Source organism: Lethenteron reissneri, chromosome 28, assembly GCF_015708825.2.
Source record: "Lethenteron reissneri isolate LAM-NWPU_2019-01 chromosome 28, ASM1570882v1, whole genome shotgun sequence".
Taxonomy (NCBI): Eukaryota; Metazoa; Chordata; class Hyperoartia; order Petromyzontiformes; family Petromyzontidae; genus Lethenteron; species Lethenteron reissneri.
The window spans coordinates 11,587,570-11,731,748 of record NC_083806.1 but is presented as its reverse complement, the minus strand read 5'-3'; the positions used below and the strand labels follow the sequence as shown (position 1 = coordinate 11,731,748).

At 52.0% G+C, this 144,179-nt stretch overlaps 2 protein-coding genes across 3 annotated transcripts in view; both read right to left on the bottom strand.

The window, feature by feature from the left end:
* Positions 1 to 35,974, bottom strand: part of TBX4 (T-box transcription factor 4) — a 40,674-nt gene extending 4,700 nt beyond the window's left edge. Inside the window, exons 1-10 of the mRNA XM_061562115.1 lie at positions 35,891 to 35,974; positions 33,769 to 33,854; positions 9,983 to 10,088; positions 8,092 to 8,189; positions 7,371 to 7,490; positions 6,613 to 6,760; positions 5,704 to 5,856; positions 3,646 to 3,737; positions 2,432 to 2,601; positions 1 to 1,801 (exon numbers count right to left, since the gene is read on the bottom strand). The exon at positions 1 to 1,801 is cut by the window's left edge and continues 4,700 nt beyond it. Of these exons, the coding sequence (XP_061418099.1) occupies positions 924 to 1,801; positions 2,432 to 2,601; positions 3,646 to 3,737; positions 5,704 to 5,856; positions 6,613 to 6,760; positions 7,371 to 7,490; positions 8,092 to 8,189; positions 9,983 to 10,084 (1,761 nt within the window). The 5' untranslated portion in view covers positions 10,085 to 10,088; positions 33,769 to 33,854; positions 35,891 to 35,974 and the 3' untranslated portion in view covers positions 1 to 923. The remainder of the gene's footprint in view (positions 1,802 to 2,431; positions 2,602 to 3,645; positions 3,738 to 5,703; positions 5,857 to 6,612; positions 6,761 to 7,370; positions 7,491 to 8,091; positions 8,190 to 9,982; positions 10,089 to 33,768; positions 33,855 to 35,890) is intronic.
* A 62,772-nt stretch (positions 35,975 to 98,746) lies between these two features.
* LOC133348960 (T-box transcription factor TBX2-B-like) lies at positions 98,747 to 137,233 on the bottom strand. Of its 2 annotated transcripts, none has more exons than XM_061562120.1 (6): positions 136,930 to 137,233; positions 116,846 to 116,992; positions 111,675 to 111,751; positions 110,015 to 110,211; positions 101,231 to 101,637; positions 98,747 to 100,812 (listed from the first exon to the last, which is right to left on the bottom strand). In XM_061562120.1, the coding sequence occupies exons 1-6, from the start codon at positions 137,191 to 137,193 to the stop codon at positions 100,411 to 100,413; spliced, it is 1,494 nt and encodes a 497-aa protein (XP_061418104.1). In that variant the 5' UTR covers positions 137,194 to 137,233; the 3' UTR covers positions 98,747 to 100,410. The 2 variants fall into 2 exon arrangements, with proteins under 2 accessions (XP_061418104.1, XP_061418105.1); XM_061562121.1 differs by having other exon boundaries at positions 110,015 to 110,208.
* Between the last annotated feature and the right edge of the window lie 6,946 nt (positions 137,234 to 144,179).

Genomic DNA, 144,179 nt, shown 5'->3' with positions numbered 1-144,179 from the left:
GTAGCCGTGGTGAACACACAAACAAACAACACGCTCTGGTAGGATATGATGCGACATTGTCTTTCACACCGATTGTGTCCACGCCAGAGACAGCTTTCTTCAGAGCCTGGTCTCAAAAGGCGAACAGCACAAAGGCAGTGCCACAATCAGAGCATCCATAGCTCGGGGTTTGAGCAGCTACATCATGGGACCTAAACTATGTAATTAGTGGCAGACGTGTATAAGGTTTGAAATAAAATAAAATGGGTTTCTGGAATGTATCCCTATTACTTCAATGAGGTATGTACAAATGGATCGCCCTCTCATATGAATAAACATACATTTTAACTTGCCAAATATTCATTTGATTGTGGCATTTTTGCCCAACCATGTCCATCTCGTTTGTACACCATATACAAATATATGCACACGTAACTTTAGGATGTCACCTTAGATGAAAAGTAAAAATAAAAAGCCTACATTTTTGTCTGGCCTAGCGCTGATTGGTGAGCACATAGTTACCGGTTAGTGATGGGGCCAGCACCACACACACCCCGATGCGTGCGTGAGTCGGCATGGCCACTGCACGGTGTAGCAGCAGGCCTACGTATGTGAGGCAAAGTCAGCCTAGACGAGGCCTCCGCTGGGCATTGATGAGATATCAACAACCACGACATCCTGTTCACGTATCGGACCCCGGCAAACCGGGTCCACAGTGCGGTCAGTGCGCTTGCTAAACGCTACAATCACCACTCCACACGTCTTCGGGATCTCTATAATATATATAAAGACAAAGGACCCCCGTAATAGCCTCAACAGACTGCTGGGGCAAGTGCTATTAGCGAGTAGCACATATAGTATATACACAGACGTACATATACACACGCGCACAATCTACACGACGTGTTTTTTCCCGGCCTCCTGACTCAGGATTTGGGCCCCAGTCATTTCAGACTCCGCGCATTCTGCTGCAGAAACAGCCCCACGTCAGCGCCGTCGTGCGGAGACCCCAGGCCGGGCGCCGCTGCCGCCAGCGGGAGGCCCGAGCCGAATGGCGAACCGACGAGGCCCGCCGCCCAGGGCGAAGCCTCGTGGCCAAGGCCTTGGCACTGCTCGTCATCCTGGAACATCATCGAGGCGAGGCCTTCACCCACCGCCTGCTGCTGCTGCTGCCCGTACTGCTGCTGCCCGCCGCAGGCCGGAGCGGAGGCCCCGTTGCCCCACGCCTGGGCGAACGCCGCGGCGGCCGCGGTGGCCGCGTCCCAGCGGCGGTAGACGGAGGCCGGCACGGCTTCGACGCCGCAGCCTCGGTACGCGGGCTCGCACGGCGTTCCGGTCGCGACTGGAATCCACTCCGGGTGGTGGAGGCCACCGGAGGCGGCGGCCGACTGGGCGTTCTCCCCGCCGACTCCGCCGGGCGTCCACACCCTGCAGCCCGAGTTCATGGCATCCCCGACAACACCGCCGGTGCCGGCGGTGCCGGCGGTGGCGCCTGCCCCCCCGTAGAGCACGTACAAGCCGTCCGACGTGGGCCGGCCGTGCGAGCGGTCACCGTCGTCGCCCTCTCGGACGTAGGCCGACATCTCGGGCGGCGCGAGAGGGCCCACGGCGGGCGCGAGCTCGGCGGCGGCGGTGGTGGCGTACATGCAGGCGTGGCGGGCCCGCACCGGCTCGCAAGGGAAGCACGCCGGGTGCTGGCCGGGGAGGCCGCCGTGGCCCGGCGTCGCGGGAAGGCCCCCGTTGCCGTTACCGCCGCCTCCTCCTCCTCCGCGCTGAGGCCCCCCGCGCTTGCGGCCGCCGGCCGCCCGGTACGGGCAGTCACCTGCGGAGCGGTGGGCCGAGCGTTGCTCGTTATGTCAGCGGACGGGGCGCTCGAGGGAGGCTGGCGAGGATCTGGGTGTCGGTGACCCACGGCGATCATCGTCGTCGTCGTCGTCGTCACATTTCCGTCAACATGGCGCCGCACACGATTGTGAAATGGTGAAAAAGGCGCAGCCCTGCAACTACTCACCCACGCCACTGCTGGCGGAAGGGCGTCCGCTAACGAGAGATGGTACATCGGGGGCTACTCTTCCACGCCGGCCAGACATCTCGGACGTTGGTGGGAGTACCCACACTTTACCCCACTCCAACAAGGACAAAGATCCCCGTATAGTCTTAACAGACTGTTGGGGCAAGTGCTGTTAGCGAGTAGCAGCACCTAGAAAGGCCGGCACGGCACAAGAGGGGGTTGGGTAGCCAGCACCACGCCCGGCCGCCTTTCCCCCAGTGACGATGTTCACAGACCGCACCAGGTACTCATTCGAGGTCGAAGGCGACCTCGGGGAGGAGGCCCTGGAGCGGTTCGGATAATCGTCACCGGTGGTGTTGGTGGCCGCGGGCCGTCATTTGAAACCTCAGCTGCCACGCCGGGAGATTGAATCGCGATTCCAGCGGCAACACAAACGCTCACCGCTCGGGATCGCTTCCGTGAAGTAAATCCCACCGCCTCCTCCTCCGTCGATGGGTGGGACCAGTGTCCTCTCGTCGCCATGGAAACCCGAGTTGACGACGTGGGAGATGAGCGGGTCCCGGGGTATCCCGGGCCGTAGCACGGAGCGCGGGAGCACCGGGCACTCCTTGCTGTGGGTGGACGGACACAGACAAAGGTCCCCACACCCGTGTAGCCTTCGACAGGCTGCTGGGGCAAGTGCTGTGAGTGAGCCAGCACCTATGACACACAAGGTGGCCGACACTGCGCCTGGCCGCCTTTGTTTCCCCTGGTGCAGATGTGTAATTTGAGGCCGAGTCGACCTAGGGGAGGCCCAGAAGCGGTTCGGATAATCGTCACTGGTGTTGGTGGCCATGAGCGGGAATCGAATTCGGGACGCCGGGTTCATAATGCAGAACCCTAACCGCTGCACTATCATTCCCAGCAGTTGAATACGCACACACACACACTCACCTGAACACACACACTCACCTGAACACACATACACACTCACCTGAACACACACTTACCTGAACACACAAACTTACCTGAACACACATACACACCAACCTGAACACACACTCACCTGAACACACAAACTCACCTGAACACACAACAACCCCGTTAACCACGACGTCGTGCCAGGCCAGGTGCACTTTGAGGCCACGTTTGAAATATCGAAGGCCCGCTGGCAGGAGGTCACGGGACAGACCCAGGTGCGATGGACTGACTGAGATAACTGGCAGATGCACCACCTGTGCCCCCTTCCTGTGCCAACTTTCACCTGAACAACAACCGCCATTCGCCACCAAGTGGCGGTGACTTCACCACCGCGCCTGTGCCAGGCTAGGTGCACGTTAAGGCCACGTGAAGTGTCGAACGCCCGCTGGCAGGCAGTCCACGGGGCAGAACCAGGTGCCGTGGGTCGACTGGTTTGAGATGAGTGGCCGATGCACCACCTGTTTCAGTTTCAGTTTTTCAGTTGCATGTATTAGGTATATAACCCTGTGAGCCATGCGGCTCTTGACTCGGGTGCAACCGCAACAAACAAAAACACGAACAAGAAACATCTCAAAGTGACTACACGCAACAGAAAAATCCAGGGAAAAACAGCAAAGTCTTCCAGAAAAAAACACCCCCACTCAGACGCTCCTGCTGAACAGGAAGACACACGCCCGCACACGCACACCTGCTACCTGTGTAACCGTGCCACCCTCTGCAGCTCCAGTTCATCCCCGCCACGGAAGCCCTTGGCGAATGGGTTGTTCTCAATCTTGAGCTGCGTGATCTGCAGGCAGCCAGAGGCAGAGAGAACGACAGTCGGGGGCCTGAGAGAGATGGAGTCCTCCTTCTGCTCAAGTCGGAATAAAGATTCTGATTCTGAGCTGGAGCTCAGAGCGCTGCATTTTAATTTCAAGACGTTTCCCCTCTCGGGAGATCAGTTTGGTTGAGCGGTGTTTCAAATCATCGCCCGATTTGAGTTACCGGAAGAGAGACGCAAATAAGCATGAGAAAATCATTGGCTAGATTGAAAAGTTTAAAGTAAATTGTATTGTTATTCATCTTAATAGTACTTGTGCATACTTATGTAAAATTGTTCACTGTTTGAGTGACAAGTTAAGACGGAAAAAGACCTGAGTCTGCTGCTGTTCTCCGGTTGCCTGAGTGAAACTATAAAAACTATAAACTATTTTTTTTATTTTACCAGGTAAGGTCCTACTGAGCTCTCAGAAGCTGCCTGGCTGCCGCAAATGATAACTCAAGGAAGTGGCTCATCACGTTGACATGTTCAGCAGCAGCAAAACACTCAAAACGCATGGTGGTGATGTTGATTCTAAATGTGGAGAAAAACCGGAGGACCCGGAGAAATAATCCACGCGACCACGGGAAGAGAGAAAGAGACGCAGACTCCAAATATACAACAGCAGTTGTCAGAGTCGGGATCGAACCCACGACCTCCTGCACACCTGGCGAGGTAGTCAACATCTCCTAGCCACCGTGATGATGACGATGAGAGAGAGAGACACGCAAACTCCAAATATACAGCAGCAGGCGTCAGAGTCGTGATCGAGCCCACGACCTCCTGCACACCAGGCGAGGTAGTCAACATCTCCTAGCCATCGTGATGTTGATGAGAGAGAGAGAGACACGCAAACTCCAAATATACAGCAGCAGCAGGCGTCAGGGTCGGGTTTGAACCCACGACCCCCTGCACACCAGGCGAGGTAGTCAACATCTCCTAGCCGCCGTGCTTGCCCCTTGCGCAACGGCGCATTTGACCCAAACCTGAGCCAAGCTGGCTGAAAAAAGAGCCCCATTGAACAAATAAAAATACTGACGCCGCAGGCGTGGGAGGAGGATCGTCTCGGGGCTCTGACACTCGCCAGTCCCTCGCGCCCTCATAAAGCGAAGGGGGCAACCTCCAGCCCCTGCAGTGGCCAACGGTAGCCCGTCCACAGCAGCAGCAGGAGCAGCAGCAGGAGGAGAAGGAACCCGACCCCCAAGTCCACCTCTGCGTAAATCTCCGCAGTAAAAAGGTCGCGGCTCGCGTGCGTACACGGCGCTCGCCACAACTCGCCGCTCACGCACAGAGAGAGAGGGGGGAGCGTGGCGGGGAGAGGAGGCGTCAGGGCACCCCCCCACCCCCCCAAGCACTGGCATGGAACTTGACGATGCCATTGCTACGGCTTCACTCCTGCACGTGTCCGTGCCCTCTGTGTTGTGTGTGGGGAGGGGGGGGCAGAGAGTGATGACACGGTGCAGTGGGAAGGTGCTGTGATGATGGTAACGATGGTGACGATAGTGACGATGATGATGTCAGTTTAACACGGAGGAGAGAGAGAGGACGACTCGGAGAGAGACTGGACTACGAGTGAGTGAGTGAGCGAGTGGTGGGTGAGTGAGTGAGGAGTGAGTGAGTGAGTGAGCGAGGAGCGAGCGAGTAAGTGAGGAGCGAGTGAGTGAGCGAGTGGTGGGTGAGTGAGGAGTAGTGAGTGAGTGAGCGAGTGGTGGGTGAGTGAGTGAGCGAGTGGTGAGTGAGTGTGTGAGGAGTGAGTGAGTGAGTGAGTGACGAGCGAGTGAGTGAGCGAGTGAGGAGCGAGCGAGTGAGTGAGTGAGCGAGTGAGGAGCGAGCGAGTGAGTGAGTGAGTGAAAAGCGAGCAAGTGAGTGAGGCCGAGTGAGGAGCGAGCGAGCGAGTGAGTGGGTGAGCGAGTGAGGAGCGAGCGAGCGAGTGAGTGGGTGAGCGTGCGCGTACGCGGTGGTTCTGGTAGGAGGTGACGGCGACGAAAGCTGTCTCGGGGAAGGCGTGCGTGCTGAAGGCGGTGCGCCCCGAGCCGAAGCCGTTGGCCTCGTCGGCACGCACCACGTGCAGCCGCGGCTGGTACTTGTGCATCGAGTTGAGGATGATCTGTGACGCGCAATCAGCCAATCGGCACGCACGCCGGCTTGTCAACCAATCACAAGCAGCACGTCAACTGTCAACCAATCACAAGCAGCACGTCAACTGTCAACCAATCACAAGCAGCACGTCAACTGTCAACCAATCACAAGCAGCACGCCAACTGTCAACCAATCACAAGCAGCACGCACATCAACTGTCAACCAATCACATTCAAGCAATATATCGACGATCAACCGATCACAAGCAGCACGCCAACTGTCAACCAATCACAAGCAGCACGCACATCAACTGTCAACCAATCACATTCAAGCAATATATCGACGATCAACCGATCATAGGCAGCACGTCGACTGTTCATCAGTTTTAGCGTCAACCAACCAGTTACTAACTCTCAACCAATGACTTACAATCAGCCACCATGTGAACACGCAGCCACCAATCACAGAATGAGAAACTACCCATTCAAGTACTCAGTCGGCAGCTCGACCAGTCAGGTACAGAGTAAACAAGCCAATCAGATAAGGAGAGCGGAGGAGGCGGAGGGAGGAGGAGGAGGTGGGAGAGAAAGGGGGAGGAGGAGGTGGGAGAGGAGGAGGGGAGGAAAAGGAGGTGGGAGAGGAGATTGGGAGGAAGAGGTGGGAGAGGTGGAGGGGAGGTGGGAGAGGTGTGAGAAGAGGGGAGGATGCGGGAGAGGAGGAGGCGGAGTGGTGGTGGTGTGTGTGTGTGTGCTGTACGTAGTGGTGGTGTGCGTGTGTGGCGTACGTGTCCGAACGGGTCCAGGTGGTTGTTGGTGAGCTTCAGCTTCTGGAAGGAGACGAGTTGGCGCATCCAGTGGGCGCCCGGGGCGGGCGAGTCGGGGTGCACGTAGAGGCGGCCGGGCATCGCCGCCTCGGCCTTGCCGCTCACACTCCTGCCCCCCCCGCCCCACACCCGCACACCAGGTGCCACGAGTCAGCGACAGCAGCGGCAGCGGCGACGGCGTTCACGGCGCGCGGGGCTGTCGCCACCGAATGTTACGGATCCAAAGAATTTGATTTTGCCGGTCAGATCGCGCTCGCTCGCGTGTGCGCGTGTGCCGGTAGAATTGCCGTAAAACCCCCCGCCACCCGACGCAGAGCGATGAACGGCTGTCCGACGCTCCGAGACGTCAGCAGGTCGCAGGGGGTGAGGGTCTCCCCGCTCGCCGCCGAATCTCGGGACGCGCGGCCGCGGGTTCGGCGTTCATTTCTTTCGAGAGAGGCGTCGCAGCGGCGCCGCTGTTTCTAAAGACGTTGCGCTCACAGCAGAGAACTGTCGCGACACGACCGCCGCCACTCTGTGGTAGCCGGCGCCGACACGACGCCACGCGGAGCCACGTGGCCTCTCGCGTGGCCTGCTACCTCCGATTCCGTTGGGAATCGACTCCGTTCAAGCGACGACACAAACGTACGGAACGGAATCGGCAGAAAAACCGACGACGTACGCTAACCCCGCCCCCCCCCCTCATCCTAGCCCCGCCCTCGCCCACTAGCCCCACCCACCACTTGTTGTCTGCGAACTTGTATCGGTGGCCGTCGGCGGGACACACGTCCATGAGCAGGATGTACTTGGTGCGCGGGGACAGGCCCGACACACGCACCTTTAGGCCCGGGAACATGCGGCTGCGTGCGGACACGGGGACATGGGACATCGGACATGTAACATGGGACATGTAACATGGGACACGGGGACATGAGACACGGGGACATGTAACATGGGACACGGGGACACGGAGACATGTAACATGGGACATGGGGATATGGGACACGGGGGCACGGGGACATGGAATATGGGGCATGGGGACACGGGGACACGGAGATAGTGACGTTGGTCGTTACCGATGACTCGTCACGGCAGCGTGGGGTGACGACGCGAGGCGAGTGCCACGTTCAATGTTTTCTCCCCGAGTTTGAACATTATTACACTTTAGCGTTTCTCACCACGTGGCCTCCCGTCACACACCACGTGGCCTCCCGTCATATGGTGTGTGTGTTGTGTACATTTTATAGTGTGCGTTGTGTAATGCGTCGTGTGTATATTGTGTATTATGTCGTGCATGTTATAGTGTGTGTTGTGTGTACATTGTGTACATTGTGTAGTGTGTTGTGTGTACATTGTGTAGTGTGCGTTGTGTGTACACTGTGTAGTGTGCGTTGTGTGTACACTGTGTAGTGTACGTTGTGTGTACATTGCGTTGTGCCTTGCGCGTCGCGTCGGTCTCACCGTCCCGCCTTGGTGATGATCATCTCGGTGCCTGCGTCGTGGAAGCGCCCCCACAGCTCCTTCTCGTGCAGGTGGACGCGCGCCCCCTCCAGCCCGCCCTGCACAGACAAAGACCCCCCAGGTAGCCTCAACCACACCGCCGGGGCAAGTGCCGCGAGGAGCGAGCGGCAGCAGCAGCAGCAGCAGCAGCAGGCCGGTACGGCCACGCGACGTGGTGGGGTGGCGAGCGCCACGCCCGGCCGCCCCTCAGCCTCATTTGAGGCTGAGTCGACTTAGGGGAGGCCCAGGACCGGTTCGGATGTTGGTCATGAGCGGGAATCGAACTCCGGTGGCCGGAGTCGTTAGCTTAGTGGTCAGGGCGCTGACCGCTACGCTACCGCTCCCCACGCTATACAATAAAAAAAAACAAAGATCCCCCGTGTAGCCTGTAGCAGACTGTTGGGGCAAGTGCTGTTAGCGAGCAACAGCACCTATGAAGGCCGGCACGGCACACGAGGCGGTGGTGTGGCCAGCACCACGCCCGGCCGCCTTTGTCTCCCTAGTAACGATGCTTACTACACACTGCACCAGGTACTCATTTGATGCTGAGTCGATCTAGGGGAGGCTCAGGACCGGTGAAAATGTTCGCCACTGCTATTGGTCGTGAGCGGGAATCGAACTTGGGTTCGTTAGGTTCGTAGCGGAGTGCGCTGCTAACCGCTACACCACCGCTCCCCACTGCACCTGCACGCAGCATGAGTCCTTTGGCGAGTGAGTGCCATTGTTGAGTTAGTAGATGGGTGGGTGGGTGAGTGATTGGGTGAGTGGTGATTACTTTGGGAAGTTCAGTGGGTGGGTGAATGGGTAAGTTGGTGAGGTGAGTGAGCGAGTGAATAGGTGAGCGAGGTTTTGACAGTTCGGGGATGGGTGAGTGACTGAGCTGGTGAGACGGGAATCAGGTGAGTGAGTTGGTGAGAACGTTAGTCAGACCGTGTGTGATTTGGTGAGTCGGTGGATGCGTGGGTGATTTCGTGGATGGCTGACAATGAGAGTGTATCGGAGATTCGGTGAGCAATTCTGTGGGTTCGTGAGTGGGTGAGTGAGCATGTTGGTGAGCGAGTTGGTGAGCGAGCGGGTGAGTTGGTGAGCGAGTTGGTGAGCGAGTTGAGGAGCGAGCGGGTGAGTTGGTGAGCGAGTTGGTGAGTGAGCAGGCGAGTTGGTGAGCGAGTTGGTGAGCGAGTTGGTGAGCGAGTGGGTGAGTGAGCGAGTTGGTGAGCGAGCGGGTGAGTTGGTGAGCGAGTTGGGGAGCGAGCGGGTGAGTTGGTGAGCGAGTTGGTGAGTGAGCGGGCGAGTTGGTGAGCGAGTTGGTGAGCGAGTTGGTGAGCGAGTGGGTTAGTGAGCGAGTGAGTTGGTGAGCGAGTTGTCAGTGAGTGGGTGGTTTGGTGAGCAAGTTGGTGAGCGAGTAAGTGAGTTGGTGAGTGGGTGAGTTGGTGAGCGAGTTGATGAGTGAGCGGGCGAGTTGGTGAGTGAGTGAGTTGGTGAGTGAGTTGGGGAGCGAGCGGGTGAGTTGGTGAGTGATTGGGTGAATTGGCGAGCGAGTTGGCGAGCGAGTTGGTGAGTTGGTGAGCGAGTTGGTGAGCGAGTTGGTGAACGAGAGAGTGAGTTGGTGAGTGATTGGGTGAATTGGCGAGCGAGTTGGCGAGCGAGTTGGTGAGTTGGTGAGCGAGTTGGTGAGTGAGAGAGTGAGTTGGTGAGCGAGTTGGTGAAATGGCGAGCGAGTTGATGAGTGAGCGGGCGAGTTGGCGAGCGAGTTGGGGAGCGAGCGGGTGAGTTGGTGAGCGAGTTGGTGAGTTGGTGAGCGAGTTGGTGAGTTGGTGAGCGAGTTGGTGAGCGAGGTGGTGAGGAGTGTCACCTGCTGTGGCGTGGGGGCGGGACTGTGGGCGGGCGAGGCGGGAGGGGGGGGCTCTGGGGGAGACGCGGGGGAGCGAGGCCCTGGCCCCGACTCGCCCGACATGGCTCTGCGGAGGAAGGCGACACGGGCGTGGTGAGCCGGGGCTGGTGGATCACGCACAGAGCGCCGGGTGCTACCGTGCTCAGCGTTACTTTACGGGGCAGCTCGAAACTATTTAAAATTTAACATTTTTTAATGTTTTACCAGGTCAGGCCCCACTGAGCTGCTACGTGGCTCTTACTCAGAAGCGACCTCGCCACCACTGGTGACAGCTGCTGGACCAAGTGGCGGATGATTATCATCATCATCACCACGTGGACATGTAGAGCCAGCGGCGAAATAACTCACAACGCGTGGTGGTGTTGGTTCTCAATGTGGGAGGGAGAACCCCGGAGGACCCGGAGACAAATCCACGCGACCACGGGGAGAGAGAAAGACACGCAGACTCCAACTATACAGCAGCAGCAGCAGGCGTCAGGGTCGGGATCGAACCCACGACCTCCTGCACACCAGGCGAGGTAGTCAACATCTCCTGGCCACCGTGGCGCCTGTGAGAGCCGACACGGCGCACGAGGGAGTGGGTGGGTGGCCGCCACCACACCCAGACCGCCTTTGTCTCTCCAGCAGTGATGTGTACACATCGCATCGCACCAGCTACACGTTTGAGGCTGAGTCGACCTAGGGGGAGGCCCAGGACCGGTTCAGATAATCGTCACTGGTGTTGACGATACAACTCCCCCCGAGTCCCAGCCTTCCTCCTCCCCCCCTTTCACCCCCCCCCCCGTTAATCCCCTCTAAGACAATGGCGTGTAAAATAAATAAATAACAGCACGAGCTCAAAGGCACCGCGACCCTCAACCCCGACTCTAACTCTCACTTGGCAACTTGAAAGCTTCGCCTCCCTCCCTCCAGCAGCGCTGCCCCCCCCCCCCCGTGACCCCGCGGCGTTGGATGGGACACGAAGCCTCAGCAGCCCCCCCCGGGAACCCCCGGACCCCCCCCCCCTCCCTCAGGACCCCGGGACCCCCCCCCCCTGGATCGTGGCGCTCACGGGTTCAGTGGTCGGTGAAAGGGGAGAGCCTCGACTCTTGAGCTCATGGCTTAGATACACACACATACCTACCTACACACACACACACCTACCTACACACCCACACACACTTACCTACACACCCACACACACTTACACACACACCTACCTACACACACACACTTACCTACCTACACACACACACACTTACCCACCCACCTACCTACACAACACACACACACTTACCCACCCACCTACCCACACACCCACCCACCTACACACACACACACACACTTACCAACCTACACACACACTTACCCACCCACCTACCTACACACCTACCTACACACACACACCTACCTACACACACACATACTTACCCACCCACCTACCTAAACACCTACCCACCTACCTACACACACACTTACCCACCCACCTACACACCCACCCACCTACCTACACCCACCCACCCACCTACCCACCCAGCCACACACCTACATACACACCCACCCACCCACCTACCCACCCAGCCACCCACATACCTACACACCTACCCACCCACCTACCTACCCACCTACCCAGCTACCCACTCACCTACCCACCCACCTACCTACCCACCTACCCACCCGTTTACCCACCTACCCATCTACCTGCCTGCATATCTGTACAGCGAGGATCCAGTAAACCACGTGGCAACGTTGGGACGACGCGCTTGGAGGGGTTGGACCAACTCGGGACTCAACGTTGGACCACCGCTCCCGAGTTCACTCCGGGGTGTCTGGGTCCAGATCCCAACACTGGCGCCTTTCGCTGTGGAGTTTGTGTGTTCTACCCATGTTCTACAGAGTGAGTGGAGTTTGTGTGTTCTACCCATGTTCTACAGAGTGAGTGGAGTTTGTGTGTTCTACTCATGTTCTACAGAGTGAGTGAGTGGAGTTTGTTTGTTCTACCCATGTTCTACAGAGTGAGTGGAGTTTGTGTGTTCTACCCATGTTCTACAGAGAGAGTGAGTGGAGTTTGTATGTTCTACCCATGTTCTACAGAGTGAGTAGGGTTTGTGTGATCTACCCATGTTCTACAGAGTGAGTGGAGTTTGTGTGTTCTACCCATGTTCTACAGAGTGAGTGAGTAGAGTTTGTGTGTTCTACCCATGTTCTACAGAGTGAGTGGGGTTTGTGTGTTCTACCCATGTTCTACAGAGTGAGTGGAGTTTGTGTGTTCTACCCATGTTCTACAGAGTGAGTGAGTGGAGTTTGTATGTTCTACCCATGTTCTACAGAGTGAGTAGGGTTTGTGTGATCTACCCATGTTCTACAGAGTGAGTGGAGTTTGTGTGTTCTACCCATGTTCTACAGAGTGAGTGAGTAGAGTTTGTGTGTTCTACCCATGTTCTACAGAGTGAGTGGAGTTTGTGTGTTCTACCCATGTTCTACAGAGTGAGTGAGTGGAGTTTGTATGTTCTACCCATGTTCTACAGAGTGAGTGGGGTTTGTGTGTTCTACCCATGTTCTACAGAGTGAGTGGAGTTTGTGTGTTCTACCCATGTTCTACAGAGTGAGTGGAGTTTGTGTGTTCTACCCATGTTCTACAGAGTGAGTGAGTGGAGTTTGTTTGTTCTACCCATGTTCTACAGAGTGAGTGGGGTTTGTGTGTTCTACCCATGTTCTACAGAGTGAGTGGAGTTTGTGTGTTCTACCCATGTTCTACAGAGTGAGTGGAGTTTGTGTGTTCTACTCATGTTCTACAGAGTGAGTGAGTGGAGTTTGTTTGTTCTACCCATGTTCTACAGAGTGAGTGGGGTTTGTGTGTTCTACCCATGTTCTACAGAGTGAGTGGAGTTTGTGTGTTCTACCCATGTTCTACAGAGTGAGTGAGTGGAGTTTGTATGTTCTACCCATGTTCTACAGAGTGAGTAGGGTTTGTGTGTTCTACCTATGTTCTACAGAGTGAGTGGAGTTTGTGTGTTCTACCCATGTTCTACAGAGTGAGTGAGTGGAGTTTGTGTGTTCTACCCATGTTCTACAGAGTGAGTGAGTTGGGTTTGTGTGTTCTACCCATGTTCTACAGAGTGAGTGAGTTGGGTTTGTGTGTTCTACCCATGTTCTACAGAGTGAGTGGAGTTTGTGTGTTCTACCCATGTTCTACAGAGTGAATGGAGTTTGTGTGTTCTACCCATGTTCTACAGAGTGAGTGGAGTTTGTGTGTTCTACCCATGTTCTACAGAGTGAGTGAGTAGAGTTTGTATGTTCTACCTATGTTCTACAGAGTGAGTGGATAATTGTTTTTTTTACCCTTTTATGTGGCAACAAAACTGACACCTTTTTTTACAAGGAGTCATGATTGCATTGACCACAATACCTGCGGTCGGAATGCAAACAAAAAACGCAACTCTCATTGTGACCCCACCAGTTTGACCCTGACCCGACCCTGACCCCCACCAGTTTGACCCTGACTTGACCCTAGCCTGACCAGTTTGACCCTGACCTGACCCCACCAGTCTGACCCTGACCTGACCCCACCAGTCTGACCCTGACCTGACCCTGACCCCCACAAGTCTGACCCTGACCCGACAATCGTACCCCCTTGACCGCGGTAGTCGGAGTCGACGCGTTCCTGAAGAGTTCCGCGTTGAGCAGCAAGGACTTGCCGCTAAGTGATGTAAGTACTTGACGCTTTCGTGACTGCAGGGATTCATCATATTCTTGGGGTCTTTCGGTAAAGTCACGTAGATAGGTTGAAAGAAAATAAATAAAAAACTACGACGTTTCGATCGCAGCACAAGCGGTCGCCGTTATTTTTTTGTGATTTTTTTTCCACCTACCGACGTGACTTTACCGAAAGACCCAAAGACGACGATGTCATTACGACGAATCGTGGCGAGACCCGCGCGCTGATGCTGCTACTGCGCACAGCGCGCGCCGAGACAGCGGGGCAAATAGCCGAGGGCACGCCGCTGCGTTACGCTTGTGTCACTCCGCGTACCGTGTCCCTCCGCTCAGCCGCGCAGATCAAGAAAGTAGTTCGTCGTCCAGAAACCGCGTTATAACGGGGGTGCGCGTTCCACGTTATAACGGGATGCGCATTTTGCGTTATAACGGGATGCGCATTTTGTGTTATAAAGGGCGCATTTTGCGTTATGATACCGCTCTGCCATGAAGAAGGGCTATTGCCTGAAACGTCGACTATTTGAAACATGTATCCCCCCCTCTTTGGGACGGTGTTGCTGTGTTGAGGTTTTCGTGCCAACGCTGCACCACAAATGTTATTTTCACTTTCGTTTAGTTTGATCGTTTAAATTATATCGGTTGTACGAGTTAAACTGCTTGGTGCCTTGTCCAAGTATATGTCATTGGTTTAACTGAAGAATTACAAGTTTAAACAAACGTTTTAAGACAACGTTTATATATATATTTCACAATAAAGTTGTTTGTGCTTCTCGCTGTATGAAAGATTATTTATCGGGATGAATGAAACTCATCTACACCGCATACTCTTATCGAAACCAGCCAGAGCCTCCAGTAAACCACGTGACTTGTGTGTGGCCACCGTCACTCTGAACATCTCTCATCTATCGATCTCTATCGCCACTATCTTGAAACCAACTCAATCAATCTTGATTTGAAGCTTTCGTGGCTGCAGGAATCCATACTCTTTGGTTCGTTCGGTAAAGTCACGTAGGTAGAAATAAAGTGATGTAAAATAAAATATTATTTTATTTCTACCTACGTGACTGTACCGAAAAAAACAACCCTGGTATTCATATCAGAAGCTGTGTTCGTCCTGGAAAAATCCGATGAGCTATGAAGCTCTTTTTTCCCACAGGTGTCCCCTCTCCGATGTTTAGGAAGCTCTGCACTTTTAAATCTCGATTGAAAAACTCATTCCATGAGAACTACTTTTGTCGTATTTAGGTTGTAGTCCTTCCCCCGCACCGCCGATTAGCCACGGGTGGTTACGTACGGTGCGAAAGAAATTCAACGTACATCTTGGATATTATACTCTTTTTCAGAAGCGACCTCACCACAAATGAGAGCTCAACGAAATATCGGCTTATCATCATTACATGGGCATTTATAGTAACAGCCAAACACTCTAAACGCGTGGTGATGTTGATTCTAAATGTGGAGGGAGAAACCGGAGGACCCGGAGACAAATCCACGCGACCACGGGGAGAGAGAGAGAGACACGCAAACTCCAAATATACAGCAGCAGCAGGCGTCAGGGTCGGGATCGAACCCGTGACCTCCTGCACACCAGGCGAGGTAGTCAACATCTCCTAGTCACCGTGATGATGAGAGAGACGCAAACTCCAAATATACAGCAGCAGCAGGCGTCAGGGTCGGGATCGAACCCGCGACCTCCTACATACCAGGCGAGGTAGTTAACATCTCCTAGCCACCGTGATGATGATGATGATGAGAGAAATACGCAAACTACACATATACAGCAGCAGGCGTCAGGGTCGGGATCGAACCCGCGACCTCCTACATACCAGGCGAGGTAGTTAACATCTCCTAGCCACCGTGATGATGATGATGATGAGAGAGAGACGCAAACTACACATATACAGCAGCAGGCGTCAGGGTCGGGATCGAACCCGCGACCTCCTACATACCAGGCGAGGTAGTTAACATCTCCTAGTCACCGTGATGATGATGATGATGAGAGAGAGACGCAAACTCCAAATATACAGCAGCAGCAGGCGTCAGGGTCGGGATCGAACCCGCGACCTCCTACATACCAGGCGAGGTAGTTAACATCTCCTAGCCACCGTGATGATGATGATGATGAGAGAGACGCAAACTCCAAATATACAGCAGCAGCAGGCGTCAGGGTCGGGATCGAACCCGCGACCTCCTACACACCAGGCGAGGTAGTTAACATCTCCTAGTCACCGTGATGATGATGATGAGAGAGAGACGCAAACTCCAAATATACAGCAGCAGCAGGCGTCAGGGTCGGGATCGAACCCGCGACCTCCTGCACACCAGGCGAGGTAGTCAACATCAGGGATGATGGAGACTCTACAAAGATCTCGACTGTGTTAAACCGGCAGAGCGAGCGGTGGCGCAGCGGTTAGCACAGTGCCTTCTGAACTCAGCCCGCTGCCACGTGAGGGGCTCTCCCCCGTCTGTCCGCATTGACCAGCGTGGTGAAGTATGGTCAACCAGCCCCGCCTCGCCTTGCCCCACCGGTATATTGTACATTGCATCACATCAGGGAAATTATGCAAATTAATTTCGATGATAACGTGCAAAGTATTCCGTTCCGAGTGACATTTAGGACCACAGGGATGTAGGACAATACGTGACATACATTTTTTAAAGGGGTTGACTCTCGTGCAATGTTAATAACGTTAAGGATAATAATTCAGATTTATAATGCTCATCCCATCCTAGGATTCTCATTGTTAAATCATGATGATGATGGTGATTTAATGATGATGATTTAATGATGATGATTGTGATTTAATGATGATGATTTCATGATGATGATGGTGAGTTAATGATGATGATGGTTTAATGATGATGATTTAATGATGATGATTTAATTATGATGATGGCGATTTAATAATGAGGATGATTTAATGATGATGATGGTGATTGAATTATGATGATAGTGATTTAATGATGATGATGATTTAATGATGATGATGATTTAATGATGATAATGCATAATATTCGCTCATGACGCTATAAAACGCGACGGCCCCGGTTCGATTCCCGTGCCGTGGTTTAACACCGGCGGCCTGTGATGAGATCTGAACCGGCGTGGTGAAGTGAGCTGAACAGAAACATTTTAAGAAAAAACAAACAAAAACACAACAATAACAACGTGCGGGAGTTCTCAGCGAGAGTCAACGTCAAACGCCCCGAGACTTAACCCTGGGCAGGATTCCCTCTCTCGGTGCGGGATCGGTCCACGCGACTGCGGCCCAGACATTCGCTCGGTTTGACGTGGGGCAACATTGTGTACTGTCCTGTGTGTGTGCTGTTTTGTGTACTGTGTGTACTGTGTGTCATGTGTGCTGTGTGTGTTGTGTGTACTGTGTGGCATGTGTGCTGTGTGTGCACTGTGTGTGTACTCTGTGTGGACTGTGTGTGGACTGTGTGTACGGAGTGTGTACTGACTCACACAGAGAGACAACGCAGATATACACACGCGGGTACTACACAGCGAGATACACACAGAGATACACACGCGGGTACTACACAGCGAGATACACACAGAGATACACACACGGGTACTACACAGCGAGATACACACAGAGATACACACACGGGTACTACACAGCGAGATACACAGCGAGATACACACAGAGATGCACACGCGGGTAGTACACAGCGAGATACACACAGAGATACACACAGAGATACACACACGGGTACTACACAGCGAGATACACACAGAGATACACACAGAGATGCACACACGGGTAGTACACAGCGAGATACACACAGAGATACACACACGGGTACTACACAGCGAGATACACACAGAGATACACACACGGGTACTACACAGCGAGATACACACAGAGATACACAGAGATACACACAGAAATACACACGCGGGTAGTACACAGCGAGATACACACAGAGATACACACAGAGATACACACAGAGATACACACACGGGTAGTACACAGCGAGATACACACAGAGATACACACGCGGGTACTACACAGCGAGATACACACAGAGATACACACAGAGATACACACAGAAATACACACGCGGGTACTACACAGCGAGATACACACAGAGATACACACGCGGGTACTACACAGCGAGATACACACAGAGATACACACACGGGTAGTACACATCGAGATACACACAGAGATACACACACGGGTACTACACATCGAGATGCACACAGAGATGCACACAGAGATACACACAGAGATACACACGCGGGTACTACACAGCGAGATACACACAGAGATGCACACACGGGTACTACACAGCGAGATACACACAGAGATACACACACGGGTACTACACAGCGAGATACACACAGAGATACACACACGGGTAGTACACAGCGAGATACACACAGAGATACACTCAGAGATACACACGCGGGTAGTACACATCGAGATACACACAGAGATACACACAGAGATACACACACGGGTAGTACACAGCGAGATACACACAGAGATACACACGCGGGTAGTACACAGCGAGATACACACAGAGATACACACAGAGATACACACACGGGTAGTACACAGCGATATACACACAGAGATACACACACGGGTAGTACACAGCGAGATACACACAGAGATGCACACACGGGTACTACACAGCGAGATACACACAGAGATACACACACGGGTACTACACAGCGAGATACACACAGAGATACACACACGGGTAGTACACAGCGAGATACACACAGAGATACACTCAGAGATACACACGCGGGTAGTACACATCGAGATACACACAGAGATACACACAGAGATACACACACGGGTAGTACACAGCGAGATACACACAGAGATACACACGCGGGTAGTACACAGCGAGATACACACAGAGATACACACAGAGATACACACACGGGTAGTACACAGCGAGATACACACAGAGATACACACACGGGTAGTACACAGCGAGATACACACAGAGATACACACGCGGGTAGTACACATCGAGATACACACAGAGATACACACAGAGATACACACACGGGTAGTACACAGCGAGATACACACAGAGATACACACGCGGGTAGTACACAGCGAGATACACACAGAGATACACACAGAGATACACACAGAGATACACACACGGGTACTACACAGCGAGATACACACAGAGATACACACAGAGATGCACACACGGGTAGTACACAGCGAGATACACACAGAGATACACACACGGGTACTACACAGCGAGATACACACAGAGATACACTCAGAGATACACACGCGGGTAGTACACAGCGAGATACACACAGAGATACACACGCGGGTAGTACACAGCGAGATACACACAGAGATGCACACACGGGTACTACACAGCGAGATACACACAGAGATACACACGCGGGTAGTACACAGCGAGATACACATAGAGATACACACACGGGTACTACACAGCGAGATACACACAGAGATACACACACGGGTAGTACACAGCGAGATACACACAGAGATACACACGCGGGTAGTAAACAGCGAGATACACACAGAGATACACACGCGGGTAGTACACAGCGAGATACACACAGAGATACACACGCGGGTAGTACACAGCGAGATACACACAGAGATACACACGCGGGTAGTAAACAGCGAGATACACACAGAGATGCACACGCGGGTAGTAAACAGCGAGATACACACAGAGATACACACACGGGTAGTACACAGCAAGATACACACAGAGATACACACGCGGGTACTACACAGCGAGAGATACACACAGAGATACACTCAGAGATGCACACAGAGATACACACGCGGGTAGTACACAGCGAGATACACAGCGAGATACACACAGAGATACACACGCGGGTACTACACAGCGAGATACACACAGAGATACACACGCGGGTACTACACAGCGAGATACACACAGAGATGCACACAGAGATGCACACAGAGATGCAACAAGCATTGTGTACTTGCTATGCGCGCTACTGGGCCGGTAGCCGTCTCGTCACAGTACTCACATTTACAATGAATATATATAGACTCACTTAAGCGGTTATCCTTTCGCTACGTTGTCCGCACCTGAAGAAGGGCGCTTGTATTGTGCCCGAAACGTCGTGATTGAATTTAGTTGTTTTCATTTCTTTTATTTTATTTTTTACCTACGTGACTTTACCGAAAAAACCAAAGAGTATAGACTTCTGTTGCTACACAGCTGCATTGGGGAGTCCAAGAATCACGGGTACAGCACAGCGAGTGGAATTTGGAAATGTGATGTCGCGTTTAAGAGTCGGTCCCGTCGGAAAGTTCCAGCTGCAAACTCGAGTCGCGTGAGATCGGACAAATAGATGAATACATTTTACACAATAGAGAGTTTTTTTGGGGTCATATCGCGTAAACATAAACGCGTCGCTAAACTCGCCACCGGCCGACACGGCACAATTATTAAGGGTTGTCACGTAAACAGAAGGTGCTGGTTGTAATTAGCGGCGAAATGTCACGGCACTCGACTTGTAAACACGCAACCGGTGAGCTGAAGTAGCAAGTGCGGAGTTGGCCTGATAACTTAAATCTAACTTGTCTTATGGTTGTTATTGTTTGACTTGCATCACACTGGGATTTTTTTGCACACAACGTTGTAATACGGTGGGTTTTTACTTCTGGAAGATTTGCTGGTTTATCCAGGATGTTTCTGTTGTGCGTCGTCGCTTTAAGATGTTCTCTGTTCATATTTTGTTTGTTGCGGTTGCACCCGACTCAAGAGCCGCATGGCTCACAGGGCTATGCCTAATAAATGAAACTTCAAACTAGTTGGTACGTGTTGTGACAAACCTTACCGACTGGCTGTGTCGGGTGGTGGCGGGTTTAACGACACATTTATATTTACGCGATCTAACCCCCTAAGAACTGCTATTATGGACAAAAGTGGTCGCGAAAGCCTCTACGCATTAAACTGACGAATCAATTACGCGTGAATTTCAAGATGATTTTGTTTGTAACCTCTGGCTGACAACTCAAAGTGACTGCAGGAAAAAGTGGCGTGTGCCGAGAGTCACGTGGGCCAGCAACATGAAACAGACGGACAAATAGACATATACACTGATAAAATATACACTGATAAAATATACACTGATAAAATATACACCGGTAAAATGTACACCGGTAAAATGTACATCGATAAAATATACACCGGTAAAATGTACACCGGTAAAATGTACACCAATAAAATATCCACTGGTAAAATATACACCGGTAAAATATACACCGAGAAAATATACACCGGTAAAATATACACCGGTAAAATATACACCGGTAAAATGTACACCGGTAAAATGTACACTGGTAAAATGTACACCATTAAAATGTACACCATTAAAATGTACACCATTAAAATGTACACCGATAAAATGTACACCGATAAAATATACACCAGTAAAATGTACACCGGTAAAATGTACACTGGTAAAATATACACCGGTAAAATATACACCGGTAAAATATACACCGATAAAATATACACGGATAAAATGTACACCGGTAAAATGTACACCGATAAAATATACACTGATAAAATATACACCGGTAAAATATACACCGGTAAAATATACACCAGTAAAATATACACTGGTAAAATATACACCAGTAAAATGTACACCGGTAAAATATACACTGGTAAAATATACACCGGTAAAATATACACCGGTAAAATGTACACCGGTAAAATATACACCGATAAAATATACACCGGTAAAATATGCACCAGTAAAATGTACACCGGTAAAATATACACTGGTAAAATATACACCAGTAAAATGTACACCGGTAAAATATACACCGGTAAAATATACACCGGTAAAATGTACACCGGTAAAATATACACCGATAAAATATACACCGGTAAAATATACACCGGTAAAATGTACACTGGTAAAATATACACCGGTAAAATATACACCAGTAAAATGTACACCGGTAAAATATACACCGGTAAAATATACACTGATAAAATATACACCGGTAAAATATACACGGGTAAAATATACACCGGTAAAATATACACCGGTAAAATATACACCGATAAAATATACACGGATAAAATGTACACCGGTAAAATGTACACCGATAAAATATACACTGATAAAATATACACCGGTAAAATATACACGGATAAAATATACACCGGTAAAATATACACCAGTAAAATATGAACCGGTAAAATATACACCGATAAAATATACACCGGTAAAATATACACCTATAAAATATACACGGATAAAATGTACACTGGTAAAATATACACCGGTAAAATATACAATGGTAAAATGTACACCGATAAAATATACACCGATAAAATATACATCGGTAAAATGTACACCGATAAAATATACACCGGTAAAATATACACCGGTAAAATGTACACCGATAAAATATACACCGGTAAAATATACACCGGTAAAATGTACACCGATAAAATATACACCGATAAAATATACACCGGTAAAATGTACACTGATAAAATATACACCGGTAAAATATATACCGGTAAAATGTACACCGATAAAATATACACCGGTAAAATATACACCGATAAAATATACACCGATAAATTATACACCGGTAAAATATACACCAATAAAATATACACCGATAAAATATACACCGGTAAAATATACACCGATAAAATATACACCGGTAAAATATACACCGGTAAAATATATACCGGTATAATATACACCGATAAAATATACACCGATAAAATATACACCGGTAAAATATACACCGATAAAATATACACCGATAAAATATACACCGGTAAAATATACACTGATAAAATATACACCGGTAAAATATACACGGGTAAAATATACACCGGTAAAATATACACCGGTAAAATATACACCGATAAAATATACACGGATAAAATGTACACCGGTAAAATGTACACCGATAAAATATACACTGATAAAATATACACCGGTAAAATATACACGGATAAAATATACACCGGTAAAATATACACCAGTAAAATATGAACCGGTAAAATATACACCGATAAAATATACACCGGTAAAATATACACCTATAAAATATACACGGATAAAATGTACACTGGTAAAATATACACCGGTAAAATATACAATGGTAAAATGTACACCGATAAAATATACACCGATAAAATATACACCGGTAAAATGTACACCGATAAAATATACACCGGTAAAATATACACCGGTAAAATGTACACCGATAAAATATACACCGGTAAAATATACACCGGTAAAATGTACACCGATAAAATATACACCGATAAAATATACACCGGTAAAATGTACACCGATAAAATATACACCGGTAAAATATATACCGGTAAAATGTACACCGATAAAATATACACCGGTAAAATATACACCGATAAAATATACACCGATAAATTATACACCGGTAAAATATACACCAATAAAATATACACCGATAAAATATACACCGGTAAAATATACACCGATAAAATATACACCGGTAAAATATACACCGGTAAAATATACACCGGTAAAATATACACCGATAAAATATACACCGATAAAATATACACCGGTAAAATATACACCGATAAAATATACACCGATAAAATATACACCGGTAAAATATACACCGATAAAATATACACCGGTAAAATATACACCGGTAAAATATACACCGGTAAAATATACAGAGCACGTAAACGCACGAGAGTGAGGATCTTAATCCACTAATTCGGGGAGCGGTGGTGCAGCGGTTAGCGCTACGCTGCACTACAAACCCAAGGACCCGAGTTAGATTCCCGCTCACGGCTCACAACACCGGTGACGATTATCTGAACTGGTCCTGGGCCTCCCCTAGGTCGACTCAGCCTCAAATGAGTACCTGGTGTAGCCGTGTGTAGTAAACATCGCCACTGGGGAGACAAAGGCGGCCAGGCGTGGTGCTGGCCACCCACCCCCTCGCGTGTCGTCCCGGCCTTCATAGGTGCTCGTTAACAGCACTTGCCCCTACAGTCTGTTAAGACTACACGGGGGATCTTTGTCTTTGTGTATCAATGTAACAATGTTTAAATGTGGGGAGCGGTGGCGCAGCGGTGAGTTCGACGCGCTACGAACCGGGCGACTGGAATTCGATTGTCACTCGCTACCAGTGGTGAAGATTTGGGCCTCACCTAGGTCGACTTGGCCTTAAATGAGTACCTGGTGCAGTGTGTAAAATATCAGCACTGGGGAGACAAAGGCGGAAGGGCGTGGTGCTGGCCACCCACCCCTTCGTGGTCCGTTGGAACATTCATAGGTGCTACTCGCTAACAGCACTTGCCCCAACATACTGTTGAGGCTACACGGGGGATATTTGTATGAATGGATATCTGTGAAAGAGCTTCATAGCTCATCGGATTCCTCCAGTCTGAATCACGACTCTGACTGTGAACGTGTCCGCATGTTCATATTGGATCTCCCCAATATTTACAGACCCAACATTCTGTTATTTTAAATTGAATCATTTTACAAATCGGACCTCAAATTAAGATTCACACACACACACATGTATATACACAAATATGACACGTGTATAAAGTGTTGCTTAAAACTTCGAAATTAGTTCACAATTTCGTGTTCCTCAAAACCCGGGGCCCCTGCAAGTGCTTCTAGGGCAGTGCGCTAAGCACGGCGCCACCGCTCACCATGAGACAAACAAAGATCCCCCGTGTAGCCTTCACAGACTGTTGGGGCAAGTGCTGTTAGCGAGTAGCGCCTATATGGGCCGCACGGCACACGAGGGGGTGGGTGGCCAGCACCACGCCCGGCCGCCTTTGTCTCCCCAGTAATGATGTTTTACACACCGCGCCAGGTACTCACTTCAGGCTGAGTCGACCTAAGGGAGGCTCAGGACCGGTTTCTATAATCGTCATCGGTGCTGGTGGCCGTGAGCGGGAATCGAACTCGGGTGGGTCAGGCTCGGAGCACAACGCCCTAACCGCTGCGCCACCGCTCCTCACACCCCTGCTTAAACGGACGACCGTGGAAATTCCACATTAACGCGACGGGCTCCAGTACATCCACGCCGTATTTGTATACACATACAAGTGTGGACCGAGCGTTAAGTGTTTGTGTTTTCGGCGTCGCATTTATTTTACGTTCTTTTAATATTTAAATATGAACACAAAAGCTTCCCCAAACCCGCACGTGTGGCCAAATGCATGAATATCACATTCGTGAGTTTGCATTCATAGTACTCATGGACCAGTATTAACACACGCATGCGTAGGCCCTATGCATGCGTGCGTAATTGGACGTACATATATGTGTGTACACGCTTTGCAAGGTATATTGCAGGTATATTTCACACATAGTGCGTGCACATGACGTGATGCAGTGTCTCGTGTACACGTATTTACATTGTGGGGTGCTGTAGTGTGGCGGTTAGCGCTGCGCTACGAACCCGGCGACCCGGGTTCGATTCCCACTGACGGCCAGCAACAGCGGTGACGATTATCTGAACCGGTCCTGGGCCTCCCCTATGTCGACTCAGCCTCAAATGAGTACCTGGTGCGGTGTGTAGTAAACATCGCCACTGGGGAGACAAAGGCGGCCGGGTGTGTTCCGTGCCGGCCTTCATAGGTGCTGCTCGCTAACAGCACTTGCCCTAACAATCTGTTCAGGCTATATGTGAGTGGATTTTGTCTATGTAGAGGACCGATATAATACCCACTGAGAGATACAGTATAGATCTGTTGCAGAAGCGATCTGGCCACAAATGATTACTCAGCGAGGCGATTCGCCATCGCGTGGAAGATTATAGCAGCAGACAAACACTCGAAACGCGTGGTGGTGACGTTGATTCTAAACGTGGAGCGGAAAAACCGGAGGACCCGGAGAAAAATCCACTCGACCACGGGGAGAGAGAGAGACACGCAGACTCCAAATATACAGCAGCAGCAAGCATCAGGGTCGGGATCGAACCCACGACCTCCTGTAGACCAGGCGAGGTAGTCAACATATCCTAGCCACCGTGATGATGATGAGAGAGAGAGACGCAAACCCCACATATACAGCAGCAGGCGTCAGGGTCGGGATCGAACCCACGGCCTCCTACACACCAGGCGAGGTAGTCAATATCTCGAATTTTCATGCATCGTGCATTAATGTTTACTGGCAGTCAGTTTGATTATTTGTTCGAACAAATGTAATTGTCCGATGTGTGATTTGTTATCGACAATATAATAACCCTCTGTGTCATGATTGTATATGTTCGGTCCACACATACACAAGACAAAGATCCCCCGTATAGCCTTAACATACGTTTTGAGGCAAGTGCTGTTAGCGAGCAGCACCTATGAAGGCCGGCACGGCACGCAAGAGGGTGGGTGGCCAACACCACGCCGGGCCGCCTTTGTCTCCCCAGTGGCGATGTTTACTACACACCGCACCAGGTACTCATTTAAGGCTGAGTCGACCTAGGGGAGGCCCTGGACCGGTTCAGATAATCGTCACTGGTGGTGTTGGCCGTGAGCGGGAATCGAACTACCAGCGGTGTCAAGGTCGGCCTCCGTGGAGGAGGTTCGTGAAGGACGCTACCGGGCTAGTGCCAGGCTAGGTGCACCTCGAGGCTACTGGGCAGTTGGAGGCAGTCTACGTCCAACAACAACAGCGACGGAGCGCAGAGGAGCGACGCTCACAACAACGAGCGGAGCGCCGGGTGGCTAAAACGCAGCGAGTTGGCGCAGTGGCTGCGTTCGTAACCCGCTCCACGACCATCCCCCCCCACGCACCACACGCAACACGTTAGACAACACATTCTGCAACATCCATCACATTCTGCTACATCCATCACATTCTGCTACATCCATCACATTCTGCAACATCTATCACATTCACACGCGCGTGTCTGCGCGTGTGTTACATGTGTGTGTGTTACGTGTGTGTGTGTTACGTGTGTGTGTGTGTTACGCGTGTGTGTGTTAGTGTAACGTGTGTTTGTGTGTGTTACGCGTGTGTGTTACGTGTTTGTGTGTTACATGTGTGTTACATGTGTGTGTGTGTGTGACACGTGTGTGTTACGTGTGTGTGTGTGTTACATGTGTGTGTGTGTGTGCTACATGTGTGTGTGTTACGTGTGTGTGTGACACGTGTGTGCGCCTCTGAGTTGCGGCCACTACGTCTGCAAATTTGCGCGCGTTACAAATTGTACTATTATTATTATTATGTGTGTGTGTGTTACGTGTATGTTACATGTGTGTGTTACATGTGTGTGTGTGACATAGCAGAGTCGCTGCTGCTCGAGGTTTGGAGGATGAACGGCATCGCGCGATCATCGTGGTCGTGGTGGTGGCGTTCATCCAGCAGTGGATTGACCATGGCTGACGATGTAAAGTACGAGCAAAGATCCCCCGTGTAGCCTTAACAGACTGTTGGGGCAAGTGCTGTTAGCGAGAACCTGTGAAGGCCGACACGGCCTTCATAGAGGGTGGGTGGTCATCACCACGCCCGGCCACCTTTGTCTCCCCAGTGACGATGTTTACTACACACCGCACCAGGTACTCATTTGAGGCTGAGTCGACCTAGGGGAGGCCCAGGACCGGTTCAGATAATCGTCACCGGTGTTGGCCGTCAGTGGGAATCGAACTCGGGTCGCTGGGTTCGTAGCGCAGCGTAGCGCTAACCGCTGCACCACCGCTCCGCACACAGTACACACACAGTACACACACACAGTACACATACAGTACACATACAGTACACACACAGACACACACACACAGTACACACACACAGTACACATACAGTACACACACAGTACACATACAGTACACACACAGACACACACATACAGTACACACACAGTACACATACAGTACACACACAGACACACACATACAGTACCCACACAGTACACACACAGCACACACACAGTACACACAATGCACATCTCAGATTTGCTCTATCACATCTCATTTTTATGCTATCGGCATAGCCCATTTTCATTGATTTTACCCGAAATTAACTCTGTCACTTATGATTGCAAGTTGTTGCGAGTCAGTGACTGCTTTAGTGTTAAAATGTGGTGCTGTATTTTTAGGATAGTGTGTTTATAATATCATTTCATGTAGATATCCGCATCTATTTAACATTTTTCTTCTGTAGCTTTAATTTGAAAATGCAATATTTGATATCTCAAACCCCTGATGTGATAGACAAAAACTGATGCTAGATTTGGAATCAGCACCCCAAAATTACCTTAAAACCGTTGGAATACCTTATGCCAGAAAAAGTGTGTTGACCAGTGTAAGCGGGAGTAATACAATAATAAAAATAAAACATAATAAGAATTATTTTATTATGTTTTATTTTTATTATTGTATTACTTCCCTTCTACGTGACTTTACCGAAAGAACCAAGAAGATTAATCCCTGCAGTCACGAAAGCTTTAAATCGAAATTCAGTGTAAGCGGCTTCGTGTAGCAGCCATCATTGGTAGAGGCCAGGTCGCTTCTAGGTGAAAAACTACAGCTACGTGATACGGGTGGTCCTTAGCTGGTAAAATAAACAAATAAATATTATCATAGTTTGATTTTAATGTGTGCGTGTGTTAGTACTGGTGTGTGTGTTAGTACTGGTGTGTGTGTGTTAGTACTGGTGTGTGTGTTAGTACTGGTGTGTGTGTATGGTGTGTATGGTGTGTGCTGCTGCTGCTGATGTTGTGTGTGACCGGCGTGGTGAGAATGTTGTTGCTGTTGTTGCTGTTGTTGTTGCTGTTGTTGTTGCTGTTGTTGTTGCTGTTGTTGCTGTACAAAATTCAGAGGCGTCCCGACGAGTAACGACCAATCGGGGCGACCGCCCCGGGCCCTGCGCTTTGGGGGGCCGCAATTCCCCCCCCCCCCCTCAATCTCCCACCCCTCCCCATTGGACGCCCCTGGATGTATTTAACAATGATTTAGTTTGATGGTTCGGGCTATATCGGTGGTGCTTAACCTTCACTGCACTCCTTCGCTTCTCAATCGTAAAAAAACAACGATGTTCATCAACACAGCGGTGTTTATGAAACAAAGTGAGTTGTAACTGACGTGCCCGTGCTGAACTTGCTGATTTACTTTCTAAAAATAAACAATTCGGTCCAAGTCGAATTGTTTATTTGGTGGTCGCACTCCCGGCTTGTCGATTTCTCACAGCGCCACGAGGTTAAGTTCCTGTGCCCATTGCAAACTAAATTCTATTTGTGTGTTTCGTCTGCCGTGGCCGCGAGCGAGAGCCGCCGGTCGCTTCTCGGGACGAATCGCATCTCGTTGGGCATCATCACCTGCTGGAATTAATCACCCGAGGACGGCTGCTTGCGTTGTGGCCGAAAAGTCGTGAGAATTGTATTTGATTATGTTAAATTTTTGTTATTTTATTATTTCCCTTTTACCGAAAGAACCAAGAAGATTAACAACATAGTTTAGTTTAAATATCTATGAGGCTCTATCTAAATATGACCTGGGGGCTGTCAAGCTCTCCTCGCCTGGTTAAACGCAATGGTAAGTGTGTGTATATGTATACTCTTTGGTTCTTTCGGTAAAGTCACGTAGAAAAAGTATAATCGATCACGACGTGATCGATTGAAACGTCGTGATCGATTATTATTTTTCTACCTCCGTGACTTTGCCGAAATGAAGCAAAGAGTATGGGTTCCTGCGGTCACGAAAGCTTCGAATCAATATCGTATATGTATATATTGTCGAATTGTTTACAATATTCGCGTTCTCATTGTTGGTGAGCGTTCACGTGCTTGGATGACGGCGCTCTGAGCGCGTTTCAGCAACATAAAAAAGTTTCTCATGATCCGTTAGAAACATCACACACATTAACATTAACATGTAGATTTACCTTCTGTGTGTGTGTGTACACAGGCTAGGCTCCGAGCCTGATATTACAAAACAAAAACAAAGATCCCCCCAAGTATAGCCTTAATAGAGTGTTGGGGCAAGTGCTGTTTAGCGAGTAGTGATAGCGCCTATGAAGGCTACCGCCACTTGGCACACGAGGGGGTGGGTGGATGGTCAGCACCACGCCCGACCGCCTTTGTCTCCCCAGTGGCGATGTTTACACACCAAAGACAAATATCCCCCGTATAGCCTTCATAGAGTGTTGGGGCAAGTGCTGTTCGCGAGCAGTCATCGCTGTAGCCGCGTCCTGGAACCCAATCCGCACGACTCACGCCAGCGACTGTCACTCCCAGGTACGCACAGAGCAGCGAGTAAACAACAACAACCACCACAACAACAACAACAACAACCACCACAACAACAACAACAACCACCACAACAACAACAACAACCACCACTCAACTCGACACACGCCTCGACACCGCTGCCCTGAGCACGGAAGGACTACCTCGCTTCGGAGAAGGTCCGTCGCCCGAAACGTCGCCGATTGCATGTTTGGTTCATTTGAAGGTTGTTATTGTTGTTGTGGTTGTTGTTGTTATTGTTGTTGTTGTGGTTGTCAATGTTTACACATCGCACACGGAGACGCGCGCCTGTGGGATGTCCCCCTGATCAATCAGAGCCTCGCCGGGACCGCAGCGATCACCACCACCACGACCACAACCACAATCACCACAACTACCACAACCACCACGACTATAACCACAATCACCACAACCACCACAACCACCACCACTATAACCACAATCACCACAACCACCACCACCACAACAACCATCACCACCACTACAACTACCACCACTACAACCATCACTACAACAACCACCACTACAACAACCATCACTACAACCACCACCACTACAACCATCACCACAACCACCACTACAACCACCATCACTACAACAACCACCACTACAATAACAACCACCACTACAACAACCATCACTACAACCACCACTACAACCACCATCACTACAACATCCACCACTACAACAACCACCACTACAATAACAACCACCACTACAACAACCATCACTACAACCACCACCACTACAACCATCACCACCACCACCACCACAACCACCACCACCACCACTACAACCATCACTACAACCACCACCACTACAACAACCACCACTACAATAACAACCACCACTACAACAATCATTACTACAACCACCACCACTACAACCATCACCACCACAACCACCACAACCACCACCACCACCACTACAACCATCACTACAACCACTACCACTACAACAATCATCACTACAACCACAACCACCACAACCACCACCACCACTACAACCACCACTACAACCACCACCACTACAACCACCACCACTACAACAATCATCACTACAACCACCACCACTACAACCATCACCACCACCACCACAACCACCACAACCACCACCACCACTATAACCATCACTACAACCACCACCACTACAACCATCACCACCACAACCACCAATACAACAACCACCACTACAACAACCATCACTACAACCACCACCACAACCACCATCACCACAACCACCACCACTACAACCACCACAACCACCACCACCACTACAACCACCGTCAAAGGCTGCTTCTGTGATCATCTCATTCCGTCTATAGTACACAGCCTATAGTACACAGCCTATAGTACACAGTCTATAGTACACAGTCTATAGTACACAGCCTGTAGTACACCGCCTATAGTACACAGTCTATAGTACACAGCCTATAGTACACAGCCTATAGTACACAGCCTATAGTACACAGCCTCTAGTATATATATCTATATAGTATACACACAGTCTATAGTATATATCTATAGTATATATATCTATAGTATATCTATAGTATATATATCTATAGTATATATATCTATAGTATATATATCTATAGTATATATATCTATTTAGTATATCTATAGTGTATCTATAGTATATATATCTATAGTATATATATCTATAGTATATCTATAGTATATATATCTATAGTATATATATCTATTTAGTATATCTATAGTGTATCTATAGTATATATATCTATTTAGTATATCTATAGTGTATCTATAGTATATATATATCTATAGTATATATATCTATTTAGTATATCTATAGTGTATCTATAGTATATATACACAAGTGCTGATGTCGCCCTCCATCGGGATGCGAACTGGGGTCGCTCGGCGTTCCGTTACGTAGCGCGCCCAGACCCCCCCCCCAGACCCCCCCAGACCCCCCCACCCCCCCCCAGACCCCCCCAGACCCCCCCCAGACCCCCCCCCAGACCCCCCCAGACCCCCCCCAGACCCCCCCCCAGACCCCCCCAGACCCCCCCCAGACCCCCCCCCCCCCCAGACCCCCCCAGACCCCCCCAGACCCCCCCAGACCCCCCCAGACCCCCCCAGACCCCCCCAGACCCCCCCCAGACCCCCCCCCAGACCCCCCCAGACCCCCCCCAGACCCCCCCCAGACCCCCCCAGACCCCCCCAGACCCCCCCAGACCCCCCCCAGACCCCCCCAGACCCCCCCAGACCCCCCCCCAGACCCCCCCAGACCCCCCCCAGACCCCCCCCCAGACCCCCCCAGACCCCCCCCAGACCCCCCCAGACCCCCCCCAGACCCCCCCCCCAGACCCCCCCAGACCCCCCCCAGACCCCCCCAGACCCCCCCCAGACCCCCCCCCCCCCCCGCTATGCCACCACTCCTCTCTGCACGGGTCACACCACGACCCATCTTCTTGTTTCCGAGTTTATCCGACGTAGTGTGATGGGTGTCGCAGCAGCAGCCGCAGCAGCGGCATCGTCTGCCACCTGGGGCCGTCTGGAACGCCTCTCGCTCGGGGAGCCGCCGTGTCACTTCCACGTCGCCGTCTTCGTTGTCTTCGTTGACAAAACCTCGCGTCGTCGGAGTCGATCCTCCTTGCTGGGCTTAGTTGACTGTCGTGTCCGCGTTGTGTGTGTATGTGGTGTGTGTGTGTGTATGTGGTGTGTGTGTGTGGTATGTGTATGTGGTGTGTGTGGTGTGTGTTTGTGATGTGTGTGGTGTGTGTGGTGTGTGTGTGGTGTGTGTGTGGTGTGTGTGGTGTGTGTGGTGTGTATGTGTTTGTGATGTGTGTGGTATGTGTGGTGTGTGTGGTGTGAGTGTGGTGTGTATATGTGGTGTGTGTGGTGTGTGTGGTGTGGAGTGTGTGGTGTATGTGGTGTGTGTGTGTGTATGTGTGGTGTGTGTGTGTGTGGTGTGTGTGGTGTGTGTGTGGTGTGTGTGTGTGGTGTATGTGTTGTGTGTGTGGTGTTTGTGGTATGTGTGGTGTGTGTGGTGTGAGTGTGGTGTGTGTATGTGGTGTGTGTGTGTGGTTTGTGTGTGGTGTGTGTGTGTGGTGTGTATGTGTGTGTGTGGTGTGTGTATGTGTGTGTGGTGTGTGTGTGGTGTGTGTGTGGTGTGTGTATGTGGTGTGTGTGGTGTGTGTATGTGGTGTGTGTGTGGTGTGTGGTGTGTGTGTGGTGTGTGTGTGGTGTGTGGTGTGTGTGTGTAGTCTGTCTCCGTGTTGACTGTCTCTGTGTTGCCTGCCTCTGTGTTGCCTGTCGTGTGTGTGGTGTGTGTGTGGTGTGTGTATGTGTGGTGTGTGTGTGTGGTGTGTGGTGTGTGTGTGTAGTCTGTCTCCGTGTTGACTGTCTCTGTGTTGCCTGTCTCTGTGTTGACTGTCGTGTGTGTGTGTGTGTGTGGTGTGTGTGTGGTGTGTGTATGTGTGGTGTGTGTGGTGTGTGGTGTGTGTAGTCTGTCTCCGTGTTGACTGTCTCTGTGTTGCCTGTCTCTGTGTTGATTGTCGTGTGTGTGGTGTGTGTGTGTGGTGTGTGTGTGTGGTGTGTGTGTGTGGTGTGTGTGTGTGGTGTGTGTGGTGTGTGTGTGGTGTGTGTGTGGTGTGTGTGTGTTGCCTGTCTCTGTGTTGACTGTCTCTGTGTTGCCTGTCTCTGTGTTGCCTGTCGTGTGTGTGGTGACTGCCCCCTTACCCCCCTCGCCGCCTAGCAGCTCCGGGTTGTCTCGGTACGGTGCTGAAGAAGTTCGACAAAGCAGCACTCGGCAGGAAAGGAACCCGGGGCCACTCACCTCGGACTCGGCGACTGCGTCCGACTCCGCGTGGCGCCCTTTCCGTGCACAGAGTGGCCCGCGAGCTTCACGTGGACATGGGGCCACTGCGGGACGAGAGAGGAGGGGGGGGTAAGGGGAGAGATTTATCGAGCGAGAGAGACAGAGAAAGGTGACGATGGGGCGAGCGCAAAGAGAGAGTAGAGAGAGAGAGAGAAGGGGGGGGGGGCACAGGGAGAGAGTAGAGAGAGAAGGGGGGGAGAGAGTAGAGAGAGAGGGGGGGGGGGTGAGATTGTTTAACGCAGAGAGACGCGAGATTGATCGCAGATGGCTGTAGCGTTGGGGCGAAATATGGGTCTGATGAGAGGGATTATTCGCGAGGATGATGATGATGATAGTTGATACCTGCAGATGAGGCACCGTTATATGGATTGATGGAGAGATATTTAGATATGTACCGGTGAAATATGGCGTTGTTCGAGTGAGTGACCAGAGTGGGGAAGTATGGACGAAACAACTCCCTCCACGAGTGGGATGAGAAGATCGTGCAGCAGCTGATCTTCGCCAAATCGATGGAGGGGGGGAAACCAAGCGGAGGGAGATGGAGCGGAGAGAGAGATAGTGGGATTGGGATGTGTAAGAGAGAAAGATAGTGGGATTGGGAGTAGAAGAGAGAGATAATGGGATTGGGATGTGGAAGAGAGATAATGGGATTGGGATGTGGAAAGATATGGAGGGGATATCGAGGTAGGGATGGAGAGAGATGGTACAGCGAAGATGAGAGATGGAGCTCCGGGTCTCGATGTAGTTTATGCTCGATGGGGTTCGGTATTTAACCGAGAGCAGAGAGAAGGGGGGGGGGGAGAGCGTAGCGGGAGAACAACATCTCGAGAGAGATGAAGAAGGGAGAGAGTGGGAGAGTTACACAAGTCAGCCAGCAGTAGAATGTGCACACAGAGACAGAGAGATGCGGTACCACGGGGTGGGAGAGCAGATCTGTCAGCGAGAGGTGGGCAGCGAGAGGTGGGCAGTGAGAGGTGGGCAGCGAGAGGTGGGCAGCGAGAGGTGGGCAGCGAGAGGTGGGCAGCGAGAGGTGGGCAGCGAGAGGTGGGCAGCGAGAGGTGGGCAGCGAGAGGTGGGCAGAGCGAGAGAGTCTTGGCTGGGCGGTACAGAGAGACGGGAGATGATTCATAGAGAGAGGAGAGGCGTGGAGGGGAGAGGCAGAGAGAGTAGAGGCCTCTCTCTCTCCTCTCTCTCTCCTCTCTCTCTCTTTCTGTGTCCGCACGCTCCGTGTCGCCAGAGCTCCCGTTGGAATCGACGGCCTCAGCGTCCGGTAAGGTCGGGAGAGGTCGCGGTGAGTGAGGTGGGGGTGAGGTGGGGGTGAGTGAGGGGTGAGTGAGGTGGGGTGAGTGAGGTGGGGGTGAGTGAGGGGTGAGTGAGGTGGGGGTGAGTGAGGGGTGAGTGAGGTGGGGTGAGTGAGGTGGGGGTGAGTGAGGGGTGAGTGAGGTGGGGGTGAGTGAGGGGTGAGTGAGGGGTGAGTGAGGAGGGGGTGAGTGAGGGGTGAGTGAGGTGGGGTGAGTGAGGTGGGGGTGAGTGAGGGGTGAGTGAGGGGTGAGTGAGGTGGGGGTGAGTGAGGGGTGAGTGAGGTGGGGTGAGTGAGGTGGGGGTGAGTGAGGGGTGAGTGAGGGGTGAGTGAGGTGGGGGTGAGTGAGGGGTGAGTGAGGTGGGGGTGGGGTCAGCATTGCCTTGGTTGGGTTGAGTGGAGGTGGAGTGAAGGTGGAGTGGAGGTGGAGGTGGAGCGAGCTCTGATCCCCTCGAGATCGGTGCCGGGTCGCGTCAAGGTCGAGCTCGATTTGAGTCGAGGTCGAGGTGGAGTGGAGTCCGAGTCGGGGTCGAGTCGGGGTCGAGTCGGGGTCGAGTCGGGGTCGAGTCTACGCGCGCCGCTCACCGCGAGTCGAGTCCGACGGAGCCCGGCAGGGAAGGGCGGGGCCGGGAGACAAGAGAGAGGGAGGGGGGTGGGGGCGAGGTGGGGGGTGGGGGCGAGGTGGGGGGTGGGGGCGAGGTGGGGGGTGGGGGGTGGGGGGTGGGGGCGAGGTGGGGGGTGGGGGCGAGGTGGGGGGTGTAAGGGGGGGGGGGTCCCTACCCCCTGGGGCGAGGAGACCGCTGGGTCCGAGGCGAGGGGGTGAGTGGGGGGGGCAGAACTCGAGACTCCGGTGATGAAGCAGCAGCAGGAGCAGGAGCAGCAGCAGCAGGAGCAGCAGGAGGAGCAGCAGCAGGAGCAGGAGGAGCAGGAGCAGGAGCAGCAGGAGGAGCTACAGCAGCAGGAGCAGCAGCAGGAGCAGCAGCAGGAGGAGGAGGAGGAGGAGGCGAGGTTCGAGACGTGGGAGACGCGAGCCGAGTGAGTCGGAGGAGGAGACGAGGCAAGTCCCTCGCCCCCCCTCCCCCTGCCCCCACTCCCCCTGCCCCTCCCTCTCCCCCTGCTACATCTCCCCCCCCCCTCTCTCCCAGTCTCCCCCCCCTCTCCCCCCCTCTCTCCCCGTCTCCCCCCCCCTCTCTCCCCGTCTCCCCCTCCCTCTCTCCCCGTCTCCCCCCCCCTCTCCCCGTCTCCCCCGGCTCCCTCCCTCCCGACTCTCCGCGTGAACCCGGCTCCGAGGCTCCTCCCTCCCCTCCTTCCCCTCCCACCAACAGCAACACAAAGACAAAGGTCCCCCGTATAGCCTTCAACAGACTGCGGGGCAAGTGGCCAACCCGATACGTCTCAACATCCCCCGGTGCTGCTGCTTGCTACACGACACTAGCTGCTAATTTTAACGCTGAGCCGACCTAGGGTGGGCCCACGATCGATGCAGTCATCGCCGGTGTTGGCCGGGTGGCCGGGGTCCGTAGCGCGGTGCGCTCACCGCTGCGCCACCGCTCCCATCTGCTGCTGGCACAAGGTGCACAACACCACCAACAACAACATTGCGTGTGTGTGTGTAACTGTGTGTGTGTGTAACTGTATGTGTGTGTGTAACTGTGTGTGTGTGTGTAACTGTGTGTCCGTGTGTGTAACTGCGTGTGTCCGCGTGTGTGTGTAACTCTGTGTGTCCTTGTGTGTAACTGTGTGTGTGTAACTGTGTGTGTGTAACTGCGTGTGTGTGTCCTTGTGTGTGTGTAACTGTGTGTGTGTAACTGTGTGTGTGTAACTGTGTGTGTCCGTGTGTGTGTAACTGTGTGTGTGTAACTGTGTGTGTGTAACTGTGTGTGTGTAACTGTGTGTGTCCGTGTGTGTGTGTAACTGCGTGTGTGTGTCCTTGTGTGTGTGTAACTGTGTGTGTGTAACTGTGTGTGTGTAACTGTGTGTGTCCGTGTGTGTGTAACTGTGTGTGTGTAACTGTGTGTGTGTAACTGTGTGTGTGTAACTGTGTGTGACTGTGTGTGTGTGTAACTGTGTGTGTGTATCGTGTGTGTGTGTAACTGTGTGTTTCCGTGTGTGTAACTGTGTGTGTGTAACTGCGTGTGTGTGTCCTTGTGTGTGTATAACTGTGTGTGTGTAACTCTGTGTGTGTAACTGTGTGTGTCCGTGTGTGTGTATCGTCACCGACTATCATTTTCATTCGAAGGTCACGTGCGTTGTTGTTATTGTTGTTGACACGGAGCGTGTTGAGTTGTTGTTGTTGATGGTGTTGTTGACACGTAGCGTGTTGAGTTGTTGTTGTTGACACGGAACGTGTTGAGTTGTTGTTGTTGTTGACGCGGAGCGTGTTGAGTTGTTGTTGTTGTTGACACGGAGCGTGTTGTGTTGTTGTTGTTGTTGACGCGGAGCGTGTTGAGTTGTTGTTGTTGATGGTGTTGTTGACACGTAGCGTGTTGAGTTGTTGTTGTTGACACGGAACGTGTTGAGTTGTTGTTGTTGTTGACGCGGAGCGTGTTGAGTTGTTGTTGTTGTTGACACGGAGCGTGTTGTGTTGTTGTTGTTGTTGACGCGGAGCGTGTTGAGTTGTTGTTGTTGATGGTGTTGTTGACACGTAGCGTGTTGAGTTGTTGTTGTTGACACGGAACGTGTTGAGTTGTTGTTGTTGTTGACGCGGAGCGTGTTGAATTGTTGTTGTTGTTGACACGGAACGTGTTGAGTTGTTGTTGTTGACGCGGAGCGTGTTGAGTTGTTGTTGTTGTTGTTGTTGACGCGGAGCGTGTTGAGTTGTTGTTGTTGTTGACACGGAGCGTGTTGTGTTGTTGTTGTTGCCACGGAGCGTGTTGTGTTGTTGTTGTTGTTGCCACGGAGCGTGTTGAGTTGTTGTTGTTGTTGACGCGGAGCGTGTTGTGTTGTTGTTGACACGGAGCGTGTTGAGTTGTTGTTGTTGTTGTTGACGCGGAGCGTGTTGAGTTGTTGTTGACGCGGAGCGTGTTGAGTTGTTGTTGTTGTTGTTGTTGACGCGGAGCGTGTTGAGTTGTTGTTGTTGTTGACACGGAGCGTGTTGTGTTGTTGTTGTTGACACGGAGCGTGTTGTGCACCAGTAGGCAACGCAGCAGCAGCAGAAGCAGCAAAGTTACCAAACAAAATCCGTCTCCACACGAATTCACACGGCCCAGCGTGCGCACACAAAGATACATTCATAAATACATATATACACACACATATATACACAACACTATACACATACATATACACACATATACACACCACTATACACACACATATATACACAACACTATACACACCACTATACACCACTATACACACACATATACACACACATATACACACATATATATATACACACACATATATACACACACATATATACACGCACATATATACACGCACATATATATACACACACATATATACACACACATATATACACACACATATATACACACACATATATACACACACATATATACACAACACTATACACATACATACACACACATATACACACCACTATACACACACATATATACACAACACTATACACACACATATATACACAACACTATACACACACATATATACACAACACTATACACACACATATACACACATATATACACACACATATACACACATATATACACACACATATATACACAACACTATACACATACATACGCACACATATATACAAAGACAAAGATCCCCCATATAGCCTGAACAGACTGTAGGGGCAAGTGCTGTTAGCGAGCACCTATGAAGGCCGGAACGGTACACGAGGGGGTGGGTGGCCAGCACCACGCCCGACCGCCTTTGTCTCCCTAGTGGCGATGTTTACACACCGCACCAGGTACTCATTTAAGGCTGAGTCGACCTAGGGGAGGCCCAGGACCGGTTCAGATAATCGTCACTGGTGTTAGCCGTGAGCGGGAATCGAACCCGGGTCGCCAGGTTCATAGCGCAGCGCGCTAACCGCTACACTACCGCTCACATATACACAACACTATACACATACACACATATATACACAGCACTATACACATACACACACACATAAATACACAACACTATACACGCAAATATACACAGATGCCCCGATGTAGGTCTTCACAGTTTTACGTCGTTTCGCGAGCGTTGAACTTCTTTCGCGCCGTACGTGTCCAAACGCGCTAATCGGAGGTGCGGAGGGATAGGACAAGAACACGAAACACAACAACAACAATAACAACAACAATAACAACAACAACAACAACAAGAAGCAGTTCAAATCTTGCTTTGAAGCTTTCGTGACTGCAGGTTCTTTCGGTAAAGTCACGTAGGTAGAAAAAGAAAACAAAATAAAATAATAAATCACGACGTTTCGATCGCAACACACGCGGTCGTCCTCGGGCAAAACAATATAATCCAGTGATATATTATTTTTATTTTGTTGAATTTTTCTATCTACGTGACTTTACCGAACGAACCAAAGAGTAAACAAGCAGTTCTGACGCGGATGTTTTTGTCCAACACGGCATTTTCCAGGAACGCAACCCCCTGCGTTTGACGAGATGTGCCTGTACACAACATTATTACACAAAAAGTCGATGTCTCCTCCGCTGTTCGGGGCCGAGTGCTGGGGCACAAGACAGAGGGAGGACCAAGCAACGGGGCAGTGGCAGAGAGGTTCCAATGGTGTAAATGCTTACACCGAGCTCTCATACTCTGATGGTGCATTGTCTTTGAGTTGTGCGCCTTTTGGCGTCATCTGGTCCAACACCATGTGAGACTAGGCTCGAAGGAAAGCTGTCTCGGGTGTGGACCGATCAACTTCAAGGACAGTGCATACATTATCAGAGTTGTGTTTTTTGTTTGCATTATGACTGCAGGTATTGTGGTCTATGCAAACATGACTCCTTGTAAAAAAGGTGTCAGTTTTGTTGCCAGATAAAAGTGTAATTTTTTTTTTTATCAGAGACGAGGATGTTGCAGTCAATGTTGGGCTCAACGAGGAAGGACACGGGGCGTCAGAAACGAAGCGACGAGAGGAAGACTCGAGGTGGTAGAGGTCACGGAGAAGATGAGAGAGACGTTTGACTTCTAAACAACTTTTATTGCCGCCGGCAGCAACAACACTGGAGGCGATTCCGATATAAAACACACAGTCACCAGCAACACAAATAAGCGCTATAAATCCACGCGCTGTGGCGCTAAATGCGCCGCGCACAACACGAAAGAAAAGCCACGTGGTGGTGGTGGTCATCGCGCACGCCACGGTGACGAGCGAGCGCTTCAGAAGGTGAACACCACGAGGGTGCCGTCCACGCTGGTGCAGAGAGGGGCTTGCCCGGCTCCCCAGCGTTCGAAGAAGACGCGCTGCACATCAGACAGAGACAAGAATCCGGTGCGGTTCGGCCACAGCGGAGAGACAAACATGGACATTGCGACGTGGGTCAGCAGGTGGCGAGTGAAGCAAGTGGAGTGGAAGAGATGAAGAAGAGGTGTGGGGAGGAGGGGGGGGACGATGTGGTGGGATGAGACCGTGGTGACCCGAGTAGAGAGAGATGGAGCAGCACAGGGCAGCGTGGGGAAGGCTGTTCAGGAGAGCGGAACACCCCCGCGTGAGCGGGACAGACGCGTGGAAGGAGGAGAAGAATGAGATGGAGATGGAGACGTTTGTTTTGGTTCGGAGGGCTGCGGAATCTCCAAACGTTTCACAGGAAGGGAAAGAGAAATTCTCCACATTTTTAGCCGTTCGCACGTAAGGTGACGCCATCTCTTACTTCGGTATTGGCTTGTACAAGAGGGCAGCAGCAGCAGCAGAAGCAGAGTCTCAACCGCACGGGGGAGGTCACGTGGTACAGAGTGGACTTGAGCAAGGGGCAGCAGCAGCAGGTCACGTGGTACAGAGTGGACTTGAGCAAGGGGCAGCAGCAGCAGGTCACGTGGTACAGAGTGGACTTGAGCAAGGGGCAGCAGCAGCAGGTCACGTGGTACAGAGTGGACTTTGTGTGGTCGATTGAGAGAGTGGGGTGGTGAGCAACACGCCCGACCGCCTTTGTCTCTCCCGGTGGCGATGTCTACTCACCGCACCGGTACTCATTTGAGGCGAAGTGTCAGCGGTATGCCCAGGACCGGTTCTAATATGATCGCCACTGTTGTCGTCACGTGAGCGGGAATCGAACCCGAGCGTGGCGGGTTGGTAGCGCACAATAGGTACACACACACACATACACAACACAATGTGTGTGTGTATAACACAATAGGTACACACACACATACACATAATGTGTATGTGTGTGTGTAACACAATAGGTACATACACAACGTGTGTATATAACATAATAGGCACACATATACACAATGTGTGTATGTGTACAACACACTAGGCACACATACATAGTGTGTGTATATGTATAACACAATAGACACACATATATATGTATAAATATGCGTGTATATAACGCAATTGACACATAATGTGCATGTATAACACAATACACATATACATTATTTGTGTGTATATGACGCAATAAACACACGTAACGCAATGTACACGCATACATAATGTCTGTATATAACGCAATCAACACACACACACATATACACAATGTGTGTGTATTTAACTATATATAACACAAAAAAGACAAAGATGCCCCGTATAGCCTTAGCAGACTGTAGGGTCAAGTGCTGATAGCGAGCGCCTATGAAGGCCGGCACGGCACACGAGGGGGTGGGTGGCCAGCACCACGCCCGGCCGCCTTTGTCTCCCCAGTGGCGATGTTTACACATCGCACCAGGTACTCTTTTGAGGCTGAGTCGACCTAGGGGAGGCCCTGGACCGGTTCAGATAATTGTCACTGGTGTTGGCCGTGAGCGGGAATCGAACTCGGGCCGCCAGGTTCGTAGTGCAGCGTAGCGCTAACCACTGCACCACCGCTCCCCTATATATAACACAGTAGACACACACACACTCTGTGTAGAACACAATATAACACAAATATACATAACGTGTGAGTATATAGCGCAATAGACGCACACACACAATGTGTGTGTCGATACAGGGTGTCCGAAAGTGAATAACCTAAAGTGATGATGTAAGTCTCATGAACTATGATTAGTTATAGACTGATACGCGCGTGCGTGTGTGAGTTTTTAACGGCGCTGATTCGATATTCTCGAATTATTAAAACACTTCTGAATGTCACCAATCGTTCACCGTCATCAATCTAATTCTCGTGACCGCAGGAATCCATACTCTTTGGTTCTTTCGCTAAAGTCACGTGGGTAGAAATAAAACAAAATAAATCGGGACGTTTCGGACGCTTGTGCTGCGCCCGAAACGTCGTGATTTTTAAATATTATTTTTCTACCTACGTGACTTTACCGAATGAACCAGAGAGTTTGAGAAGAGTGATTCCCCAACACGGCTGGAGAGGGACTGATGCTCAACACAGCAGCAGCAGCAGCGTCAACAACGCGAGGTGTGTTGTGAAAGCCGCCACCACCCGACACAGCCAATGAGAGAGTTGAGGTTTGCGTCGCGAAACGCGGCCGATTCGTCACCCGCTTCAGCAGCGCTGCGTGTGGGAGACTCAATTCTAGATTTGAAGCTTTCGTGACTGCAAGGATTCATACTCTTAGGGTTTTTTCGGTAAAGTCACGTAGGTAAAAAAATAAAATTAAAATTAATAAAAGTAATGATAGAAATAGTTTTACTTTTATAAATTTTAATTTGATTAATTTTATTATATTAATATTTATATTATTACTTTTATTAATTTTAATTTTATTTTTTCACCTACGTGACTTTACCGAAAAAACCTAAGAGTATGCGGGAGACTCGGCTGAGAATGTTGGTGGCGAAGAGCGCGCGTGTCGAAGCGAACGCGACATCGGAAGGAGACAGGGAGGGAGGTGAATTCAACTCCTGAAAAATGTAAAAAAAATGTGATCATCGCACGTTTCATCTGCTGTCGTGTTGCGCGCTTTATTTACTCTGTTGGCTGACTGTGACGAATGCACCCACCTGTGCCACCTACTGCGCCAACTCGCTGCGTTTTATCCGCCCGGCGCTCCGCTCGTTGTTGTGAGCGTCGCCCCTCCGCCCTCCGTTGTTGCCGGAGGGCGACTGCCTCCAAACGCCGAGCTCGTTTTGCCACCACCTCGCTCGTTCTCAGAGTTGAGTTGCAGCTTCTGTGATTCACAATCGAGTGTTCGCGTCACGTCGCGTGAGCAAACATTTTGTGTCGTGTGCCCTCATCCAGTCGACACAGCCGATTGATAAAGTTGCCACGTGGACAACGTGTGACGGCTTCAGCAGCGCCGTTGTTGGAAGAGCGATCCACGTCACGTTTAACAATTGCGAGGTCCGACGTTTCGCTGGTAGTTACAGCCGCCAGCATCAGGTAGCTGCCAGAATTGTGAAAATGTCCTCCAGCCCTCGGCCTTTTCAGGTGGGAGGGAGGAGAGGGCGGACGAGAGGGAGGGTGTGAGGGGGATGGATGAATTGGAGATGATGATGATCATTCACTGCTGAAGTTTATGTATATTTGGTGATGACGATCATAATGGCGATGCTGCTGATGATGATTCTGTGTTGTATTGCATGATATTTTTAAATTTACAAAAAAAATAAAAAAGGAGGGAGGGAGGGAGGGGAGGGAGGGAGGGAGATTTTCTCCCGAAGCATCGAGAAAGTGCCGTCAAATACTGACACGCGCCAGCTTCAAGCGATGTCAGTCCTCGTGCGACTATGAACATCACGTTGAGGCCCGTGTCGCGATTGACAATATAACTGGTGGAGGTTTGACGACACGTTTATATATTTACGTGAACTGACCCAAATAAAAAGTCTGCTTTATGAACAATACAACTGCTCAACTTTGTGGTATATTCATTTTAGAACAGCCGATGTGTGTACATATATTCACAAAAAAGACAAAGATCCCCCTATAGCCTGAACGGACTGTTGGGGCAAGTGCTGTTAGCGAGCAGCACCTATGAAGGCCGGCACGGCACACGAGGGGGTGGGTGGCCAGCACCACGCCCGGCCGCCTTTGTCTACCTCGTGGCGATGTTTACTACACACCGCACCAGGTACTCATTTGAGGCTGAGTCGACCTCGTGGAGGCCTGGGACCGGTTCAGACAATTAATCCCTCACTCGGATGGCCGACTTTGTTGCGTGAAGTGCGCTAACCACTGCACCACCGCTCCCCCAACACACACGCGCACACTCCCTACCCAATCACCGCTCTAACAACAACAACCTCATCCCCTCGGATCCGTGACCCCTGAGACCCCTGTCCCTCCCCCACTCTCTCCCCCTCGCTCTCCCTATCTCGCTCTCACCCACCCCCACCCACCCGCACGCTCTCCCCTAATCTCTCCATTTATCTCCCCTTCGCCCGTCCTCTTTGACTCTCGCTTTTACTTTCACTCCTCCATTCGCTCGACCACCCCCCCTCGCTCTCTCTTCGACTCTCGCTTTCTCGCGCCTCTCTCCCCCCACGCTCTCACTTACCTCTCTCCCCTTACCTCTCTCCCCTTACCTCTCTCCCCTTACCTCTCTCCCCTAATTCTAGATTTGAAGCTTTCGTGACTGCAAGGATTCATATTCTTAGGTTTTTTTCTTATCTCTCTCCCCTTATCTCTCTCCCCTTACCTCTCTCCCCTTACCTCTCTCCCTTCACCTCTCCCCTGAGCGCGCTGCGCTACGAACCCGGCGACCCGAGTTCGATTCCCGCTCACGGCCACCGACATCTGTGACGGGAATCTGAACCGGTCGTGGGCCTCCCCTAGGCCGACTCAGCCCTAGATAAGTGCCCGGGTTACGATGGGCAAACATCGGCGTTGTCTGGCGCGTGCTTCGGTTGTTGACCTTGCCCCGATACCTCCGATGAGCACGGTTGGCTACGTACGGTGCGAAAGAAGTTCCACGTAGTATATACATTGGGGAGACAAAGGCGGCCGGGCGTGGTTGCTGGCCACCCATCGCATCGTGCGCCGTGCCGGCCTTCATAGGCGCTGCTGCTCCTCGCAAACATCACTTGCCCCAACAGTCTGTTAAGGCTACACGGGGGATCTTTGTCTTTGTGGCGAGGCGATGGGAGACCCAGACCTCGTGCCCCTGGTTGGACATCAGTGAAAAAGAGCTTCATAGCTCATCAGATTCCTCCTCCTGAAGTCCAAATAAAGATTCTGATTCTGAGCTGGCGCTCAGAGCACTGCTCAAGATGTCTCTCCTGTCGGGAGATCAGTTTGGGTTGAGTGGTGTTTCAAATCATCGTCTGATTTGAGTTACGGGAACAGTGACGCAGCTAAGCAAGATAAAATCATTGGCAATATCGAAAAGTAAAAAATAAATTGTACAGGGTGTCTTAAAAAGATGGACCCAATTTCAAAGCAGTACTGTTTTAAAAAGATGGACCCAATTTCAACCCATCTTTTTAGAACACCCTGTATTATTAATCGTAATAGTATTTTTAGAAATGTGCGCGATGGAGCGAGGTTATTCGTGCGATTGAGACTTCTTGAACCTGCTATCTTGAGCCCTCGCCTCTGGCTAAACGAAATTAGCTGTAACCTGCGGCTGGACAGCGAATCAAAACCGTGACTCATCAATAAAGCTGGTGTCCATGGAGTGGATGCTTTGTCTGAGCGATTTGCCGAGCGGAGTTTACTGGCATGTAGATATAATAATAGGGTTTTCCTCCTTTTTTTGGCAACACAACTGAAACCTTTTTACAAGGATTCATGTCCGCATTAACCACAATACTTGCAGTCAAAATGCAAAAAAGATATACTATGATAATATATGACAGTGCAGCATTGTCTTTGAGCTGTACGCCTTTTGGCGTCCTCTGGTCGAGCACCAATTGGGTCGAGGCTCAAAAGAAAGCCGTCCCTTGGTGTGGACCAATCAGTTTCAAGGACAATGCAGATATTATCAGGCGCTCTTGATTCAAAGTCTCCCATGTACACATTCGCAATGGCAGGACACGAAGAAGAGCCCATTGCCGCTGCTTCTGCTTATAGAAGTCGCCGCTTCATAAGGAATGAGCGTTCTTGAGACTGCTCAGCTAATTGTGGAATATCTTGGGGTAACCCTGTTACCGGCGAGTCGAGGAATTTAATAGATTCCTTAGGGGCCGTTCATAAATTACGTCACGCGATTTTGAACGATTTTTGACCCCCCCCCCCTCCCCACGGCGTCACAAAAATCAGACCCCCCCTCAAATATGACGTCGCAAAGCTCTGCCCCCCCCCCCAAAACCATATTTCCATTTTGAAAATAAAACATGCTTCAAATCGCTTTAAACTATTGTCATTGTAGTGCGTATTTAATGTGGCGCTGCACTCTGATGTTGTAGGAGAAAACATTTATTAAAAGTCTATTTAATTAAGCAGAACGTGTTGTCTATATTTATTTAAAGTCGCGAATTTTGATGTGACGTCACATTTCTCACCCCCCCCCTCGTCACACGTCGTCACAAATGTCTGACCCCCCCCCCTAGGTGCGTGACGTCATTTATGGACGGCTCTTTAACCGGAACCCTCGTGACCAGAGAAATAACATCACAGCTTACCAGAATATCATTATTGTTAAGTTTAATATATTTAAATCACATTCACAACATGTTCCGGGTTTCGTATGAATGAAGATTGTCCTAGCGATGTATGCCTGTATTTGTTTCGTTACATATTGTGCCAATATATATATGTGGCAGAGCCTATTGTACTTACTATGGATCTTAATGGAGCACTACATTTTTATTATGAATCTTTGATAATCCGAAATGTCTCGGTGCTATTGAGGCCCTTGATTTAATTTGGTATTACTCAGCCTTGGGAATGAACGAGTTTGAATTTTAACGTTTTTTTTTTAAGTATTAGTTGGGTCTGCCAAATCGCCCGATGATGCTGATTGATGTTATCACCGGCGAAACGTCACCGTACTCGAGTCGTAAAATATTGTGGTTTGTTTTCTCTCCAACACAGTCGTGAGCTGAAGAGGTCACTAATTTCTACGTTTGTGTCAACGCGACAAATGGCGGGTAGTGTCGGGTTGAACGGCACCACACTTATATTCGTGCGATGTCACCCCAAAAAAAACCCCTTTACTACGAATAATATTGGTCGGGGAAAGCCTACGCGTCATGGAGACTCGTACGGAAGCATAGATTCTGTGTCGTGAAGCCACTGTGGTCGACGGAGGTGGAGGAACAGCGACACGACACGAACTCTCTCCCTGCCGACTTCCTCTCGTCGCGACGGCTGCACTCGGCGTTGGCTGTGGATCTCCTGCTGGAGTCCTCCATAGAGACGAATATAGATGCATAGACACCCATAGAGAAACATAGACTCATAGAGATGCATATAGACCCATAGAGACACATATACACCAATAGAGAAACATAGACACCCATAGAGAAACATAGACTCATAGAGATACACAGAGACATTTAGAGATGCATAGATATGCATAGACACCCATAGAGAGACATAGAGACCCATAGAAAAATATAGACTCATAGAGATACATAGAGACATTTAGAGATGCATAAAACCCATTAAGACATGTAGATACCCATAGAGAAACATAGAGACCCATAGAGAAACATAGAGACCCATAGAGAAACATAAACACAGAGACACACAGAGATGCATAGACACCCATAGATACAGGTAGAGACCCAGTGAGAAGCATAGAGACCCACAGAGAATGATCGAGGTACACAGAGGCCCATAGAGATAGGTAGAGACCCGCACAGAGAACCCACTGTGGTCTGCGACCCGTGGCTGTTGGATCGAAGAGCCGAAGAGAATCTCCGCTGCGTCTCTGCTGCTGTGCGTGGAATCGCTTTCACTCAAACTCACGCCGACGATGACCACAAATATAGTTCTGCAGGAACCGCTGATGGTTCTTTTTTCGCGTGTTTTTGTCGTAATTTTACATACACGGCAGTGCGTGAGTGTGTGCTGTTGTTGTTGATGTGGGGAGTGGTGGTGTTGTGGTTAGCGCTACGCTGCGCTATGAACCCGGCGACCCGAGTTCGATTTGCGCTCACGGCCAACACCGGTGACGATCATCTGAACCGGCTTTGGGCCTCCCCTAGGTCGCCACTGGGGAGACAAAGGCGGTCGAGCGTGGTGCTGGCCACCCACCCCTCGTGTGCCGTGCCGGCCTTCATAGGCGCTGCTGTTCGTGAACGGCACTTGCCCCAACAGTCTGTTACAGGCTACACGGGGGATCTTTGTCTTTGACATAATTTTAACATTGAGCTACAGAGTATAGAGTTTATACTGGGTTGTATATACTGTATACAGTATAGCGAGAGAGGGACTCTACAGGGAGAGGGTTGTTCAATGGAGTGATACTCGCTTCCGCCATAGGAACGTGGAATTTCCACAACTGTCTCGGCTCAGACGACTGGGAAAGTTCTGACCACCGACTTTATATATACTGTATATATACTGTATTAATACTGTATATGGACTTTACATGTACTGAATAACGTCGCTGTGTATATGTGTGTGGTCTCAAAAAGAAAGACATAGAGTCGGCGACGTTTCGGGCAATGCCCCTTCTTCAAAGCACATGGAACAAGAGCGGCCAGTAGTGCAGAGGCGTGGTGGACGAGACGGCGACTTGGAGGCTGCTCCTCTGTGTGTATGTGTCTGGTAGTAACACATTGAAGGCATGTTCGTTCCAATGTTTCCACGTAGCGCCCCACTGAGCGATGTCGCTGTTTCTCAGAAGCCTCCTGGCCTATCACGATGACAGCCGCTCGCCGATGTGGCGGCTTATCACGTGGACATTTATAGCAGCGGCCAAATAACTTTGAGACACGCGGTGATGTCCATTCTCAATGTGGGAGGGGAACAACCCCAGGACCTCGAGAAAAATCCACGCGACCATGGGGAGAGAGAGACGCAGACTCCAAATATACAGCAGCAGCAGCAGGCGTCAGGGTCGGGATCGAACCTACGATTTCCTGCACACCAGGCGAGGTAGTCAATATCTCCTAGCCACCGTGATGATGATGAGAGAGAGAAACCCAAACTCCAAATATACAGCAGCAGGCGTCAGGGTCGGGATCGAACTCACGACCTCCTGTATACCAGGCGAGGTAGTCAACATCTCCTAGCCACCGTGATGATGATGAGAGAAAGACACACAGACTCCAAATATACAGCAGCAGGCGTCAGGGTCGGGATCGAACTCACGACCTCCTGTGTACCAGGCGAGGTAGTCAACATCTCCTGCCACCGTGATGATGATGATGATGAGAGAAAGACACGCAGACTCCAAATATACAGCAGCAGGCGTCAGGGTCGGGATCGAACTCACGACCTCCTGTATACCAGGCGAGGTAGTCAACATCTTCTAGCCACCGTGACGATGATGAGAGAGAGAAACACAAACTCCAAATATACAGCAGCAGCAGGCGTCAGGGTCGGGATCGAACTCACGACCTCCTGTGTACCAGGCGAGGTAGTCAACATCTCCTGCCACCGTGATGATGATGAGAGAGAGACACGCAGACTCCAAATATACAGCAGCAGGCGTCAGGGTCGGGATCGAACTCACGACCTCCTGTGTACCAGGCGAGGTAGTCAACATCTCCTAGCCACCGTGATGATGATGAGATGAGAGAGAAATGCAGGTCGGCAGGGGTGTCGAGACTGAGCAAGCAGACACAACTCCCTTCACTCACCACGGAGATGTGGATTGCTCATTCACGTGTTTAATGAGGAATGTAGGGAAAGAGTTAGGAATGTTAATAATTATATAAAGTCTCTGCACTGACTTCACGCAGCGCGTGGGAATGTGGCGGTGAGGGGAGGGGCTGGGGGTGATGGGGGTAAGGGGGAGGGGTGGGGGGGGAGGTGGGGGGGTCGACCTACGAACCCGGCGACCCGAGTTCGATTCCCGCTCTCGGCCACCAACACTCAGTCACGATTGATCTGAACCGGTCCTGGGCTTCCCTAGGTCGACTCAGCCTCAAATGAGTAACCTGGTGTAGCGGTGTGTAGTAAACATCGCTTGCACTGGAGAGACAAAGGCGGCCGGCCGGCCGGGCGTGGTGCTGGCCACACCACCCCAGCAGGCGTCAGGGTCGGGATGGAACTCACGACCTCCTGCACACCAGGCGAGGTAGTCGACATCTCCTAGCTACTGGCCTTCATAGGCGCTGCTCGCCGGCCCGCAGCAGTCGCCCCGACAGTCCGAGCGCGGCTCTCCGGGGGCTCCTCGCTCGTGAGGAGCGGCGTGTGCGCTGCCGAGAGTGCGCGCTGTGCTCCTGCCACGGGGTTCACGCTGCCGAGAGCGCGCGCCGTGACCCTGCCACGGGGTTCACGCTGCCGAGAGCGCGCGCCGTGACCCTGCCACGGGGTTCACCCTTCACAGAGCGCGCGCTGTGCTCCTGCCACGGGGCTCTTCTGCCTTCACGGAGCGCGCGGCGAGCGAGACGCCGCGCGCGGAGCGCGCCGTGCCACAGCAGCTGCAGCAGCGGTGGCTGTTGTTGCTGTTCCTGCTGCTGCTGCGTTTTGTGAAGGTGGAGCGCGCCCCGACAGCGGTGAATGTTGGAGACCGTGAACGTAGCGACGATGATGATGATGATGATAATGACGCTGATGATGATGATGATGACGCTGATGATGATGATGATGACGACGACGCTGATGATGATGATGATAACGACGCCGAAGGTGGTTACAATATTTGCCATCGCTCTGCGGCTTGCGGCCCGTGTGCCGTGTCAAGTTGTCAACGCATCGTGAGCAGACAACTGCCGATGTTGTGGCAACCGTCTCTGCTATTTACACTCAATGCGTGTACAAAGATAAAGACAAAGCTCCCCTCCCCGCCCGTATAGCCTCACTTGCCTTGTTGGGGCAAGTGCCGTTGGTGAGTAGCACCGACGAAGGTCGGCACGGTGCACGAGGGGGTCGTGTGGCCAGCAACCCACGCCCGGCCGCCTTTGTCTCTCTCGTGTTGGTGTTTCCACACCCACGGGGTAGACCCGGGCGTGCCACGGGTTGACTGATTGGGACGGGTCGCAGACGCACAACCCGTGCCCCCTACTGCGCCAACTCGCTGCGTTTTAGCCGCCCCGCTCTCCGCTCGTTTTTGTGAGCGTCGCTCCTCTGCCCTCCGTTGTTGTTGTTGTTGTTGGAGGGCGAATGTCTCCAACTGCCCAGTAGCCTCAAGGTGCACCTAGCCTGGCACTAGCCCGGTAGCGTCCTTCACGAACCTCCTCCACGGAGGCAGATCTTGACACCGCTGGTACGCTGCGAACCTGGCGGCCCGAGTTCGAATCCCGCTCGCGGTGAACCGGCCCTGGGCCTCCCCAAGATCGACTCAGCCTCAAATGAGTACCTGGTGCGGTGTGTAAACGTCGCCACTGGGGAGACAAAGGCGGCCGGGCGTGGTGCTGGTTACCCACCCCCTCGTGTGCCGTGCCAACCTTCATAGGTGCTCGCTAAAAGCACTTGCCCCAAAAGTCTGCTAAGGCTATACGGGGGATCTTTGTCTTTATTTTGGCATGTATACACATACACACGCTCGCGTAAATAAACAGTGAACATCTGTTTATATTACAGACGTAAGCTTATCTCTACGTCGGCACACAAACATTCAAACAAACAAACACACATTAATTCTAGATTTGAAGTTTTCGTGACTGCAAGGATTCATACTCTTTGGTATGAATCCGAAAAAACTAAAGAGTATAAACAAACACACACACACGGACGCACATATTAGGTGCATGTACACAATCACACACACAACAAAGACACAGATCCCCCGGTTAGCCTTCACCACACTGTTGGGGCAAGTGCTGTCAGCGAGAAGCAGCCACCTACGAAGGCCGGAACGGCACGTGACGGGGTGGGTGGCCAGCACCTCGCCCGGCCGCCTCTGTCTCTCTTGTGGCGATGTCTACTACACATCGAGGCCGAGGCGATTTTTGCTGTTATTCACCGCGAGCGGGAATCGAACTCGGGGACTACCGGGTCCGGATCGTGTAGCGAGCGCATTCACCAGGCGCTGTTCACGACCGGCTCTCGCACCACAAGTCTGTCGCGGCTATCCGGGGGACCGCTGCCTCTCCCCGTCTCCTGCGCGGCTATTTTGTGCGGAGCGCCGCGCCAAGTCGCGTCGCGGTGGAGGAGGTGCGATGCACGATGCTCACCGAGTCATTTGGCGCTGTGTCATGTCTCATTCGCCACGGTGGCCGGGAGATGTTGACTAGCCTCGCCTGCTATACAGGAGGTCGTGGGCTCGATCCCGAGATGTTCACTACCTCGCCTGGTCTACAGGAGGTTGTGGGTTCGATCCCGAGATGTTCACTACCTCGCATGGTGTGCAGGAGGTCGTGGGTTCGATCCCGAGATGTTGACTACTTCGCGTGGTCTACAGGAGGTTGTGGGTTCGATCCCGAGATGTTCACTACCTCGCCTGGTCTACAGGAGGGCGTGGGTTTGATCCCGAGATGTTCACTGCCTCACCTGGTCTACAGGAGGTCGTGGGTTCGATCCAGAGATGTTGACTATCTCGCCTGGTCTACAGGAGGTCGTGGGTTCGATCCCGAGATGTTCACTACCTCGCCTGGTCTACAGGAGGGCGTGGGTTCGATCCCGACCCTGACGCCTGCTGCTGTATATTTGCAGTTTTCGTGTCTCTCTCTCCCCGTGGTCCCGTGGATTTTTCTCCGGATCCTCCGGGTTTTCCCCTCCACGTTTAGAATCAACATCACCACGCGTTCGGAGTGTTTGGCTGCTGCTATAAATGTCCACGTGAGAAGCCGCCACTTCGTTGACCAGCCGTCATTTTTGGTGGCCAGGTCGCTTCTGAAAAATAGTTCTAAGGCTCAGTGGGGCCTTACCTGTTAAAATAAAAAAAATAGTTTAATCATAGTTTAATAGTTTTTAATAAATACAGGCGTACATAAATAGGGATTCATAGAGAGCCATATAGACCCATACATATACACAGAGACGCACAGAGACTCATAAAGAGACACACTCATAGAGATTCAGAGATACATCGAGAGGGATAAAAGGAGAGTGGAGGGAGGGAGAGTGGGAGGGAGAGTGGGAGGGAGAGTGGGAGGGAGAGTGGGAGCGAGAGTGGGTTTGAGAGTGGGGGGGAGAGTGGGAGGGAGAGTGGGAGGGAGAGTGGGAGGGAGAGTGGGGGGGGAGAGTGGGAGGGAGAGTGGGTTTGAGAGTGGGGGGGAGAGTGGGAGGGAGAGTGGGAGGGAGAGTGGAGGGAGAGTGGGAGGGAGAGTGGAGGGAGAGTGAGGGGAGAGTGGGGGGAGAGTGGGAGGGAGAGTGGAGGGAGAGTGGGGGGAGAGTGAGGGGAGAGTGGGGGGAGAGTGGGTTTGAGAGTGGGGGGGAGAGTGGGAGGGAGAGTGGAGGGAGAGTGGGGGGAGAGTAGGAGGGAGAGTGGAGGGAGAGTGGGGGGATAATGGGGGGAGAGTGGGGGGAGAGTGGGAGGGAGAGTGGGGGGAGAGTGGGGGGAGAGTGGGAGGGAGAGTGGAGGGAGAGTGGGGGGAGAGTGGGAGGGAGAGTGGGAGGGAGAGTGGGAGGGAGAGTGGGAGGGAGAGTGGGGGGAGAGTGGGAGAGTGGGAGAGTGGGGGGAGAGTGGGAGGGAGAGTGGGAGGGAGAGTGGGGGGAGAGTGGGGGGAGAGTGGGAGGGAGAGTGGGAGGGAGAGTGGGGGGAGAGTGGGAGGGAGAGTGGGAGGGAGAGTGGGGGGAGAGTGGGAGGGAGAGTGGGAGCGAGAGTCGGAGAGTGGGAGAGTGGGGGGAGAGTGGGGGGAGAGTGGGGGGAGAGTGGGAGGGAGAGTGGGAGGGAGAGTGGGAGGGATAGTGGGGGGAGAGTGGGAGGGAGAGTGGGGGGAGAGTGGGAGGGAGAGTGGGGGGAGAGTGGGGGGAGAGTGGGAGGGAGAGTGGGAGGGAGAGTGGGGGGAGAGTGGGGGGAGAGTGGGGGGAGAGTGGGAGGGTGTTTGCGAGGTCGATCTGAGCTCGGGCGGCGTGACCCCGAGATCGACTCTCCCTGTTCAGAGACAACTCCCCCACACAGAGCCCCCACCCCACAGCCCCCACTCCTCCCCCCCACCTCCCCACCGCTCCCCCGCCCACTCTCCACAGCCCCCCCACTCCCCTTTGCAGTCACTCCTCCACCCGCTCATCCTCTCTCCCTCCCTCCATCTCAATGTCTTCTGTCTCTCTGTGTCTCTCTGTGTCTCTCTCTATTTCCGCTCAGTCGTGTCTCTCTCTCTCTCCCCGTTTCTCCCCCCCCCTCTCTCCAACTCTCTCTGTGTCTCTCTCCCTCTGTGCTTCTTCAGAAAACTGGTGCCCTTCTACAACAGCAGCTTCGTATATGGGGTGGTGCGAACGCTGGGGAGCCGGACAAGCCCCTCTCTGCACCAGCGTGGACGGCACCCTCGTGGTGTTCACCTTCTGAAGCGCTCGCTCGTCACCGTGGCGTGCGCGATGACCACCACCACCACCGCCACCACCACAACCACCACCGCCACTACCATCACAACCACGTGACTTTTCTTTCGTGTTGTGCGCGGTGCTTTTAGCGCCACAGCGCGTGGATTTGTACCGTTTATTTTCATTTGTTTGCTGGTCACTTTGTGTATTTCGAATCGAAATCGCCTCCAGTGCTGTTGCTGCTGGCGGCAATAAAAGTTGTTTAGAAGTCACAAGTCTCGCTTGATCTCTCTCTCCCCCTCGGTGCTACTCTCTCTCTCTCTCTCAGCGGTGTCTGCGGCTCAACTCGATGTTCCGGCTTTTTGGGCTCCCCTGCCATTTTCACAAGAGCGGTTTCATATATGGCGTGGTGCCTCATGATCTCGCAAGCTTCGTCTGCGGCCACGCGAAGATGGCACGGTTTACAAGAGCAGGACAAATAAACACAAAACGATGTCGCGATGGGACACTGACGGCCGCGCTGCCATTGTGTGTGTGTGTGTGGGGGGGGGGGGGGGTCTCCACAAGGCAGGGCTCCAGCTGGGGCGCGCGTGCCACGCCGGTGCCGGGGAGGCGCGCGTGGCGTGGCGTGTTGCGAGGCCTCTGCAACCCGCGTCGTGGACATTCACTTCGTGACGAGGCCATTGGTCGCGGGCGGCCTGGCCTGGCGTCACGACGCTGGTGTTCGAGTTGCGCGCGTCACGAGCCACGTGCCACGTGCAGCGCCACGCGCCACGTGTCACGTGTTGTGTTTGTGACGCGTCACGCGCCACGTGCAGCGTCACGCGTCACGTGTTGTGTTTGTGACGCGTCACGTGTCACGTGTTGTGTTTGTGACGCGTCACGTGTCACGTGTTGTGTTTGTGACGCGTCACGCGCCACGTGCAGCGTCACGCGTCACGTGTTGTGTTTGTGACGCGTCACGTGTCACGTGTTGTGTTTGTGACGCGTCACGTGTCACGTGTTGTGTTTGTGACGCGCCACGCGCCACGTGTCACGTGTTGTGTTTGTGACGCGTCACGCGCCACGTGCAGCGTCACGCGTCACGCGTCACGTGTTGTGTTTGTGACGCGTCACGTGTCACGTGTTGTGTTTGTGACGCGTCACGTGTCACGTGTTGTGTTTGTGACGCGCCACGCGCCACGTGTCACGTGTTGTGTTTGTGACGCGCGCACGTGACGCTGTACTCGACGTGATTTTGTATCGAAATCTTCTCCGGTACTTTTGCTGCTGGCAGCAATCAAATTGGTTTGAAACTTTCTTTCTGTCTGTCTCTCTCTGTCTCTCTCTCTGTCTCTCTGTCTGTCTCTCTCTCTCTCTGTTTGTCTCTCTCTTCTCCATGTTTTACTTTTTTTTAAATAACTGTTATTGCCGCCAGCAGCAACAACACAGGAGGCGATTCCGATACGAAACACACAAAGTCGCCAGGAAACAAATAACAAACGCTACAAATTCACGCGCTGTGGTGCTAAATGCGCCGCGCACAACACGAAATAAAAGCCACGTGGTGGTGGTGGTCATCGCGCACGCCACGGTGACGAGCGAGCGCTTCAGAAGGTGAACACCACGAGGATGCCGTCCACGCTGGTGCAGAGAGGGGCTTGTCCGGCTCCCCAGCGTTCGAACAAGACGCGCTGCACATCACCGACATGTGTGTGGTACATGGCGTGCTCCAGCCGGAGCCGCGCCTTGAGCAGGCCCCTGAACACTGGAAGCAGCACAGAGCAGCCGTCAGTGTCACCTTGCAGCATCTTCTTCCTCGCTCTGTACACCACCATCTTCGCCTGAGCACAGGCGAAGTTGGCGAGGTCATGGCGCTTGTTAGCCAGGTAAGGCACCACCCCATCTCTCTCCTCCATCTCGCGGCTACCACACACATGTCGGTGATGTGCAGCGCGTCTTCTTCGAACGCTGGGGAGCCGGACAAGCCCCTCTCTGCACCAGCGTGGACGGCACCCTCGTGGTGTTCACCTTCTGAAGCGCTCGCTCGTCACCGTGGCGTGCGCGATGACCACCAACAAACACCACCACGTGACTTTTCTTTCGTTTTGTGCGCGCTGTCACTCGCCCTCTCCTCGCCCGTGCTCTGCGCGAGTCTCTCTGTCCCTTCGCTCGGCCTTTCTCATCATCATCACGGTGGCTATAAGATGTTGACTACCTCGCCTGGTGTACAAGAGGTCGTGGGTTCGATCCCGACCCTGACGCCTGCTGCTGCTGCATATTTGGAGTCTGTGTCTCTCTCTCTCTCATCATCATCACGGTGGCTAAGAGATGTTGACTACCTCGCCTGGTATACAGGAGGTTGTGGGTTCGATCTCGACCCTGACGCCTGCTGCTGCTGTATATTTGGAGTCTGCGTCTTTCCCTGTGGGCGCGTGGATTCTTCCTGCCGGTTTCTTCCTCCACATTTAGAACCAACATCGCGCGTTTCAGAGTAGTTGGCTTCTGCTATAAATGTCCACGTGACGATGACGATGATGATGACGATAAGCCACTTCATATTTTTGGTTATTTCGCTAAAGTCACGTAGAAGGGAAATAATAAAATAATACAAATAAAACATAATAAAGTTCTCACGACGTTTTCGGCCACAACACAAGCAGCCGCCCTGTGTTTTGGCCGAAGCGTCGTGATAATTTGATTTGATTGTTGTAAATTTTGTATTATTTTATTATTTCCCTTCTACGTGACTTTATCGAAAGAACCAAGAATATGAATCCCTGCAGTCACGAAAGCTTTAAATCGAAAACAAAAATATATTTGGTTTGATTCATTACCCCTGGCGACGTCGCCTGCCACTTGAGCAGAGCACGTGATCAGCCGTGAGCTCGGCTGCCCCATCGCAACGCCTTCACCTCGCCTCGCTGAAGCTTCTCAGACTTGCAGCGATACCTCGACGACTTACTCCAAATATACAGCAGCAGCAGGCATCGTCGGGTTCGGGATCGAACCCAAAACCTCCTGTACACCAGGCGAGGTAGTCAACATCTCCGTGCCACCGTGATGATGATGGTGAGAGAGACACGCAAACTCCAAATATACAGCAGCAGGCGTCAGGGTCGGGATCGAACCCACGACTTCCTGGACACCAGGCGAGGTAGCTAACATCTCCTAGCCATTAAAGACGCGCGCCCAATGAAATGAATAAAATCCCGAAATGGATTTTCGCCGTCGATTTAATAAATTTTATTTTAATTTTACAGACGCGTTATGGAAAGCCATTGTTCCAACTCTACTCCCAAGCCTACACATGCACAGCGCCCATATCGCCTCTTCACAACGCAAAACGGTGACACTAAACAACATGAACATGAACACGATTGATGAATAATAATGACGACACTCATTAATTTAGAATAAAATTAATTAGAGCTTGTCGGGGAACTCGACAAAGGAGCCCGCTGCGATGTTGGAATGACGGGAGCCGTGATGCCTCGGGATTACCGCTGCACTGCTTGTTGTTGTTGTTGTTGTCGTGTTTAGTGTTGTTGTTGTTGTGTTTAGTGTTGTTGTTGTCGTGTTTAGTGTTGTTGTTGTCGTGTTTAGTGTTGTTGTTGTCGTGTTTAGTGTTGTTGTTGTTGTCGTGTTTAGTGTTGTTGTTGTTGTGTTTAGTGTTGTTGTTGTTGTTGTGTTTAGTGTTGTTGTTGTTGTTGTCGTTTTTAGTGTTGTTGTTGTAATGTTTAGTGTTGTTGTTGTTGTTGTCGTGTTTAGTGTTGTTGTCCCCCCTCCGCACTTCCGATTACCACAGTTGGCTACGTACGGCGCGAAAGAACTTCAACATATATACACACTGCTCACAGACACACTAATCCACAGACTCAACACCGCCCGTAGACTCGACACTGCACCTCCGATTAGTACGGTCGGCTACGTACGGCGCGAAAGAAGTTCAACGTACGTACGTCACTACGAGGCAGCCTCCCCGTACAGCTGCTCCCCCTTCGATGACCTCCACCGCAAAGCGTCGCCCTACAGACACATTTCGTTCACGCGGAAATTCGATTTCGTCGATTTGTCAACTTTGCGTTGCCGGGAAATGTCGTGTGACCCGAAAGTTTCGTAAAGCGACGGATCTTAGCGCCACCTTGATTCGATGTCCGCGCGTCTAAAGTTTCTTCAACTAAGTAGCATCACGGTGGCTAGGAGATGTTGACTACCTCGCCTGGTGTGCAGGGGGTCGTGGGTTCGATCCCGACCCTGACGCCTGCTACTGCTGCTGTATATTTGGAGTTTGCGTGTCTCTCTCTCTCATCATCATCACGGTGGCTAGGAGATGTTGACTACTTCGCCTGGTATACAGTAGGTCGTGGGTTCGATCCCGACCCTGACGTCTGCTGCTGTATATTTGTTTGCGGTGTCTCTCTCTCCGTGGTCGTGTGGATTTTTGTCCGGGTCTTCCGATTTTCCCCTCCACATTTCGAATCAACATCACGCGGTTTTGCGAGTGTTTGGCTACTGCTATAACGCCTGCAAATACGTGCACAAGTATTCGACTTACGAACACGATGCGTTCCTGAGATTCGTTCGTAATTCGAACGGTTTGTAACTCGAGGGACACCAGTGTATATCGAAACGTCGTATGTTGAATAACGTACAACGTTAGTAGTATGATGATGCGTTCCAAGCCTCCGTAAAGTTACATTTAATACGACAAACACTTCGTAACTCATCATTCACAATTGTAAACAAACACAATTTGATTTGAGAACAATGTTAGATTTTGCATTGTACGGTATTAAAATTAAAACGGATGTAAATAAAATGAACATAGCACCGTAGGTCGATTCGTGTATTATTTATGCGTCCATTTCAGTGTGTGTATTTCTTTGTTTACTTACATTTTTGTGTGTGTTAAAGAATGGTCAAACCATCCAAACGTCTATACGCGCATCGAGGCGTACTGCAGGATGGTCCAAAAGTCAGAACACAAAGGAATTCATTCTCGATTTTAAGCTTTCGTGACTGCAATGATTCATACTCTTAGGTTTTCGGTAAAGTCACGTAGGTAAATAAAAAAAATGAATTGAGGTATTTTCATTTATTATTATTATTATTTTATTATTATTTTTCACCGACGTGACTTTACTGAAAGGAATTCGGCTCGCTGGGTTCCGCTCCCCACAAAGACAAAGATGCCCCGTGTAACCTGAACAGACTGTTGGGGCAAGTACTGTTAGCGGGCACCTATGATCGCTCACAGCACTTGCCCCAACAGTCTATTAAGGCTGGACGGGGGATCTTTGTCTTTGTACTTCTGTATATATATCGAGCGGTGGTGCAGCGGTTAGTGCACTGCGCTCCGAACCCGGCGACCCGAGTTCGTTTCCCGCTCACGGCCAACACCACCAGTGACGATTATCTGAACCGGTCATGGGCCTCACCTAGGTCGTCTCAGCCTCAAATGAGAACCGAGTGCTGTGTGTAGTAAACATCGCCACTGGGGAGACAAAGGCGGCCGGGCGTGGTGTTGGCCACCCACCCCCTCGTGTACCGTGCCGGCCTTAATAGGTGCCGCTCGCTAACAGCACTTGTCCCAACAGTCAGTTAAGGCTACACTGGGGATCTTTGTCTTTGTATGTATATAGATGTACATGCATCTGTGTGCATATATGAGTACATGCTTCTTTATGTATGTGTGTATACGTGTGTTTATATGTTTGTTACGTGTGTGTATTGTGTACATGATTATGTGTATATTTTTGTGTCTATGATTATGTGAATATATGTATACCCGTGTGTATATGGGTGTGTTTTTATGTGTACATGCGTCTGCGTGTATATTTGTGTATATGTGTACATGCTTCCGTGTGTATATTACATGTGCATGCTTCTGTGTGTATATATGTGTGCATATCTGTATGTATATGTGTGAATATGTGTACAATCTTCTGTGTGTCTATATATGTGTGTGCATGCCTCTGTGTATGTGTGTAGATGCCTCTGTGTATATATATGTGTGTGTATCTGTGTGGATGTGTGTGTATATAAGTGTACATGCTTCTGTGTGTACATGTGTATGGATATGATAGTACGTGCATGTATAGTATGCGTTTACTCTACATGTGTATATCTTTATATATGTACGTGTACGTGTGTCTGTCCTGGGCCTCCCCTAGGTCGACTCAGCCTCAAATGAGTACCTGGTACGGTGTGTAGCAAACATCGCCACTGGGGAGACAAAGGCGGCCGGGCGTGGTGCTGGCCACCCACTCCCTCGTGCGCTGTTCCGGCCTTCATTAGATGCTGCTCGCTAACAGCACTTGCCCCAGCAGTCTGCTGAAGCTACACGGGGCATCTTTGCCTGTGTCTCTATCCGCGTGTGCGTGTCTCGCCCCCCTCTCTCTCTCGCTATCTCTGTCTCACTGCAATCTCTTCTTCCGTCACACACACACCGGGGTAGTCGTGCTCTCCCGCTCTCTCGCTCTCTCGATTTCCATGAACACACTCTCCCTCTTCTCTCTCTCTGTCTCTTTTTTTACGATCAGTGGAAACAAGAAGATGCTCGGTGACGTCGGCACTTTGCTTCGTTCATCATTTCGTAATTTTTAATTAAATTAAATCTTTGCTTTATGTAAACCCCCACCTCTCGCTCACTCTCTCGCTCACTCTCTCGCTCACTCTCTCGCTCACTCTCTCGGTCACTTTCTCGCTCGCTCACTCTCTCGATCACTCTCTCAGTCACTCTCTCGGTCACTCGCTCGCTCACTCTCTCGCTCACTCTTTCACTCGCTCTCTCACTCTCTCGCTCTCTCTCGTTCTGCACGCAGTGCTTCTCGCAGTCCGACGGCCTCCGACGGGTAGCTCATATCAGCACGCAAAGCTCCCCGTCATCTGCCACCGAGCACACGGCCTCCTCCATCGCCCACTGCTCCTTGAAGGCCCTCACTCCAGCAGTGGAACTGCTGAACCACTGCTTGATGACATTATTCTCCGCCTGAAGACGAGCGCTCGTGTTGCGATTGAAACGTGGTGATTTATTTTATTAAATCCTTTATATTAAGTTCACTTGCTTGCTTGCTTAGGACCGTGCAAATCTTTCGGTCGTTTTTTAACCCACTTCCCGTGATCCAATCGAGCTGACATTTTCCACACAGACTCGTTGTGCGTGACAATTAATGTTCGTGAATTTTTTTTCCAAAATTTTACACTTTTCAGGACAAAAATATTATATTTAATTACCAATTGCTTAATGCTGCCATGCAATCATCTGACCCATAGGTGGCAGCCATCTCAAGCCAGAGGACGAGAGGACTCTAGCCGCCACGCATATAAAGGATTTATAGTGAAAAACTTTATTTTTACGGGTTATACTTGTTTTCTACCCACGAGACTTTTACCGAAAGAACCAAATCGTTTGGTTTCCTGCAGTCACGACAGCTTCAGATCGAGACGGCAACGGCCACGGCACGCAGCGGAGAGATGTGCTGTGGGCAGGCGCCACGACTAAGAGAGAAGGAACATTAAATTTGGTTTTTTAATTTGTTTATTTTGTTTCTCAATGAGGTTAGGGGCCGTCCATAAATGACGTCACGCACCTAGGGGGGGGGTGGGGGGGTCAAACATTTGTGACGATGGGGGGGGGGGGGGTTGACAAATGTGACGTCACATCAAAATGCGCAACTTTATATAATGTAGGCGACACGTTGTACTTAATTAAATAGACTTTTTAAATATTTTTTTTGCTCCTACAACATCAGAGTGCAGCGCCACATTAAATACGCACTACAATGGCAATAGTTGAAAGCGATTTGAAGCATGTTTTTTTGTGGGGGGGGGCAGAACTTTGTGACGTCATATTTGAGGGGGGGGTCTGACTTTTTGTGACGCCGTGCGACGAGGGGGGGGTCAAAAATCGTCCAAAATCGCGTGACGTCATTTATGGACGGCCCCTTATCGGTTCACTCTGCATGATGGTTTCTGTCTCATCCCGTGGTCGGCTCTCTTTGCTGTCATCACGCGGTGGCCTTGAAAGGAACGCGTCTATGATAGGCGACGTTTCGGGCAATGCCCCTTCCTACACCACCGCCAAAGACTTTTGGGGCAAGTGCTGTTAGCGAGTAGCAGCGCCTATGAAGGCCGGCACGGCACACGAGGGGGTGGGTGGCCAGCACCACGCCCGGCCGCCTTTGTCTCCCCAGTGCTAGCGATGGTTACTACACACCGCACCAGGTGCTCATTTGAGGCTGAGTCGACCTAGGAATGGTTCAGATAATCGTCACTGGGGCTGGTGGCCGTGAGCGGGAATTGAACTCGGGTGGCCGGGTGAGGAGGTGCAGTGCTGTGACTGCTACGCCCCTTTCCTCTACCACCACTACCACAACTACCACCACTACCACCACTACCACAACTACCACCACCACCACAACTACCACCACCACCAGAACTACCACCATTACCACAACTACCACCACTACCACTACCACCACCACTACCACAGCTACCACCACCACTCCCACCACTACCACCACTACCACCACTACCACAACTACCACCACTACCACAGCTACCACCACCACTCCCACCACCACAACTACCACCACTACCACAACTACCACCACAACTACCACCACCACTCCCACCACTACAACAACTACCACCACCACTCCCACCACTACCACAACTACCACCACTACCACAACTACCACCACCATCACTACCACAACTACCACCACCACTCCCACCACTACCATAACTACCACCACCACCACAACTACCACCACCACCACAACTACCACCACCACTCCCACCACTACCACAACTACCACCACCACTACCACAACTACCACCACTACCACTACCACCACCACTACCACAGCTACCACCACAACTACCACCACAACTACCACCACTACCACAACTACCACCACCACCACTACCACAACTACCACCACCACCACTACCACAACTACCACCAGCATCACCCCCTCGCCCCCTCCCTCTGCTCTCGACCCAAGCAGGCGGAGGATGAGGAGGAGGGAGAGGGGGGAGAGGAGGGAGAGAAGGGGGAGGAGGGAGAGGAGGAGGAGGGGAGGAGGAGGAGGGAGAGGAACAGGGAGAGGAGGAGGAGGGGGGAGAGGAGGAGGGGGAGAGGAGGAGGAGGATGATGAGGAGGAGGGAGAGGAGGGGGAGGGAGAAGTCATCGCAGAGCGCTCTCTCTCGCTGCTATCGCGAGAGGTGTGGGCAGACGGGCGCGCAGCGTGACGTCATCTTCCCACGGTGTACCCCAAACCCCCCCCGGCCCCCCACGACCCCCCCGAGGCACATTCACAAAGTGCACCCCGCGTGCGCGTCAACATCGCCGCGCGGGGTTCCGATTCACCGCCATCGATTATCGATCCAGAAAGTGTCCGGCTCGATGGCCACGTGATAGCACGCGTCGTGTTACATCCACCCCGACCCCCTCGGGCCGTGCCCCCCCCCCCCCACGGCAGGTGCAGACACCTGGGGCACTCCCACCCCTCCCTCCCAACACCTCCTTGCGACCTTGACGCCGGTGGCTAGGAGATGTTGACTACCTCGCCTGGTGCGCAGGAGGTCGTGGGTTCGGTCCCGACCCTGACGCCTGCTGCTGTATATTTGTAGTTTGCGTGTCTCTCTCTCTCTCTCATCATCATCACGGTGGCTAGGAGATGTTGACTACCTCGCCTGGTGTACAGTAGGTCGTGGGTTCGATCCCGACCCTGACGCCTGCTGCTGTGTATTTTGAGTTTGTGTGTCTCTCTCTCTCATCATCATCACGGTGGCTACCACAACTACCACCACCACCATCACTACCACCACCACTACCACAACTACCACCACCTTCATCACTCTTCAACACACCGGTGGGCTAAAGCAGTGAACTATTTGTCTTTTGTCAACGTGTGACACTTTTTTTGCTTTTTGGCCGTGTCGGGTGGTGGAGGGTTACGATACATTTTTCAATAACGCGATCTAACCCAACAACGTTGATTATGAATAATATTGGTCCCGAAAGCCTCACACGCGTTAAACTGATGATGATGATGAGGCCACTTCGTGGAGCCATCGTTTGTGATGGTCCAGGCGGCTTCTGGAAGAGAGATCTACAATGTTAGCTCAGTTGGAGCCTTCGTCCGGTAAAATAAAATTCGTTTCTCGCTGAGTTCCGTGATGAACGTGGAAGTTGCACGCGTGAACTGCTCTCCCTGCCGAGCGCGGGGGCCACTGTCGCCACTGGAAACAAACAACATGGAATCGGCGACGATTCGGGCGATGCGCCTACTTCATGGCGCGATGGGGGTGGGGGATGGGGGTGGGGGTCGGAAGGGGGTGGGGGGGATGGGGGTGGGGGGTATGGGGGTGGGGAGTGGGGGGTGGGGGATGGGGGATGGGGGAAGGGGGGTGGGGAGTGGGGGTCGGGGGGGGGATGGGGGAAGGTGGGTGGGGAGTGGGAGGTGGGGGTCAGGGGGGATTGGGGGATGGGGGTCGGGGGAGGTGCGGGTCGGGGAGGGGATGAGGGGATGGGGGGTGGGGGATCGGGGGGTGGGGGGTGTGGAGGATGGGGAGTTGGGGGGTGGGGGCCAGGGGGGATGGGGGGTGTGGGGTATGGAGGGGGCTGGGGGCCGGAGGGGGGGGGGGGTTGGGGGTGGGGGCCAGGGGGGGTGGGGGCTGGTGGACAAAGCAGCCGCAGGGCGACAATTGAGTTGCGCGATTCATTTCCCAGGCGACCGATTGCGCGTTGCGTGCAACCGGATCGCGGCGGTTGCGTGGGTCCCGTCTGGACTGTGCGCTCACACCGCCACCCGCTGTCGGCTTGGCGCCACTGCAACAGCGGAGACTCGCGGCCCTCATGATGATGCTGATGATGATGTTAATGCTGATGATGATGCTGATGATGCTGATGATGATGCTGATGATGCTGATGATGATGATGCTGATGATGGTGCTGATGATGCTGATGATGCTGATGCTTATGATGCTGATGATGATGCTTATGATGCTGATGATACTGATGATGATGCTGATGATACTGATGATGATGCTGGTGATGATGATGCTGATGCTGACGATGCTGATGTGGACAATGTTGAGTCGTGGTGCGGGGCGAAGGACAACAACACCAAACACAACAACACCAAACACAACAACACCAAACACAACAACAAGCAGCTGTTCCGAAATGAGTTCTGAATTTAGTACAGTGTTTGCCGTGTAGTGTGTAGCAGTGTATTTTCGTGTATAGTGTATTGTATAGTAGGTTTATAATAGTGTAGTGTGTGTAGTGTATAGTGTAGTATGTGTGTATTTTGAACTTTTTTCGCACCGTACTATCCAACCGTGAAAATCGGAGGTGCGGGGGAAGGACAACAACAACAACAAGCACAACAACAACAACAAGCACAACAACAACAACAAGCACAACAACAACAACAAGCACAACAAGAAGCAGTTCTCAAGAGATGAAACGACGATGATGATGATCAAACACTCACCTGTAAGATGAAGAAGACAGATCAATAGACTCATGCAGAGCCCCACAGACTCACATAGAGACCCACAGACTTACACAGACACCCACAGACTCACATAGAGACCCACAGACTTACACAGAGATCCACAGACTCACGTAGAGACCCACAGACTCACACAGAGATCCATAGGCTCACGTAGAGACCCAAAGACTCACATAGAGACCCACAGGCTCACACAGAGACCCACAGACTCACAGACTCACGTAGAGACCCACAAACTCACGTAGAGACCCACAGACTTACATAGAGACCCACAGACTCACACAGAGACCCACAAACTCACATAGAGACCCAAAGACTCACACAGACTCACGTAGGGATCCACAGACTCACGTAGCGACCCACAGACTTACACAGAGACCCACAAACTCACAGAGACCCAAAGACTCACACAGACTCACGTAGAGACCCACAGACTCGCATAGAGACCCACAGACTCACATAGAGACCCACAGACTCACACAGAGATCCATAGGCTCACATAGAGACCCACAGACTCACATAGAGACCCACAGACTCACATAGAGACCCACAGACTCACACAGAGATCCATAGGCTCACATAGAGACCCACAGACTCACATAGAGACCCACAGACTCACATAGAGACCCACAGACTCACACAGAGATACACAGACTCACATAGAGACCCACAGACTCACATAGAGACCCACAGACTCACATAGAGATCCATAGACTCACATAGAGACCCACAGACTTACATAGAGACCCACAGACACACACAGAGACCCACAGACTCACACTGAGACCGATAGATAGATTCACATAGAGACCCATGCATTGACACTGACATATCCGCGAAGGAGGAGGCATCACCGCAGCGATGATTCACCACTCCGTAATCCTGTAGCACCTCGATGTAGGATCGCAGCTCGCAGCTTCCTACAGAAGGAGGCGTGAGTGAGTGAGTTGTAGGAGCAGGAGCAGGAGGAGGGAGGTGCGCCGGCGGTGCAACTGCGCCGGAGAGCCACACGAGTTTATCGACCGCCTCGCAGGATGATGATGATGATGATGATGGGCTGAGCTCGACAGCCGGGCTCGGGGAAGTACCGACGCCCGTAGCAGTAACTATGATGAGTTTAAGATAAATGTTCTGTATCGATAATGAGCAGTGATACCTCTAGGGCCACTCAGCCGCAAATAACCACCACCACCACCACTCCCTCCTCGCGCGCGTGAGAGCGACCCCCTGGACGCTAGGGGGCAGCCGCGTCACGTGACGCACGCCGCTCCCAACTCCCCCAGCCACTCAGCTACCCCACGCCCGGCCGCCTTTGTCTCCCTAGTGGCGATGTTTAAACATCGCCCCAGGTACTCATTTGAGGCTGAGTCGACCTAGGGGAGCCCCAGGACCGGTTCAGATAATCGTCACTGGTGTTGGCCGTGAGCGGGAATCGAACTCGGGTCGCCAGGTTCGTAGCGCAGCACTAACCGCTACACTACCGCACGGACACACACATACACACACACACACGTACACATACACGGACAAAAACACACACACGGACACACACATATACACACATACATACACACGGACAAACATACACACATACACGGACACATACACACACACACAGACATACACACACATACACACACATACACCACATACACACACGGACACACACACATACACACAGACACACACGGACACACATATACACACGGACACACACACGGACACACACACGGACACACATACACACAGACATACACACACATATACACACACGAACACAAACATCCCCTCCACATTGGTCTGTGCAGAGTCCTGGAGCTGCGTGCTGTGCGTGTTGCTGCTTCTGGGCGGCGTCACGAACGCCGGAGTCGAGATCCCTCGCTCTGGGGAAGTCGTTCGGGTCCCAGCGATCACCGCTCCTTTCGTGAGTCCAGCCTGCGCCACCGGGGAGACAAATGCGGCCAGGCGTGGCTGCTGGCCAACCCACCCCCTCTGTGTGTGCCACAGTGCCGGTAGCCTTCATAGGTAGCGCTGCTGCTGCTGCTGCTACTAACAGCACTTGTTCCTATAGCCTGCTCGAGGCTACACGAGGGATCTTTGTATTTCCGCATACTTGTGTAAGTTTGTGTATTTATTTATGTATGATGTGTATATATGTGTGTACGTTTGTGTAAAGCCATGTATATATATGTGTATATCTGTGTATATTTATATGTATAAGTGTGTATGCTTGTGTATATATGTTTGTTTGTATATATAGATGTATGTATATCGGTGTGTACGTGTGTATATTAATGTATAGTGTGTATGTGTGTGTATGTATTTATGCGTGTATGATTGTGTATATGCATGTATGTCTGTCTGTGTATATTTATGCATACATGTGTACGCGTTTTTATTTATGTAACAGCACTTGCCCCGACAGTCTGTTAACGGCTACACGGGGCATCTTTGTCTTTGTGTTCGTGTCCGCGAATTCCAGGGCAGCGGTGGCCACTGAACTGCGCCCCAACCCGGCCAAGTTCGATTCCCGCTCGCGACCACGTGGCCTAGGACTCCCCCCCCCCCCACCCCTAGGTCGACTCAGCCGTAAATGTGTACCTGGTGCCAGTGCCGGCCGGACGAAGCGAGTGCGGGGTCTGTAGCGTGTGATGTTATAAATGGGTCCTAAATTTATAAATAAACACGTAAATATGAAAATTCAAAGTTTAAACTGGCATAGTCAAGAAATAGTATTTTTTTTATTTGCAATACAGCCAGATAATACGACAAATCGCTAACCTTAAACACCCAGTCGTTCATAAAAGTCGAAGGCGGTATAGTACTATAGTGATAGAGCAAGTGGAGAATCACTGAACAGGATTTGATAGCTTGAAAGCATTTAGCGCGGGGCCTTTGAAAGTGCGGGGCCCGTAGCTACTACATGTGTAGCAGCTACTACATATGTAGCAGCTACTACATATGTAGGTACTTATAGCTACATATGTAGCTACTACTACAACATATGTGGCTACTACATATGTGGTATGTAATAGCTAAATATGTAGCTACTACATTGTACATGTGTAGCAGCTACTTTTGCTACGAGGACCATCCTGCACTGCGTGGTGCGGTGTAACCCCCCACACGTGTTTTGGTGTTGTTGTTGTTGAGGCTTATTTCGCACCGTGTGTCGCAAACCGTGATTCATCGGAGGTGCGTAAGCATCGCCGCTGGAGAGACAAAGGCGGCCGGGCGTGGCGCTTGTTCGCCACCCACACCGCTTGATGGGCGCTCGCTAACAGCACTTGGCCCAACAGGCTGTTGAGGCTACACGGGGGATCTTTGTCTTCGTGTGCGCATTCCACCCTTACACGAGTCCGTGTTGGTTTTAGCTTCCCGTACGTTTTAAACAGTACACTCAATGACGTCTTTATCTCTCTACTTACAAAAACAACAACCAACACCAAGTCAATTGTACACATGCCGTCAGCCACATGGCCTACTGCATCATTTCAGCGGCATTGCTTCAACACAATCCAAAGTCTTCGCCTTGCGGTGTCTCATCAGCGGCAGCAGCGGCGGCAGCAGCAGAGTCAGGCTCGCTTGAAGCGATGCTGGTCAACCGCCCAGACGCGAATCATCATGCACGTACGTTTGAACTTCTTTCGCACCGTACGCAGCCGACCGAGCTCGTCGGAGTGCACGTGGGAAGGAGTAACACCGCACGCGAGACGCCAGACGCCAGACCGAGATGAGGGGCCTCCATCTGCGTCTCGAGCGAGTCGCGCTGAGCATAGAAGCTGGTGAAGCTGCCAGAGACGATTCACAGACAAAGCCCCCCCCCCCCGGCCCCCCTCCCCGGCCCCCCTCTCCTCTCTCTCCTGTTGAGATTCCGGCTCCTGTGGCTGGACGAGGCGACGGCGAGCGGAGGGAAGTCGCCCCCTTCGCACTCAGTCCGCTTCGCTGCCCCGGTGTGCCAGGCCGTAGTAGACCCGGGGTTAAAACGGCCTAGGCGAGATTATAACCCGCTAGGCCAAATCATACCCCCATGATAGTAATAGTTTTTTTTCGATTTAAAGCTTTCGTAACTGCAGGGATTCATCTTTTTAGTTATTTCGGTAAAGTCACGTAGAAGGGAAGTAATAAAATAATAAAATAAAACAGCGTCTGTCTCCCCGACAGACCTGGTCTTCACCTGAGGACGGCTGCTTGCGTTGTGGCCGAAACGTCGTGAGAATTATTTTATTATGTTTTATTTTATTATTTTATTACTTCCCTTCTACGTGACTTTACCGAAAAACCAAGAAAATAGTAATAGTGTGTTGAGCGATATACACATGAATTGCTAAATTTTCCAACATTTTATTCAAAACTGTAAACACATCGACTTTGATTTTTCGATTTAAAGCTTTCGTGACTGCAGGGATTCATCTTCTTGGTTCTTTCGGTAAAGTCATCACGTAGAAGGGAAATAATTAAATAATAGAAATAAAACATAATAAAATACAATTCTCACGACGTTTCGGCCACAACGCAAGCAGCCGTCCTCAGGTGAAGAACAGGTCTGTCGGAAAGACAGCATCGACTTTCATTGCTTCAACCAGAAAAAAACTTTAATAATAACCCTAACCCTAAAAATGCTTCAATTGATCAAATTGAGATTCTTACTTCCATTGATACGCTTTATAGATATCGATGGAAGTTCGTTGTCGGCTGTTCTCTGTCTGGATAATTGCCTTTGAACTTTCACATGGGGCATCTTCTGTCCTGGAGGAGTATGGGTTGGCCCAGTCTAGTTTAAACCCCCGGGGGGTATAGTTTAGCCGAGGACACTTAACCCCTCCCGGGTATACTCTGTCCTGGGCCAAACTATACCCGGGTGTAATCGGGGCATTGGTTATTTTAGCCTGGTACACCGGGGGGGGGGGGGGGGTCACGAGACCCCTCGCAAGTTGGTCGACGGTCGCAGACGGAGGTGCCAACCTTACACTCGACTTCATGCGAAGGGTCGTTACCCGAAACGTCGCCTCGTCTGTGATCGCTCTCGAGGCCAAACGCTCACGCGGGGCTCTGGTTGTCTTTGGTGACAAGTTGAGTCGTGATAATTGTTTTTTTACCCTTCTATCTGGCAACAAAACTGACACCTTTTTTACAAGGAGTCTTGTTTGCATAGACCACAATACCTGCAGTCATAATGCAAACAAAAAACGTAACTCTGATAATGTGCACATTATCAGAGTTATGTTTTTAGTTTGCATTGTGACTGCATGTATTTTGGTCTATGCAAACAAGACTCCTTGTAAAAAAGGTGTCAGTTTTGTTGCCAGATAGAAGGGTAACAAAAACAATTATCATATTTTTTTACTGGCAAATGAGGTTCCAATGGTGTAAGTTGAGTCGTTTTGGGCGAATTTCGCACCGTGAAGAGTTCGTGTTTATTTCATTGTAATCGGCGACGTTTCGGGCAATGCCCCTTCTGCAGAGGACGTTGAAGATGCACCATTGGGTTTATAGCTTTTTGTTAAATTTATAATCGTGTTGTGTGTCTGTGTGTTGCTTGTGCACCATCAAAGTCAACTCAGCACCACCGCCGCCACCGCCGCCACCACCACCATCATCATTCTGTACTCGAGTGAAGCTAAACTAGTGGCAGATGCAGTCCAGATGTTGAAGTGTACGACATAATTGTAAGCCTGCCGCTGTCTCGTTGGAGTTTCCGTGTCTCTGTCTCTCTCTTCAACATCACCACGCGTTTAGAATCAACATCACCACGCGTTTAAAATCAACATCAGCACGCACGTTGAGAATCAACATCACGCGTTTAGACACAACATCACCACCCGTTTAGAATCAGCATCACCACCCATTTAGAATCAACATCATCACCCGTTTAGAATCAACATCACCACCCGTTTAGAATCAACATCACCACGCGTTTAGAATCAACATCAGCACGCGTTTAAAATCAACATCAGCACGCGTTTAGAATCAACATCAGCACGCGTTTAGAATCAACATCACCACCCATTTAGAATCAACATCAGCACGCGTTTAAAATCAACATCAGCACGCGTTTAGAATCAACATCAGCACGCGTTCAGTGTTTGTCTGCTGCTATAAATGTCCACGTGGTGATGAGGCTGCTGCTGCTAAGCCCAGTTCGTCGAGCAGCTGTCATTAGTGATCGTTACGTAGCTCAGCGGGGCCTTACCTGGCTCAAAATAATAATAAAAAGTCGAATTTTAAGTCGGAATGAATTCCAAGGCGCACAGTGCGCTAACCACTGCGCCACCGCCCCCTCCGACCCCTGTTGTACTGTACTACATCGTGACCCACCCCCCGACGTAGACGTAGACAGAGAACACCTTCCGTAGCACGGGCGCTGTGAGGTTTGCACGACGTTCACACGTTTGAGTGGAGAGACGAGCCAGCCATGTGAACGTGGAATTGCCACACGCACAGCGAGGTGAGCGTCACGCGTTTGTGAATTGGTGAACTTTGAACTTGAAATCGTTTTGCAGGAATACATCGCACAAAACACACACACACACACTTAATACATGCATGTTCACAAACATACACACATCTATACACGCAAATATGCGCAAACATACACATATACACACGTTAACATACACACACATATACACATACATAAATATACACAAGCGTATATGTGCATACATATACACAAACTCACGCCAATATATACCTGAATGTACACAATCATACTCGCATACACACGTAAAAATACACACACATACACAATATATACACGCGTGCACACCGATATACATAAATATATATATACAAACATATATACATAGATATACACAAGCACACATACATACACACAAACACGTAAATACACAAACACACATATACATGACTATACACAAACGTATACACACAAATGTACACAGCGTACATTTATACACAAACTTGCACAAGTATTCGGAAATACAAAGATCCCCCGTGTAGCCTGTAACAGACTGTTGGGGCAAGTGCTGTTAGCGAGTAGCACCTATGAAGGTCGGAACGGCACACGAGGGGGTGGGTGGCCAGCACCACGCCCGGCCGCCTTTGTCTCCCCAGTGGCGATGTTTACTACGCACTGCACCAGGTGCTCATTTGAGGCGGAGTCGACCTAGGGGAGGCCCACGACCGGTTCAGATAATCGTCACTGGTGGTGTTGGCCGTGAGCGGGAATCGAATTCACAACGACAACGCCGCCGCCATTCGCCACTCGGTGGCGGTGACGTCACCACGGCGCTGGTGCCAGGCTAGGTGCACGCTAAGGCACACACGCGCATACAACACCGCACGCATACATATACACAGATATCGCTGTGTAACAACAACAAAATACGGTTTGTCCCTGGGTAGTAAGTGTTATTTTCTAATTACTTATGCCTCAAAAGTATAGAAAGTGGCTATTATTATTGCCGACAAACTTTGATTTTGTGACCAGGACGGTGATAGTTTGAAATGTACCGATTGTCAATGAGAAAACGCGGCGTGAATTTGTCTTTCATCCATTCACGTAACGCCCTGGTCACACAAGCAAAGTTTGTGGGTAATAATAATAATAGCCATTTCCTGTACTTTTGAGGCATACGCAATTGGAAAATAACACTTCCTAGCCAGGGACAAAATTCGTGTTACACCGTGTAATCATAACAGCACGCATCAACATACACAAATATACACACGCACTCACACACGTGTACGGAACACGAGTACACACACACATGTAAATATACAAGCACATATGTGCTCGCCCACATATATACATATAACAGACAAAGTTCCCCCATGCAGCCTTTAGCAGACTGTTGGGGCAAGTGCTGCTTACGACGGTCGCCACGGCACCACGAGGGGGTGGCCAGAACCACGCCCGGCCGCCTTTGTCTCCCTCGCGGTGATGTCTACTACACCCCGCACCGACCTAGGGGAGGTCCGGAATGGTCACTGGGAATTGGTGGCCGTGAGCGGGAATCGAACTCGGGTCGCCGGGTTCGTAGCGCTAACCGCTACACCACCGCTCCCCACCAAACACACTCATACAAAGACACACCCACACACTCACACATACACCCACCCACCCATCCACACTCACACACTCACACACACCCACATATACTCGTACACACACCCACCTACATTCACACCCACACAAACACTCACACACACCCACACCCACCCATACACACTGATACACACACTCACACACCCACACACACAAATACGTACGTTCACGCGTGATACATGCACACACATACAGTTACACAGTCACATCATACACACATACACACCCCCACACACCCACACACACTCGCACACACCCATACACACACACACCCACACACACCCATACACACACACACACCCATACACACCCACACACATACACACATACGCCCCCACACGCACACCCACACACACCCATACACACACATACACATGTGTAAATAGACACGCGTGACTCCACAAATACGTACATGAATACATACATACAAAGACAAAGATCCCCCGTATAGCCTGAACAGATTTTTGGGGCAAGTGCTGTTAGCGAGCAGCACCTATGAAGGTCGGTAAGCAACACGAGGGGGTGGGTGGCTAACACCACGCCCGGCCGCCTTTGTCTCTCCAGTGGCGACGTTGTATACACACCGCACCAGGTACCTACTTATTTCAGGCTAAATCGACCCAGGAGCGATTCAGAGAATCGTCACCTGTGTTGGTCGTGAGAGTGGGAATCGATCTCGGGTCACCGAGTTCGTAGCGCAGCGCGCTAACCGCTGCACCACCGCTCCCCACCATACACACCACACACCGCGTCTTTCCTCGTCCCATAGCCTGCAGACTATACGCCGTAACAGACGCGCAAACACATGTGTTTATATCATTACATAGCTGTGGACAATAGAAGCAAAAAATAATAAAGTGGGAAAGCCATGGGCAAATATTTGTCTCAATGAGATACGTTTACAAGTGTTGATGTATATGGGCCACCACCACACATAGAGAAAAAGACAGAGTAGCAAAGAAAGTGGAACCACAACTGGGAGAGAGGCCGTAGAAAATAGAGAGAAAGGGAGAGAGACTTTTTGACCTTTCAACAACTTTTATTGCCGCCAGCAGCAACAGCACTGGAGGCGATTCCGAAACACACAGTCATCATCAAATTAACAAATAAACGCTATGAATCCACGCGCTGTGGCGCCAAATGCACCGCGCACAACACGAAATAAAAGCCACGTGGTGGCGGTGGTGGTCATCGCGCACGCCACGGTGACGAGCGAGCGCTTCAGAAGGTGAACACCACGAGGGTGCCGTCCACGCTGGTGCAGAGAGGGGCTTGTCCGGCTCCCCTGCGTTCGAAGAAGACGTGCACATCACCGACATGCGTGTGGTACATGGCGTGCTCCAGCCTGAGCCGCGCCTTGAGCAGGCCCTCTGAACACTGGAAGCAGCACAGAGCAGCCGTCAGTGTCACCTTGCAGCATCTTTTCCTCGTTCTGTAACACCGCCATCTTCGCCTGAGCACAGGCGAAGTTGGCGAGGTCATGGCGTTTGTTAGCCAGGTAAGGCACCACCCCGTATACGAAGCTGCTATTGTAGAAGGGCACCCCCAATTTCCTGAAGATGTCCCCCAAAAGGCGGAACATTGGTTTGAGCCGCTGGCAGCGTAAGTACCGGTGGGGTAGATCCTCCCTGGCACCGCAGGAAATGCACAAGTCTGTTACCCCTGGCGAGATTCGGCTGAGCCACACGGCCGATGGCAACGTGCAGTGTGCCAACCTCCACTGGAGGTCACCGCAGCGTTTGGCTACAGGAGACTTGTACATTTGTTTCCACTGGGGGGCGGCCGCAATGAGGGGAGATAAATGGTCTCTCCATTTTGTGTCCGGGTAGGTCGGCCAGGTCCCGGGAATGCAGCGCCTTGACACAGCACGTGCGGAGCGAAAGGGAGAGAGAAAGAGGGACAGAGAGAGAGAGAGGAAAGAGAGAAAAAGGAACGAAGGGAGAGAGAGATAAGAGAGAGGAAAGGGAGAGAAATAGAAGAAAGTAAGAGAGACTTTAGACTTTCAAGCCACTTTAATTTCTGCCAGCAGCAAAAGCACTGGAGCCGATTTCGATACAAAATCACGTCGAGTCCAGCGTCACGTACCCGCATCACGTGCCCACGTCACGTGCCCACGTCACAGACACTACCTCGTGGCGCCGCGCGTGCCACGTGCCAGCACCACGTGTCCGTTACACAGGAGGTCGTGGGTTCGATCCCGACCCTGACGCCTGCTGCTGTATATTTGGAGTCTGCGTGTCTCTCTCTCTCATCATCATCACGGTGGCTAGGAGATGTTGACTACCTCGCCTGTGTACAGGAGGTCGTGGGTTCGATCCTGACCCTGACGCCTGCTGTTGCTGTATATTTGGAGTCCGTGTGTCTCTCTCCCCGTGGTCGCGTGGATTCTTCCTACGGGATCCTCCGGCTTTTCCCTCGCACATTTTAGAATTGAAATCACCACGCGTTCGGAGTTATTTGGCTGCCGCTATGAATGCCCACATGATGACGGCGATGATGGTGATGATGATGGTGATGATGATGGTGATGATGGTGATGATGATGATGGTGGTGATGGTGATGATGATGATGGTGATAATGATGATGGTGATAATGATGATGGTGATGATGATGGTGATGATGGTGATAATAATGATGGTGATGATGGTGATGATGGTGATGATGATGAGAAGTCGCCACTTTGTTGGGCTATCGTTCGTGGCAGCCAGGTCGCTTCTGAAAAAAAATTCTCCCTGGTAGCTGAACGGGGCCTTACCTGGCTAAAATATTTTGTTTTGGTTTTAAAAAAGTGTCGTCTCCCGTCCCTTTGCTCCGCAATTGTTTGATTGGAGCGCTTCGATTTAGCGAGCCCACACGGCCCAGCCAAGTGCGCTGCTGATGAGGCCCAGAAAGGTCGAGACGCATGCGCTGGTGTTTATGATGATGTCGGTGTGGAAAGGCAATCGGCTGATGGGCAGAGTAAGGGGGGAGAGGGTTGGGTGATGGTGGTGGTGGAGGGGGGGGGGCGAGTGGGGTGGGCAACGTAGCCGCAGCTTCAGCTGCCACGCAGGGAGATCGAAACTCCCTCCCTCTCTCCCCCTCCCTCTTTGCTCACCGTTCTGCCACGCACGGCGAATGAACGAACAAGGCTAATGAATGGCAGACAATCTCGTCACTCGCCGCCCGTCAACACGAGATGTGAAAAATCAACGCAGTACAGATAAAGGTCCCCCGTGTAGCCTTTGACCGACTGTTCGGGGCAAGTGCTGTTCGCGAGCGGCCGGTACCTGCGCACGCCGAGGTGTGTGGCCAGCGCACGTGCGCGACCGCCTTTGTCTCCCCGAGTGCCGATGTTTACACATCGCACCAGGTGCTCGGTTTAGGCTGAGTCGACCTAGAAGGGTGAGACCCCAGGACCGGTTCGGGTAATCGTCACTGATGTTGATGTTGTTGATGGCCGTGTTGAGGAATCGAACTCGGAGTAAAAGCTGTTAGTGAGTGGCAGCACACGAGGGGGTGGGTGGCCTGCACCACGCCCGACCCGCCTTTGTCTCCCTGGTGGTACTCATTTGAGGCTGAGCCGACCTAGCGGCGGCCCAACACCGGTTCACATCATCATCACTGATGTTTGCCGTGAGCGGGACTCGAGCTCAGAGGCTCTGCCGGGTTCGTAGCGCAGTGCGCTAGCCGCTGCCCCACCGCTCCCCAACGTTGACGTTGGAAATATATCATCCGGCAGTTCCACTGATTGATTTCATTTCTCTACCTACGTGACTTTACCGAAAGAACCAAAGAGTATGGATTCCTGCAGTCACGAAAGCTTCAAATCAAGAACGACTGTGGTAGTTTTTACGTTTTGAACACGTAAGCCACAATTGGGGACTTGCCCTCAATTCTGGCTTACGTGTTAAAACATTAAAAAATTTCGCCTGATGAGGCTTGTTGTTGTTGTTGTTGATGTTATTGTTGATGTTGTTGATGTAATGGTTGCGTACCCACGCGTTCACATGAGTGGGAATGAGAGAAACCCTGATGGGTCCCAGTTATCGATTCTCAAATCGATAAAACGGCGTCTATATTCAAGGGGAAAACGCGAATAGATTACATTCATATCCTTGGTTCTTTTGGTAAAGTCACGTAGAAGGGAAATAATAAAATAATAAAAATAAAACATTAGAAAGAAAAATTTAGCTAAAATGTTCTTGCTGTAGTTTTCGCACCTGGAAACATCGTGAGAATTTTTTGTTTTATGTTAGACAATTATTGTATTATTTCCCTTCTACGTGACTTTACCGAAATAATCAAGAAAATGAATCCCTGCAGTCACGAAAGCTTTAAATCGAATAGATTACATTTACTGAACAAGTATTATCCCTACCCAGGGCTGTTTTGGGGTGAGATCGCGTGAAATATGAATGTGTCGTTAAACCCGCCACCACCCGACACAGCCGATCAGTCAGTCGTAGAGCCCGACCGGCTGTGTGTAAACCCACAACGTTTAAGAAGCGTTCTCCCTTTCTGACGAAGTAATCGTAAAAAAAGGACGTATTTACCCCGAAGGGCAATAATAGAGGCAGCGTTTAAGATGTTTGAACACCAAACAGACAGACACCCCATTATCGCGAGGCATCACCGAGTCTGCCATTCACCACACGCCGCCGTGCCTGTGGTAGAACAAGACAACCAACACCGCTCTGATGACGACGACGATGTTGATGGTGGTGATGATGGTGGTGATGATGGTGATGATGGTGGTGGTGGTGGTGATGATGTAACGCATTGTTCCTGCAGCTGCTTGGCCTGCACCAGAGCCACAGACTCCTTCATGGCCCTGTCTCTTCACCACTCGGCGTGCGAGCGGAGAACAACAACAGACGCCCTCCGTATAGCGTCCCTGTCGTTCGTGCAATCGACTCCAACAACTGCCCAAGTTCTGCAGTCCTCCATATATATCTATGTTGGATTTTCTGTCTGCACTCAGTCACATATTCACTTTAAGATGTTTTCTTGTTCATGTTTTTGTTTTTTGTTTGTTGCGGTTGCACCCGAGTCAAGAGCCGAATGGCTCACAGGTTATACCTAATAAATGAACTTGAATGTTCAGATGTTTTCGCCCAATTAACGACTTGCTGTTGTCTGATTATTCGGTTTCGCGTGACAGCGGAAGACAAACCTCCAAACGCGTGCGTGCGAGGGGGCACCGCTCTATCCCTTCGCGCAGAAGGGACAGATGGAGATTGGCCCACGCTGTGCTGTACTGCCTTCTCCTGGCGAGCCAGGCAGCGCAGGGGCTCCTCGTAGACACCCACGGGAAGGGAGCTGGAACAGATGGAGATGAAATGAAACTAAAACTTGTATTTTGTTTTACCAGGTACGGCCCCATTGAGCTGCTGTGAAGAAGCGACCTGGCCTATGACAGATGATATCTCAACGAAGTGGGCTTATCATCATCATCGTCGTCACGTGGACATTTATAGTAGCAGAAAAACACTCTAAAGCGCGTGGTGATGTTGATTCTAAATGTGGAGGGAGAAACCCGGAGGACCCGGAGAAAAATCCACGCGACCACGGGGAGAGAAAGACGCAAACTCCAAATATACAGCAGCAGGCATCAGGGTCGGGATCTAACCCACGACCTCCTGCACACCAGGCGAGGTAGTCAACATCTCCTAGCCACCGTGATGATGATGAGAGAGAGAGACACGCAAACTCCAAATATACGGCAGCAGGCGTCAGGGTCGGGATCGAACCCACGACATCCTGTGTACCAGGCGAGGTAGTCAACATCTCCTAGCCACCGTGGGGGCCTTAGTCCACGGGACAAGCGATGGGGGAGGGAGGGAGAGAGGAAAATCCATGGAGAGTGGAGAGCGAGTCGGGGAGAACGGGAAGGAAGGGAGAACGATGAGATGGCGAGCAATCATTGAGAGTGAAGGATGGGAGGAGATAACGCTGGGAGTGGCGCGATGGGGCGAGTGAGATGAAGAGAGAGAGAGAGAGTGCGGGAGAGAGAGTGCGAGATAGAGAGCATTGGGAGTGGAGCGAGGGGGAGAGAGAGAGAGAGTTCTGGAGAGAGTTCGAGAGTTCGAGAATGAATATTGAGAGAAAGGGAGCTGTCGTCATCACACGTCAAACCGCAGCTGCGCCTGGTGAGGCGGGGGGGGGGCGGGGTGGGGGGGGTGAGGCCGGGGGGGCGGGGTGGGGGGTAAAGCGATCCGCCCCCCGTCCCCCGTGGTTGCGAGTTCATTCATTCCGCCGGGCAGGTGCGTCAGGTGAGAGCCAGGTAAGAATCAGAGGCCGCCTTTAAACCCGAGCGCCAATCAGCCGCTGATGTTGGTGTCACCTGGCGAGGGGGAATTCTATTCAACGAAGCCTGCACCCTGCATTACACATCAAAGACAGGCGAAGACAAAGACCCCCCGTGTAGCCCTAACAGACTGTCGGGGCAAGCGCTGTTAGTAGCGAGTCGCAGCGCCTATGAAGGCTACCGGCGCTGTGGTGCACGAGGGGGTGGGTGGCCGGCAACCACGCCCGGTCGCCTTTGTCTCCCCAGTGGAAATACATAAAGCATCGCACCAGGTCCTCATTTGAAGCTGAGTGGACCTAGGGTAATACCAGAACCGCTGCACTACCGCCTTAGCCTCCCGGCGCTCCGCTCGTTGTTGTGAGCGTCGCTCCTCTGTGCCCTCCGCTGTTGCTGGAGGGCGACTGCCTCCAACTGCCCAGCAGCGTCTTTCACGAGCCTCCTCCTCCTCCACAGAGGCCGATCTTGACACCGCTGGTACCGGTCACTGGCAGGTCCACTCAGCTCCACGTCCTCCTCCATCTCTTCTCCAGCCCGTGCCGCGCCCGTTCAGCCCCCCCCCTCTACCCGGGCCCAACAGCGGCTGCTTGGGCACGCGGGTGGCCGGGCATGCGGGCTACGTGACCCCAGCCCAGCGCAGCCTCCTCGCCTGCCGCAGGAGCTCACCGATGGTGGGCAATGTGCCCAGATCCCACAAGGATCCGTGAGCTGCCAAGCCTGCGGGTTGACCCCGGGATAGGTCGTAGGCGGGGCCTGTTTGAATGTCGCGTTCTCGCGAGCGTGGAGGAGACGGGAGAGGGAGCAGCGTGGCCGAGAAGACCTCCTGGCAGCTTCGTGCGGCGTCACGCAACCTGCGGAGACGATCTCGTCCGAGGCACTCCGCTGTCAAACTTGGAGCCGATTCGTGAGCACGCCGCCCAGCTCACCCGAAGCGTCTCCTCCGCTCCGCTGCGAACGACCGCTCCATCATCACTCCAGGGGTGGGGAGTGGAGTGGATGCAGGGTGGGTGTGGGGGGTGGTGGTGTTTGGGAGACATCCAAACACCCCAGGCGAGGCGGAGCGCTCCGTTTGTGTTCTCGTTGGGTTCTGGGGCTCCGGGCACCTCGTGACGGTGATGGGCGCCGCGTCTACTGCGAACGCTGGGGGCCCGGCAAGGGCCTCGGTACCTTCGTGAACGCCCCCCCCCCCTCCTTGTTTGCTTATTCGTGTTTTTATTGTGTTTGTTTTTTTAGTTTTTTTATTGTGTTTGTTTATTTCTTTATTGTGTTTGTTAATTTTAGTTTTTTTTATTGTGTTTGGTTATTTTAGTTTTTTATTGTGTTTGGTTATTTCTTTATTGTGTTTGGTTATTTTAGTTTTTTTATTGTTTGGTTATTTATGTTTTTATTGTGTTTGTTTATTATTTTAGTTTTTTCTTCATTGTGTTTGGTTATTCGTGTTTTTATTGCTTGGATATTTGTGTTTTTATTATGTTGTTTATTTTAGTTTTTTTCTCACGTCGCGCGACGCGGTGTCTGGGCCACGTGGAAATTCCTCCGCCACGGTCGTGGAAATGTTTGCGGTTTTGTTTTGTGTGTTTTTGTTTAGTGTCCCTTCCGAACTACGTGGTCGAAAGAAGATGTCTAAATGTAGCAATGGGGACATGTCGTACGCATGTAGCACGCATGTAGTACGCATGTAATTCGTGTGCGTGTTGGACTTCTTTCGCGCCGTACCTTGGCCAGCCGTGACTAATCGGAGGTGCGGGGGGAGGGGGTCACACCACCAAACTCACACGCAGCAGAGAAGCTCTAGAGAAGGGAGTTTGTCAATGTCGACGTCGCTGCCACACACCCATGTGCACACGTGCTCTCAACAAGACAAAGATCCCCCATATAGCTTTCACAGACTCGTGGGGGCAAGTGCTGTTTGCGAGGAGCACCGATGGTAGCCGGCAGTGCGGCACACGACGGGGGTAGCAACGCCACGCCCGGCCGTCTTTGTATCCCCAACGCAGCACGCATGCTTGTTGAACTTCTGTCGCACCGTAAAGCGCACCAGGGACCCATTTGAAGCCGGGTCGGCCAAAGGGGAAGAACCGGTTCGGATATTCGTCACTGATATTGGTGGTCGTGCAGTGTGCGTGAGTGTGTGTGAGTGTGTGTAGGTGTGCGCGTGCGTGAGTGTGTGTAAGTGTGTGTGTAGGTGTAGATGTGTGTGTGTAGGTGTGTGTGTGTAGGTGTGTGTGTCTCACCTGTGTGTGTGTGTGTGTGTAGGTGTGTGTAGGTGTGTGTGTAGGTGTGTGTGTGGTGTGGGGAGCGGTGGTTCTAGTGGTTAGCGCTACGCTGCGCTACGAACTCGATTCCCGCTCACGGCCAAAACCAGCGAGGCAATATCTGAACCGGTCCTGGGCCTCCCCTAGGTCGACTCAGCCTTGAGCGAGTACCTGGTGCGATCCCGTGACCTTCATCACAGGGCTGGGGGAGACGAAAGGCTGCTTGACGTGTACGTGTTGCTCGCTCACAGCACTTGGCCCAGCAGCCTGCTGAAGGCTATCCGGGGGATCTTTGTCTGTGCTCGCGGAGCACGCACGCGCGCGGGCGGGCGCGCGCGCGCGTGCCCCGGGACTTGACAGGGTCCCTAATAGCCACACACGGACAGCAAAGCAAAGAACAAAAAACAAACAAAGACACCCCCCCCCCCCCCCGTGTAACCTCCACAGACTGTGGGGGCAAGTGCTGTTAGCGAGTGGCACCTACGAAGGCCGGAACGGCACACGAGGGGGTGCGTGGCCAGCACCACGCCCGGCCGCCTTTGTCTCCCCAGTGACGATGTTTACTGCACACCGCACCAGGTACTCATTTGAGGCTGAGTCGACCTAGGGGAGGCTCAGGACCGGTTTAGATAATCGTCACCGCCGGTGTTGGCCGTGAGCGGGAATCGAACTCGGGACGCCAGGTTCGTAGCGCTAACCGCTGCGCCACCGCTCCCCACTAATGCAGCCCAAAAACAACAACCGCCATTCGCCACTAAGTGGCGGTGCCGTCACCACGACGCTTGTGCCAGGCTATGTGCACGTTGAGGCGACGTGAAGTGTCTGACACACACGCAATGCCACACAGTGGGTGGCCAGCACCACGCCCGGCCGCGTTTGTCTCCCCAAGGTTGCGTTGATTTAGGAGGGACATAAGGAACGTTTGAAATATTGGACACTGTCACTGGTCGTATCGTTGTCAATCTACCTCGTTTCGTAGCGCAGTGCGCTAACCACTGCGCTACCGCTCCCCACACACGCACGCACTCTCCCCTTACTGGTGTGACGTCATTCATCCATCTCCTCGTGCTTGCACGCTCTCAACACTCTCTCTCCACACTCTCTCCACATTCTCTCTCCACACTGACGGCTGCTCTGTGCTGCTTCCAGTGTTCAGGGGCCTGCTCAAGGCGCGGCTCCGGCTGGAGCACGCCATGTACCACACACATGTCGGTGATGTGCAGCGCGTCTTCTTCGAACGCAGGGGAGCCGGACAAGCCCCTCTCTGCACCAGCGTGGACGGCACCCTCGTGGTGTTCACCTTCTGAAGCGCTCGCTCGTCACCGTGGCGTGCGCCATGATCACCACCACCACCACAACCACCATAACCACAACAACCACAACCACCACCACCAGAACCACCACCACAACCACCATCACCACCACAACCACCACCACCACAACCACAACCACCACCACCACAACCACCACCACCACAACCACCACCACAACCACCACCACCACGTGGCTTTTATTTCGTGTTGTGCGCGGTGCTTTTAGCGCCACAGCGCGTGGATTTGTAGTGTTTATTTTCATTTGTTTGCTTGTGACTTTGTGTATTTCATATCGGAATCGCCTCCAGTGCTGTTGCTGCTGACGGCAATAAAAGTTGTTTAGAAGTCAAGTCTCTCCACATCATCTCTCTCTCTCCACATCATCTCTCTCTCTCCACATCATCTCTCTCTCCACACTCTCTCCACACTCTCCCTCTCTCTCACTAAGACATGTTGTGTTCGTCTCGTTGCCACAATCGCCGCCAAAGAACGTGTCGTCGTCATCATCATCAGTCCGAGATCATCTGCGCCTTACTCTCCAACAGTCTGGTGAACTCTCCATTGAACAATAACAACAACGTGTGTTTGTAGCCTTACAAGGGGACACATAGAACAGGCGACGTTTCGGGCAATGACCCTTCCGCATTGTTGCGTGGTGACGAAGAAGAAGGACCCTTGACAAAAAAACGTCGTCTGTTTCGAAACGCGCCCTGATGATGCTGCTTGTAACGAGCAGCGGAACGTCGGACTAAGTCGACGGTTGAATGTAACACGTCGTGGTCGTAGCAAGAGTGAGATGTCGCGACCAATGTCATCCATAATAGAGGGTTGTTTGGGGTCAGATCGAGTCAATAATATAAATGTGGTGTCGTGAAACCCGCCACCACCCGACACAGCCAATCAGTAGGGGTTGTCACGTCAACAGAACGTGGCCAATCAGTTACGAGCACAGCACCAAGCAGTGTGCTGGAGAGTAAACCCACGGCATCTACAATACAAGTCCGACGTTTCGCTGGCGATTGCAAGAGGCTTCATCAGGCGGTTTGCCGGAATTACCAATGGGCCGTGTCGTGGTGGTTGATTGGCGGTGGTGGCGGTGGTGGCGGTGGTGGTGGTGGTAGTAGTGGTGGTGGTGGTGGCGGTGGTGGTGGTGGTGGTGGGTTGAACGACAACATTCATATTTAGGCGATCTAACCCAACAATTTAAAAACAAAATAACCCCAAACATCGCTCCAGAGCCGTCCGCAAGGGTAACGGAAAATCGAGTCGATCGCCCCGGGCCCCGCCCTTGGGGGGGGGGGGGGAGGAAGCGGGAGGGGGTGGTTCGCCCGTGTTTTAACGTCACGGAGAAAGGGAAATATGGAGTGGGCAGACCGCACAATGGCGATCCACTCGGCGCTTGGGCGTTGCCGTTCAGTAATGTCGATAACCACGGCCGAGGTGCAACGGTGACGAATCGCCGCGGTGGGCTAGGAGATGTTGACTACCTCGCCTGGTGTGCAGGAGGTCGTGGGTTCGATCCCGACCCTGACGCCTGCTGCTGTACATTTGGAGTTTGCGTCTCTCTCTCCCCGTGGTCGCGTGGATTTTTCTCCGGGTCCTTCAAGATTTTCCCTCCCACATTGAGAATCAACATCGCCACGCGTCTCAAAAGTGATTCAGCTGCTGCTGTAAATGTCCACGCAATGATGATGATGACAAGCCGCCACTTGGTTGAGCTATCAATTTGTGATATCCAAGTCGCTTCTGAAAAATAAAGCAACACAGCTCAGTGAGGCCTTGCCTGGCTAAATATGAAATGAGTTTGACTCTCGCATCCAGCACTAATCCCCGTGATGAAGCGGCAATTGATTTGTGCCGCGTGAGATCATCACATGACCACGTGGCCGCGTCGGGTGGTGGAGGGCTGGCGACGCGCGGTTCAAAATAAACAGATGAAGCACGACTCGTCGTTTAACAACAACAACAACAACCACGACGACGCAGTAATACACAATCGTACCAAAGACAAAGATCCCCCGTGTAGCCTTCATCAGGCTGTTGGGGCAAGTGCTGTTCACGAGAAACATGATGAAGGCAGGGACACGAGGGGCGGGCGGGTGGGCCAGCACCACGCCCGGACGCCTTTGTCTCCCCAGTGGCGATGTTTGCTGCACTCTGCCGCCCGGTTGCTCATTTGAGGCTGAGTTGACCTAGGGGAGGCCCAGGACCGGTTCAGATAATCGTCACTGCTGTTGGCCGTGAGCGGGAATCGAACCCGGGTGGCTCGTAGCGCAGCGCTAACCGCTGCACCACCCCTCCCCATACACACAGCACACACACACACACAACACACACACACAACACACAGACACACACAACACACACACACACAACCACAACACACAGCACACACACACAACCACAACATACAGACACACACACAACCATAACACACAGACACACACACAACACAGACACACACACAACACACAGACACACACAACACACACACACACAACCACAACACACAGACACACACACAACCACAACATACAGACACACACACAACACACAGACACACACAACACACAGACACACACAACACACACACACACAACCATAACACACAGACACACACACAACCACAACATACAGACACACACACAACACACAGACACACACAACACACAGACACACACAACCACAACACACACAGATGCACACTCCCCCCAGCCCCTCCCCCCCAGCCCCCACCCCCAGCCCCTCCCCCCCAGCCCCCTCCCCCAGCCCCCTCCCCCAGCCCCCTCCCCCAGCCCCCACCCCCAGCCACCACCCCCAGCCCCTCCCCCCCAGCCCCCACCCCCAGCCCCTCCCCCCCAGCCCCCAGCCCCTCCCCCCCATCCCCCTCCCCCAGCCCCCTCCCCCAGCCCCCACCCCCAGCCACCACCCCCAGCCCCTCCCCCCCAGCCCCCACCCCCAGCCCCTCCCCCCCAGCCCCCACCCCCAGCCCCTCCCCCCATCCCCCTCCCCCAGCCCCCTCCCCCAGCCCCACCCCAGCCACCACCCCAGCCCTCCCCCCCAGCCTCCACCCCCAGCCCCTCCCCCCCAGCCCCCACCCCCAGCCCCTCCCCCCCATCCCCCTCCCCCCCATCCCCCTCCCCCAGCCCCCTCCCCCAGCCCCCACCCCCCACCACCACCCCCAGCCCCTCCCCCCCAGCCTCCACCCCCAGCCCCTCCCCCCCAGCCCCCACCCCCAGCCCCTCCCCCCATCCCCCTCCCCCAGCCCCCTCCCCCAGCCCCCACCCCAGCCACCACCCCCAGCCCCTCCCTCCCAGCCCCCACCCCCAGCCCCTCCCCCCCAGCCCCCACCCCCAGCCCCTCCCCCCCATCCCCCTCCCCCAGCCCCCTCCCCCAGCCCCCACCCCCAGCCCCCACCCCCAGCCACCACCCCCAGCCCCTCCCCCCAGCCCCCACCCCCAGCCCCTCCCCCCAGCCCCCACCCCCAGCCCCTCCCCCCCCATCCCCCTCCCCCATCCCCCTCCCCCATCCCCCTCCCCCACCCCCAGCCCCCAGCCCCCACCCCCAGCCACCACTCACGGCCGTGAAATCCCTTGCAGGCAGCGGGCGAGTCGCGCCGGCGCCACTCGCCCCTGTGGGTCACGGGGGGCGGGGGGTAGGGAGCCGGGAGACACGGGGAGAGAGCTCGCTCTCTCGCTCGCTCGCTCTCTTGCTCTGTCGCTCTCTCTCAAGTCTCTCTCGCTCTTGCTAGCTCGCTCTCTCGCTCTCTCTAAAGGCGCTCTCTTGCTAGCTCTCTCTCTCTAAAGTCTCTCGCTCTGTCGCTCTCTCTCAAGTCTCTCTCGCTCTGTCGCTCTCTCTAAACTCTCTCTCTATCTCTTGCTAGCGCTTCTCTCTCTCGCTCTCTCTTTTTGTTACGATCAGTGGAAACAAGAATATGCTCGGTGTAGTCGGCACTTTGCTTCGTTCATCATTTTGTATATTTTTCTAAATCTTTGCTTTATGTAACCCCCCCCCCCACCCCTCTCGCTCACCCTCTCGCTCTCTCTCTCTCTCTTGATGTGTTTTTTGTATGCCGTGGTTAATCGACCCTGCAACGCTCAGTTTATGGAGTGTGCGTGAGCGGGTGCGTGAGAGGGAATGTGCCTGAGTGTGTGTGTGGGGAGGGGAGGGGGGGAATGCGCGTGTGTGTACGTGTGTATGTGTGTGTCTGTGTGTGTATTGTGTGTATGTCTGTGTGTGTGTATGTGTGTCTGTCTGTGTATGTACGCGTGTGTGTGTAGCGGTTAGCGCTACGCTGCGCTACGAACCCAGCGACCCGAGTTCGATTCCCGCTCACGGCCAACACCCAGTGACGATTATCTGAACGTACACAAGACAAAAATCGTACACACACAAAGACAAAGAGCCCCCGTGTAGCCTTAACGGACTGTTGGGGCAAGTGCTAGTGGCGAGCTGCCCTATGAAGGCCGGCACGGCACACTAGGGGTGGGTGGGTGGCCAGCACCACGCCCGGCCGCCTTTATCTCCCCTAGTGGCAATGTTTACACACCACACCAGGTACTCATTGGAGGCTGAGTCGACCTAGGGGAGGCCCAGGACCGGATCAAATAATCGTCACCGGTGTTGGCCGTGAGCGTGGGTATTGGGTGTGGGAGTGTGTGTGGGTGTGTGTGGGTGTGTGTGGTGTTGGGTGTGTGTGGGTGTGTGTGGGTGTTGGGTGTGTGTGGGTGTGTGTGGGTGTTGGGTGTGTGTGGGTGTGTGTGTTGGGTGTGTGTGGGTGTGTGTGGGTGTGTGTGGTGTTGGGTGTGTGTGGGTGTTGGGTGTGTGTGGGTATTGGGTGTGTGTGGGTGTTGGGTGTGTGTGGGTGTTGGCTGTGTGTGGGTGTTGGCTGTGTGTGGTGTCGGGTGTGTGTGGTGTTGGGTGTGTGTGGGTGTTGGCTGTGTGTGAGTGTTGGGTGTGTGTGGGTGTTGGCTGTGTGTGGGTGTTGGCTGTGTGTGGGTGTTGGGTGTGTGTGGGTGTTGGGTGTGTGTGGGTGTTGGCTGTGTGTGGGTGTTGGCTGTGTGTGGGTGTTGGGTGTGTGTGGGTGTTGGGTGTGTGTGGGTGTTGGCTGTGTGTGGGTGTTGGGTGTGTGTGGGTGTTGGCTGTGTGTGGGTGTTGGGTGTGTGTGGGTGTTGGGTGTGTGTGGGTGTTGGCTGTGTGTGGGTGTTGGGGGTGTGTGGTGTTGGGTGCGTGTGGGTGTTGGGTGCGTGTGGGTGTTGGGTGTGTGTGGTGTTGGGTGTGTGTGGTGTTGGGTGTGTGTGGTGTTGGGTGTGTGTGGTGTTGGGTGTGCGTGGTGTTGGGTGTGTGTGGGTGTTGGGTGTGTGTGTGTGTTGGCTGTGTGTGTGGGTGTTTGGTGTGGGTGGGTGTTGGGTGTGGGTGGGTGTTGGGTGTGTGTGGGTGTTGGCTGTGTGTGTGGTGTTGGGTGTGTGTGGGTGTTGGGTGTGTGTGGGTGTTGGGTGTGTGTTGGGTGTGTGTGTGTGTTGGCTGTGTGTGTGGGTGTTGGGTGTGGGTGGGTGTTGGGTGTGGGTGGGTGTTGGGTGTGTGTGGTGTTGGGTGCGTGTGGGTGTTGAGTGCGTGTGGGTGTTGGGTGTGTGTGGTGTTGGGTGTGCGTGGTGTTGGGGGTGTGTGGTGTTGGGTGCGTGTGGGTGTTGGGTGTGTGTGGGTGTTGGGTGTGTGTGGTGTTGGGTGTGTGGTGTTGGGTGTGTGTGGTGTTGGGTGTGTGTGGGTGTTGGGTGTGTGTGGGTGTTGGGTGTGTGTGTTGTTGGGTGCGTGTGGGTGTTGGGTGTGTGTGGGTGTTGGGTGTGTGTGGTGTTGGGTGTGTGTGGGTGTTGGGTGTGTGTGGGTGTTGGGTGTGTGTCGGTGTTGGGTGTGTGTGTTGTTGGGTGCGTGTGGGTGTTGGGTGTGTGTGGTGTTGGGTGTGTGTGGGTGTTGGGGGTGTGTGGTGTTGGGTGTGTGTGGGTGTTGGGTGTGTGTGTTGTTGGGTGCGTGTGGGTGTTGGGTGTGTGTGGGTGTTGGGTGTGTGTGGTGTTGGGTGTGTGTGGGTATTGGCTGTGTGTGGGTGTTGGTATTGGGTGTGGGTGGGTGTTGGGTGTGTGTGGGTGTTGGGTGTGTGTGGGTGTTGGGTGTGTGTGGTGTTGGGTGTCTGTGGGTGTTGGGTGTGTGTGGTGTTGGGTGTGTGTGTGTGGGTATTGGCTGTGTGTGGGTGTTGGGGGTATGTGGGTGTTGGGTGTGTGTGGTGTTGGGTGTGTGTGGGTATTGGGTGTCTGTGTGTGTGTTGGATGTGTGTGGTGTTGGGTGGGTGTGTGTGTTGGGTGTGGGTGGGTGTTGGGTGTGTGTGGGCGTGTGTGGGTGTTGGGTGTGTGTGGGTGTGTGTGGGTGTTGGGTGTGTGTGTGTGGGTGTTGGGTGTGTGTGGGTGTTGGGTGTGTGTGGGTGTTGGGTGTGGGTGTGTGTGGGTGTTGGGTGTGTGTGGGTGTGTGTTGGGTGTGTGTGGGTGTGTGTGGGTGTTGGGTGTGTGTGTGTGGGTATTGGCTGTGTGTGGGTGTTGGGGGTGTGTGGGTGTTGGGTGTGTGTGGTGTTGGTGTGTGTGGGTATTGGGTGTGTGTGTGTGTGTTGGATGTGTGTGGTGTTGGGTGGGTGTGGGTGTTGGGTGTGTGTGGGTGTTGGGTGTGGGTGTGTGTGGGTGTTGGGTGTGTATGGGTGTGTGTGGGTGTTGGGTGTGTGTGTGTGGGTGTTGGGTGTGTGTGGGTGTTGGATGTGTGTGGTGTTGGATGTGTGTGGTGTTGGGTGTGTGTGGGTGTTGGGTGTGTGTGGTGTTGGGTGTGTGTGGGTGTTGGGTGTGTGTGGGTGTTGGGTGTGTGTGGTGTTGGATGTGTGTGGTGTTGGGTGTGTGTGGGTGTTGGGTGTGTGTGGTGTTGGGTGTGTGTGGGTGTTGGGTGTGTGTGGGTGTTGGGTGTGTGTGGGTGTTGGGTGTGGGTGTGTGTGGGTGTTGGGTGTGTGTGGGCGTGTGTGGGTGTTGGGTGTGTGTGGGTGTGTGTGGGTGTGTGTGGGTGTGTGTGGGTGTTGGGTGTGTGTGTGTGGGTGTTGGGTGTGTGTGGGTGTTGGATGTGTGTGGTGTTGGATGTGTGTGGTGTTGGGTGTGTGTGGGTGTTGGGTGTGTGTGGTGTTGGGTGTGTGTGGGTGTTGGGTGTGTGTGGTGTTGGGTGTGTGTGGGTGTTGGGTGTGTGTGGGTGTTTGGTGTGTGTGGGTGTTGGGTGTGTGTGGGTGTGTGTGGGTGTTGGGTGTGTGTGGGTGTGTGTGGGTGTTGGGTGTGTGTGTGTGGGTGTTGGGTGTGTGTGGGTGTGTGTGAGGGTGTTGGGTGTGTGTGGGTGTTGTTTGTGGGTGTTGGGTGTATATGGGTGTTGGGTGTGGGTGTGTGTGGGTGTGTGTGGGTGTGTGTGTGTGGGTGTGTGTGTGTGGGTGTTTCTGCGCGTGCTCACGCGAGAGCCGACGTTGCTGTTTGCAATCTCCAGCGAAACGTCGGACAAACAAGCTTTGCTTGGATTGGTTCGGCGCTGTCGGGTGGTGGAGGGCTCTCGCTCGCGAATTCACATTGTAGGCCGCTGCACGGTGACCCCACCCCACAGCAAATCATGAATCACGAATCGTATTGGTCGTGGCGTTACATCGTGGGGTTTTTTTGTTGTTGTTGTGAAATGTTTGAGAATGCTCCGCTGTGTTGATCTATTCGACGTTTCGTGACCCAACCCGGTCTCGCGTGAAAATAAAACGATTCTCAATGAAACCGTCGACTGGCTTTTAAATGAAGGTGATCTCTCTGGTCGGGATGAGCGGATAGTGGGCGTGTGTGTGGACGAATTGGAGCGGATCTCAACCAGGTACTCATTTGAGGCTGATTCGACCTAGGGGGAGGTCCAAGACCTCCTGCATACCAGGCGAGGGAAATAACATCTCTGTTACTATAATAACCCAATACAGTAATGTGTGCGCGTGTGTGTGTCCCGTGCGTGACGTCACTCCTCATGAGGCCCACCCCCCTCCGCGTGACGTCACTCCACATGAGGCCCACCCCCCCCCTGCGTGACGTCACTCCACATGAGGCCCATCCTCCCGCGTGACGTCACTCCACATGAGGCTCACCCCCCTGCGTGACGTCACTCCACATGAGGCCCACCCCCGCGTGACGTCACTCCACAAGAGGCCCACCCCCCCCCCCGCGTGACGTCACTCCACATGAGGCTCACCCCCCCGCGTGACGTCACTCTACATGAGGCTCACCCTCCCCGCGTGACGTCACTCCACATGAGGCCCACCCTCCCCTCCTCATTAATATTCATGAGCGGGTGGATTTTTACACGAACGCAGAGGAAGGTCGTGCTGAATTAAATAATTTATGACGCAAAGTCGCTTCAAACATGACGACGTTTCTTCATAGAAAATGACGGTAAAAATGTAATCTACGCAGCACAGTGCGACATTGCGTGCGTGACGTCACTGCAAAAGAGGCCCCTCCCTCTTCATTATTATTCATGCTCCTGTGGAAATTTACACCAACACACTCCATGTGCCGCACCCCTCCCCTCATTAATAATCATGAGCGGGTGACGTCACTCCACATGCCGCACCCCTCCACAATAACCATTAGCGGGTGACGTCACTCCACATGGAGCAACCCCGCCCCCCCCCTCATTAATAATCATGAGCTGAATAATTTTTCTATTGAATATTTCAGATTCACTGCAATATACACCCGTCCTTGGACGGGCAAATAAACTAGTATAACCATAATGTAACACCTATCTAATAATGTAAATATAATACCATTATATCTGTACCAAATGGAAATTCCCCCGGTACAGATATTGAAGGCTTCACGAACTACGCGGTCAAAATAGATGTTAAATAATGTGGGAGCCAGAGGACATCCCTGTCGCACCCCAAGGTGTACAGGGAAAGGCTCTGACTCCCGGCCACGTAGTTTTACCCGGGCCCGCTCACCATCATGAAGGCCCTTAATGATCGTGAGCAGAGGGTCAGGGACTCCTAAATCACGAAGAACAACCCAGAGCCCAGGCCTACTGATGGTATCATAGGCCTTGACCAGGTCAATAAAGCAGAGATGTAGGTCTTGTTGGAATTCCAAACACCTCTGCTGTAGCAGACGGACAGAAAATATGGCATCTGTGCAGGACCGCCCTTTCCTGAAACCGCATTGGGGCTCCGCAAGCCTCTCCTCAGCGTGCCTAGCAAGGCGATGTTGAATAATCCTTGCCAGGACTGAGGAGTGAGATGCCCCTGTAGTTGTTACAGTCTGTGCGGTCCCCCTTCTTAAAGAGGGGGACCACCAGGGCATCCTTCCAATCCTGCGGAACCCGTCCAGTGGTCCAGACTGGTGTTATGATGTCATATAGGGCACAAACGCCACCCTCCCTCAGCATTTCGCTTGGGAGATCATCTCTGCCCGGTGCCTTTCCTGGTCTCAGACTCCGGATCGCCTTCAGTACTTCCTCAACAGATGGCACCTCAGCCAGCCACTCACAGGGGGTGACCTCTTCCAATATTTGAGGCACCGCAGCCTCAGCAGGGTTATCCCCACTTTGTGCTATGATGTTTTCCTGGCTGAGGGATTTCCCCTCCCACAGGACCTCACAAAAATGCTCAGCAAATCTGCAAACCTGTTCCTGGGGGTGGGAGATTGGATCACCGTTTTTTACCCTAATGATGGTAATAGGTGTGGCGCTGCAGGTTACTTTTTTGATGGAGTTAAATGGTGATTTGTGATCGCGGGCCACTGAGGCAGACTCTATCTCCTCAGCAACCCGCGACCACCACCCATCCTTGCAGCGCCTTACGGCTCTCCGAACCTCCGAGCGAAGGCTGCGGTAAACTTCCTCATTCTCTGACGTGGGATGCTGTAGCCGATGAGAGTGGGCCTGTCGCTTTTTCTCAACTAACCTGAACACCTCCTCTGTCAGCCAGGGTTTCTGGGGAGGTCTGGACCGCGTACCCAAAGCAGCCATTGCAGCTGCATGAGTCACAGTCCTAAACCTCGCCCATTTACCCTCGACATCTGGAGGAGTGGGGGACGATGCCAACCCCAGCTGCAAGCGATGATGAAATTCTCGCTTGCAACTTTCATCAGCTAACTGAGACCAGGCCACTTTTGGTTGGAATGGGGTCCTGGGTGTACACCCACCACCAGAGTGGAAGAATGGCAGGCGCATCTTACAGATGACTAGTCGATGGTCAGAGGGCAGGTCAGCTCCACGGTAGGTCCTGGTGTCAAGGACATGGGCTCGCATCCGCTGGTCCGTCACTATGTAGTCTAGCAGATGTTCTTGCTTGGACCCGGCATGCATCCATGATGTTGTGTGGATGCGCCGATGCCGGAAGATCGTGTTGGTAATTACAAGCCCATGGGTTGCACAAAAATCTAGCAGCCTCTTACCGTTGTTATTGAGCTGATCTGGCCCATACCTTCCAATCACTCCAGACCAGGTGCCAGCATCATGACCAACTCGGGCATTGAAGTCACCCAACAAGATGACTCTGTCCCGAGTGGCCACTTTAGCCAGCACCTGTGACAGGAGGTCATAGAAGGCATCTGACTCATCGGCTTTGCCTGCATCCCTCTCTTACACACACACACCGACACACACACCGACACACCGACACACACCGACACACACACACACCGACACACACACACACCGACACACACCGACACACACACACACCGACACACACACACACCGACACACACACACACACCGACACACACACACCGACACACACACACACCGACACACACACACACACCGACACACCGACACACACACACACACCGACACACACACACACCGACACACACCGACACACACACACACCGACACACACACCGACACACCGACACACACACATCGACACACACACACCGACACACACACACCGACACACACACACCGACACACACACACACCGACACACACACACACCGACACACACACACACCAACACACACACACCAACACACACACACCGACACACACACACCGACACACCGACACACACCGACACACACACACCGACACACACACACACCGACACACACACACACCGACACACACCGACACACACACACACCGACACACACACACACACCGACACACACACAGACACACACACACCGACACACACCGACACACACACACACACCGACACACTCACACACCAAAACACACACACCAACACACACACACCGACATACACACACCGACACACACCGACACACACACACCGACACACACACCGACACACACACACCGACACACACACACACACACACCGACACACACACACCGACACACACACACACCGACACACACACCCCGACACACACACACACCGACGCCGACACACACACACCGACACACACACACACACCAACACACACATACCGACACACACACACACCGACACACACACACTCCGACACACATACACACCGACACACACACACACCGACACACACCGACACACACACACACCGACACAGCAGACGAAGGAATTCACTTCGGGGCGCCGCCGTCTCGCGGCGCTCTTCAGGCGCCGTCCGTCAGCGGCGGCCGCGGAGGCGCCCGGGCAGCAGCCCCTGGGCCCGGGGGCTCAGCCCGGCGCGGCGGTGAGCGGTGGGGGTGGGGGGGTGGGGGTGAGGGGTGAGGGTGGGGGTGGGGGCTCGGGTGGGGGTGAGGGTGGGGGTGGGGTGAGGGGTGAGGGTGGGGTGAGTGGTGAGGGTGGGGGTGGAAGGGTGGAGGGGTGAGGGTGGAGGGGTGAGGGTGGGGGTGGGGGTGGGGGTGAGGGGTGAGCAGTGAGGGGTGAGGGAGGAGGGGTGGAGGGGTGAGGGTGGAGGGGTGAGCGGTGGGGGTGGGGGTGGAGGGGTGAGGGGTGAGGAGTGAAGGTGGGGGGGGGGAGGGGTGAGCGGTGAGGCGCGGTTCGACCCCGTGCCCTGCCCGCCGCATCGCGTCACTGGGGAGACAAAGGCGGCCGGGCGTGGTGCTGGCCACCCACCCCTCGTGTGTGGCCACAGCGCCGGCAGCCTTCACAGGCGTCACTCGCTACAGCACTTGCCCTGAGTCCCTTACAGGCTACACGGGGGAGCTATCTATTGGTTGGGGTTCGTGTGTTTGGCACTAGCTGGCAATAGCTGGCAACATCTGGCACCAGCTGGCAACAGCTGGCAACATCTGGCACCAGCTGGCAACAGCTGGAAATAGCTGGCACCATCTGGCAACATCTGGCACCAGCTGGCAACAGCTGGCAACATCTGGCACCAGCTGGCAACAGCTGGCACAAGTTGGCACCATCTGGCACCAGCTGGCACCATCTGGCACCATCTGGCACCAGCTGGCAACAGCTGGTACCAGTTGGCACCCAGCGAGCGCTCCAGGTGTTGCCCGGTGCCTTCTCGCGCCGAGCCGTCACCCGCCCGCTTCGTCACCTCGAAGTTGTCGCGTCGCTTCGACTCGCGACTCGCGACTCTCCGACCGCGAGGTTTGTGGACTCCGTGCAGGGGACCTCGCCTGGGCCTGCGGGAGGTCGTGGGTTTTGTTCGATCCCGACCCTGACGCCTGCCGCTGTTGATTTATTTGGACTCCAGACGTGACCTCCAGCCGTGACCTCTACCTGTGATCTTCTTAAGACACGTTCCCTACTCATCATACTCACCCTACTCATCATACTCACCCGTACTATCCCTGGCACACGCCTTGCCCACACACTCACCTGACACTCACCTGACACTCACCTTTTGCAGAGACAAAGATCCCCCGTGTAGCCTCTAACAGACTGTTGGGGCAAGTGCTGTTAGTGAGCTGCACCTATGAAGGCCGGCACAGCGCACGAGGGGGTGGTGTGGCCAGAATCACGCCCGGCCGCCTTTGTCTCCCCAGTGGCGATGTATACTACACACCGCACCAGGTGCTCATTTGAGGCCGAGTCGACCTAGGGAAGGCCCAGGAGCGGTTCAGATAATTGTCACCGGTGTTGGCCGTGAACGGGAATCGAACCCGGGTCGCCAGGTTCGTAGCGCAGCGTAGCGCTAACCGCTACACCACCGTTCCCCTTACTCACCCACACACACACACCTTACCCAGGCACACACACTCACCCTTCTCACCCACACTCACTCACGCAGTCTCCCGATAACATGCAGAGTGAAATATTTTATTGGACCGAACATTCAAATGTAACAAATATCGACAGTACACTTCTCAAACGGCATCTCCCACTCTCCCCCCCACACTCCCCCCACCCACTCTCACACTCTCCCCCCACACTCTCCCCCCACTCTCTCTCCACACGCTCTCACACTCTCCCACTCTCCCCACACTCTCTCTCCACACGCACTTTAACACTCTCCCCACACTCTCCCCTCCCACTCTCTCTCGACCTTACCTACGACAATATTTCCTACGACCATTTATCCCACAACAACAACAACAGCTGTCCAAAGCCCCCCCATCCCCCCCACCCCCCTCATCCCCCCCCCCATCGACCCCACAAAGCATTTACAGAGCGCGAATAAATTAAACACAGCACTTGCAGTAGGCACAAACGAGCGAAAAGCACCAACACCATCATCATCATCAACACCATCATCATCAACAACATCATCATCACCATCATCATCATAAACACCATCATCATCATCAACACCATCATCATTATCAACATCACCATCATCATCAACACCATCAACACCATCATCATCATCAACACCATCATCATCATCAACACCATCATCATCAACACAATCATCATCATCAACACCATCATCATCAACACCATCATCATCATCAACACCATCATCATCATCAACACCATCATCATCATCAACACCATATCAATCATCAACTCCATCATCATCACCATCATCAACACCATTATCATAAACACCATCATCATCATCATCAATACCATCATCATCATAAAACACCATCATCATCGCGTGATCCGCGAGGTTTCTCACCTGCAGGGCTACCAGTCGGTGTGGTGACTGCCTGCACGGGGCAGTGGAGCAAGTAGGTTGACCCCACAAATGAACTCCGCTCACGAACGGGAATGGTTCAGCTCCCAGTCGGAGTGGGGACAGGGGGAGTGGGGAGTGGGGGGTGAGTCGTCGACGCGGTCCATCCGAGGCCTATAAGTTGAGTGCCACTTTGTTGGAATTGAACAATGATGACCGTTCCATGAATGGACTTGGCCACCGCTAAATCAATGTCGAATGTCCATCCATCGGTCGAGGATCGGCCGAGGATCGCCCGCCCGAGGTGACGCGTCGTCCCCTCCCCGTGTGACGAGGGGGCTGCTTCGCTTTATTATTTCGTCCCCACCACAGATGATGATCCCCGCCACAGGCAGAGTCGACAACGGTCAACTTGGAGCGCTGCGCCACCGCCACCAGGCGGGATCCGCTCGCTCTCGGGGGGGACGACTCAGAGGGAGAGAGAGGATGACTGACAAAGAGAGAGAGAGGACGACTCGGAGAGAAAGGACGACTCAGAGGCGCCACAGACGAGGGGGAAGGAAGCAACAGCAGCAGCCACGCAGCGTGGCTGGCGCCAAATAGCCCCCTCCCCCACCCAAGCTCTGCGGTCCTCTATATATGAAGATGTTTTCGTTGTTGTCGTTGTTGTAATTGTGGAATGTTTTGACGTTGTCTGCCGGCCGAATCGCCCGTGAACGAAAAGAGCTTCTCGGCTCAAGTGGGCTTCGCCCGGTGGGAAATGAACCTCCCGTTTGTGAGTCGGCGAACATTTCTACTCTGTGGGGGAAAAAAAATAAACTGGAGCACAGGGGGAGAACAACCCGCCCGTGATCGTCATCGTCGCTCGCCATCCACCAACCACAACCTCGGAGGCGTCGTGGGATCTGCCGCCCGGCGAGACTCCCCGGCACGTCGGCGCAGTCTCACGCGGGGAGGAAACAAAAATAAAAACCGACACAAAAAAACGAAACGCATGCAGTCCACTCCGCACGAGAGACGTCGCGATACAAATAGGCAACAACAAAAAATAGAACAAAATCAAACCAAAGTCCTTTGGCAAGCAGGCTCATGTGCAAGTCTGTACACCTTTTTAATATATATTTAGTTTTTCTCTCTGAAACAATAGCTTGTGCAGGTCGCCTTTTTTCTGTCCGCCCCGTCCCGTCAGTTCACTCCCAGTCGACAAAGCTTCACTCCGTCGATTGGTTATATACCCGGGCAGCCCGCCATGGTAACGTAGAATTTCCACCGCTCGCTTCAAAGGGGCTGCCCGCTGCAGCCGGGGCGAGCGTTCGCTCGGCGATTGGTAACGCGGAATAATAAGTGCGTTTCCTTGTCCGCTCCTACGCCACAGAGAGGCGACTTTATTCAGTGGCTAGTTCCTCGTCTCCTGCAATATTAACCAGCAAACCTCATTTTTTAGAGACACCTTATAAGGGAGGACCGCCCGTTGGCTTGACGGAGCTCCGTTAAGTTGGGCGCCGATATATCCAAAAAGAAGTGACCGCTGTTCATTTTCATGAAAATTCTATTCACGGAGCTTGGAGTTGAGCTTGGAGTTTGAACCCTTGACGTTCATGGACGGGTGTAGCAAAGCCATCGTCATTTGTGCGAGCCGGTCCGATGTTTCATGCACCCCGCTGACGTAAGCTTTCAACACCCCGATGGATCATCGCAAAGGCTTATGATTTTAATTTAAGTCGTTTTTTTGTTTTGTTTTAAGTTTGGCAGTAACTGTCTATCAACGGTGACAGCGTAGAGCTCTCAATCTCTCCCGTTTCTTCCGGCTTTCCAAAACGCAGCTCAGCATGCATCGTCGGAAGCCTCCGACGCATCATCTGTCGAGCACATTTAACAGCGATCGCTCGTTGCGTGCGCGCTTGTGGCGTCAGACAAACTCGGTGGTGCTTTGGTTCCTGAAACGTGGCAGGCCCTCTCTCTCTGGGAGGTAGTGCAGTCGCAAGATGGCACCCGGGAAAATGTATATATACATATATGTATACTGTATATGTATCTCAGAAAACCATAACGATGGTGCTAAAAAAAATGCCAGATGGGCGATCCCACAAGATGGTGGCCTAGATTCACAAAATGGCGGCCATACGATTGCAGTCGGGAGTCATCGATCCACAAGATGGCGACCAGTTGACGAAAGATGGCAGGTGTGCAGTTACGACGACGCCTGAAAAGAAAACGACGGGGTATGGCTGAGACGAACCGAGAACGAGACCGCAAAACGGCAGGAGGGCCCCGTAGATGTGGGGGTCCGTTGAGTTCACGGCGGCCTAGCGGAGGCTCCGTCACGGCGGGCCATCGCCCAGGCCGCTCACGAGGCGCTGCATGTGCCGCAGCTCGCTGGGCGACCGGTCCACCTGCGGGGACCCCGACCCCAGCGTCGCTGCTGCTTCCGCCTCCCCGTGCGAGCGAGTCTCCAGCTTTTCCGGCTTAACGTCCCGCCTGGCTCCTGCCGCCGACACTGCCACCGCGGCTGTGGCCGCCGCCGCTGCCGCCGTCGCCGCCGGGAGGATCGAGGGCAGCTGAGAGGGCAAGGAGCCAATGCCAAGGCCCGGGAAGGAGTAGGGGTTGTACCGCCAGCTGCCCCGAGCCGCCGCGCTCAGGAAGGCCGGGCTGGGCAGCGACGCCGTCGGCAGGTAAGGGTACGGGTACGGCAGGAGGCCGCTCAGGCCGGGAACTGCTAGGCCCTGTGCGAAACATTTGGTTGCGGGAGGCGAGACGAGGGCGGGAGGAGAGAGCGAAAGTGGTCACGGTCGGCGGTTGTTTTTACGAGCACTTGGGGATGCTGCTGGGGTTCCCTATATCTGGGTGACGGTGCTAATGATGATATTGTAGAGACACAATTTTTCTAGGAGGCTCAGGTAAATTATGTCTAGATAATTGCCTGTTTGATATGCTGTATGCACAGCTGTCCGGTCTGCTGTCTGGTGTACTGTCTGTATACCGCCCACTTTTACATAGCCACGTCCACACCTGGAACCTCTCATGAGACCTTACCTGGGACCTCACGTGGAGCCTATTAAGTGAACTTACCTGGGACTTCACCCAAGACCTCACCCAAGGCCTCACCTGGGACCTCACCTAGGACTTCACCTGGCACCTCACCTGCGGCGTGAGCAGAGGGTGGCCGAAGGGCCCCCCCGGCAGGGCCGGCGAGGGACCCCCCCCGTGGGTCCGGGCGTCGAGCCCCGGCACGGAGGCCAGGAAGGGCCCCAGGGGCCCCGAGTGCAGCAGGAGAGGGTGCGTGGGGGGCAGGCCCCCCGCCACTCCCAGCTTGCCGAAGGCGCTGCCCAGGTGGTGAAGGTGAGGGTAGTGGTGCTGCTGCTGCTGCTTGTGTGGCGAGCTCTCGGGGGGAGTGGAGGCGCTGGAGTTGCGGCTTTGGCGGCGACCGACGAAGGAGGGGGGGCGGCGCTCTTTTGCCGGGCTCGAGGGGGGCCCCGGGGAGCCCCCCGAATCCGCGCCGCCGCCACTGCCGCCGCTGGACCGCTCCCCGCTCCCAACCGAGCCCCCTGCTGGAAAGAAATGGGGTTTTAAAAATAAGTGTGTAGCGTCGGGGTGCTTAGCTTCAGCCGCAACACGTCCGGAACGCCGCTGTGTTCCGGGAATTCTATTGTCTTCAGCTGTGAAACGTGGACAGGCGACTCTTGAAACTCAGCGGTGCAATTCGTTGGTGAAGACAGCCTTGCGTGGCACGGGGACAGCTGCCACCGGGGGTGCCCCTAGGCGAGAGCGGTGGTTCTCAAATGGGGGGTGGGAGGGTACGCGGACCCCTGGGGGGCTATGTGTCTCGCTCGGTGTGTCTTTGTGTGTGTCTCTCTCTGCACGTGTGTGTCTGCCTGTGCTGTTCCCGTGTCTGTGTTATATCATTCATTCTTACCTGATGATGGTTGCTTGTGTTGCAATCGAAACGTCGTATTCTATTATGATTTTATTTTATTTTCTACGTGACGTTACCGAACTAACTAAAGAGTAATTCCTGCAGTCACGAAAGCTTCGAATCTAGTTTGATTCATAACCGCGTGTGTAATTATATCATGTACGCGAGACTCATTGGTGAAGCATCATGTTGTATGAATCTGCCTGCCGATGTAAAATAACTCGGGTGCAATTTGAATCCACATGGTAACATCGAGCGGTATAGAAAAGACCTTTCTAAACTCACCTATCATTAAGCAACGCCCTGGTTACGAAGAGTAACAAAGAGTAACCAGCGAGCGAGAACAAATGACGGAACGTGAGTGGAATTTTACGTTTTTATTCGCCTGCAGTTACTTGGCTAGCTGGGGTATAACCTCACAAAGTGGACAATTCGGTTTAAAAAAACTTATTAACGTTGAGGGATGAGGGGGTGGGGGTGGAGGGATGGGGGGGGGGTGGAGGGATGGGGAGGATGGGGGGGGTGGAGGGATGGGGGGGTTTCAAGTTTTCAAGTTTCAAGTTCATTTATTAGATATAGCCCTGTGAGCCATTCAGGGGGGTGGAGGGGTGGAGAGATGGGGGTGGGATGGGAAGGGGTGGAGGGATGGGGAGGGGGGAGGGATGGGGGGGGATGGGGAGGGGTGGAGAGATGGGGGGGGGGGTGGTGGGGTGGGAGACAAAGGCGGTCGGGCGTGCACTTGCCCCCACGAGTCGCGTGATGATCGCGTCGCGTGCACTTGCCCCCACTACCTCTACACGGGGGAGCTTTGTCTTTGTGCGAGTGAACGCGCAGTGCTTTCAGGAACTTGACCCCCCCCCCCACCACCACCCCCCCCCCCATGGATTCAGATGCCGCGGCGGGAGATCGAATCGTCCCGACCCCCTCTGCATGGGACCCCCCCCCCCCCATACAGTTTCTGGATGTCAATTTATCTTACACGGTGATCCATTAATAGATACCCCACTAATGTGTGTTTCCGTAATCGACCTCCTCCTGCCCTCCCGTTCCTCTCGCCAGCCGAGCGCACATCGCCACGACGGCCACGGGAGCAAGAGGAGAGCCCTTCAAACCACGTTCTCTTTTTTTGAACAATTGATGGGGGGGGGGGGGGGCTTTGCATTTAAAGGGTTCGTTTTCGGTACGTTTCGCGATGATGCGGCATTTGAGTGGGGCATCTATAAATGGATCGCCCCCCTGTATGATTGCGACGCAGTGTTCACAAGACAGCATCTGTGCAGAATGTACAAGTTACGCGATATGTAGAAACACCTTACACGCGCGTGTCTGAATATGTACGATAGATGTGTGTTTGTGTGTCTGTGTGTGTCTGTGTGTGTGTGTCTGTGTGTGTTAGTGGTGTGTGTGTCTGTGTGTGTGTTAGTGGTGTGTGTGTATTAGTGGTGTGTGTGTGTATATGTGTGTGTTAGTGGTGGGTAGTGTGTGTCTGTGTGTGTGTCTGTGTGTGTGTTAGTGGTCTGTGTGTTAGTGGTGTGTGTGTGTGTTAGTGGTGTGTGTGTTAGTGGTGTGTGTGTGTTAGTGGTGTGTGTGTGTGTGTGTTAGTGGTGTGTGTGTGTCTGTGTGTGTCTGTGTGTGTTAGTGTAGTGGTTAGCGCTACGCTGCGCTACGAACCTGGCGACCCAGATTCGATTCCCGCTCACGGCCAACACCGGTGACGATTATCTGAACCGGTCGTGGGCCTCCCCTAGGTCGGCTCGGCCTCAAATGAGTACCTAGTGCGGTGTGTAGTAAACATCGTCACTGGGGAGACAAAGGCGGTCGGGCGTGGTGCTGGCCACCCATCCACCCCTCGTGTGCCGTGCCGGCCATCATAGCTGCTTGGCTAACAGCACTTGCCCCAAAAGTCTGCTAAGGCTATACGGGGAATCTTTGCCTTTGTCTTCATGTACATGCGTGACATGCATGACAGCCTGTGTGTGCATGCATAGATGTACTTATTACATGCGTCCATATATAACAGTGTCAATTTATATATGTATATGCTTACGTGTACATATATATAGTCAATAGATGTGTACGTACACGTGTAGATGCTTACGCGTACACATAATATACATCATGTGTGTGTACGTGTGTGTGTGTGTGTATTCGTAGGTGCTGCTCACGAACAGCACTTGCCCCGCCAGTCTGTTAGAGGCTACACGGGGGATCTTTGTCTTTGTTGCCGCTGAGGTGCAGCTGACGAGACGCTGATTGCCGAAACGCCGCAATTCTGCGGTGCGACTGCCCCACGCGTGCTCTCGCGAGTGGCGTCATTGCGTGGAGAGACAAAGAGGGACGGGGAGGGCTTGCTGGCTACTTACTGTGGGTTCCAACAGTGGCATTGTCGTAATAGGTTTTTTACCCTTTAAACTGGTACAAAACTGACACCTTTATGCAAGGCATCATGTTTGCAATAACCACAACACAAGCAGTCAAAGTGCAAACAAAAAGAAACAACTCTGATAATGATATGATAAAGATGTGCATATCATTATCAGAGTTGTTTCTTTTTGTTTGCATTAGAAACAACTCTGATAATGATATGATAAAGATATGCATATCATTATCATTATCAGAGTTGTTTCTTTTTGTTTGCATTTTGACAGCTTGTGTTGTGGTTATTGCAAACATGATGCCTTGTATAAAGGTGTCAGTTTTGAAAGGGTAAAAAAACCTATTACTATATTTTGCCACTGGTAAAGGAGATGTCTCAGAGTGGAAATGTCTTCGTGCTGTTCGCTGTCTGTGCGATGTCCTCTGGCCTGACACTGGTGGCGAGGCTGGGCCATGCAGAAGGCTGCTGAGTCTGGTGGAGGCCATTCCGGTTTAAAAGACATTGCCACGAATCTCATCAGTTCTAGATTTGAAGATTTCGTGACTGCAAGGATTCATATTCTTGGGTTTTTTCGGTAAAGTCACGTAGGTAAAAAATTAAAATAAAATAAAAATCACGACGTTTCATACTCTTAGGTCATTTACTTGATACAGCCAGCGTGCTGTGACGGTTCCACCGGAAGACGGAGGCTTGTGTTGCCTCCGAAACGTCGTGATTTTTATTTTATTTTTATTTAAGAATATGAATCTCATCAGCGCCACGTGCTCACCACAGGTGCCGTGCGTGTGGTTAATGCGGTGATTTCATTCCTTGCGCAAGGTTTCTGTTTCGTGTTTGAACATATTCAAGCAACCGCTGCTGCTGCTGCTGCTGTTTTAATGCCAGGAAGGGTACAACACTCGTATTATGATGATTGTGTATTTCGGTAAAGTCACGTAGAAGGGAAATAATACAGTAAAAAAATATATATTCTAGATTTGAAGCTTTTGTGACTGCAAGTATTCATACTCTTAGGGTTTTTCCGGTCAAGTCATGTAGGTAAAAAAATAATAAAATAATCATAAATGAAAATAATTCAATTGATTTATTTTCATTTATTATTATTTTATTATTGATATTTTTTTTACCTACGTGACTTTACCGGAAAAAAAACCTAAGAGTATGAATATATATAACAATTTATTTTTTTTCCCTTCTGCGTGACTTTACCGAAAGAAGCAAGAATATGAATCCCTGCGGACACGAAAGCTTTAAATCAAAACTCGTATTCTTAATATTTTTTCATACAAACAATGCCGCTGCTACCGCAACAGAGACAATAATTCGCATGAATTTGGGGGGGATAAAATATGTTGAACTTCGTTTTATCCTTTTAGGAACAAAGTCTGTTTGAGAGTTTACATTCGTGAAGTTTTTGAAGGGTGATAAATCATTCTAAGTGGTAAAATAATACTAACCATAATAATCGTATTATGTATGTGTAGCCAACCATGTTATAGTAATTATATGACTATGATATAATAACTATTATTGAATACTACTTTCGAAATGTATATCATGAATTACTATACGCAATTAGACAATAATAATAAACAAATGCATATTAATTATTCAACAATAGTGAATCATTAATTATTCAACAATAGTGAATAATTCATATTTTACTTATATTAATGAGATACATTTCTAAAGTAGTGTTTACGTTTTATAATAATTCTAGAGCAATTCCACAACTGTGATATTATAATTGTATTTTTTTAGCGAGGAGTGAGACGCTGCAGTCGATAAAAAGCGGATGGATTGCTCATTTCCGGGTTAACGGCTTCGCTGACGATCTAAAACTACATTAAAATATTCTTTGGCTCGTTCGGTAAAGTCACGTAGATAGTTTGAAATAAAATAACAAAAAACGATGACAACGTTTCGTCGCAACACAAGCGGCCGTCATCAGGGAAAGGCGACCTTTTGTGTTGCGATCGAAACATAGCAGTGTTTTTGTTATTTTCGTTCAACCGTTGTACGTGACTTTAAAGCTTGCGTGACTGCAGGGATTCATCTTCTTGGTTCTTTCTGTAAAGTCACGTAGAAGGGAAATAATAAAATAATAAAAATAAAACATAATAAAATTATTCTCACGATGTTTCGGCCACAACGCACGCAGCCGTCCTCAGGTGAAGAACATGTCTGTCGGAAAGACAGCGTCTATTATATTTTATTTTAATTATTGTATTATTTCCCTTCTACGTGATTTTACCGAAAAGACCCAACGAATATGAATCCCTGCAGTTACGAAAGCTTGAAGTCAAGATTTAAATTATAATAATAACAAATCATGTTTAATTCTTATTTTTTACGATTGACAGCGAATCTATCGAAGTGGCTGATGTCACCACCATCATCATGATTATAGTTTAACACGTATCGGCTTTCGCCACCAATATCCCATACCGTGTCAACCCACACGGTTTACCCCGCGATTTCTGCCCAGGGAAATTGAGTTTTCAGGTCCATAAGGCGTGCAGCCGTTTCAATGCGGGCCGAATTATTATTGTTGTGTCTATTTGTCTGTGTTTCTCTCCTCGTGATGGGACTTTGTGGGATGAACGTTGAGATGTATAAGGGGCCACGGGGTGACCACTAAGGTCTGAGTTGGTCTGCAATAAGGTAATAGCAATGACAACGGGCCGATAGATACATTATCCGTACAACAAACCTTGCTCATTGGCCGTTTCGGCTGGTAGTGGGTTAATTAAGCGACACATTTATATATTGACGCGATCTAACCCCACAACCTCTCTAATGGATCGTGTGTGTGACGCAGCGATTTCGCACCTTTCTAGCCACAGGCGATCCCGAGTCTCTCAGCCTGCAGAGGTTTGTATTGTCCCATTGTCAGCTGGGTTTGAATATTATTGTTTAAACTATTTACTTTCAGCTATGTATTATTTTAGCCAGGTAAGGCCGCCACTGAACTGCGTAGCTGTCTTTCAGAAGCGACCTGGACACCACGAATTGAGAGTAGCGGCTGATCATCATCATCATCACCACGTGGACATGTAGAGCCAGCAGCGAAATAACTCTGAGACGTGTGGTGGTGATGTTGGTTCTAAATGTGGAGTGGAAAACCCGGAGGCACCCTGAGACAAATCCACGCGACTACGGGGAGAGAGAAAGACACGCAAACTTCAAATATACAGCAGCAGGCGTCAGGGTCGGAATCGAACCCACGACCTTCTGTATACCAGGCGAGGTAGTTAACATCTCCTAGCCACTGTGATGATGATGAGAGAGAGACGCAAACTCCAAATATACAGCAGCAGGCGTCAGGGTCGGGATCGAACCCACGAGCTCCTGTACACCAGGCGAGGTAGTCAACATCTCCGAGCCACCGTGATGATGATGAGAGGGAGAGAGAGACGCAGACTCCAAATATACAGCAGCAGGCGTCAGGGTCGGGATCGAACCCACGACCTCCTGTACACCAGGCGAGGTAGTCAACATCTCCGAGCCACCGTGATGATGATGAGAGGGAGAGAGAGACGCAGACTCCAAATATACAGCAGCAGGCGTTAGGGTCGGGATCGAACCCACGACCTCCTGTATACCAGGCGAGGTAGTCAACATCTCCTAGCCACCGTGATGATGATGAGAGAGAGAGACACGCAGACTCCAAATATACAGCAGCAGCAGGCGTCAGGGTCGGGATCGAACCCACGACCTCCTGTACACCAGGCGAGGTAGTCAACATCTCCTCGCCACCGTGGTGACGGAGAGAGGGGAGGGGGTAAAGGGGAGAGGGGGTAAAGGGGGGAGGGGGGTGGAGGGGGCGGGGTCCTCTACCGGTGTCAGCTGTCTTCGCCCCGGGGGAGGGCAAAGGTTAAACCGCGGGGAGGGGCCCTCAGTGCGCCCACCACTCAGCACCCACCACTCAGTCAACATTAGTGAATAACTAATATTTTACATATATTAAAGAGACACATTTCAAAAGTAGTGTTTACGTTTTATAATAATTTTAGAGCAATTCCACTACTGTGATATTATATTTCGATTTAAAGCTTTCGTGACTGCAGGGATTCATCTTCTCGGTTTTTTGGGTAAAGTCACGTAGAAGGGAAGTAATAAAATAATAAAAATAAAATGTAATAAAATAATAAAATAACGTTTTATTTTTATTATTGTATTACTTCCCTTCTACGTGACTTTACCGACAAAACCAAGAAGATGTGATATTATAATTGTATTTTATTTTTTTGCAAAGAGTGAGACGCTGCGGTCAATAAAAAGCGGAGGGATCGCTCATTTCCGGGTTAACGGCTTCGCTGGCCATCTAAAACTACATTAAAATATTCTTTGGCTCGTTCGGTAAAGTCACGCAAGTAGGTTGAAATAAAATAACAAAAAACGATGACGTTTCGATTGCAACACAAGCGGCCGTCATCAGGGAAAGGCGACCTTTTGTGTTGCGATCGAAACGTCGCAATTTTTTTGTTATTTTCGTTCAACCCTTCTACGTGACGACTTCACCGAAAGACCCAACGAATATGGGGGAAGGGCAAAGGTTAAACCGCGGGGAGAGCGCCCACCACTCAGTACTGGAGGAGGTCGTGGGTTCGATCCCGACCTTGACGCCTGCTGCTGTATATTTGGAGTTCGTGTGTCTCTCTCTCTCTCATCATTATCACGGTGGCTAGGAGATGTTGACTACCTCGCATGGTATACAGGAGGTCGTGGGTTCGATCCCGACCCTGACGCCTGCTGCTGCTGTATATTTGGAGTTTGCGTGTCTCTCTCTCATCATCATCACGGTGACTAGGAGATGTTCACTACCTCGCCTGGTGTACAGGAGGTCGTGGGTTCGATCCTGACCCTGACGCCTGCTGCTGTATATTTGGAGTTTGCGTGTCTCTCCCCGTGGTTGTGTGGATTGTTTTCCGGGACCTCCGGTTTTTCCCTCCCACATTTAGAATCAACGTCACCACCAGACGTTCTGAGTATTGGGCTGCGAGACATTTCCACGTGATGATGATGATGAAAAGCCATTACATCGATGAGCTGCTTTTTCACTTGTGGCGGCCAGGTGGCTTCTGAAAAATAAACTAAAAGGTCAGTGAGCTTTACCTGGGAAGATTAATAACGTAATTTAGTTTAAACTAAGTTAGACTAAGTTCAGACTGAGACTAAGACCATCCGACTCAATGCTGCCTTGCTCAAGCTTGGGAAATTGATGTCCTTACACAATGTGAACTTTCTATACTTTATTTTTACTTATTTATTTTTACTGAAGTGTTTACCTTTCCTATCATTTGCACTTCTATCGTATTTTCCTATCGTGTTGTAGCTTTCTGACCCCGTGCCTCCTGCAGAATTAAATATACTTTTTGATTCTGAGAGACGGCGTTAATAGAACCAGGGAACCGACGATTTTGTCGATGAAACCCGATCCAATAGCTACTTAGCTCACCCGGGGAGTGTTGTGCCTCCCCGAGAGTGTTGTGGAGTGTTGTGGAGTGTTGTGTCTCTCCGGGAGTGTTGTGGAGTGTTGTGTTTCTCCGGGAGTGTTGTGTCTACCCGGAGTGTTGTGTCTCTCCGGGAGTGTTGTGTCTCTCCGCGAGTGTTGTGGAGTGTTGCGTCTCACCCGGAGTGTTGTGCTCGGGGCTTGTGTTGGGGCTGGGCCGCTCTTTTTTCTCCTCCTCCTCCTCCTCCTCGTCGTCGTCGTGGTCTTCGTCGTCGTCGTCGTCGAAGTCGCCGCGGCCGGGCGACGAGCGGCCGCGGCGCGACGCTCCTCGCGCCTGCTGCTCGAAGGCGCGGAGACACTGCAGGGCCAGCTGCCTGCTGCACCACCACCATCATCATCATCACTATCACTATCATCACCACCACCATCACCACCACCGTCACCACCATCACCACTATCACTATCATCACCACCACCATCACCACCACCGTCACCACCACCACCATCATCATCATCATCACCAACACCATCATCATCATCACCAACACCACCATCACCACCACCGTCACCACCACCACCGTCACCATCACCATCATCACAATCACCATCATCACCAACACCACCATCATCACCATCATCATCACCACCACCACCACCGTCACCACCATCACCACCATCATCATCACCACCACCACCACCACTATCATCACCATCACCACTATAATCATCACCACCACCATCATCACCATCACCACCACCACGATCACCATCACCACCATCATCACCAACACCACCAACACCACCACCATCACAACAACAACCGCCATTCGCCACTAAGTGGCGGTGACGTTATCACGACTCCCGTGCCAGGCTAGGTGCACGTTAATGCCACGTGAAGTGTCGAACGCCCGCTGGCAGGAGGTCACGGGGCAGACCCAGCAGGTGCCACGGGTCGACTGTGTTTTAGTCGCGCGGCGCTCCGCTCGTTGTTGTGAGCGTCGCTCCTCCGCCCTCCGTTGTTGTTGGAGGGCGACTGCCTCCAACTGCCCAGTAGCGTCCTTTACGAGCCTCCTCCACAGAGGCCGATCTTGACACCGCTGCTACCAGTCATCGGCAAGCCGACTCAGCTCCACATCCTCCTGTACCACATCACTCAATCTCTTTTCTAGCCCGTGTCACTCACCCACCTATTCACCCATTTATTTTCTAGCCCGTGTCACTCACCCACCCACTCACCGATCACTCCATCTCTTCTCTAGCCCGTGTCACTCACCCACCCACTAACCCATCACTCCATCTCTTCTCGAGCCCGTGTCACTCACCCACCCACTCCCCCATTTCTTTTCTAGCCCGTGTCACTCACCCACCCACTCACCCATCACTCCATCTCTTCTCCAGGCCGCACCGTGCCCGTTTAGCCCCGCTATGCAGCCAAAAAGAAGCTGTTTGGCCATGCGGTGGTTGGGCATGCGGTGGCTGGGCATGCGGTGGCTGGGACATGCGGTGGCTGGGCATGTGGTGGCTGGAACATGCGGTGGCTGGGCATGCGGTGGCTGGGACATGCGGTGGCTGGGGCATGCGGTGGCTGGGGCATGCGGTGGCTGGGCATGCGGTGGCTGGGGCACGCGGTGGCTGGGCATGCGGTGGCTGGGCCTGTGGGCAACGTGACCCAGCCAGCGAAACGTCGCCTGCCCGAGAAGCTCACGGGAGATGTGGACCGTGTCCATGGATCTCGCAAGGATCTGTGAGCTCCTCTACACGGTCCAGTCTGCAGGTTCAGGGGGGTTCAGGGACCCCCTCCCCCCAGCGATCAGTGGGGTGTTCCGTGGAACTCCGTTACCGTTTCTCTCGACGTCCATTGCCCGTGTCGCGGAAGCCTTTGGCGAAGGGGTTGTGGTCGATCTTGAGCTGCGTGATCTGAGGTTCAGGACGGGCGAAAGGTGGTGGGGGGGGAGTGTGAGGAGGGGGGGGGGGGCACAGGGTGGGGCGGTCAGTAGGGGAGCGGAGCGGTCGTTGGTCTGTTATCCTCGGCCGAGGAACGTGGAATGACTCCCGTTGCTCTGAGCCTGCCCCTCGCGTCCCTGTGATCTTCGTCTTCGTCGTCTGCTTCTTCTGCTCGCGACTCGCGAGGTCTCCAGCCGCTCTGCTGCTGCTGCTGCTGGGAGTGGTCGCGCCGGTGGCTGCCACTGCGCAGCTCCCAGACTGCGGAGCGACGCTTCGTGCCCTTCGGTAACGATCAGAACAACCAGAGTCGTTAGAGACGTGTAAGTCTGTCTTGTGGGTGGGTGGGTGAGCGAGTGGGTGATTCAGTGGATGAGTGGAGTGAGTGAGTGAGTGGGTGAGTGAGTGGGTGAGTGACTGGGTGAGTGAATGGGCGAGTGACTGGGTGAGTGAGTGACTGGGTGAGTGAGTGGGTAAGTGACTGGGTGAGTGGGTGAGTGAGTGGGTGAGTGACTGGGTGAGTGAGTGGGCGAGTGGGTGAGTGACTGGGTGAGTGAGTGGGTGAGTGACTGGGTGAGTGAGTGGGCGAGTGACTGGGTGAGTGAGTGGGTGAGTGAGTGGGTGAGTGAGTGGGTGAGTGACTGGGTGAGTGAGTGGGTGAGTGAGTGGGTGAGTGAGTGACTGGGTGAGTGAGTGGGTGAGTGAGTGGGTGAGTGACTGGGTGAGTGAGTGGGTGAGTGACTGGGTGAGTGAATGGGTGAGTGAATGGGTGAGTGAGTGGGTGAGTGACTGGGTGAGTGACTGGGTGAGTGAATGGATGACTGAGTGGGTGAGTGACTGAGTGAGTTGGTGAGTGAGTGACTGGGTGAGTGAGTGGGCGAGTGGGTGAGTGACTGGGTGAGTGAATGGGTGAGTGACTGGGTGAGTGAGTGGGTGAGTGACTTGGGATCAACGCTTTGCCCCTTGCTAAGCTGACCCTGGGAGTCGTTAGAGATGTTATTAAAGTCGTCTTCACAACTCACCTCTCTAACTTGGCCATCATACCCCACCGAAACCCTGGCCGTTTACTCTGCAGCTTCTGTTGATTTCCTGCTCATCATACACGGTGGCGCATGGGGATCTACGGATGACATGCTCTGCTTGATATAGATTTATTTATTTATTTTTGTTGTGAGTTGGAAAATCGTGGCCATGTAACGCGCGCAGCTCCCGGTGTGTACGGCTATAGTCCGCTACCCACGGCACGATGTGCACCTAGTCTGGCACGGGCGCCGCGGAGACGTCACCCGTCACGTTAGTGGCGAGAATAAAGCAAGATATCAACTACTGAGCTGTGGTTCAGTTTACCAGCTAAGACCCAACTGAGCACAATTGATAAATCAACGTGGAAATGAACAGTAGCAGCTAAATAACTCCAAACGCGTGTTGATGTTGATTCTAAATGTGGAGGGGAAAACCGGAGGACCCGGAGACAAATCCACGCGACCACGGGGAGAGAGAGACACGCAGACTCCAAATGTTTAGCAGCAGGCATCGTCAGGGTCGGGATCGAACCCACGACCTCCTGCACACCAGGCGAGGTAGTAAACATCTCCTAGCCACCGTGATGATGATGAGAGAGAGACACGCAAACTCCAAATATACAGCAGCAGGCATCGTCAGGGTCGGGATCGAACCCACGACCTCCTGCACACCAGGCGAGGTAGTAAACATCTCCTAGCCACCGTGATGATGATGAGAGAGAGACACGCAAACTCCAAATATACAGCAGCAGGCATCGTCAGGGTCGGGATCGAACCCACGACCTCCTGCACACCAGGCGAGGTAGTCAACATCTCCTAGCCACCGTGATGATGATGAGAGAGAGACACGCAAACTCCAAATATACAGCAGCAGGCATCGTCAGGGTCGGGATCGAACCCACGACCTCCTGCACACCAGGCGAGGTAGTTAACATCTCCTAGCCACCATGGCGTCCGGGTGTGCCTCGCGTGGAGAGCGGTGGCGCAGCGGTTAGTGCGCTGCGCCGCGAACCCGGTCGACCCGAGGTCGATTGCCGCTCGCGGCCACCAAACAACGCGATCCGAGCCGGTCCTGGAGTCTCTCCCCTGGGTCGACGCGGCGTGGTGGGGGGTGGGGGGGAGAGACAAAGGCGGCCGGGCGTGGTCGCCGGTCACCCCCACGGCCGCGCCCTCTCGACGTTGGCACCGCTGCGATTTGCTGCCCGCACCCGCGGGCCCCGTGAGGCCACGCGGGGCAGAGATTGTTGTTGTTGTTGTTGTTTCTCTCCCTCCCCTCCCCTCTCCTCCACCCCCTCCCCTCCCTCCCTCCCTCTCTCCCCTCCCCACCCTCCCTCCATCACCCCTTCCCGCCTCCCTCCCCCTCTATCTCCCCCTTTTACCCCCCTCCATCCCCCCTCCACCATCCTCCCTCCCCATCTCCCCACCTCCCCATCCTCCCCTCCATCTCTCCCTCCCTCACTGCCCCCCACACTCCCCTCCCTCCCTCCCCTCCCTCCCTCCCTCCCCCCACCCTCCCCTCCCCTCCTCCCCGCTTCTCCTCCATCCCCTCCCCTCCCTCCCCCACGCTGCGTCAGCGGGCAGTCTAAGTAAACGCTCGCTAAGTGATCGCATTAGGCCGCAGCAGCGGCCCCCAAATTGAATTAGGGGGCCACTTCACAGCTAACAACGCCCACGTGACCCTCGGCGGTCACTGACTGACGTCTGGGCAACACCGCGCCCCCCCCCCCACCAACCCCCCACACCCCCCACACCCCCCCACACCCCCACACCGCCAACTCAATCATCTCCCACGTGGCGATGCTGGACGTGGTCTGTCCAAGCCATAAATCCCTCCCCGGTGCCCCTACATTATTTATCCGGCGCGGATATGCATGCAGGTACGTGTATGTATAAGTACGTACGTATGATGTATGTATGTCAAGGCCGTAGCCATGGAGTCAACATTGGGGGGGACCAGATTTTGCAGGGGGTCTGGGGGTCCCCCCCCCCCAGAAAAATATCTAAATTTGAAAACTAATTTCTTGTCTAAAATATTAAAACATTCACCAACACATGGGATGGACTTTTAATTCTTTTTTTACAATAATGCCCAAGAGTGTATTTTATTACATTGCTCTGTTTTTTTTTTACCATTTCTTGCTTAATTGTATGTAATGTTTGAGATTAGGGATTAATAAAGTACAACCATAACCACAATCATATAAACAGAAATCGATGCATGGATTTATGTGAAGACAAGTCCAGATATTGTGGCCAAGTTTTAGCAAATTGTTCTTTTCATTTACATAGCATAGCAATTATGATTACTTTTTTAATATTTTTATAGCAATATGTATGTTGTATGTTGAACTTCTTTTGCACCATACGTAGCCGGCCGTGCTACTCGGGGGTGCCCGGTGGAAGGACGAATACGTCAAAAACACAACACAGAGCAGTGCTCAAGAAATGCGTTTGTCAATCTGAACGATGATCACGACGATGATTTTAAAGTGCATCAAAGCTCCCCAGTGGCTCCCCTAATCTCAGAGGGGAGAGGCGTTCCAGACGGCCACCGGAGCGCCTCTGAAAGCGGCGCGCGACGACGACGATGATGATGATGATGCGGTGACCACCGGCGTCTTACGACCGGAGTGTCCCCTGACGATGGTTTATGCTCCTGTGAGATAAACGAAATTTTTTTTTTCACCAGGTAACGTCCACTGAGCTACGTGGGCTCGTTTTTGTTCAGAATCCACCTGGGCAGCCACAAGTGAGAGCTCAACGAAGTTGGCGGCTCATCAGCACGTGGGAATTTACAGCAGCTGCGGCCAAACAGTCTGAACGCGTGGTGATGTTGATGCAAAATGTAGAGGGAGAAACCGGAGGGCCTTGGAGAAAAATCCACGCGACCACGGGGAGAGAGAGAGACACGCAAACTCCAAATATACAGCAGCAGCAGCAGGCGTCAGGGTCGTGATCGAACCCACGATCTCCTGCACACCAGGCGAGGTAGTCAACATCTCCTAGCCACCGTGATGATGAGAGAAAGACACGCAAACTCGAAATATACAGCAGAAGGCGTCAGGGTCGTGATCGAACCCACGACCTCCTGCACACCAGGCGAGGTAGTCAACATCTCCTAGCCACCGTGATGATGATGAGAGAGAGAGTGACACTCAGACTCCAAATATACAGCAGCAGGCATCAGGGTCGTGATCGAACCCACGACCTCCTGCACACCAGGCGAGGTAGTCAACATCTCGCCATGGGGTCTGATCACCCCCCTCCCCTCCAGTACCCCCCCCCCTCCTCGCCTCCTCGTATCGTCATTGTGCAAGACAATGCCGGCTGTCAATCACCACTGCCACTCTCTCTCTGAGCCAGCCCACGAGAGATTTCTCAAAGGCCCTGACCGTGATGTTTAAATCTCGAGTCCCTTCGTTGCTTCGGATTCTCCTCCTGGTTGCATCTGCCGAGTCTCCAGCAGCGGTACCAGTGAGTATCCGACAGAGTTGGTAGGTGTGACCATCTGGTCTGTGTGTGCGGTAGGCGGTCGACTCAGCCTCAAATGAGTGTGTAAACATCACCGCTAGGGAGACAAAGGCGGCCGGGCGTGGTGCTGGCCACCCACCCCCTCGTGTGCCGTGCCTGCTCTCACAGATGCGAAGAGCACTTGCCCCAACAGCCTGTTCAGGCTATACAGGCGATCTTTGTGTGTGCAGCTGTGTTGTGCGTGTTTGTGTCCGTAGACTAACATCACCCCATAGTCTAACATCACCCCAAGACTAACACCATCCCAAGACGAACACCACCCCATAGACTAACATTACCCATACAGTAACATCGCCCATGGACTAACATTACCCATAGACTAACATTGCCTTTTGAAATGCATTTCCCATAGATTAACACCGCCCGTGTACTAACACCGCCCGTGCACTAACACCGCCCATGCACTAACACCGCCCGTGTACTAACACCACACGTGTACTAACACCTCCCGTGCACTAACACCGCCCGTGTACGAACACCGCCCGTGCACTAACACCGCCCGTGTACTAACACCCACCTTGTCGTTCTGGTAGGCGGTGACGGCCAGGAACTGCGTCTCGGGGAACACGTAGGTGCGAAACGTAGAGTAGGGCAGCCGCAGCAGCTCGCTGGCGCGCACCACGTGGAACCGCGGCTGGTACTTGTGCATGGAGTTGAGGATCGTCTGCGGGGTCAAGGGTAACGAGGGTTATTCGGACCGGAGAAATCCGATGAGCCGTGAAGCTCTTTCGTCGCCCGCGTCGCCGCCCACCCCTGACTCGATGTCCTCAGCCTGTTGTTTTAGTTGCTCAGGTAAGGGCCCCAATTGAGATGTGTAGCTCTGCTTCAGGAGCGGCCTGGCCTATCGACAAATCATCGTCGTCATCACGTGGGCATGTACAGCTGCAGCCAAATAACGGCAAACGCGTGGTGGTGTTGATTCTAAATGTGGGAGGGGAAAACCCAGAGGACTCTGCAAAAATCTACGCGACCACGGGCAGAGAGAGAGAGACACGCAGACTCCAAATATACAGCAGCAGCAGGCGTCAGGGTCGGGATCGAACCCACGACCTCCTGTAGACCAGGCGAGGTAGTTAACATCTCCTAGCCACCGTGATGATGATGAGAGAGAGAGACGCAGACTCCAAATATACAGCAGCAGCAGGCGTCAGGGTCGGGATCGAACCCACGACCTCCTGTACACCAGGCGAGGTAGTCAACATCTCCTAGCCACCGTGATGATGCTGATGAGAGAGAGACACGCAGACTCCAAATATACAGCAGCAGGCGTCAGGGTCGGTATCGAACCCACGACCTCCTGTACACCAGGCGAGGTAGTCAACATCTCCTAGCCACCGTGATGATGCTGATGAGAGAGAGACACGCAGACTCCAAATATACAGCAGCAGGCGTCAGGGTCGGTATCGAACCCACGACCTCCTGTAGACCAGGCGAGGTAGTCAACATCTAGCCACCGTGATGATGTTAGCGAGCGCCTCATTCAGAAGGACGGAGATGTTGATGGGCATGTTATCGCCTTTTGGGCAATGTTAGTTTGATGGGCACAAACACCCACACGCAAAAACCCAAGAAGACGCAACATACTCTTTGGTTGTTTCGGTAAAGTTACGTAGGTATAAAATAAAAATAAATTTAATCACGACGTTTCGGGCGCAACACAAGCGTCCGTCATCAGGTGGGACAACCACAGCAAGAAACAACTGCTGAAGTGGACCCACACGCAACGCCACACGCACACCAACACGCAAAAACAAAGATCCCCCGTGTAGCCTTAATAGGCTGTTGGGGCAGGTGCTGTTAGAGAGTAGCAGCACCTATGAAGGCCGGCACGGCACGCGAGGGGGTGGGTGGCCAGCACCACGCCCGGCCGCCTTTGTCTTCCCCCTAGTGGCGATGTTTACACACCACACCGGATAGTAATCTGATGCTGAGTCGACCTAGGTGAGGTCCAGGATCGGTTCAGATAATCGTCACTGGTGGTGTTGGCCGTGAGCGGGAATCGAACTCGGGTCGCCGGGTTCGTAGCGCAGCGTAGCGCTAACCGCTGCACCACCGCTCCCCAAACACAAAGACCCCCCATATAGTCTTAACAGACTGTTGGGGCAAGTGCCGTTGGCGAGAACCTTTGAATGCCGGCACGGCACGCGAGTGGGTGCGCGATCAGCATCACGCCCGACCGCCTTTGTCTCCCCAGGTCACCAACACACACACCCCCCCCGCACAGACGCACACACACTAAACACACAAGGGCACGCAGGAGCCCATTAAAGGGCAGGAAGGCTGAGCCCCTCTTTACAGAAGGCGCTTGAAGTGAGCGAGACGGAGGGAGGGAGGGGAATGGGACATTCATCACTGGCACCACTTATTAAGGTCCCATTAAAATTGCGGATTTTTATTTTTTATTTTTTTCTCCTCCATACTTTGGTTCTTAAAAGTCTCTCTCTCTGTGTGTGATGGACTCCCCCCCCCCCTACTCTCTCTCTCTCCTTCTCTGGTTTATTGGCTGCAATAAACCACGCAGTCGCCTGGGGTGGCTCCGTAATGGTGGCCACAAATCCGCCTGCAAGCTCAGCCGCACTCACGACCAGACAGAACAGGAGGCGACCGGCTTTGTCTTACACCCCCCCCCCCCCCCCAGTGATGTAGACATCTACAGTTATTTACCACGCCCGGCCGCCTTTGTCTCCCCCAGTGGCGATGTTTTACTGCACACCGCCACCAGCTACTCATTTGAGGCTGAGTCGACCTAGCGGAGGCCCAGGACCGGTCCGGATAATCGTCACCGGTGTTGTCTGTCAGCGGGACATCTGTTGGGGGGGAGGAGGTGGGGGGGGGAAGAGCTTCATAGCTCATCGGATTTATCCTCCGGGATAAATAAAAACTTTCCGAGTCTGAATCGACGAGGAGGTTTCCTCGCAGCTGCCTCATCGCCTCAACCCCCACCCCCCAAGTCCCCGTTGCCAGGGACAACGGCCCGCGGAAGTTGACATCAGGGAACAACTTCTGAGTAAGTAAACCCTCGCCCCTGAGTCCACACGGCGCTCTGCGACTCAGATCATCGGTGCACATCCCGTGACAGTCAACGCAGACACCATGTTGAAAAAAACTAAACGCATACACCCACATTGTTTTTTATATATATATGCTCAGAGGTAGAATGTGGCCAAATAAATTTGCCAAACTATATTTGTTGACGCGAATTTGTGGTCTGTGGGTGGAATCGCGCGTTTGGAGTTGTTTGACTGCTAGACATTTCCACGACGTGACGATGATGATGAACACATTGTCCTGCGGAGGGAGCTGGTAGGAACGTTGGGCTGCTCGGTCAATGGCCAGGGTCAACGGCGGCGTGGTGTATTCCGCAAATATGCCGACTGTGAGGGCGGGCACAAGCCGGCGTGAGTAGGTTAAACGTTGAGTTTTATAAGGGCACCACGGGGTGACCAGCCCCTCCCCACCCAGCCCCCCCCCCACCCAGCCCTACCCTCCCCACCCAGCCCCTCCCCACCCTCCTCTCCCAGCCCCTCCCCACCCAGCCACATCCCTCCCACCCCCCACCCAGCCCCACCCTCCCCACCCAGCCCCTCCCCACCCTCCCCACCCAGCCCTTCCCCACTCTTCCCTCCCAGCCCCTCCCCACCATCCCCACCCAACATCTCCTAGCCACCGTGGCACCTATGCAGACCCATAGATACCCATGGATGTACAAAGATGAGCACGGTTGGCTACGTAGGGTGCGAAAGAAGTTCAATATAGATACATGTAGATACTGAGACGAACACTGGACACTTACAGAGACCTATATATGCGTTAAAACGCTACATAGAGAGAGAGAGGCAGAGATTAAAGGCACCGCCACATGTTGCTGCCATACGCGAGAGGGAGAGGCAGCGGGAGCGAGAGCCGGTGAACCGGAGCCGGTGCAGTGCAAACGAACTCCCCTTTAACTGTGAGCCGGTTGATGGAATTACCACCCCCCCTCTTCCTCCTCCTCCTCCCCCCCTCTGAGAGCCCCCCACAGCCCCCCACGAGCGAGAGTTCACGTGGGGAGTGGTGGCGCAGCGGTTAGCGCGCTGCGCTAGGGAGCATTCGGCAATGACCCCCACGACCCCGCCCCGCCCCTCCCTCCCCGGGAGTTCCTCGTTTACGGCAAACGTCACCACCACTACCACCACCACTACCACCACTACTACCACCATCACTACCACCACCACTACCACCACCACTACCACTACCACCACTACCACCACCACCACTACCACCACTACTACCACCACCACTACCACCACCACCACTACCACCACCACTACCACTACCACCACTACCACCACCACCACTACCACCACTACCACCACCACCACCACTACCACCACCACTACCACTACCACCACCACTACCACCACCACCACTACCACCACCACTACCACCACTACCACTACCACCACTACCACTACCACCACTACCACTACCACCACCACTACCACCACCACCACTACCACCACCACTACCACTACCACCACTACCACCACCACCACCACTACCACCACCACTACCACCACCACTACCACTACCACCACTACCACCACTACCACCACTACCACTACCACCACTACCACCACCACCACCACATTGACAAGAGAGAAATGCGTTCACAGTATTTGGCTGTTGCTATGAATCTCCACGTCACGACGACGATGATGACGATGATGACGACGATGATGATGACGATGACGACGACGATGATGATGATGATGACGACGATGATGATGACGATGATTATGACGACGATGATGACGATGACGACGATGATGATGATTATGACGATGATAATGACGACGATGATGACGATGACGACGATGATGATGATGACGATGACGACGATGATGACGACAATGATGACGATGATGATGACGATGATGATGACGATGATGATGACGATGATGATGATGACGACGATGATGACGACAATGATGACGATGATGATGACGATGATGATGACGACGATGATGACGATGATGATGACGATGACGACGACGATGATGATGACGATGATGATGACGATGATTATGACGATGATGACGATGATGACGACGAGCCAACTTCGCTGAGCGGTCATTCGCGACAGCCAAAGTCGCGTCTCAAGAACACACCGAGGCGCATCTCGGCGTGGCCTTGGCTGGTTGAAATAACATTGAGTTTGAGCAGTTCATTCGACACCGACGGTCGCGCAGTGCAGGTGCGCGCCGCCTTCCTGAGCATCCTCCGTCTACGGGTTTCCAGGAACGCATCCTCGACTTAAACCGGGGTGTGCCTGTATCAGGGTCACCAGGGAGCAGCCCTGCAGCGCTACGAACCCCGGCGAGCCGAGTTCGACTCCCGCTCACGGCCACCACCAACACCGCCAGTGACGATGATTCTGAACCCGGTCCCGGGCCTCCTCCCCCAGGTCGACTCAGCCTCAAATGAGTACCTTGTGCGGTGTGTGAAGAAACACATGGCCACTGTGTAGAGACAAAGGCGGTCGGGCGTGGTGCTGGGCACCCACCCCCTCGTGTGCGGCAGTGGCGGCCTTCATAGCGTGCTGGCTACTCGCTGACAGCACTTGCCCCGACAGTCTGTCAAGGCTATATGGGGGGAAGGGGAATCTTTGTCTTTGTGTGTGGGGATGGTGGGTGGAGTGGGGGGGATGGTGGGTGGAGTGGGGGGGGATGGTGGGTGGGGTAGGGGGGGATGGTGGGTGGGGTGGGGGCGGGGTGGTGGGTGGGGTGGGGGGGATGGTGGGTGGAGTGGGGGGGATGGTGGGTGGGGAGTGGTGGGTGGCGTGGTGGAAAGTGGTGGGTGGGGTGGGGGGGATGGTGGGTGGAGTGGGGGGGGATGGTGGGTGGAATGGGGGGGATGGTGGGTGGGGGAGGGGTGGGTGGGGAGTGGTGGGTGGCGTGGTGGAAAGTGGTGGGTGGGGTGGGGGGGATGGTGGGTGGAGTGGGGGGGGATGGTGGGTGGAGTGGGGGGGATGGTGGGTGGGGGAGGGTTGGTGGGGAGTGGTGGGTGGCGTGGTGGGTGGGGGGGATGGTGGGTGGGGGGAGGGGTGGGTGGGGAGTGGTGGGTGGGATGGGGGGGATGGTGGGTGGGGGGGCATGGTGGGTGGGGGAGGGGTGGGTGGGGAGTGGTGGGTGGGATGGGGGGGATGGTGGGTGGGGGTGGATGGTGGGTGGGGGAGGGGTGGGTGGGGAGTGGTGGGTGGCATGGTGGGTGGGGGGGATGGTGGGTGGGGGGAGGGGTGGGTGGGGAGTAGTGGGTGGGATGGGGGGATGGTGGGTGGGGGGGGGATGGTGGGTGGGGGAGGGATGGGTGGGGAGTGGTGGGTGGCGTGGTGGGGAGTGGTGGGTGGGGTGGGGGGGATGGTGGGTGGGGGAGGGGCGGGGCTGGGGGTGGACACGCTCGGTCGGGTGTGACCTGTACTAATGTACGTCGCGAAATCAGAGAGGAGAGGGGAGGGAGAGTGCAGCAGAGAGAGGGGGGGTTACGGGTGACCGCAGTGCAATGTAACTCACCACAGCTAGCAAAGACAAAAGATCCCCCCGTGTAGCCTCAGTAGACTGTTGGGGCAAGTGCTGTTCGCGAGTAGCACCTGTGAAGGCCGGCACGGCACACTAGAGAGGGGGTAGCCAGCACCACGCCCTACCGCCTTTGTCTCCCCAGTAGCGATGTTTACTACACACCGCACCAGGTACTCATTTGAGGCTGAGTAGACCTAGGGGAGGCCCAGGACCGGTTCAGATAATCGTCACTGGTGTTAGCCGTGAGTGGGAATCGAACCTGGGTCGCCAGGTTCATAGCATAGCGCGCTAACCGCTACACTACCGCTCCCCATTGATACACACAACACATACACAGCACCCACGCCACACACACACAACACACACATACACAACACACACAAAACACACACAAAACACACATAACACACACCACACACACAACACACCACACATCACACACACACACCACACACGACACAAAACGCAGCGTTGTCGCCTTCTGAACTTCGCGTGTCAACGCCGCTTGGAGACACCTCGAGACTTGAGTTCGCATGCAGCCGTGTGTTCTGCTGTGTGTATGGTGTGTGTTGTGTGTGTGTGGTGTGTGTGCTGTGTGTGGTGTGTGTGTGTGGTGTGTGTGTGTGGTATGTTGTGTATGTGGTGTGTTGTGTGTGTGTGCTGTGTGTGTGGTGTGTGTGTGATGTGTGTGGTGTGTGTGTGTGGTGTGTGTGTGATGTGTGTGGTGTGTGTGTGTGGTGTGTGTGTGTGGTGTGTGTGTATGGTGTGTGTTGTGTGTGTGTGGTGTGTGTGCTGTGTGTGTGGTGTGTGTGTGGTGTGTGTGTGTGGTGTGTTGTGTATGTGGTGTGTTGTGTGTGTTGTGTATGTGGTGTGTGTGTGTTGGACTTCTTTCGGACCGTACCTAGCCAACCGAGCCAACCGGAGCTCCGGGGGGTGGTGGCGAGGTGAACAATCTGGGATCGCCGCGGGGTCTGTGGCGATTTCGCGGCGTCGCGGGTCACGGAGTCAAAGATCCCAGCGCGCGATACCCCCCACCACCCCCTCCCCCCACCCCCCACCCCCTCCCCCCACTCCCCCCACTCCTTCCCCATCACTCCCTCCCCCCATTCACCCCACTCCCCCCACCCCCCCACCCCCACTCCCCCCACTCCTTCCCCACCACTCCCTCCCCCACCACTCCCGCCCCCCCACCACCCCCCACTCCCCCCACTCCCTCCCCCCCAGCCCCCACCCAGCCTTAACATACTGCAGGGGCAAGTGCTGTTAGCGAGCACCTATGAAGGCCGGAACGGTACACGAGGGGGTGGGTGGCCAGCACCACGCCCGACCGCCTTTGTCTCCCTAGCGGCGATGTTTACACACCGCACCAGGTACTCATTTTGAGGCTGAGTCGACCTAGGGGAGGCCCAGGACTGGTTCAGATAATCGTCACTGGTGTTTGCCGTGAGCGGAAATCGAACCGGGGTCGCCAAGTTCGTAGTGCAGCGCGCTAACCGCTACACTACCGCTCCCCACACACACACATACACACGTATACACATACACACATACACACGTATACACATACACATACACACATACACACACAGAGAGACACACAGACACACACGTAGACACACACACAGACACACACACACACACGTACACAAAGACAAAGATCCCCCGTGTAGCCTGTAACAGACTGTCGGGGCAAGTGCTGCTAGCCAAGCACCTCTTGAAGGCCGGAACGACACGCGAGCGGGTGGGTTGGCCAACAGCAACGACCACGCCCGGCCGCCTTTGTCTCCCCAGTGCTGAGTGTTCACAGACACCGCGACCTGATGTTCATTTGAGGCTGGGTCGACCTAGGGCAGGCCCAAAGATATTCGCCGGCGACGTTGTGCGCTAACCACTGCGCCACCGCTCCCCAGCAAGTCCTTAGACACCGATGTGAACGTAGCTCAGACAAAGTATCCCCGTGTAGCCGACACGAGCTCGTCAGGGCAAGTGCAGTGGCGAGCACCAATGTCGGGCACACAACGGGGTGTTGTGGTCAGAACCACGCCCGCCCGCCTTTGTCTCCCCTCCCCCCCAGCGCCAATGAAGCTTTGGCACCACACCACATGTGGTGTGCGTGTGTGTTACACACATGTTACACACATGTAGTGTGTGTGTAATACACACACACTACATGTGTATGATGCATACGCACACACAATGAACACGCACACGTACACACACATATATATAAAATACTGCACAGACACACACACGCGCGCATAATGTCCACAGCCACGCGTGTATCATGCCCCAAATACGTACACACACGGGTACAATTCGTTCACACACGTGTATCACACACACGTGTGTCATGTGCACACACGTGTATAATTCGAATAAAACAAAAAAAAGCCACACACGTGTATAATCAAACACAAGGTAAAGATCCCCCGTATAGCCTCTAACAGACTGTTGGGGCAAGGGCTGTTAGCGAGCACCTGTGAAGGCCGGCACTGTGGCACACGAGAGGGCGGGTGGCCAGCACCTCGCCCGGCCGCCTTTGTCTTCCCAGTGGCGATGTTTACTACACACCGCACCAGGTACTCATTTGAGGCTGAGTCGACCTAGGGGAGGCCCAGGACCGGTTCAGATAATCGTCACTGGGTGTTGGCCGTGAGCGGGAATCGAATTCGGGTCGCCGGGTTCGTAGCGCGCTGACCGCTACACCACCGCTCCACACACACACGCACACGTGCATACACACAGTACACACGTATACACACGCACACGTATACATACAGACACACGTACATACACACACACGCACACGTACATACACACAGTACACACGTACACACACGTACACACACACACGCACACGTACATACACACAGTACACACGTACACACACGTACACACACACACGCACACGTACATACACACAGTACACACGTACACACACGTACACACACACGCGCACACGTACATACACACAGTACACACGTACACACACGTACACACACACGCACACGTAAATACACACAGTACACACGTACACACACGTACACACACGCGCGCACACGTACATACACACAGTACACACGTACACACACGTACACACACACGAAAACGTACATACACACGCACAAACACACACGTACACACACACGTACACACACGCACACGTACACACAGACGAGGCGTATACACACCGCTACAGGTACTCATTTAAGGCTGAGTCGACCTAAGGGGAATGCTCAGAAGCACACAAACACACACACGGGTACACACACACACGCATATCGACACTGATATTAATTCAGCTGATATTCTATATAGCCTCGGAAACTCAGCACGTTAGTCAACAACAAGACCGCGTGCCTATGTGCGTGTGTGTGAGACTTAACTAAGAACAAGTAAATTGTAGGCGACGTTTCGCGGCCATGGCCCGCCACAGGATAATGGCATTCGAATGAAAGCCCAACATTTGATATTAAGTGCTGTGTGAAATCCGCAAAGACTGTAAACCAGTCCCTCTCTGGACTGAATGTGTGCTGGGGGAGGGTAGGTAAGAGAGGCATTGCCCGAAACGTCGCCTATTGTTATAGTTCTTATTTACGAAATTAAAAACTAAACTTCGTGCTTCAGCAGCACCGAACCTCACAAAAATAATATTCAGGGCCTACCTTGGCTCCTCACACCCTCAACCAGTATATATAGAAGGACTGTTTTCTTGGAATTTCTCTCACTTGATAAGCAATCGTGCTGTGACGGTTCCACATGAAGACGGAAGCTTGTGTTGCCTCCGAAACGTCGTGATTTTTATTTTATTTTTATTTTACTTTTATTAATTTTAATTAAATTTTTTACCTACGTGACTTTACCGAAAAAAAACCTAAGAATATAAATCATTGCAGTCACGAAAGCTTAAAATCTAGAATTTTTTTTTTATTTTAACCAGGAAAGGCCCCACAGAGCTACACCAGCTCTTCCTCAGAAGCGACCTGGCCATCACAAATCATAGCTCAACGAAGTGGCTGATCACGTGAAAATGTAGCCAAATACTCTCTAAACGCGTGGTGGTGTTGATTGTAAATGTGGGAGGCAAAACCCAGAGGGCCCGGAGAAAAATCCACGCGACCACGGGGAGAGAGAGACACGCAAACTCCAAATATACAGCAGCAGCAGGCGTCAGGGTCGGGATCGAACCCACGACCTCCTGCACACCAGGCGATGTAGTCAACATCTCCTAGTCACCGTGATGATGATGAGAGAGAGAGACACGCAGACTCCAAATCTACAGCAGCAGGCGTCAGGGTCGGGATCGAACCCACGACCTCCTGTATACCAGGCGAGGTAGTTAACATCTCCTAGCCACCGTGATGATGATGATGTGTAGGCATAGTAGTATTTACTGACTCTATAATAGTATCTACTGACTCTACAGTAGACTCTACAGTAGTATCTACTGACTCTACAGTAGTATCTACTGACTCCACAGTAGTATTTACTGACTCTATAGTAGTATCTACTGACTCTATAGTAGTATCTACTGACTCTATTGTATGTAGGATGATATGTTGGCATTACCGCCGAAATTGTGGCGTTTTAAAAGCGTGTGACGCCAAAGCCATTAAAAAGCGAGGCAAGCCGCCCCCTGCGGCTACCTTGCATAGATACAAAGACAAAGATCCACCGGCAAGTCTTCACCGACTGTGGGGCAAGTGCTGCTAGCGAGTAGCAGCACGTGTAGGTGACGATTACCTGAACCGGTCCTGGGACTCCCCTAAGTCGACTCAGCCTCTGATGAGTAACCTGGTGCGATGTGTGGTGAACATCGATACTGGGGAGACAAAGGCGGCCGGGCGTGGTGCTGACCACCCACCCATCGCACCCCCCCCCCCTCGTGTGCAGTGCGGTCTTTATAGGTGCTGCTACTTGCTAGCAGCACTTGCTCCAACTGTCTTCAGAGGCTATACTGGGGATCTTTGTCTTTGTGTGTGGAGTTGTGATGGTGCGTGATGCAGAGGCTTGAGTGAGGGCCTAATTGAGTGTGTTTGTGTATATGCGTGTGTGTGTGTGTTTATGCGTGTGTGTGTGTGTGTTTATGACCCAGCGTGTGTGTTTGTGTCTGTGCGCGTGTGTGTGTGTTTGTATATATGCGTGTGTGTGTTTGTGATCCATCTTGTGTGTTTGTGTGTATGCGCGTGTGTGTGTTTGTGTAGATGCGTGTGTGTGATTATGCGTGTGTGTGTTTGTGTAGCTGTGTGTGTGTGTTTATGATCCTGGGTGTGTGTTTGTGTGTATATGGGCGTGTGTGTGTTTATGATTCAGGGTGTTTGTGTATATGGGCGTGTGTGTGTTTATGATCCAGCGTGTGTGTTTGTGTGTATGCGCGTGTGTGTGTGTTTGTGTATATGCGTGTGTGTTTGTGTATATGCGTGTGTGTATTTGTGTGTAGATGCGTGTGTGTGTGTTTGTGTAAATGTTCGTGTGTGTTTACGATCCAGAGTGTGTGTTTGTGTGGGGAGCGGTGGTGCAGTGGTTAGCCCACTGCGCTACGAACCCGGCCACCCGAGTTCGATTCCCGCTCACGGCCAACAACAGTGACGATCATCTGAACCGGTCCTGGGCCTCCCCTGGGTCGACTCAACCTCAAATGCGTACCTGGTGCGGTGTGTCGTAAACATCGCCACTGGGGAGAGACAAAGACGGACGGGCGTGGTGCTGGCCCCCCACCCACCCCTCGCGTGCCCTGCCGACCTTCATCGGCGCTGCAACTCGCTAACAGCACTTGCCCCGACTTTCTGTGACGGCTAAACGGGTGAGCTTTGTCTTTGCACGCACGTGTGTTCAACTTCTTTCGCACCGCACGTAGCCAACTGCGCTAATCGGAGGTGCAGAGCGGGGGGCGGCATCAAACTCGACACCAGTCAGGGCGACTGCCTTGTGTCCCGACCTTGCGTGTGTCTGTGTGTGTTTCTTTAGCTGTGGATACGTGTGTCTGTGTGTCTGCGTGTGTTTATTTAGCTGTGGCCACGTGTGTCTGTGTGTCTGCGTGTGTTTCTTTAGCTGTGGACACGTATGTCTGTGTGTCTGCGTGTGTTTCTTTAGCTGTGGGACACGTGTGTCTGTGTGTCTGCGTGTGTTTCTTTAGCTGTATGTGTGCGTGTGTCTGTGTGTTTCTTTAGCTGTATGTGTGCGTGTGTGTGTGTCTGTGTGTGTTTCTTTAGCTGTGTGTGCGTGTGTCTGTGTGTGTTTCTTTAGCTGTGTGTGCGTGTGTGTGTCTGTGTGCGTGTGTGTGTCTGCGTGTGTTTCTTTAGCTGTGTGTGCGTGTGTCTGTGTGTGTTTCTTTAGCTTTGTGTGCGTGTGTCTGTGTATCTGTGTGTGTTTCTTTAGCTGTGTGTGCGTGTGTCTGTGCGTCTGTGTGTGTTTCTTTAGCTGTGTGTGTGTGCGTGTGTCTGTTTCTTTAGCTGTATGTGTGTGTCTGGGTGTGTTTCTTCAGCTGTATGTGTGTGTGTGTCTGTTTCTTTAGCTGTGTGTGTGCGTGTGTCTGTTTCTTTAGCTGTATGTGTGCGTGTGTGTGTGTCTGTGTGTGTTTCTTTAGCTGTGTGTGTTTCTTTAGCTGTGTGTGCGTGTGTCTGTGTGTCTGTGTGTGTTTCTTTAGCTGTGTGTGCGTGTGTGTGTGTGTCTGTGTGTGTGTTTCTTTAGATTTGTGTGTGTGCGTGTGTCTGTGTGTGTTTCGTTGATATCGTAGTTTAGTGGTAATTAATTGAAGGTGGAGGGGTTACCAGCCCCTCGCACCCGTCCAGAGCCCCCGTTTAGCCACTGTGGTGGTCACAGACGCCATGAGGGGAGAGGCCAATGGGCATTGGCCCTCCCCCCACAGCACTGCCCACGACAGTGTTGCCCAGAAAATGTTCTTGCTGTTGATGATGATGATGATTGCTTGCGTTGCAATCGAAACGTCGTGAGAATTTTATTATGTTTATTTTCTATTACTTTATTACTTCCCTTCTACGTGATGACTTTACCGAAAGAACCAAAACTATGAATCGCCGCAGTCACGAAAGCTTCACATCGAAATGACAACGAGTTGTGAATGTGTCAGTGTGTGTCCCGTGTGTCTTTGTGTGTTGGGAGACAAAGGCGGCCGGGCGTGGTGGCTGGCCACCCACCCCCTCGTGTGCCGTGCCGGCCTTCACTGGTGCTCACAGCACTTGCCCCAGCAGCTTGTTACAGGCTGAGTGTGTGCGCACATTTGTGTATGCTTCATGTATTAGTCTGTGTGTGTATTGACATAACGCGTGTACGTGTGTGTACACATGATTGTGTATGGTTATGTTCCATAACTGTGGTGATTCGCTCGCTAACTAGGCACAGCACTTGCCGCGCGCGGTTCGTGGAGGCTACGCGGGGGATCTTTGTCTTTGTGTCTAACAGTGAGGCACAAAGACAAAGATCCCCCGTGTAGCCTTCCAATCGACTCCTGGGGGCAAGTGCTGTCAGCGAGTAGCACCTGTGAAGGCCGGAACTACACACGAGGGGGGGGGGGGGGTGGGAGGCCTCACCACGCCCGGCCGCCTTTGTCTCCCTAGTGGCGATGTTTACACACCGCACCAGGTACTAATTTGAGGCTGAGTCGACCTAGGGGAGGCCCAGGACCGGTTCAGATAATCGTCACTGGTGGTGTTGGTGGTGGTCCGTGAGCGGGCATTGAACTCGGCTTGCTGGGTTCGTAGAGCAGCGTAGCGCTAACCGCTGCGCCACCGCTCCCTACACACAAAGACAAAGATCTCCCGTGTAGCCTGAGCAGGCTGTTGGGGCAAGTGCTGTTAGCGAGTAGCAGCGCCCGGCCGCCTTTGTCTCCCTCGCGGCGACTTTTTGAACACGCACGCGCACTCTAATTGTCACACGTGGTAGTAGTAGCAATAATTAATTCGAGTCGTGGTGGAGAATGTTCGTAACATAATTAGCGGGAGAATCGCTCCCTCGCCCTCGTTGTCGGTGGTGACTTCACGTGCTCGCATCGCCACCACGGCCATGCCAACCTTAGGGAGCTGGGACCTTGTGTCCGCACGGCTGATGAGGCCAAAGCATTGCGAACCCGGTGGGTCCACAGTTTCACCCGCAGCGTGACGAAGCGACGGTTTTGTGTCAATAGATCATTCGCCAAGACGGCTGTGAGTGCTGATGGGATGCGTAATAAGTTATATTTATATATATGCAGGGTGGCTTAGAAGTCAGGACCTCTATAGGGTTTGATTAATACTATACTTAGGGGTTGATTTATACTAAACTTGGGGTTTGACTTATATGAAACTTAGGGTTTAATTTATATTAAACTTAGGGTTTAATTAATATTAAACTTGGGGTTTGACTTAAATTAAACTTAGGGTTTTATTTATATGAAACTTAGGGTTTAATTTATATTAAACTTAGAGTTTGATTTATATTAAACTAAGGGTTTTATTTAGATTAAACTTGGGGTTTGATTTATTTTAAACTTAGGCTTTGATTTATACTAAACTTAGGGTTTAATTTATACTAAACTTAGGGTTTAAATATATGAAACTTAGGGTTTGATTTATATGAAACATAGGGTTTGATTTATATTAAACTTAAGGTTTAATTTATATTAAACTTAGGGTTTGATTTATAAGAAACTTAGAGTTTGATTTATATTAAACTTGGGGTTTGATTTATATTAAACTTGGGGTTTGATTTATATGAAACTTAGAGTTTTATTTATATTAAACTTAGGGTTCCATTTATATTAAACTTAGGGTTTAATTTATATTAAACTTAGGGTTTAATTTATATTAAACTTAGGCTTTGATTGATATGAAACTTAGGGTTTGATTTATATTAAACTAAAGCTATTTTTTTATTTGACCAGGTAAGGCCCAATTGAGTTAACTTTCTAACTTTTATTCAGAAGCGACCTGCCACAATTGATCCCTCAACGCGTGAGAATTTATAGCGGCAGCTAAATCACTCTGAACGCGTGGTGGTGACGTTGATTCTGAATGTGGAGGGGGGAAATCCACGCGACCACGGTGAGAGAGACACGCAGACTCCAAATATACAGCAGCAGCAGGCGTCAGGGTCGGGATCGAACCCACGACCTCCTGCACACCTGGCGAGGTAGTTAACATCTCCTAGCCACCGTGATGATGCTGATGAGAGAGAGACACGTAAACTCCAAATATACAGCAGCAGCAGGCGTCAGGGTCGGGATCGAACCCACGCGTCCTGCATACCTGGCGAGGTAGTTAACATCTCCTAGCCACCGTGATGTTGATGAGAGAGAGACACGTAAACTCCAAATATACAGCAGCAGGCGTCAGGGTCGGGGTCGAACCCACGACCTCCTGCACACCAGGCGAGGTAGTCAACATCTCCTAGCCACCGTGTGTATATCTATATTATTGCATTCATAATAAAGATCTAACCCCAAAACCGTTCTTAGAAATAATATTGGCTGCGAAAGCCTACGCGTTAAACTATATTATTGTACGCGAACAAATCACACGGCGTTCTTTAATTAATTTCAACAAATGTTTTCAAACTGGATGATGCACGAATTATCTTTTGAAACGATCTGTATGGCTGTTTGTTTTTGTTTAAAGACTTCGTGCCGTGTGTCACCTTTGAACAACCATCAACGACGTTTTGCCATCTCACTTCACTCTTGTTCTCGGCTTTCAAGTTGTGTACACAAGCAAAACAACACCCCCCCCCCCTCCCATGCAAGAGACAATAGACTTCAAGACTGGGCATTACGACGATAGGTTAAATATTAAACGACATTGTTGCAATGGCGGCGTTCACAAAGACTAAAAGAACGAACCCCCGAACCTTTGCGCCCCCCCCCCCCCCTAATGAAGATGTCACGTCCAGGGAACGCACACAAAGCTGACTCGCCAACGGCACTTGCCCCGACAGTTTGTTATAAGGCTGTACGGGGGACCTTTACCTTTGTTTGAGTGTGTGTCGGGGTCTGTGGGGAGCGGTGGTGCAGCGGTTAGCGCGACGCCGCTGCTACGAACCCGGCGACCCGAGTTCGATTCCCGCTCACGGCCAACACCACCTGGTGACGATTATCTGAATCGGGTCTCCCATAGGTCGGCTCAGCCTCAAATGGGTACGTGCTGCGGTGTGTAAACATCGCTACTTGGGGAGACAAAGGCGGCCGGGCGTGGTGCTGGCCAGTTGTGTGTGTACACTACCACCACGCGCGCGCCGTCTCGATGCGCGTGTGGACTTTGCTGTGTGTACTGTGTGTGTGTACTGTGTGCCGTGTGTACTGTGTGTGTGTACTGTGTGTGTGCTGTGTGTGTGTGTGCCGTGTGTACTGTGTGTGTGTACTGTGTGTGTGCTGTGTGTGTGTGCCGTGTGTACTGTGTGTGTGTACTGTGTGTGTGTGTGTACTGTTTGTGTGCCGTGTGTACTGTGTGTACTGTGTGTGTCCTGTGTGTGTGTACTGTGTGTACTGTGTGTGTCTTGTGTGTGTGTACTGTGTGTACTGTGTGTGTGTACTGTGTGTGTGTACTGTGTGTACTGTGTGTGTGTACTGTGTGTGTACTGTGTGTACACTGTGTGTACTGTGTGTGTGTACTGTGTGTGTGTGTGTACTGTGTGTGTGCCGTGTGTACTGTGTGTACTGTGTGTGTCCTGTGTGTGTGTACTGTGTGTACTGTGTGTGTACTGTGTGTGTGTACTGTGTGTGTCCTGTGTGTGTGTACTGTGTGTGTGTACTGTGTGTACTGTGTGTGTGTACTGTGTGTACTGTGTGTGTGTACTGTGTGTGTACTGTGTGTACACTGTGTGTACTGTGTGTACTGTGTGTGTGTACTGTGTGTGTACTGTGTGTGTACTGTGTATACTGATGATGATGAGAATGACGATGATGATGATGACACGACGGATAGCGCAGCGCGCTAACCGCTGCGCCACCGCTCTGCGTAACCGCAACGACGTCTCGCCCGCGCCGCGAGTCGCTTCGAGAAGTTCTCGGTGTTCATATTGTGTTTGTCGCGGTCGCACCCGACTCTCGGGCCGCATGTCTCACAGCGCTACGCCTCCTCATCAATGACACTGGAAACTTCACCGGACGCCTGCACTGCTCCCCGACTACCGCCGACAAGGACTCGAATATCCGCCGCGCCATCTCCCCCCCCCCACTGGGGGTTGATTTACCACGAAGCTGATCCGTGTGGTCCACCCCTTAACCCGCAGCCACTGCGCAAACCACGGCAGCAGCAGCAGCAGTGGACACGTGGACACGTGGACACGACTACAAACTCCCCTCCTCCTCCTCGTGTGTCGGTGGCGACTGCGGCCATCCAGAGCAGAGGCCGTGGTCGTGCAACGCGTCACGACGCAATGTCCCCCCCCCCGCAATGTCCCCCCCCCCCCATACTCAAATACTGTGGAGGAGGCATCATCACAGCGATGGTGGTGATGATACACTACTACTACACCACAACTACTACACTCCTACTACACTACTACTAATGATGCCCCCCCCCATACACAAATACTGTAGCGCCGCGAGGGGGGGGGAGTTGGGGGGGGGGTGGAGGCGCTAACCACTGCACCACCGCTCATTGTGACGAAGCGCCTGACTGAACTGCTGATGAGAAGGCTGCAAGTCGAAACCGGCGCAGTGTTTGACTTTGCGTTTCAAACCAAATTCTGCTGCTGCTGCTGAGAATTCCAGATGCACTCACTCCCGTGCATTGCCGAGTTAACGAATTAAAATGTTTTATTTTGCGTACATTGAGAGGACAAATGTGGACATGAAGGAGGGGTTAGTCAATTGCTTGTTAAGATTTACGTTGCAACGGCGTTGTCCACGTGCGTGCGCTGAACATACTCTTTGGTTCTAGATTTGAAGCTTTCGTGACTGCAAGGATTCATATTCTTAGGTTTTTTCGGTAAAGTCACGTAGGTAAAAAATTAAAATTAATAAAAGTTAAATAAAAATATAAAATAAAAATCACGGCGTTCCGAAACGTCGTGATTTTTTTTTTACTTTTATTAATTTTATTTTTTTACCTACGTGACTTTACCGAAAAAAGACTAAGAATAGGAGCACAGTCTATTCTCATTAAAAAAAAATCCGGATTTTTTTTTCGTTCACCTAGCCTGGCACGTATTATTGGGTGATGCCGCTGCTGCTGTGCGAGTGGGAGAGAGAGGAGAGAGAGAGCGAACCGCTCGCTGAGAATTAGAAAGTCAATTTGGAGCGGTGGTGGTGCATGGATGTGTGGGGTGGTGATGTTGGGGGGGGGGGGGTCGATGAGAGGCGGGGGGGGGGGGGCAGGGCACGAGGCGTGTTTGTAGCAAGGAGTTATGTTTAGGGTTAGGGGGGGATATCATTAGGGTTTAGGATTAGAGGGACTGTGTGTGTGTGTGTGTACGCTTATATGGATCTGGGTGGGAATTAGCTTTGGTCAGGTCTGCGGTGAGCGTGAAGCATCATCGTGAGAGCGGAGATTAGAGTTATTGCGGGGAAGTGCGGGGTTGGATTTTCAGCTTTTGGCGAGATGGTAGGGTGAAGGTTTAATATTACAAAATTGGAGTTGATGATGGTCACGCGGCTTGGGAATAGCGTTTGGGATTCCGGGGGGGGGGTGTGTTATAGAGTTAAGAATTATGATACGGGCTGTAGGATTATGGTGGCGATCGCAAATGACGTGTTGACTACCGTCATACCAGCCGTGCCATCCAGCACGTGGTGTGCTGCCCCCGACAAAAGACATTGCAGACACCACATCGTCATCATCGTGCCGTCAAACCCACAATGGTCTCTATTGTGAATCTCAGACCTACGTCTTATCGGCGTCGCAGTGACGAAATGTTGACTACCTCGCCTGGTGTGCAGGAGGTCGTGGGTTAGATCCCGACCCTGACGACGCCTGCTGCTGTATATTTGGAGTTTGCATGTCTCTCTCTCATCATCATCACGGTGGCTAGGAGATGTTGACTACCTCGCCTGGGATGCAAGAGGTCGTGGGTTAGATCCCGACCCTGACGACTGCCTGCTGCTGTATATTTGGAGTTTGCGTGTCTCTCTCTCTCCCGCTGTGGTTGCGTGGATTTTTCTCCGGGGTCCACCGGTTTCTTTCCCTCCCACATTTAGAATCGACATCGCCACGCGACTAGAGTCATATGGCTGCTGCTATGAATCCCAACGCGACACGATGAGAAGCCGCTTCGTTGAGCTATCAGAGGGAATCCTCTACTTACGAACGAGCTAGGTTCCAGAGGTCTGTGTTCGTAAGTCGATTTGTTCGTAAGTCCAACTTTACTGCTGTCGATTCCAAACGTGTTGTACGGCGTGTACACTAAACACGGGGAATGGTTGTAAAGTTGTATAATCTCCTGCAGCTGTAGATGCCACTGGCTCTTCACGTTCTGCAGATGTAGATGCCACCACCGCCATCTATGGCGTGGTGGTTGAACTTACGACTCTCGGTCCGAACAGGCGACTGGACATACGGACAGGTTTGTTCGTATCTCTGACAGCTGACAGGACTTAGAAAAACAATAATACGTAAAAAAATATAAAACAGCGACGAAGCAAATAGGAATCAAGACGGCTGACGGGACATTGACCCGGCAGGTGACGCTGCTATAAATGTCCACGTGATGACGACGATGACGATGAGCCGCACTTTGCTGAGCTATCATTCGTGATTGCCAGGTCGCTTCTGACGAAACAAGATCAACGAAGCTCAGTGCGGCCTCGTACTCGGAAAAAGTGAAAACAAATATTAGTTTAACATAAATATAATAACCCCATGTGTCCTGACTTTTGGGCCACACATCAGCCACCACAAATCACCGTGAGATATATTTTTTAAAAGGTTAAAAATAAAATGTGTTTATAGTTCATCCGAATCTCTCGCGTTCTCAAGCCGGTCAAAAAAAATAAAGAAAAATAAAAAAATAAAAAAACACAAAATTTACAAAACCGCTCGCGAGTAAATTCATAAGCGGTGCGTGCCCCCCCCTCCTCCGCCCCCCATTCGACCTCGCCGCTGGGGCCACTCACGTATCCGTGCTTGTCCGACAGATTGTTGGTGAGCTTCAGCTTGTGGAAGGTCACCGCCTTGCCCATCCAGTGTTCGCCGGGCGCCGGCGAGTCCGGGTGGATGTAGAGACGGCGCGGCAACTCGGGGTCGGCCTTGCCCGCCACCATCCAGCGGGAGTTGTGGAACTTGTAGCGGCACTCGTCGGCCGCCACGATGTCCAGCAGCAGGATGTACTTGGCCTTCTTGTCCAGGCCCGACACGCGCACCTTGAAAGCCGGGAACATTCGCCTGCGGAGGGGGCGGCGGTGGCACGGGGGGGAGAGATCAATCGATGAACTACAAATATTAATTTCCTACGCATTTCACAAGTAGTACTAATCACGTACCTGCATTTCCCATAAATATGCTAAATTCCTCTTTATATGCAAATTCTTTTGTCAAGGCGCCCTTCACCCCTTCCAACCCAGCTTAAATAGACGCTTCAAGCGTGGTGGTGTTTCATTCAGACGCTGTCTTCCCGACAGACCTGGTCTTCACCTGAGGACGGCTGCTTGCGTTGTGGCCGAAACGTCGTGAGAATTATTTTATTATGTTTTATTTTTAATTATTGTATTACTTCCCTTCTACGTGACTTTACCGAAAGAACCAAGAAGATACAAATATCAACCACGACTCTGTTTCTATAGAGCGCGCGTCGTGCCGAGGGATGCCATTCAAAGTGCCGTGCAGATTTTAAAAGATAAAAAGACATTTGCCAGAAGACGAAATCGCGAGTGGAATAAAAGGATTGTCCACTCGAAACAAAATTGCGTTCTAATAAATCGCAGTGGCTGGTTCGTGCTGTTACGAATACTGAACGACGTTGACTTACCAACAACACAAATACGTAAATAAATATATAAATACCCCCCCACACCTCTCGCCTCCCCTCCCCTGTCATAGGAACGTGGACGACAAATCCACTGCTGGATGAGGAGCTCTCCACGCTGTGTGGCTCGCAGGATGGGCGTGGAGGGGGTGGGTGGTGAGGAGTCATTAGTCCACCGCGCTGATCAATGCGGTAAACGCGGAGATGCAAATAGGGAGAGGCAGGGAAGATACTCTCTCTGTGTGCTGGGAGAGGGTAGGTAAGGGGGGAGGGGCATTGCCCGAAACGTCGCCTGTTATTATTGTTGTTATTTACTCAATTAAAACTAAACCCTTTATTTTTTATTTTACCAGGTCAGGCCCCTCCGCTGAGCTTCGTAGCTGTGTTTGTTTCAGAAGCGACCTGGCCACAATTGCCAGCTTGACGAGGCGAAGATCTGTACGTGTGCGTGCACTGCCTGTTGAACTTCTTTCGCATCGTACGTAGCCACCCGCGCTGATTGAACGCGCGGGACAGCGGCTCATCATCGTCGTCGTCATCATCATCACCGCCACGTGGGAATTTCTAGCAGCAGCCGAATCCTCTGAACGCGTGGTGATGTTGCTTCGACATGTTGGAAGGGACAAAAACTCGCGCGACCACGGGGAGAGACGCAGACTCCAAATGTACAGCAGCAGGCGTCGGGTCGGGATCGAACCCACGACCTCCTGCACATCAGGCGAGGTAGTTAACATCTCCTAGCCACCGTGATGATGATGAGAGAGAGAGACACGCAGACTCCAAATATACAGCAGCAGGCGTCGGGGTCGGGGTCGGGATCGAACCCACGACCTCGTGCACACCAGGCGAGGTAGTCAACATTTCCTAGCCACCGTGATGACGATGATTAGAGAGAGACACGCGGACTCCAAATATACAGCAGCAGCAGGCGTCGGGGTCGCGGTAGAACCCACGACCTCCTGCACACCAGGCGAGGCATCTTTCCGCATGCGCAGTTTTGTGGTGGAGTCATTTATCCTCTTCCATCTATGCTGGACATATCCACAACTAAGAATTATAAATGAATGTTAACTGGTGTCCACATGATTGCTATCCGAGCTACGTCGAGTCATCACGCAACGTTGGGTCGATCATTCTCCCTGAGTAGACACTTAGAGAGAGACAGAGAGACAGACACAGAGATAGATGTTGTGAGAGGCAGGAAAAGGAGGAGGAGGAAACGTGAATGATTCATGCGATTGGAAGTTAAACTGCGCACGGGATGTAAATCTCTCAGCCGCCAGAGCGTGCAGTGAGTGGCAGCAACAGCCTCGATCTGGATCTAACCCGGTGTTTGATCAAAGTCACACGCTAATAATACTAAAATACAAGCACACGGGTATTAATAAATCATTAACAATATACTATAATATACAGTACATAGTAGATATACAGTATACAGACAGTATGTAGACACACAATGCAGTAATATCCCGATTTACGTTTCCGTTGTACGTCGTTTCGCAGATACGTCGTCACGTGATCATGAACACCACCACCGCGACTCCTCGATCTGCCGTCGCCTCCAACCCGCACACTCGCGTCGCTGGCAGCATCGTGCGTCATGTCTCGTTATCCGTCGCCTCTCACTCTCCACCAACAGCTCCACCACAACCACCACCTCCACCACCACCTCTACCACCACCTCTACCTCCACCACCACCTCCACTACCACCGCTACCTCCACCACCACCTCCACCACCACCACCTCCACCACCAACACCAGCACCTCCACCACCAACACCAGCACCTCCACCACCACCTCCAACACCACCACCTCCACCACCACCTCTACCACCTCCACCACCACCTCCACCACCACCTCCACCACCACCACCACCCCCACCACCTCCACCACCACCACCACCACCTCCACCACCACCACCTCCACCACCACCACCTCCACCACCACCTCCACCACCACCACCACCCCCACCACCTCCACCACCACCACCACCTCCACCACCACCACCACCACCACCCCCACCACCTCCACCACCACCACCCCCACCACCTCCACCACCACCACCTCCAAATTAATAAAAGTAAAATAAAAATAAAATAAAAATCACGACGTTTCAGAGGCTTGTGTTGCCTCCGAAACGTCGTGATTTTTATTTTATTTTTATTTTACTTTCATTAATTTTATTTTTTTACCTACGTGACTTTACCGAAAAAACCTAAGAATATTAATCTAAACGCACACAGCAGCGTAAGAACAGGCCTCTCTATTCACGTGCTATGACGAAGGACCATCACCTGAAACGTCGCCTATTTTATATCTTTAAAGACACGGCGGTGGTGTTGTTGTTGACGACACTGAGCGTGTTGGGTTGTTGTTGTTGTTGTTGTTTGTGCGCCACTTCCAACGCAACAACAACAACAGCGTAACGCGACGTCTCGCATTTGGACACCCATTTTTATGTGTGTATATATACACACTAAGGCAAAGATCCCCCGTATAGCCTCAACAGACTGACGGGGCAAGTGCTGTTGGCGAGTAGCAGCACCTATAGCACACACGAGGGATTTGGTGGCCAGCATCACGCCCGGCCGCCTTTGTCTCCCCAGTGGCGATGATTGCACGGAATTCATTTGACGCTACCACTCCCCACATATGTAAAATATATACACACAAATACAAAGATCCCCTGTATAGCCTCAACAGACTGTTGGGGCAAGTGCTGTTCGCGAGCACTTATGAAGGCCGGCACGGCACACGAGGGGGTGGGTGGCCAGCACCACGCCCGGCCGCCTTTGTCTCCCCAGTGGCGATATTTTTACGCACCGCACCAGCTACTCATTTGAGACTGAGTCGACCTAGGAGAGGCCCAGGACCGGTTCAGATAATCGTCACCGGCCTTTTTGGTGGCCGTGAGCGGGAATCGAACTCGGGTCGCCAGGTTCGTAGCGCAGCGTAGCGCTAACCGCTGCACCACCGCTCCAAAGACCAAGACCAACGCTACCCCCGTGTAGCCTTGAACACAATCACGTCACATCGAGAGAGAGAGAGGTTGCATTAAAGTTTGATTCACGCGATTTCTAGACAAGCGGCCGGTCGGGAAACGCGTCCCGTACGCGTCTGTACGCTCCACGCCGAAGTGGCGCTATTTGAATATTTTCTACGAAATGTTCCACAATCCAGATAGTAGATCGATCGACAATGGAGCTGTGTAAAATTTGCAATTGCTAAGTACTGTATCAATAACTACATGAGATGTGTGTGTGTGTATATATATACATATCGTCGTGTCTACGTTTGTGAAATAATTCTAATATTAAACAAAAAATCATTAACATCTGAATAAACTATATATATATTACGCATGCGGCAGGAGACATTTTGAGACGGTTAATTGCCGAGTAATTATAGTAAATCATAGTAAAACCGGTGGGCTAAAGACGTCAATTAATTTGTCCTTTGAAAACGTGACACATTTTTTACTGTTTGGCCGTGTCGGTTGGTGGAGGGTTACGACACATTTATAAATAACGCGATCTGACCCAGAAACCTATATTATGCACAGTAAATGATAGTAAATTATAGTAAATCGTAGTAAATCGTAGTAAAATTAGCTAACGGGCAACTCGGAGTCTTGAGCAGACGAAATCCCGCACGCTGCATCACGCGTGCGGTGAGTGACCCATCGTGAACGTTGACTGACGTCAAACACGAACTTTGCACAACTCGATTTAAAGCTTTCGTGACTGCAGGGATTCATCTTCTTGGTTCTTTCGGTAAAGTCACGTAGAAGGGAAGTAATAAAATAATACAAATAAAACATAATAAAATAATTAAATTTGGATTTAAAGCTTTCGTGACTGCAGGGATTCATCTTCTTGGTTCTTTCGGTAAAGTCACGTAGAAGGGAAGTAATAAAATAATAAAAATAAAACATAATAAAATAATTAAATTTAGATTTAAAGCTTTCGTGACTGCAGGGATTCATCTTCTTGGTTCTTTCGGTAAAGTCACGTAGAAGGGAAGTAATAAAATAATAAAAATAAAACATAATACAATATTTTATTTTTATCATTTTATCACTTCCCTTCTGCGTGACTTTACCGAAAGAACCAAGAAGATTTGCACAACTCATTAGTTATTTCTGTTAAAGTCACCGAAAGCATCACTTAGTGTGGTTTTCTACAGCCACGGAAGCTTCACATCGAGACTGACGATGCACTCCGTCGAGAAGGCCTAAAGGGATCTGACGTTTGGCACAAAGTGGAGTGGACGCTTGTAATTAGTAAGCACTTTTGACGAAACACTAAATGTGCATATTGGTGGCGTGCAACGCGAATCACGCGACCGCTACTCGATGTGAGCCCTCTCACGTGTGTGCATGTACGTTGCATGTATGTTGTATGTTGTATGCATGTTGTATGTTTGTATGTATGTTGTATGTATGTTTTTATATTGTATGTATGTTTTAATATTGTATGTATGTTGTATGCATATTGTAAGTATGTTTGTATATTGTACGTATATTGCATGTTTGTATGTATTTTGAATGTTGTATGCATGTTGTATGTTTGTATGTATATTGTATGTATGTTGTATGTATATTGTAAGTATGATTGTATATTGTACGTATATTGTATGTTTGTATGTATTTTGTATGTTGTATGCATGTTGTATGTTTGTATGCATGTTGTATGTATATTGTATGTATGTTTGTATATTGTATGTATGTTGTATGCATTTAGTATGTAGTAGTGTAGTGTATTGTAGTGTATACGAGTGTAGTGTATAGTAGTTTATGATAGTTTGTAGTGTATAGTGTAGTGTATAGTGTAGTGTATAGTAGTAAAGTGGTGTAGTGTATAGTAGTGTATAATAGTGTAGTGTATAGTAGTGTAGTGTATAGTAGTGTAGTGTATAGTGGTGTAGTGTATAGTGTAGTGTATAGTAGTGTAGTGTATAGTAGTGTAGTGTATAGTGTAGTGTATAGTAGTGTAGTATATAGTAGTGCATACTAGTGTAGTGTATAGGAGTGTGTAGTGTATAGTGTAGTGTATAGTGTAGTTTATAGTGTAGTGTATAGTAGTGGAGTATATAATAGTGTAGTGTATAGTAGTGTAGTGTATAGTGTAGTGTATAGTGCAGTGTATAGTAGTGTAGTTTATAGTAGTGTAGTGTATAGTGTAGTGTATAGTGTATATTGCATAATAGTGTAGTGTATAGTGTAGTGTATAGGAGTGTGTAGTGTATAGTGTAGTGTATAGTGTAGTGTATAGTAGTGGAGTATATAATAGTGTAGTGTATAGTAGTGTAGTATATACTGTAGTGTATAGTAGTGTAGTTTATAGTAGTGTAGTGTATAGTGTAGTGTATAGTGTATATTGCATAATAGTGTAGTGTATAGTGTAGTGTATAGGAGTGTGTAGTGTATAGTGTAGTGCAGAGTGTAGTGTATCGTAGAGTAATGCATCCATGTCGAACTTCTTTCGCACCGTACGTAGCCAACCGTGCTAATGCGGGCGGGAATGTCCTAGTCGTGGCTCGAGAGAGAGAGAGAGAACTTCAAGGGCGTCTACTTAGTTTAAAGGCATCGAGAAAAACAAAGATCCCCCGTGTAGCCTGCAACAGACTGTCGGGGCAAGTGCTGTGAGCGAGCAGCGAAGGGCGGCACTGTGGCACACGAGGGGGTGGGGGGGAACGTCACGCCCGGCCGCCTTTGTCTCCCCAGTGGCGATGTTTACTACACACCACTGCTCCAGGTACTCATTTGAGGCTGAGTCGACCTAAGGGAACGAGGTCTAGACCGGTTCAGATCATTATAATCGCTATCACCACACAACAAACACACCACACACACACCACACACACACCACACACACACAGACACACCACACACACCACACACAAACACACAGACCACACACACACCACACACAAACCACACACACCACACACACACACCACACACACACCACACACACACAACACACACAAACCACACACACACAACACACACAAACCACACACACACAAACACACAAACCACACACACACAACACACAAACCACACACACCACACACAAACCACACACACACACCACACACACACACAGACACACCACACACACAACACACACAAACCACACACACACAAACACACAAACCACACACACACAACACACACAAACACACAAACAAACACACCACATACAAACCACACACACCACACACAAACACACCACACACACACCCCACACACACACCACACACACCACATACAAACCACACCCCACACACACCCCACACACACCACGCACACCACACACCACACCACACACAAACACACACACCACACACAACACAAGCCCCCACCGTCAGCAGTTAACCGAGTAATTCGCCTC

Bases quoted from the DNA above. Each gene is read 5' to 3' on its own strand.
- LOC133348960 (XM_061562120.1), bottom strand. From the start codon at position 137,193: ATGTTCCCGGCTTTCAAGGTGCGCGTGTCGGGCCTGGACAAGAAGGCC. The intron at 116,993-136,929 runs GTGAGTGGCCCC...TTGACCCCGCAG, and splicing joins TGTCGGACAAGCACGGATAC to ACGATCCTCAACTCCATGCA. The intron at 100,813-101,230 runs GTGAGGTGCCAG...TGTTTCGCACAG, and splicing joins ACCCTCTGCTCACGCCGCAG to GGCCTAGCAGTTCCCGGCCT.